This window comes from Pan paniscus, chromosome 6 (assembly GCF_029289425.2).
Source record: "Pan paniscus chromosome 6, NHGRI_mPanPan1-v2.0_pri, whole genome shotgun sequence".
Classification (NCBI taxonomy): Eukaryota; Metazoa; Chordata; class Mammalia; order Primates; family Hominidae; genus Pan; species Pan paniscus.
The window spans coordinates 99,505,139-99,649,317 of NC_073255.2; the positions used below are offsets into that span (position 1 = coordinate 99,505,139).

The window sequence follows — 144,179 nt, forward strand, 5'->3', positions numbered from 1 at the left end:
CTGGAACCATTCTACCCCCACTGCAGCCAACATTGTGTCTAAAATAAAAAGCAATGCCAAATCTCTGGATTGTGCAGGCCAGGATTTTAGAATGTACCCAATTCCCACATGAGCTATAGGGCATTGTGTGGAGGGAGTTCTAGTTTCAATTACTAGTGCCAGATTTGGCAGGGAGTGCAAGACTAGCTGCTCTAAATTCCATTCTGTGTTTTAATCTAAAAAGAAGTTCAGGAAATAAACCCCAAGATTCATGTGAATTGTCCATAGGATTTTAAAACTCACCCTCTACTCGGTGGTCTCAAGTTGGCCCTAACTTGGTTAATTACATAAATACTGATAATATTCTGCTTCACCTAAATGTCAGCTTCACCCAGAGAAACACAGTAGTTTTTATTAATGAGCAACTGAAAGGAATATAGGCCTAATGTATAGGACTTTCATTTACTCATTAATAAAAACTATGTATATTTACAAAAGAAATATACATCTTCTTGGATTAAAATAAGACTGAGAGAAATTATCCAAACCCATGTATAAGAAGGTAAATAAACAGGGCTTTGATACAAATCTGTATCTGCACCTAACAATCAGGTTTCTTCAAATAGAAAATATGGTGGCTTATAAAACTTGCTTTGATATGAAAGGAGTAGCTAATAAAAGGAAAAGAAAAATAATTAAAAGAAGACAGGCTAATTCAACTGGAAGAAAAGAGAAATGCAATTTGAAAAAAAGATTGACATCCAAAGTTTACACTAGAAATATAAACTAGAAAATGATATGCTGAAGAGAATAGTCGATGTTTCTAGAGCTAATTACTCTCTTAAAGAGATAAAGGAGAAACATGTATTAGCTGTTACCAGATTTTATTTTTCTGAAAGAATAGATTGGATTATTTCCCCCCAAAACTAAGACACAGGAAATGATGGGGAAGTGTCTCTTAAGTCTTCATAGTCAATTTGTACCTTGAAACCCTAACACCCCCCACAACCCCCCACCCCGTGAGATGGTATTAAGAGGTAAGGCTCTGTGAGGTGATTAAGTCATGACGGTAGAGTTCCCATGATGGATTCATGCCCTTATTGAAAGAGGAAGAGGATCTGGTTCAAGACGGCTGACTAGAAACAGCTAGTGCAAGCCACGTTAGATTAGCATGGAAGTGAGGAGGCTTGGCAGCTTTGTGTGCTCTCAATAGCAAAATCCAGCATCACTTGTGTGGGAGGGAAATGCCAGTGGGCCACCTTCCCCACAGCCACCAGTCTCCATTGCCCCAGCTGAGGGGTGCTGCCCTCTCCACAGAAGAGCTACCCTCCCCCTACATGAATATTCCAGCTGCAGCCCATAACACTTCTGAAACTCCAGTCCCCAGAGGCCTGTGATATTCCCTCAGGCTCTCACCACCTAAGTGTTCTGCCTGCTCCTGCCTGAGAGTTCGGATGGTGATCCAGGGACCAACCCATTTCACTCATCACAGCCAGCACCTGAACACTGGGCTAGCCCAACCCTGTTCCAGCGCCTTCATGACTCATACACACTATCCAGTGGGCCATCTAGGGGCCAAGGAACTGAGGAACTACCTACCCCATTCCAACTCAGCTATTAGCTGACCACTTCCTTAAGGGCAGAGCCTGAGGTGGGGCTGACCCAACCAGTTGACAACATCACAACCAACACCCACCCACACAGACCTAACAGTGGAGCTCCCACTTTTAAACAAAGTGGCAATGCTATAATGTTGGAGAACAGGTGAGAAGCAAAGCCAAAAGACCCTTCTGAACATACTCTACAGTCACACTCCCTAGGTGAGCAATAAATCTATCTGTATTGGGCTCAGTGACAAGGTTCTGACCTGAAAGCAGTATCACAGAGAGTCACAAAACCAGGTATTTCCCATGGCTCTCAAGCACATCATGGTCTGGAGATAGCCTACAGTGTATGCCTGAACTAGAAGTCACCATCCCTGGAACAGGGGTGAGATAGGGAAACAGATCACATTCCTGCTTCTCTAGGATGGGGAGCCAGTGCAAATCCCTCACCCTCCCACAGACACCTCGATGTCTTTCGACAGGAGCTGCCTGCAGCCACCCTCATCAGGGTTGGTGCTTGTGCTCACCATTGGGGTATTCGAGGGCAGTTCAGGGACTCTAGCTCTACCCAGCTGTGTCTTCCCACCCACACAGAATAGGAAGCTCAGGGCACTGGGTACTCCACTGTCTAACCCATCACCTGAAACAACAGAGAGCACCTCACAGTAAACAAAAATCCACAGCTGGCTCTTGCCCAAAAGTGCCTTCTACTGGCCTGTAGGTTAAACCACACAGCCCAATATAAAACCTGCCAACAGATGTGGCGACATACTCCATAGTCACACTCTCTAGGGAGGAAAAGATGGGAAAGAGAAATAAATATATAAGGAAGGAAAAAAATCCTATCTCTACTAAAATATTTACAAAAATTAGAAGTGCCAGCCACTCCAGAGAAGAAGGAATCAGCAAAAACACTCTGGCACTATGAAAAATCTGCATGTTGTGAAACTACCAAAGAATCACACCAGCATTCCAGCAGTGGACCTTAACCACAATGAAAACTCAGAAGTGACAGGTAAAGAATTCAAAGCATGGATTGCAAGGAAGCTCAATGAAAGCCAAGACAAGGTTTTAAATCAACACAAAGAAACTAATAAAGCAATTCAGGAAATGAAGGAAGAGATAGATATCTTTTAAAAAATCAGTCAGAATATCTGAAATTGAAAAACTCACTTAAGGAATTTTAAAATAAAATTGAAAGCTTTATCAAAAGACTAGACGTTTCAGAAGAAAGAATTTCAGAGCTTGAAGTCTTCCAAACTTACCCAATTAGAGAAAAACAAATCCAAATTTTAAAAAACAAACAAATTATTTGAGAAATATGGAATTATATGAAGCAACCAAAACTATGAATTATTGGCATTCCTGAGAAGGAGAAAAAGTTTAAAACCTGGAAAATATATTTCAGGGAATAATTCAAGAAAATTTTTCTAATCTTGCTAGAGAGGTAGACATCCCGAGGACATTTGTGAGACATTATATAAGATGAATATCACCAACATGTGTAGTCACCAGACTATCCAAAGTCGATGTGAAAGAAAAAAACCTTAAAGGCAGCAAGAGAAAAGGGAACCCCTTCAGGCTAACAGCAGGTTTCTTAGCAGAAACCATAAAAGCCAGAAGAGATTAGGGAGCCTATTTTCAGCATTCTTAAAGAAAAGAAATTACAACCAAGAATTTCATATCCTGCCAAACTAAGCTAAAGGAGAAATAAAATCTTTTCCAGATAAGAAATTGCTAAGGGAACTTGTTACCACTAGACCAGTTTTATAAGAGACCCTTAAGGGAGTTATTAACATGAAAACAAAAGAACAATAGTTGCTACCACAAAAACACCCTTAAATACATAGCCACAGACCCTATAAAGCAACTATACAATTGGTACTACTAAGCAACTAACAACATCACAACAGGATCAAAACCCCACATGCCAATATTAAGTTTGAATGTAAATGATCTAAATGACTCACTTAAAAGACACAAAGTGGCCAAGTTGGATTAAAAAGACCCAGCCAAAGTAAAGGATTGGAGAAAGATCTATCACACAAACAGAAAACAAAAAAAGAGCAGGAGTCGCTATTCTTATATCAAATAAAACAGAATTTAAACCAACAACAGTTAAAAAAGGACAAAGAAGGGCATTACATAATGATAAATGGTTCAATTCAACAAGAAGACTTAACTATGTATGCAACCAATATCGGAGTACTCACATTCAAAAACAAGTAATTCTAGACCTAGGAAAAGCCACAGCGTAATAGTGGGGGACTGTAATAGCCCACTGACAGTGTTAGGCAGATCATTGAAAAGGAAAACTGACAAAGAAATTTTGAACTTAAATTTGACACTTGACCAATTGGACCTAATAGAATACTCCACCCAACAACCATAGAATATACATTTTTCTCATCTGTACATGAAATTTACTGTAAATACCCCATGTTGTCACTTGTAAGTGGAAACCGAACTTTGGATACATATAGACATGAAGATGGGAACAGTGGGGGGCACTGCTGAAAAATTACCTATTGGGTACTATGCTTACTACCTGACTGACAGATTCAATCATACCCAAAATGACAACATTGCACGATATACCCTTCTAACAAACCTGTACATGTATGCCCTCAATCTAAAATAAAAGTTGAAAAGAAATCTGCATAGTTAGAGCAATTAGGAAACTATCTCTTTATAGACACATCTAGGCCACTTGATTAGATAAAATAATTCACTGACTTGAAATGGGAAGACCAAAAATATTGAAGTAAAAAATTCAAAATATTACAAGATGATTTTCAAGTTGATATGATAAATATACACGCAGCTACAGACATTGCCTGTGCCTAAAATATGTGTGAAATTAGTTTCCAAGGGAAGGTCTAGAAAAGAGAAACATGTTGAAGTACAGAGGTTAGAGAGGGAAAGACAGGGACAGTTTGACTCCAGGCCTTGGTGACGTTCTTATGCGGGATACATCCTGAATGTGATTCTTCCAGATTAGAAACTTGAAGATGGAGAAGATTACCTGAACAGAGGTTCATTTGGGAAGTCCCTGAACTAATTTTCACTCTTTACCCTATGGAACACAACACGAGACAGCATTAAGAATATTATGAAGGTGGGTGCGGGCCAGCTATTAGGAGAGAAAAGGAAAATTAAGGAAAGAAAACATTCTGTCCCAGAAATCAATTTGAGCCCAAATGTACTAAAGATGTAAAGGAAACAGGCCAGGCACAGTGGCTCATGCATGTAATCCTGGCACTTTGGGAGGCTGAGGCAAAAGAATCACTTGAGCCCAGGAGTTTGTGACTATCCTGGGCAACATAGTGAGACCCTGTATTTAAAAAAAAAAAAAAAAAAAAAAAGTGTAAAGAAAGCAATGGACACATTGATTCAGCTGGGCCTCCCTAAAAGAGTTAAAGAATATAGAGGAATGAAATACTAGAGGTATGAGAGGCATGACCCACTACTGCGAAAAATGATGGAGCAGACAGAATATTGCTCAAGGCTATAAAGCCACATAAGCCTTTCAAAAGCTGAAGAAATACACAGACACTGTGGAATGACTAAATCTAGCTAATTAACATGTATTAACTCACAAAGTTATCATTTTTGTAGTGGGAAAACTTAACATCCACTGTCTTAGAATTTTTTGTACATGATAAATACAATTGTATCTGTCAATTAAAATAAATAAAATTAAGAAATGCAAAGATAAATAAATAAATAAAATGTCAGTGTAGAAGAAAAAATCCTGAAGAAATACAGTGCCTCGGGAAGGACACATTCTGATCTGACATACTGACTTGACATCTTCAGACATTCAGAGCTTACTCCTCGTTCTGACTTGAGCCATGGGGCCCAAGTTCCAAGCATCAGTGGCAGCCTCTGTTCAGAAATCTCCTGAGGACAAATACATATCTGAAACAAATGTGGAAATGAAAGAAAAACCTTGCCTAAGAGGCAGATATATCAGCTGAAAGACTGTGGAAGACATGTCGTCCCTAGAGGCTGTACTCAGCACATTAAGGGGCATATTAAGTAGGAGAGTTCACATGTGCTGGATGGGTACACCTTGTGTAGGCTGGGCCAAAATGCCATTCTCTGAGAAAAGAGAAAGGATGAATCAATGATGTTTCCTGCAACAGAAAAATGCACAATGTCAAATTTATCATTTGAAAGGAGGGTATTCTAATTACATCTTAAGTCTCAAGTGATGAACTCTGGACAACTAACTAGTGCAGACAAAATGTTAGCTATTGAGGCAAAAAAAAAAAAAAAAGAACTTTCCCTTCTGCTCTTATTGAGATACTACTGAGTCTCTATTTTATGTTTTGGAATCACTCTGGAGTCCCAGATTTGCCAGGAGTAAATGCTTTAGGGGCTTTTTATTTAAAAGGGTGGACTTTTAAATTTTATTTATTTATTAATTTGATGGATGAGGAGCTGGTTCTACGATCATCTTATTTATCCCACTAACTTCTGAGCTCCTTTAAAAGGCAACACATGAGACTAATTAGGACTCTGAAGTACTGGAAAAATTACAGTGATTTTCATGGAGAAAAGCCCAAAATACAGATGCTTAAAGGTGCTCACATCTAACCAGCCATTGAGAATGTCTTTGGCTGAGGCTGAGCAGAATAAAAAATTAGGGAGATAAGTTTTAGATTTTAATTTATTTGAAGTTTACATGGTAAAAAGAATTTCATTTTGTTCGTTAGTCATTTCTACCCTTTGAACTAGCAACTGGAAACTTGGCCAAAATCAGCCACATAGAGCTCCAGAAAAATTGGCCAAAAATAATTATTACTCTTACATGTTTGTGATAGAGAAAGTTTGGTAAAACATTCATAACCAAAAATAGGACATTAGTTGGAAGAATAATATCCAAGAATTGGTGAATGCATACATATGTATTTGTAGGTTTACATAACTGTACACATAATGTTCTTATAAAGATGATAGATAGAGTTGGGGCATAGAGAATGATACCCCAAATTATGGTACTCCGGAATGCTAGGCACATTGAGTTTTAAAAAACTGAAATGACTTAAAAGATGCTTCAGAACCCATAACTTTCTAAACTTCTTTTGTTCCTCCCCCCTATTCTCCCCACCATTAGCACCGGGAGGAAGTCTCTTAATTTCCTTATTCAACTGAAGAAACTTCTCTCCAAAAGAAATGAAACTGTCTTTAATACAACCCCTTCCCCCAGGGATCTCATTAAATAACCAGGAAAGATTAACCACTGGAGAAAAGACTAAGAGAAAAGATTAAAAGTCGCCCTGCTCAGACAGACTTTTCATCTGTTCTCCTGAGGGCAGCACTGAGAGATTATCTAGGGGGCTGTCTGCGTCATAAGAACCTTTGTTCATGGTGAAGTTCCACCCTTCAACTTCTCTAAATTTGCCTCCACCTCCCCCAGAGCTCAGAGAAACTCTTTTCCAAGTCCACTGTCTGTTCCTTGGGCTCTTGCATTTTCCCTGAAAGTTGTTTGTTGCTACGCATAATTACCTACATCCCCCATTTCCCCACTTCCCTATAAGAGAGTATCTAACCTTCAAACATCTGGCCCTTCTTTGAGTCTCGTATTTGTAGGACTCCCACATCCACGTGCATGTAAATAAATATGTATGGATTTTTCTCCTATTACTCTATTGCAAGTTCAGTCTAGTGAATGTTCAGAGAGGACAGAGGGGAGCTTTCCCTCTGCCCCTACGATACACAGATACATGCACGCATACATACACACATACATAGAATCGATGACTCTTAGTGATTACATCATAATTTATCAATAAAGATTGCCTCAAGGTGAGAAATACTAGTGATATGTATTGTGATTGTTTTTGCTTTCTGATGATTTGAGTTATATGAAAATATGATCAAGAATTGGGGCAGAAATAGGTACTGTTTTGGGAGGACCGGATATTTTTCCTGCTCTGAAATAAAAGAGCTCCAAAATTAATTCCTTTATTTGTTTTCTTACCTGCCTCCTTTTGATATATTTGAATAAACTATATATGTATTATCTTCTAAAAGATTACCTACCATACATATTGATTTTTCAGTGTTTCCCTAACACAAATTTGGAAAAAGAAAAACAACTGATTGAAAATGAACGTAGTAAAACAATACTGACAATAATGGGTAAGATTTTAATAACATTAACTTACTAAATGCCAGATGCTGTTCTACAGGCTTTACAAATCCTAACTATTTAATCCTCATCATACCAATATGAAGTTTTACTCTATTATATGAGATTAAGTGCCTTGCCCAAGGCCATGCAGCTGTTTCTGAGAAAATGATTATTAGGGTCAGGACATCATTGTTGCTTTGCACAGAACTTGATCAAAGACATTTCAATTTTCAGAACCTGGCTGGGCATTTCTGAAATGTTTTTCTATGTTTCTTCACTTTTTAATATATTGTCACCAAAAGAAAAAAAAAAGGAAAATCATCTAGGGTGATTTCAATTTGCACTTGATCTAACAAATTACTAGTTCTGGGATCTTAGCAAGCTTATGAATTTGATATTCATTCCTTCAATAAAAACTTAAGTGCAGGAAGGTATTCCCGGCACTGAGGGTATGGTTGTGAAAAGACAGAGCAAGATATCTTTTCTGGGGATTGCATTCTAGTGAGGGAGATCTATAATAATCAAACAAACATATAAAACAAAGTAATATCATTTTAGGTGCTTAATATTCCTTAGCCTCAATTTTCTTTTCTATGAATTAAGAAATATACTACCGGCTTCAGGGCTGTTGCTGAGATCTAATAAAATAATACGTGGAAAGCATTTAATACAGTAAAAATTGCAGCTCTACTCTGGCTACTATAGAAATATTTAACTTTTGTTTGAATCTTTCTTTGTACATCTTTTTTTCTTCTAAAATAACACATGCATACTTTTTCATTTAAACAATATAAGCAACTTTCTTAGGTATTACACAATAGGACGTCAGTTTATCCTCGAACATCTAGGCCTCCCTGCATTCCCAGTGTTAGCAATAATCTATTCTCTGTTTAAATTTTTGCTTTTATTAGTAGCTTTAAGGAATTTAAGATAAATATTTGCATAAGAAAGAGTTTTTATTGAAATGATCCCAAATCAACATATGCTTTGTCATTTGTAATATTCCCATTAGGGAGTAGAATGAATAATAAATGGCCAGCCAGATGTAGGACTTATTTAAGTACTTAACAGCGAGTTTATATTTGAAGCATTTAGCCATAACCATACTTCAGCTGTGTTTTTGCCTTAAGACACATTTTTTAACTCCATGAATACAGAGAGCTTCAGACATCTCCTCTGACTCTCTCTCTCTCTGGGCTCAAACAGAATTCAGTAGTAGGAGTGTACATAATTAAAACATGGTAAAAAAAATTCAATTAAATTTTGTTTTAATCTGCTGTGAAAAATGGCATTGCTCACGGGGAACTACCTGTAGGTCAATGGTCAGTTTACTATAAATATGAAAACATAGTCAATTGTAAGATATGCCTTGAGGCACTTTATCCTGGTCAGAATTCTACAAAGTACTATAAGCTTATATATTATACATAGCAGACAATTTACTGTACATTTTTAAAAACAGACATACTAAAGTTTTTCTGTATTAATTTAACAGCTCTTTTATGAGACTTAGCATGTGTCAGCCCATTTTAAGCAATTTACAAATATTAATTCATTTAATACATTGCAAAAATCTAATGAGGATGGTTCTAATATAGACCGTATTTTACAGATAAGGAAACAGAAGCCAGAAAAAAAAGTAAATTTCTCAAGATTGTAGAGCTAGTAAGTGGCTGCAAGTTGGATTCAGCACAAGCACATGGGCTTCCGAGTCCAAGTTCTCAACCATAGCCCTCTGCTGCCTCTTATTTGAAAAGCGTGTGGGCAAAGTAACTTACGGGTAGTAAAAGAGACTTCAAAGCTGCTTTTGTTTAATATTATAAATTCCTGAACTTTTGCTTTCCCTTACTAAAAATATTACTGTTTTTAATAATAAGTAATAGTATTTTAAGATAATTCTTGTATTTTTCAATAACTATAATTTGGTCTACTTAGTTACTGAACTCTTAGTTACTGAACTTAGTTCTTAGTTACTAAGTGCAAAAGAAAATGAATTGTAATTCTCTAGGAAGTAAAGATGTAGCCACAGCCACACTAGGTAAAATGTCCATATATGTTTCATCAGGTGTTTTTACATTCTTAGCAAAAGGTAAAATATAAAAGTTTGATATGTAACACTAAAAACAAAATATATTTTGTGAGACTTGGCAAATAATATTAAATAGTATACAAATAATATTCACTTAGTTTGCAAAGAACTTTCGAAAAGAAGATTAGATATACTTGGGTATTGACCTTTAAGGTTCAGGCCTTTCTAAAAAAATTGTGTGGCTCATGCTAGTTTCCTAGTAGACTTTATCTATGATGTGTAACTATCAGCAATAACATTACGAAAACAATTGTTTATATTAGACACTAGAGAGTTTTGTAACACTGATTCACATACTAATTAAAATCTTTGAATAAAAGGAAACAAAAATGTTATGGAGAAGAAAGAAGGCATATATCAGGTAACTAATAAAGAAAAAAGTATTATTGAATAAATTACATTTCACACTAACTCTGGATAATTTTGCCATTTGAAACAGGAATGAAATTGCTATTAACTGTTAATCCCTTTGCATTCTGAGCATAGTAATCTAGATAAACCATTAATCATATGCTGCTATTTACCCCCATTGGGCCATCATGTTCTCCTGTATCATCATCACATGTGATTGTATGGCAAATGCACCTGACAGTGATAACTTAAGCATACCCTTAGAATGACCCTGTATGGCAGACACACCTGAATGTGTGTTCCCAGTTCTGAGCTAGGGAATCCAGGAATGACCAACCCAGAGATTTGCTCTATGAGGAGCATCTGAGCCTCTGTCCTGTACCATGGAGCACGGGCTGGGCCATATGGAGAATCAAGGCCACAAGTTTTGGGTTGACTGAATGGTGCCAGGTGGAAGTTGTTAGGGAGAAGGTGCTAAGTGAAAATGCTATATAAAAACTGCGTGCTTTTTGCAAGCAGTTGCAATTCTTCTGCCCCTGCCTGCCACCATCAAGCCATGCGATTCTCCTGTCCAGTCTGCCACCAATGGACTCTCTTTGAGATGTAAGCCCCTCTAAAACCCCTCATTTGCTGACTCTGGGTCTCTTTGGCTTCTTGAACCTGGTGCCATCCCCATTGGCATCGATACAGGTTGGCCACAACGGTGATTGACCCTTAACCCAGATCAGCTGCTTGTCAAAACACAAAGTCTTCAGACTTGACCAATAAAATTGGATGGCTCTAAGTGTGGTGGTTCACACCCATATCCTTAGTATGTTGGGAGGCAGAGGCAGAAGGATTGCTTGAGGCCAGGAGTTTAAGGCCAGCCTGGGCAACAAAGCAAGACCTCATCTCTAAAAATAAAAAAGTTTTAATAAAAAAAAAATAGCCAAACATCGTGGTGCACACCTGTTTCCCAGCTACTCAGGAGGCTGAGGTGGGAGGATTGTTTGAGCCCAGGAGTTCAAGGTTACAGTGAGCTACGATTGTGCCATTGCACTCCAGCCTAGGCAACAGAGCAAGACTCTATCTCTAAAATTAAAAAACAAAACAAAACAAAAAACTAAATAGCTCTATATAGGTACCTAGAAGTTTCATCTTGCGTTCCTTTTAATGTCTATCAAAATTCATCATTATTAAACAGTAGTTGATGAATCTGTATCCCATCCCCTTTTCTAAAATTTTCCCTGAGTTAATCTAGAGTCTGCATGATCAGAGAACAGCCTATTGTACATCATTAGGTGCACAAGTTTCCTGAATTGTTTCTTATGCAACGGTATTAGTTTAGGTTTTAAAATATTGTCAGAAATAGGCCCGTGAAACATCATCACTGCAAGGATTTTGTGAAGTACATTGCTTATTACTTTAAACTGCCTTCTTTATTGGAACACTTAGAACAAATTCATTTCTGGTCTTGGCATCAAAAAGAGCTTTGCCTCTTCTGAATAATTTTTGACACAAACTTCGTGGCTACCTACATTTCCCTCTTTGATTTGTTTGTTAAAAGCTGCCTCTGTTTATCAAGCTAGTATGTTTTGGGGCAGAGTTTTGTGTAGTACCTTCATCTTTGCTCAGTGGTGTGCTCCTATCATTGTTTTCTTTTGGAATCACGTTATCCACTTCCCATTTATGTTATTGTGCCAGTCCTGGGGCTCACACTTATCTATGATTGTCTTCCCAGCTCCTCTCAGTTGGTTTCCACTGTGTTCAGCCAATGAGAGGCACTTTGGGAAGGCTGGAGTCCAGAGGCTGGGAGAGGCCAGGGTACTTTTCCCTCTTTCTTTCTCTTTCCAGAGATGCAGTCAGCAACTACATATCTGCTGAGGCCCTGGTTCCTGCCAGAGAGCCCTGCAGTGGTTCTAGCTCCTATGGGAGGATTCAGTCCTTAGGTTCCATTAACACAGCCTTATCACCTTCTTCTTTCAGCTGTAGGATGGCAGCTGTCTCCTGCTGTTGCTAATTTCTGTGTACCTCATCATCCCCTATTTGCCCTCTTCCTCAGTTTATTGCCTGTGTAAACACTCTTTTCTATTAAATTTACTTTATTAAACATGTTTAGACCAGTTTCTGTTTTCCTGGTTAGACCCTGACGGTTATCTTGCGAAATGTCATATATTTCCATATAAGGTATCTTAAATCCTTTTGGAAGACAGCCAGAAGTCTGGATAGATAGGGAGAGGGGTGGAGGAAGATAGAAAGAAGGAGACAGATAAAGATGAAAGAAAGTGTGAGACACTATGTAAATATTCTAAGTTCATAATGTTTGTAAATAGATTTCTAGGGCATAATTGCATTCAAACTTGCATTTCACAGACTCTCTTTGCACTTCATTCAGATTTTTAAATTCATTTTTGCTTTCTTAATGTTACTTATAAGATTTTTTGATAGAATGTTAAGGAATCTAATTTATGAAAATAAATGATTAGCTATTTTTTTCATGACTGTGAAAGTAGTAGTAATCTTTTAAAACTTTCTATTTTTCATTTGGATTTATTTTAAGCATTCTTCAGTCTTGCCTAAAATAACATTTCTTACTTACATACTTTTACACTTTAAGTCATGTTGAAAATTATGTGCAAAATCTGATTTTTTTTGAGAAACACACACTTGTTTTCCTTTTAATGTCATTAATATTAATTACTCCTAGAAGGCCCTGATATTAACATGTGGGAAGTATAATAGCGATATTATAAATCTGGTTAAACTTACAACAACCTAACAGCTGTCTTATTCCATATGTGCTCCAGATATTTTTCTAGGATCTTTTAATGGGACATACTTGTATTATTATGTATACACACAATTTTCATATGTGTGTTACGAGGTTTTTTTTTTTTTTTTACTTTTCATTTTTTGGAACATTCCTCCCTGATATACCATATGTCAAGAAACAGACTTGTAATATGTGAGCTATAGCTCTTCAGTAGCAGTCATATGTTCATGGGAGACCTTGGGTTTCCTTTTGTTAAACATTTCTGTGACATTTACACCACAAGCTAAGCTCTCAACAAGCACCCCTGATTTTTTTCCTCCACACAAATCTTTATTTAATGAATATATTGGCAAAGGCAGCTACTCACCACTATGCCCAATATTAATTATCAACATAAAATCAGTAATTATTACTAATTAAAATTTAAATTCTTGAACAAAAACTTTCTCTTCCATCAAAAGCAGGGATAAAATTTCACACTTGGTAATTAGTATTATTGTTAATAATGATGGTCTTTATTACAACATTTATTATTTTTTCAAAATTCATTAATTTTTCTGATCCTAATTTACTTATGACATATACTCCACTCTCTTCCAGTAAGATTTTTGGTAGAATAAAATTAAGTGTGAAAAAAATGGGGAAAACATTATATTATGAATTTAAGACCACATATATATGGGTTGCCTATCTCTAGATCAACTAATTATCAATATTAAGTGATAAATATGGTTATATATTTCCAGACAAGATCAAAGAATCCAAACAAATATTGTCATTCACAGACAAAAATATGGCAATTCATGTGTAAAGATCTTTTTTCCCCCAGAATTCAATTACAGATTTACTCTCCATGGCATTTAACAATTGAGAAGGCAAATATTTTTAATTACAAAGTTATCTAAAAATTTATTTTAATTAGTTCAGTTACACCTGTTTTAGCTAAAAATTTCCAGAAGATGCAGAGTTACTGTTTACATGGTTAATTCTTAAAACATCCTTCTATGTAGAAGATATGATATTAAATCAATATATAAGACTAAGACATAAGGTCTGGACACTTTGCTACTTTTTTTAATGCTATTAATATTGGACTAGAACATGGCAAATGTACTCAAGTAGATAGTAAACATGCCCATTAGGCTTTCCTGAAACTTCTGTCTTGAAAGAGCCTTTGTCAGTAGCTGTATGGCCGTCAAGACATGATTGGATCCCCTAAGTATATTTCACTCAGTTATGTCGCTTAATTGAAAGTCATATGCTCTATTTAGCAGAAGCGAGGAAGACCAGTCCTCATCCGACTTTAAATTTTTAAGAATTCGATATTTGTCTCAAAGACAATTCAGAACTGATATAGGTAGGCATCAGGCACTAGCAGTTAGATCTAGGTTCATACACAGGAAAAAAGCTTTGAATCTTCTTAAGTACTTTCAGAAAATGTCAAAAGTGTGGACTTTAAAGCACAGAAGATAGGACAGTATGAAAACAAAAAATGAGGAAAGTACTAGTTCTGTATAACTAATAGAATGTCTAATATATATTTCTTATATAAAGAATTGTACCTGGAAATGGTGAAGTAAGCTGTAAAACTGAAAGAAAGATTTGACGCTATTATTTAAATCTACTGGTTTAAATGTTGAAGAACACATATGGAATGTAATCATTTTTGATTAATCAGAATTCATACTGAGATGCCTTTCTAGGCATCTGTCAGTCATCAAGCCCAATCTCAATATAAATCTACTACCAAAACAATAGTGATGCTTTGTTTCTGTCTTTTCATAGATAAGAAATATTTTTCCAATTCACTTGGAGGCTAACAGGTGGTTATACAATAAGTAGTTTGAAGACATGAGAAAATGGCTATTTCACAATATTTAAAAGTTGAAGTTATATGTAAATGTAACTGATATGGGAATACACAGCATGAAAGATAACTAGCAAAGATTAAAAGAAAGTATTAAAATTTGTGAAGATAGAAAAAGAATAAGAAAATTAGAAATAATGTTTGAAGAATCATCTTGATAAATTGTCTTTTACTGGCTATCCCGGGAGACTAGTTCTAGGGATTTGGGATATCATAGAAAGACAGAAGATGATAACTGGCTTGTGATGTTTCCAAAATTAATTTTGGTTTACACTCAAGGCTTTACATGATAGCCACCAAAAAGTACCTTGTTTATTAAGCCCTGCTTCTAAGTGGTTTGAAGGACTAAGAAAATGCACAACAATTCAATAAACTGTATTAAACTCCTTCTGAAACTGCATTTATTTATTTGTAGTTTTTCTCTTACAAGACTCTATTTTGTGAAGTAATACCTACTGAGAATGAAATAATTCAAAGTATGTAGGCAGACTATTAAGAAAAGCTAAGTACTTTGTGTTTGTTTGATGCCACAATTTAAATAGGAGAATTCCTTTAACAGCTTCAGGGGTTGCTATTGTTTGGATGTGGTTTGTCTCCACTAAAACTCAAGTCGAAATTTGATCCCAAATGTGGCAGTGTTGAGAAGTAGGGCCTAGCGGGTAGTGTTTGGGTCAAGGGGGCAGATCCCTCATGAATAGATGAATATCCTTCAGTGGGGGTGAATTCTCACTCTCATGGGAAAGGATTAGTTCCTGTAAGAAGAGGTTGTTAAAGAGTCTAGCTTCCTTGGTTTCTCTCTCTGGCCCCCTCTCTTGCCATACGATCTGTTTGCACACACCTGCTCCCCTTTTGCACTCACAGTAGATGAGGGCAATATGAGGCCCTCGCCAGATGCAGCTGCCCAATTATAAACTTTCCAGCCACCAGAATCATGAGCCAAATAAACCTCTTTTCTTAATAAGTTACCCAGCCTCAAGTATTTTCTTACAGCAACACTGAATGGACTGAGACAGTAGTGGTGACAGTAAATTTTAAAGACTTCTTTTTGAGACTTCTGGCTTTTTTTCCACTTAAACTTAATTGCCTTGCAGTCAACTTCCAATTACGTCCACCTGATCCTAGTGATTACAAAGTGCCCTACCACTTCACCAATATCTGTTGTCACTAATGATTTTAGTTGGAAAAATAATAACTATGAAATGCATGGTTGTAATAAGGAAAATATTTTATAGTTTTGAATTAGTAGTATTACTTTAATTCATCTGTTTTGTATTTCTAGTCTATGTAAACTAGGACCACAGCTAAAATGCAATACCAGCCACAAACTCTTATTCAAAGATTGTACTCTCCCAAAAGACAAAAGTAAGGTAAATCAGTAACTTTAATCACAACATTATCTATGAAGAGATTGACAAATAAATATAAGATAGCTGAATTTACCCACAAAAGTGCAAAATAGCTGTCAGTAGTTCACATGTATGTGTAGAATCCTCACATTTCGAATGCCTAACAAAACGTAACTATAGTCCTAAAGTAAATGTTAAAATTAGTTAAAGCTAAAATGTGTGTCTTTAAGCCAAAGTTGAAAGTGTCAGAAAGTGCTATAGGAACTTAAAGGCAAACTCGGTGACTTCCTTTCTCTGAAAGGACTGAAAAAGGATTTCTTTGTACTTAGATTCACAGGAGTATATTCTCTAGTTTAAGGCAAATTAATTTAAATTAACATTTGATCTTACTTTATGATTTGGTTTAAAATACATTTGTGTATTTTAAATTAACTTATTTGTAAAGGAAATTTTTGTCCAACCGTGGTAATGTTCTCTTCTGCTCTGAAAAGGAAGGAAGGAAGGAAGGAAATTTGAAGTTATGCTAATGAAACAACTTGAAAATACAATATATTTTATCATACAACAGCATTATATTTGTGCAGGGGAAAATTGTGGCTAAAATATCCCAAAGGTAAACATTAAAGAAAAAAAAAGTTAATTTGTTTCTGCAATTCAACTAGGACAGTCAGAGCAGCAAGCTAATTGGAGTAAGGAGGGTTGCATTGAGGTAATAGTTTTCAAATTTAAAATATATACCTTTCCCCTCTTAAGAAATACTTATTTGTTTGCTGACTTCCTCACTGCTAGTATTTATCATTTTTTTTCCCATGGATTTTTTTTTTTCTTCTTCTTCTTGAGTCCCTTCTAAAAAGGGAACAGGAACTCCATTCTGGAACTGACTTCCTTCACTAGGAGCCAAGAATCTACCCTACGAACTTTCTGGAGGAACTCCCAGTTGCTGAAACATAAGTTAAAATATAGCAAATAGAGTTATCACTTGTTACAAAAATAATATATAGGTGTTTATATGGCTATACTACAACATTAGCACCACTTCCTAGATCATAGTAATGGAATAGACTGAACATTACTTCAATAACCATCTTAGTCTTAAAGCCAAAATAACTTAATTTTAGAAGTCCTATTTTATAACAGATAAAAGTGCAGTACTGTTGCATTCACACATTATTGAAAGCTACATTTGATTTTATGTCATTCTTTAGAGAGAATTTTACTTTTAGATTTATTTTTTGGAAAAAAATAAAACAGCTGCTTTTAAATAGTTTACTCTTGCTGAATGCAATAGCAGTCTAGAAACATTTTTCTTATCAAGGTTTATCTCCACTTGTTAAAGTTTAGATAAGAGACTGCCAGATTTTCTGCTTCAAAAGCGATAAGAACAAATGTAACTATAGATTCTGCTCATTTATCATTAGTATGTATGGTTTCACAGAACAAAGTAAAAATGCAACTAGCTCTGCTTAAAGAGAAGATACATTTGATTTAGACCAAAAGGAAACATCAGATATTTAATTTCAAAAGATAGTGGTACAGGTTTTGTAGAAGAGGAGAGAATAATTCATAAATAATATAATAATGGAATTTGAAGTATCAAGTTATTGGCTTGAAGTTCACTAGACTCAGGTATTTTTAAGGGTTTGTGGGGAAGACAATGTCTTAAAACCGTCACTTATCATTATTCTAATGCTTAGGGTTGAAACACAGTGCTTTTTCTATTCAAGAAGATTTGCAAATACTTTTTATACCTACATAGTATCATTTCTAATTCAGCAATTAACATTTACATGCACTTAAATATTGCACAAAATAACTATTAGGAATTATAGGACAGATAGTATAGTCTAGGCATGCTAAACACAGCAAGGTAAAAGATAAAAAAGAATGCACAGGGGGATGATATACAAAGATACAAGTAGTCCAAATGTAGTATGATAGGTATTATGGGTGAAAAATGGGTGAGCAATTTATGGACAAGGCACAATTCATGGAGGGAAAAAGACTGGATCTAGGACTTGAGGAAGAATAATCAAGATGATTTCAAGTAGAGAATGAGAAAGGGAGAAGACATTCTGCATAAGGGGCATAAGTAAAGGCACTGAATCATAAAAGGATACCAGGAGTTTGGGAAGAGAAATATTGTTTAAATTGGTCATACATCATCAGTTGTTGAAATGGTCTTGTAGGAAACAATGGAGGAGATACAGATTTGAGCCAGGATAATGAAGGAAATTTAACTGAAGCTTTAGCAAAATTGCATGATACATATCTGTCATGGCAAATAGGTCACTATGGCTAAAATATGTGATATCTTTGACTAACGAAAGAAAGCAAGAGTCAGATGAAATGACTGGAAAGATACATATGTAAAAAATTGAGAAGGGTCTTGCAGAGTGTGCTAAAATGTTGTATTTTAGCTGCAGTCAATGGGGGTCCACTGAAGCATTTAAGCTGGGAAATGGCATGATGAGTTGTCATTTGGGATGACTGTGGTGATGCTGTGTAGCATGAGAATGTGAAGGAAGTGAATTGCATAAGACCGGGTCATGTTAATTTTGCCTTCCCATCATTCTTCCTTCCCCTTCTAGTGAAAGGACCTTCTCCTTTCTCTCTTTTTTTGGCTGGTTCTGGGAGCAAAAGGCATCCTATTATGCCTTGGCTAGGTTAATTATCTGGGCTAATTATAGTATTCTTTATCCCCGGCTACAGTGAAAGAATCAGAGATAGGTATGTATCCCTAGTGGGGTTTACGCTGGGATATTTTTTTCAGATGTTTCTTCTGAGGAAGAATGTAGTTTCATTTTAAGTGCAGAGCCACTTGCAACTTTAGAACCAGCCTCGTGGGAATAGCTGGCCTGAAAATTACAGATTAGAACTGAACAGAGGAAAGGAGAAAGGAGACTCCTGATAGACTCTATCCCCATAGTCAGTCTTCTCTGGAACTAGCTCTATCTCATTTCCAAATTGTATTTATGTGATTATAGTAGTTTGAAAGTGGCCCCAGTTCTTCCCCTCCCTTTATCTGTGCCCTTTGCAGTGTGAATTTTCAGCTCCTGCCATCAAAAAAATGGATTCTATTCTCCAATTCTCAAAGCCAGGATAACCTTGTAACTTGCTTTGGCCAATACAATGAGGAGGAAGTGATCATGTACCAGCTCTGAGCCTGAGTTTCAAGAGGCCTATGACAATCTGTCCTTTTGAAACCCTGCCATTGCTGTAAGAACAAACCTACACTGGCTCACTGGAGGTTGGAAGACCTTGCGAAGGAGAGCTGAGTCATCCTGGCCAGATGGCAGCCGACTTGCCAGCCTACCTCAAATATGCTAGCCCAACCAAAAATATTCAAACCCAGTCCAGCTTAGTAGTTGTGCTCACCTAACCTATAGGCTTATAGGGCAAAATCAATGTTTACTGTTTATATTCCACTGAGATGTAATGGCTATTTCTGACATTGTTTATTGTGACATTATATAATTGACAGTATATGACTGTGACAATATATAATTGATGCAATAAGCCAATACATTTACCCTTTTTAGAATAAATTAGCTGGATGTGAGATTATGAAACAACTAAGTGAATCCAAACATAACCAGTTAGCGAGGCATTTCAATCATCTAGATGAGAGTTCATAGCCTGAAATACCATGGAATGCACAATTATTTAACATTATAAACAAATTAGAGAACCTAAAGTTGCTCTAAAAGAGTATTTTAAAAAACAACAAATGTGATGGGTGATGCACAAAACTTGTTATACAGTGGGATGCAGTCTGGGAGTAAGGGGATATTGTTAAAAATGATGCTAAGATTTCAATTTAGAAAAATTAGGAGTTTGATAACTAAAATGGGGAATAAAGAAGCAGAGCAGGGGACTGAGAAAACATGATCTAAGTGACAAACACAGAAGTTAGGGAAAGAGTGGAATTCAAATGTGTTAGCATTTAATGATTTCCATGGTTATGGAAAGATCAAGTATGATTGAGTCTAGAATGAAGGCATTGGTTTTGATAATTAGAACAGAGTGGTTGAATTTTCCATTGCAACTTCAGTGAAAACAAAGTGGAATGTATGAGAAAATACAATCTGCACCAATTATTAACCACTATTATTTATATTGTATATATCTGTTTTTAAGTATATATGTCTATATTTACTTTGAAAGGAAGGCATACATGTGTATTTACTCATTGATGCACTCAACATTTACGTATTGCCTGCTTTTTGTCATGTTGATTGCCAGGGATATGGATAGTGTCTCTGCTCATATTCCTGTGAAGGAGATATTATGTAGACATATATATGAAATATGTAAAAATAAGATGATAGAAGAAAATATTTACTAACATAAAATATCATATCACAGAGAGAGAAATCATCAACTCTACCTTTCAGAAGGCTTCCTAAAAGACAACATATGAATTGGGTTTTGAAGCATGAATCTAAATTCTCCATTTGGATAAGCAAATATGTGACCATCTAGTCAAAGGAAACTGTTGCCTAAATGGTCATAGATTGTAAACTTGTACTGGGTATGATAATGACATTTCACCAACTTGATTCTGATGAAGCACAAAGTGTGCTGGGAAAGCTGTGATCATTGAGATTGGTGGCGAAGGCAGAGGCCAAGTCTGCCTTTGTCGCAGTCTCAATGACCACAAAGAGATTTGTGCATTCCTAAGGTTGAGATCTGTACTATAGAGAAGGCTAAGAGTTGAAGACACCTAAAGCAAGGGGGCCGCAGAGTCAGATTTTTGTTTGGAAAGGTAATTCAGAGGATAGTAGAGAATTGAAAAGAAGTAGGGAATGAGAAAAAGATGGTCAAGATAAAAGTCTTTCTAAATATCAGTGACTATTCCTACAAAATGCCATCAAGACTTTTTTGCGTATCAATGTATTAACTATATATGTCTTTACTTAATGCTTTATTTTATATCAATGTGCTTGAAAATTCAAGCTTATTCAGAACAAAACTAATTTCACTATCTTAAAACAGAGTAACTTTATTTTTATGATTTATTCTTACATGACATCTAAAATAATCTTCTGTACTACTAGTGCCAAGTAAACGACTTGGAAAACAGTGCCCTCTGTCATCCATGGTAAGAAAAAGGAGAAGATAGAGTTGAGAGACACAGAGAGAGATTCACCAAGGCCTGATAATTGATTGGGTGATGGTGGTAATGCTACCTTTACATTTAGACACTTCATATGTGCTAAACACAATTGTAAGCACTTCAATATGCTTACAATGAGAACAGAGCGAGTTGTCTCATTTTTTATGGAATTATCTACAATTTACGAATGGGAAATACAGCGTAGAGTCTAGTAGAATGGTTCTCAGGTTTCTCATCCCACTGGTTTTCTCTAAAGACTCATCTGGATAAAATAAAGATTCCATATCATTGTGAATAAGCTAGCATTTATTGGGTGCTATAACTTACTAGATATTGTAACGGGATTTTGATGGTGTTTGGTGATACTAAGTCCAGGAACAAAAAAAGAACCATAGTCTCCCCTGCTAATAAAAACTAACCTTGGCCTGGTGCGGTGGCTCACACCTATAATCCCAGCACTTTGGGAGGCTGAAGCAGGTGGATCACAAGGTCAGGAGATCGAGACCATCCTGGCTAACACGGTGAAACCCCGTCTCTACTGAAAATACAAAAAATAGCCAGGCGTGGTGGCATGCACCTGTAGTCCCAGCTACTCGGGAGGCTGAGGCAGGAGAATCACTTGAACCCAGGAGGCAGAGGTTGTAGTAAGCAGAGATCACGCCATTGCACTCCAACCTGGGTGACAGAGCGAGACTCAGTCTCAAAAACAAACAAACAAAACTAACCTTTTGTCTCCCACTACGACATTAATATCCCTGTGGAATTATTATTAAAGAATGGTAGCAAACTTAGGTAAAGTGCCAATTGATTAAGAACTGAAGTTGTATTATTCCATATCCTAAAGAACTCTGGTGAAATTGAGTTGGAATGTACAGTGTGGACATTCTACCTTCTGCTCATTGATCCATATTGCTTTGTTTTTTTTTTCCCAATTACTTGGTAAATATATATTAAAGACTGACTCTGTGACAAGTACTCTGGTTACAAGATCAAAGAAACACCTGTCGACCTTCATGGAATTTATATCCTATTGACGAAAGAGATAATTCACAAGTTAATTAGATATTCCATATGTTAGATGGCCATAAGTGGCTTGGGCAAATACATAAAGCAGTGACAAATGACAGGGAAAGCCAAAAGGCTCTGAATGCAGTTTATAATGGGATGGACAAGGAAAGGTCTCATTGAGAGCTTTGCAATTTTGACAAAGATCTGAAGGAAGTAAGACACAAGATAACCCAGGTAGAAGTATTCTATACAGAGGAAACAGCAACAGAAAAAAATCCCATATGTTTAAACAGGCATGGGGAAGATCCTCTCACCTGAGTAAGGTAGAGAGAGCTAGAACGCTCTGCAGGGTCTTAACCTCTCAGCTACAAAGAGGAAGTAGGAGAGGAAGAACCCAATAATAGCAACTACTTTTTAAGCCATAGTGACTCCATTGGCTAGTTATTGTGGTTTATAGTACATTCAAACTCTGATCAAGTGGATTAGCAACTAGTTCCTCCTTGAGGAAAAGCTAGAAATGAGTTTAACAGGAGCAGGTGTAGCATGAAAAAAGGGCAAAAATTGTTCTCTCCAGTGGCAGTCTTAGATGAAAGATAGGTGAATCGGGTATCTTCCTTCAGATAACTCCAGTTCATGCCAGATTGCATTTAAAAGATTGCTTTTCCAAACTGGCTTCCCTGTGTTATCATCATGTATGCATCCAAATCATTTCATTTATTGCTGAAATAAAGCCAATGCTGTGCTTAAATTCAACAGCTGTTTTATAGTATATTATGGAATAACTAAAGATAGGAAGTTTAAACACCATAATAATGCAACTAACAATCATGTTTCCAGAGTTCTCTCACTTAAATGTAATCTTATTTTAATAAAGTAATTGAGTTTCAGTTTATAGAAATTCATACCTTATTTGAAAAGATTTTTATAACAGCATAAATATGCATATAACCAGTAAAGTTGCTCATAAGATGAGAACAACTTCCAAATATAGGATACTGTTGAAATGAACTTACTTCTTTCACTTGAAAGATTATTTCTAACATAAGAAGAAGGTGCTTATAAAAAATAAATCAAAAGTAGCTCAAACATCAGCAAAATCCAATAAAAGAGACATTTGAATGACTTTTCAGTATTGGATTTACCAGAGCTAGAAAATTATAAACAGAGAAGACATAGATGTCATGAAGTTACACAAGACTCTGATGCCTTAAAAAGAGGCCAGGGGACATTTCCCTAGGTCTTTTTCTTGTGCCCAGTGAAACAATATGCACTGGACCTAAGTTCATAGTAAACTCTGGCAATAACTGTTGGATTATTTAAATGGTCCTAGAGTGGAAAAAAATCTGTCCTGTATTCTCACCTTTTCATGACAATCCTAGAGTAAAACTGGCTACAGTAATAGAGAAGGTTTGGGACATAATTAGTATCATCCATCCATACAAAAATACTCATCCCTCAAAGATGCAGATTTAGATTATTAAAGCTGATCTATATTCTCGTGGTAGATTTGGTAATTTCTTATTCAGTGGTCAGGGTAGGAATCTAACCTCAAGTTAAGTATTCTGTGGTATTTATTTAGCTCTAATTTCTTGAGCACTGACTATTTGCTACCCAAGGAACTAGACTGGGTAGAATAGAAGTTACAAATACAAATTTTACTTTCTAAAAGTCTGTGCTAAAACCATAATTGCACTATATTATGATATGATATATAATATGGTAAAGGCATGTCTAAATTGATATAGCAGCTCATAGAAGGAAGTGACTGTTCTCTCTGAGGAAGTTTAGGAGGGCTTCCCAGAGGTGTCGACAATTTAGTTGTATGGAAAATACGAATATAAGTTTACCATGTATAGAAGGAAGATATAGTAGCATTTGAGAAAGCGATATGCAAAGTTGTGACATGTAATGTTCGGTGAATGAAAATTAGTTCTGCATGATTATAGATAGAGGGGTTGGAGACAAAGGAGTTTAAATGGCTTTGAAACACTGTTGAGTATTTCAGATGAGATCCTCTAGAGAACTGCAAGCCATTGGAGGTTTTTAACTAAATTATTAAATTTTTAGGAAGATGAATTGTGAAACAATATAAAACAAATATTATCTATTATAAACACTTAAATGAGTAACATTAAATGGTTTAATAGAAAAATAAAGGCTATGTTTTTATACAGACATGTTCAAATACTATCACATCCATTTATCACCTTTAGTTTTTAGCCTCTTGAAGTCAGATTTCTCTTCCCTTTATGAAATGATCACAATATATCTAACTTGCATGACAGCTAGTTCACACAACATTGGGCACAAAGGAGGTGTTCAATAAATATTGTATTACCAATGGGTTTTATTCACACAATTTTTATAAAGATAAAAAACATACATTTAAAAGTCCTAGTATAAATCCTGGCACATATTAAGCATGATGTTTCATTTCCCTTTCTTTTTAAATTTTTGACTGAAATAATTGGATTTTGATACTTATTTTTATAAGAAAAGGCAAAGAAAAATTACTCAGTTTGAAAATGTCATAAGGAAATCTAGGGGATTAAGCAGTGTGATTGAAAGAAAAAAATGACAATAATATAGTTATGTGATATCCATTCACATAAAAAGCAATAGCTTTCCAGTGGAATGCTGATCTATATAAATATATACACCTAAAGTATAGAATAATTTCAGTTATAGAGGATGGAAATGGTCTGTGAATGTGATCATGGAAAAACATATATGGTAGAGTGTTGAGAGTACTAAAAAATTACAGAACAATATCTGTAGGCTGATTACATTTTTGAAAAGAAAGCATAAATTATATACATAGAATAGCATTTAAATGATATATGCCAAACTGTTAATATCATCTCTGTGATGATGTGCTGTTTTCAATTTTACCCTGTACTGTTCTGCATTTCTTACATTTTTTTATATTCATAGGCATGTATTACATTTATACTGTAAATACAAAATGGTAACACACACACGCATATACACCTCTCATCAAGCTCTTTATTTTTTGCTAAGCTAATACACAAAAGATAGCACTAAAGAACAAAACACCAGCTCCTTTTACCAAGGACCTAGCACACAAAAATGCAAAGGGAAAGTGGTAGCTTTGCCTTAATGAAGATAAAGCTGACAGTGAGAAAGTCCAGGGGAGGGTAATTGAAGAGATGTGCAGACATATGCCTCCACTCACTCATGGTTACTGACTACCAACGCTGCTGCTGTGTGTGGATGGCAGAGGCAATCTCTGAGGCTTGAAATTAAGTAAATAAAGATAAATTTCCCCTTTTATTACACATAGAATTAGAAGCAAAAAGGATGAGGGACCGTGTTGATAAATAGTGTAAAGCTAAACCTTAGCATATGGCACCTACAGCCACACAGGATATGTTTTTAAGAGACTCCAACCACAGTTAGAAACAAAAGTCTGAATCATTTTTAAATGACAAATTGATGGTATAAGATTATGAAATTGATTAATATGGAGTCACAAAGAGACTCGTTCTAAATTGCACAAGAAAATTTGGCAATGTTAAGGGGAAAAAATGCTATTTTTCATGTCCATGAAAACTCAGATTTTCTCTTTTAAACACTTTATGAGCATTTTGTATTTGTATATGTTATCTGCTTAATTTCAAGGCCGAGAGAGAACATTTGGAAAAACACAAACTAAAATTACCTGCTAATCCAATACATCATGTTTAGTTTCTTTTCTCCCTCAATTAAATCTTGTTTTTCCAAGATCAACCACAAAACCCTACCTGCCAAATCCTGCAGGCCCTATTTTGTTCTGTATTAAGTGTGTGTGCATATACCATAGGGTGATGAAATTTTGTTAAATGTGGCAAGAATAATTTAAAATCACTCTTTTCTCCACCTTATGGCTACAGATGCCACCTTTTTTGTTCCTTGCTATCCAGAAATACTAATTTTCAATTTTTACTATGTTTTATATTTACACACAGACATATACACACATCACACATATACATCATCACAAGCATTTTCACAAGTAACCCTTAACAATGTGACATATTTTAATAGAAGCAAAATATATCTAAGTTTATACTATATATTAAGCCATCCTAAAGTCAGATATTTAGGTTGTTTCAGGGATTGAGTATTATAGAAATGCAATGATAAACATATTAGCACACTTTTTTCTCCGTATGTATAATTCTATCCTTAGGCTAGATGAGTTAGCCTCCTCAGCCTTGCTCTCAAGAATCAATAATAGTACTTACGACAATAAATAAGTCTCTGATGCCACTCATCATAAACCAAACCATAGTCATCTGTGAGTGACAGGTTAACTCTACATCAACACCTCTTCATTTGGAGTTTCCTCCTGTCTGAATTTTAATTTTGACCTCATACATGAAACCACTATTTGTTTTCACATTCCATAGGATCTGAATGCGTATTGTGTGCTGTTACTGATTGACCGTCATGTAGCAGTCTTAGTGTGCCTTCATTTCAATCTTCTGAAGTGTAATTATTTCAGTCAAGGTAGTCTAGGTTATGCCACGGTGATAAACAACACGAATATCCTAGTGTTTTTCAAGACAAAGGCTTATTTCTTTCACACCATTTTCCATTGCAGGTGGAGAGGACATGAAAAAAAAAAGCCATCTTCAGAGCTAAACACATGAAAATTGTAGCTCTTCTTACAAGTCAGAGCAGGAGAAAGTACCCCTATTATCCTATATCAAAAAACCAAAATATAAGAAGTCAGAAAACAAACTGCTAATGATGCTTCAATGACACTTAAAATTCTCATATGTTAAGAGCTTAAATTCAGGAAAATTCTCACATATTGCTGATGACAGCATAAATTCATGCACCCCCATTTTGAAGGCAATCTGGTTATATGTTAAAGAGCCTCAGAAATCATTATCTCCCTTGCTTTAACCCAGTCATTCTTTTTCTGGAGCTTTCAATAAATAAAGCCAGACCTATCTGTCTGGCTGATCTGTTTCAATGACATAGCTGAATTTTTTTTTCTTGCAAAGTTGGGAAAAAGTATTTTAAATTGTATGATTTAAATGCTGTCATATGGAGTATATGAAATTCATTTGGGGGCCCAGAGGACCCTCCAATTAACAGACAGTTACTTGTGATAGGTTGTGTTATGATTCACACATGTTCCTTGCTCTTCTCTCAGGGATAATTACATTCTGGCTCACTGACTCAGGACTGGCCCTGTGACTCACTCTCATCAATGAACTCTACACAGAAGTGACGTGTGTTGCCTCTGGGGAGCAGCTGTAAGTCCCTTCTGCAATGCTGACTGGCAGTGGTCCAGAGTGAGGCTGTTCCCTCAATCTGAGCAAGCAGAGCTTCCTACTAAACTCCTAACCGTAGCCTACAAAGCTCTCCATTTATGATCTGGACCCTGTCTATCTCCAAACCTACTTCTAAGCCTCGTCTTCCACCACTCTCCAAATTCATCCAAACATGCAGACCTCCTTGTTGCCCTAGAGTTCTCCAAGCATGCACCACTTCATGTCCCTTATGCTTGCCCTTCCTCCCCATGGAGTATGGTGTTTTGTTTTTTTCCTTCTTGTGTTTTCTGTCTCTGCTCAAATATGATCTCATGAAGAGAAAGGTCTTCCTTGATCATAGATCTTATACCTCAGACTCTTCCTTGGATTGCTTTATCTCCCTACTTTTTTTTATTTTTTAAAACTGTTGTTTTTATTATTTTCAAGTTGTTTATTTATTGCCTAAGTCACCCACTACTGTGTTCTCAATGCTTAGGCAAGTACCTGACACATAACATCTGTTTAATAAATATGTCAAGTTAAATTAACAAATGTAGTTTAGAGCAGGGCCGAATTTCACATTCTTGAATAAACGGTTTGTTCTATTGCTACAAGGAATTTTCATAAATAGCAACAAGCGAAATAATTTAACTCCTTGAAATATATACTTAAAAATAAAGGAGACAGAACACAGATACAATAACATTAGCATACCTTTCAAAATAGATATGTTAGATATTTCATCCTAAGATTATGAAACAATGAAAATAAAACATATCATGGTGGAGCAAGATGGAAAAATCTGTGGTGAAGAGTATAAATTGGATGCACATCACTTAATAATGATCACCATGCCTAGTTCCTAACTTTTAATTAGCTTGTTGGTAAAATGAAGATAGAGAAATATATTAGTCTGTTCTCACACTGCTATGAAGAACTGCCCAAGACTGGATAATTTATAAAACAAAGAGGTTTAATTGACTCACAGTTCTGCATGGCTGGGAGGCCTCAGGAAACTTACAATCATGGCAGAAGAGAAAGCAAACACATCCTTCTTCACATGATTTCAGGAAAGGAAAGAATGAGAGCCAAGCAAAGGGGGAAGGAAGCCCCCTATAAAACTGTAAGATCTTATGAGAAGTTACTATCACGAGTCTAGCATGGGGGAAACTGCCCTCATGATTCAATTATCTCCACCTGGTCCCACCCTTGACATGTGGGGATTATTACAATTCAAGATGAGATTTAGGTGGGGACACAGAGCCAAACCATATCAACAGATTATTGTGAGATTAAAAATCTATATTCATGGCCAGGCACGGTGGCTCACACCAGTAATCCCAGCACTTTGGGAGGCCGAAGCAGGCAGATCACCTAAGGTCAGGAGTTCAAGAGCAGCCTGGCTAACATGGTGAAACCTCGTCTCTACTAAGCATACAAAAATCAGCAAGGCATAGTGGCGGGCACCTGTAATCCCGCTACTCGGGAGGCTGAGGCAGGAGAATTCCTCGAACTTGGGAGGCGGAGGTTGCAGTGAGCCTAGATTGTGCCACTGCACTCCAGCCTGGATGACAATGTGAGACTCCATCTCAAAAAAAAAAAAAAAAAAAAACTATATTCACTTTTTTTTTATATAGTGTCTGCACATAGAACGTATTCAATAAGTATTGGTTCATTTCTTTACCTTGGCTTATTTATATTATCATTAATTTTAATATATTTTAAATTTTGAACATATAACACATCAATACTTAAAAGTAGATTACCTAATCATAAATATTTTCCAAATAGAAAGTCTATCTAATGATGAAAAAGCATTACGTTATACACTTTAACTTAAAAATTTAACCATTGTAAACTAAAATTCTCTTTCCTCATGAATATATGAAATTCATATAAATTTCTGTAGATTATTAGGCTTTAGTGAGATTTAAAAAATGTATAGCTTACTTTATTATAGGAACATAAGTATGTTTAATTTAAGTTGAAATGGTTGCTAGAAAATGTATTAAAAAATCACTCTACTTTTTTTCCCATATAAAACCCAACTCTCATAATTATCTAGCATATCATCAAATCACATGAGTGTTGCTTGAAATAGTCATGACCAGATGTTAAGTACAGTTTTGTCTTCATAATTTTAACAAGATATGGTTTAGTTTTTTTCTTGTTTTTTTAAAGCTCACTGATTACACAATACATTCTCTCTCCACAAAGTATATAAAGTTTGTTCCAACAAAAGTATACAAAATAAAAAAGTAAAATATATTAAAAATGAAATTTTAGGACTGCTATCTGCTGAAAACAGTAGAAAATGAAGGTAAGAGGAGAAATTTGGAGATAAAAATTTTTTTCAGTAAATATTCTTATACTCACTCTGAATCACTAGAAATGATATCTCTAATTGTCCCTTTATGTAGCCTGATCCTGTAATTCAAATAAAGTTCTATTGTCATTAAGTGGGTTAAATAATTGTATCAATACTCCATCTAAGGAAGTATAATACTACTACTTTACCTTTCCACCCTCACCATTTATGTTCTGCTACACAAGGAAAAGAAAACTATATGTCACATTTTCCTCCTTAAAATTATGAAGAATTCTGAATCTTTGGAAAGAATGGAAAAGAAAGTTTAAAGTTTTTCTTTATAAAAGTAAATATCCTTTAGCACAGAGTTAGCTGGTACTCCCCCAAATCCATTCTCTACTAATGTTAGTAATAGAATTCCAAATATTTAGCTGGGCACGTGAAGCCTAAGTCACCCTTTCAGCTAGGTTTGGCCATGTAACTAAGTTCATGGCCAAGGGAACATAAGCAGGAGAGCCATGCCTGGGCTCTTGGGATATGTTCTTAAGGAAAGGCTGCACTTCCTTCTTTTCTCTCTCTGGTTGCTTGGAACACAGACTTGATAATGGGTCCTTAAGCACCCATTTTGTACATGAAATGGAGCTGAGTATTGGGAATAATTCAGCTGAGTATTGGGAATAATTCAGTAACAGACAGAATCTGAGTCCCCAGTGATTCCTGAAACTACCGTGTCAACTCGGAACTTCTACCTCTAGTTTGCTTTTATATGAAGGAAAAATAAAATTATTATCTTGTATTTTTGTCAATTTAGCAAAACCTAATTCTAACTGATAAAACCACATTCATGAGACTTTCTTTCATATTAATAGCATACTTTATATTGCAAACAACAACTCATAAAGGCATAGATAGAATCCCTTAATATCACACAAATGATGTTAAATATTTAAGTGGAGGGAAATTACAGTGATTCAAACTACTGCTGATTAACTAAAAATCTAAAATTAAGATCAAACAAACCCAAGGTCGTAACTATTTTAAGAGCTACTTCTGTGTACCTTATTCTAAATTTTATTTCATGGGAGAGAAAGCAAAAATATCAATTCATGGTTCAGTGTGTGCACACTAGCAACACTTGATGTAGAAGCTGAAGCTCCCAGCAAGAGAGAACAGCTTGAGAACAACGTCTAAGGGGTTTTATGTGCAACAATGTCAAGCTGTAAGTGGGCTAAGCTCAGTTACAGAGCTGAAATCCTATTGCTTCAGGGAAAGTAGGTTCTCTAAGGTTATCCACTTAAAAACAGATGGAACAGTTCTAGAGCAGTGTTTCATGCCCAGACAATAGGGCTGGTAGGAACTAAACTAGAAAGGCAGGACCCAGCCAGCCACTTGGTTGGGATAAAGGCCAAGAGGAAGATAAAACTGAAGTCAAACTCAAAACCTAAGTAGGATTTAGCAAAGGATAGAGACAATAGGTAGAACTATATAAGAAAGAACACCATGACAAAACATTGACAAAACACCAAAACACAACACCATGACAAACACCATTGAGGCCAATAAAACAAAGGGACAAATAAAAACAAACAGCAAAACAAAACATAAGAGTATTCTTCAAAGAAGGACCATGCAATCTCTTTGCTTAAAGCAGAACTAACAATTAGGGAAGAGGTGAGAGTGAGTTCTGAGGTCACTAAAAACCTGCGGTCTGCATCATGGCAGATGGAAAGCCACAGAAGGACTATAGTGTTGGCTGCCTTTTCCACATGTGCCTTTGAAAGAGATCACTCCGACAGAACAGGTGAGAAGGGCTTGAGGAAAAACTAGTTTGGAGTCAGCTTTTTAGAACACTGAGGCAGTGGAGGGAAATAATGACAGTTTCTACCAGAGCGAATGAGGCAAACAGGAAGAGGAATGGTAACTTTGAGGGCATAATTAGAAGCACTTAATGAGGGCAAGATCAGAAGCACTTAGAGAGCTGAGCTGTGGGGCAGTGGCAGAACAATGGGATGAGCCAGGGCTCTGGCTTTGGTGGTTTTGCAGATGGTACTGCCAGAACTGGAATAGAAACTTGAAAATTTTAGAGAAAACCCCGTTTTAGGGGGAAATGACATGATAGGTGTTTGTAAGATGTAATTTGAAGTACCTATTGGACATCCAGGTAGGTAGACTCACAAAAATTTGTCTTTTTGAGTATACCTCAGAAGAGCATCAGATACACTAAACTCCAGGCATGATGCTATAAGAGGGTTCCAAAAAATTTAGCTAAAATTTGGGCCATATTGCTATGATGTTACTCAAAACATGAAAGTCGAGATAATACAATTGTACATCATTGACGACATGCAGAAGTGATCAGGATATCTCATTTGCCAGCCCTCTCTCTTCCCCCAAACAGTACTGTTTCGTAAAGGAGACTGCAGAGTTTCCACAGGGATCATTAGACTAAAGAGGGCTTTTGTTATATTTTTAGATATGTGAACATCTTGAGAATACTCATAATATTACAAGGTACACAGAGTTTGAAGATTCAGATTAATGAATTAAGGTGGCTGAGAAATATACAAATCACAAGCATGATATTGAGAACGATAAGAACTATTTACTAAGCCTGTAATCAAAATGTACAATTTGTATTTGGGAAACATCAAGTTAGAGTCTCAAACTAGTCTATTTAAGAACTCATCTCACAGGTTGCACAGCCACAGAACATCCCTAGTTCTATAAAAGTAAGTGAAAGCAATTTTAAATCTGCAAACAAAGACAGTCGTCTAAAGCTGCTTAAAAAATAAAAATAAAATCACCTCTCTAGGGCAGGAACTCTTGCGGGTTTCTGAATTGGCAGGGTCATTTCCCCAGAGGCTGAAAAGAACGGACCTGCACTCGTTCCATTTTATGCTACTGCTTGCTTGCTTGTGCTCTTGTTTGATTTGCATTTCAACTCCATTTCTGCCAACAAATGCAGCCCCAGGTTCTCCTTAGAATAACTTCTTCCCGGCCAGGCACGGAGTCAAATTACAAACTAAATTGGGGAAGGAGGCCAAACGAAGATCCACCTTGGCTTGCTCCTTATGTAGGAGTTTACTAGGGCTGCACCTGGGATTGGCTTTCTCTGCCAGGCCTTTTCTATTATCTAATTCAGCTGTAAGGTAGGTTGAGTCTCTCCTTTTCTCTGACAGTGTTTTAAATTTTTTAACTATTCATGCTTTTAAGCTCTTTTAAAAGTATTGCAGATCCTTTAGGATTTTGATTAAATTTTAATATACATGAATATGATTAAAAATAAGTAAATAATAAAACTAAGGTTTTGAATGTAAAATAGAGTAGGTCTTGTTCCCAGGACTGGCTCTGCCTCCAGCTATGTGACCCTGGGCAAGTCATTATACTTTTCTGTTCGCGCGCGTGTGTGTGTGTGTGTGTGTGTGTGTGTGTGTAAAAAGAAGAGCTGATTTTTAACAGGCCTTGGCAGTTGTCAAAGTCTCTGTAATATAGACTTGTAATGTAATGCAAAACGACCCTATGAAAAAGATGGTAATTTTCTTTGAAGGTGTTTCTCTCTTTCATAAAACACCTTCTGGTATCAGCAATAAAGGGCAGGGACCATTACTGCTTTTCTTTGTTTCAGAATAAATTTTGAACTTTTTCCCAACAAAGTCCCTTAGAATTTTTAGCAATACACATTTCTCTGCAGTTCTATTTCTGTCTCACAAGCCTGTTGCTTTTCTTTTTCAATAGCTACACTCCCTTCCCCCATTAAAGACAAATAAATCTCCTCTGCTAAACTGGCCTTTCCCTGCTAACTTTCAACTTCAGGGTAAGAAGCAACTCGCCTGTTAGCCAGGTGTATTTAGAGATGAGGAGGCCATGTTCCTTTAGTTGACATCTCAAAGAGCTTTGAGCAAGGCCTGTCTGAAAAGCAGTTTGACCTCTGAATAACTTCTTGCTCATATCCTACCCAGATGATAGCAATGTTTTCTTGTTTAAATAAGTGTTTTCCCTCCCTCCTACTTTCCTGGAAAATAATTAAATCAAATGTCCACGACACAGTATAAAACAAAGAGCCAGGTGGAATTAATATTGAAAATCCACCCCTAAATGTATTCTAATTATGAATTATTTGAACACTTCCTTTTCTCTAAAACGGATGTAGTTTTAGAACCTGCCTATGTAAAGTTGTAATGGTGATTAAATGAGATAAAACAGAGCCTGGAAAACAGTGAGCACTGAATAAGCATTATCTATTGTTATTTGATCATCTTCAGATGTAATTAAAAGCTTACGATGAAACATTTGTCAATTTCATGCTAACTAGAGAAATCTTTGTAATTTCATGTGTAAAATTTGCTAGTGTTTTCACCATTTGAGAAACTATGTTATTCCCTTGATAATAAATACACAGACCTCTTGAATCTATTAAGTGTGATAAGATACTTGGGAAAGTAAGAAAGAAGGGGCAAGACTTAAAAGATTAGGAATCTGGAAAAATTCAACAAAGAAAGAGGAAAGATAAAAGAGAGAAACACTAAATATGATTAAATAATTATGTCATAATGGAAGTGTTCATAAAATAGAAAAAAATAATATTCCAATAGGCAGGATTTGAGATTACCACAATATTGAAAGATTAAGGAAGGATGAACTGAAAAGCACAGTAAAATCTTGCTATATACTCCAGAAGCTATTTGCACTTCTCAGTTAACACTTTCAGATTCTTGGTTTATGCCTGTTTCCCAAACTTGCTTGTATTTATAAGAAGGGTAGGGTCAAGGTTTATTTATTCACCATGGTATCCCCAGCACTCAGTACTATCATAGTAAATGCTCAATAAACATGTGCTGATTTAAAACAGAAGTGTATGACAGAAGCCAGTGGAAACCACCTCCCCAACACTACTGCCAAAGGAATTTGGAGATGCTATTACTGAAAGAGTAAACAAAAGAGATTATAATGCTATCGTATTTTTGAATTGAAAGAAAACAAGACAAAAACTGTGAACATAATTTCTGACACATTCATTTTTAAAATATTTATCATGTAGTACCTAGCCTAGCCCATGTTCTCCTGGAGCTTAGAATCTAGTAGTAGAGACAATATTCATATCTGTGTATGCAAACGACAATTTAATTAATTGAGGTAAGTGTCCCGAAATAGAAGTGTGTCATCCTGTGCAATGTGTAACTGGATCAGGAAGGTGGGTGGGGGGATGATTGGTGATATTTAAGCTGAATGATGAAGTAGGCATTAGTCAGGCAAAAGCTGGTGGGTGGGGGGATAATTCCAGGCAGAAAGAACAGCATATGAAAAGGTTTTGAGGCAGGAAAGAGCTTCCTGGCCTACTCCCAGAACTGAAAGATACCAGTGTAGCTAGAATATAGTGGACAAAAGGAAAAGAGGTGAGTGAGGAGTTGAACCATCAGGGATAGTTCATCTGTTGGTCAGCTGATAGGAAATCATTGAGAAAATTCAAACAGGAGAATAATACAGAGTTACATTTTAAAATGTGTATTCTAGCTGGATGTGGTGGTGCATGCCTAGAGTCCCATCTGCTTGGGAAGCTGAGGTGAGAGGATTGCTTGAACCCAGGAGTTCAATATGGTATTGAGCCATGATGGCACCACTGCACTCCAGCCTGGGCCACAGAAGAGACCCTGTCTAAGAAAAAAATAAATAAATAAAAATAAAAAATAAAAAAGGATAGAAGATGGAGAATAAACGTGGAGAAACACATTTTTGAGATTACTATAGTAATGAACACGGTTTTGAGATTACTATAGTAATGAAAGTGGAAGAAAATTGTGCCTTGGGGTAAAGTGGAGCCACTGGAGACAGAGACATGTGAGTGATTTAAGATGTATTTAGAAGGTAAAACTTTGGCTGAATGGAGAAAGAAGGACACAAATAGGTTAAAAATGACTTTCTGGATCCTAGCTTGAGCAAGCCCGATGGATGTTCCTTTTATTGAGAAGAAGATTGAAGGGCAAGGAGAGATTGGGGTTCAGTTTTAGAAATGTTCAGTTTAGATGCTGAGAGCACATCCAAGCAGTGACATTAAGTGCACAGATGAGCCTTTGCTTTTATCTCCACCTGCTTCAGTGCTATCCCATTGAGCTGCTTTGCTGAGATCCAGCCAACCTCCCCTGTAAAGTCATGGTGGTGGAAAGATGCTAAAGCATTTGAAGCTGAGAAGGGAGTTGTGATATTTTAGAGAGCAATTTTAATAAGTACTAGAGCCCTAATGTACAGCTTGGTAACTATAGTTAAGAAGATGTTGTAGACTTGAAATTTGTTGAGAGTAAAGTGTTCTCATCTCACACATACACGGTAACTGTGAGGTGATGAATATATTAATTAATTTGTGGTAGTCATTTTGCAATGTGTACATATATCAAACATCATGTTTTACACCTTAAATATATACAATTTTTATTTGTCAATCATACATCAATAAGGCTGATAAAAAAGACATTACTGAGGAAGTTTAGAAGTAAAAAGAACAAGAATAAAAATGGGACATTGTGAATGTGGAAGAACTGCATTCTCTGTGCTTGTTAATTTTGGGATGACTCATTGTATTTGGTTTGTAAGTGGATTTTGGAAATACAAGTGATTGTAATTAAGAGGAAAGAGGCTAATAAAGAAGAATAATGCTTTAGATCTTTTTGTTGACCTCACTTCTAAGGACATGTAAATGCCTTCAGAAAACTTCTCCCAGCTCCCCTCAACTTCTTTTTTAATCTTTTTTTTTCCTTTTTCTTCTTTCATTTTTATTTTCTTTCATAATCTTTACGTGTCTTTCTTTTCCTTGGTGCCCTGTTTCTAGAGCTGGAAATTTAGGCAGAGGAGGGGATGTTGTAAACACTAGAAAGATTTTAAAAAACAGGCAATTTTTTTAGCTTTAGTACTGTTTAAAAGGACTACCTTCACAGTTTTGTGTAATCAATTTTGGTTCTGTATTATTGATAGGAAAGTTCCTATAGATGGTACGTATATGTCAAGAAAAATGTGCATCAACTCCTCCTGTCTGAATTTTACTCAAATTAAGTAGAAAAGAGTAAATCATGTAAAAAAGAAGTTTGATCTGGGAAAATTTTCTGTGAGATGCTTTTGTGGAGAAAACATATCGTACATTATAAAGACATAGAAATCTCAAACCATGTAGTAATAACTGCCTCTCATTTAGAAAGTAAATTTGGAAATCAAGTTTTTCCGGACTGCATTTATCAGAACTCTAGTGTCTTAAGACAAAATGAAATATTGGCTCTGTAATTGTAAGGGGGTTCTGTAATACAGTAAATCTGAAGAATGTCCTCTACCATACTCCCTCATGGAGCTTCAAGACACATATGAGCATCTAAAGGCTCTTAACTATCCCACAGCAAAGTGGCCTGTATAAAGCATCCCAGCATCTCCAAAGCTTACTTAAGCCTTGAACATTTTGTTCTTCTCAGTATAGCTTTTAAGGATCCTGCAAAAGACCAGTTTGGTTAAAGCTTATGAAAGTCATTAAAGAAATATTTCCTTCTTTAGAAAACGTTTGTAGTTAGAGATTCTATTCTTCTTGTTCATTCACATATTCTGCAACCTTCACTATTGGGAAGTACTGCCTGGTACCTAAACTATCTGATTGAAATGTCAATCTTATTTTTCACAAATTCTTACTTTTTTAACCAAAAGGACCTGAGCATTTCCTCTCAGAAAGACTTTTTGGACAACTGAAGAAACATATTTAATCATATTTGCACCTTCTCTTCTCTAATCTAGATATCTTTAATCACTTATTTCATAAAGTCAATTTTCCACATGTTACATTACTCATTATTTTTAATAGGATATAAATTCTTTGTTTTACGGCACAACAATATATTTTGAGCTATTACTACATTTAGGTTTTAATTCATCTAAAAAGTCAGAAACTTGAAAACCGCACACTTTTGTAAAGCTTTAAAACTACATGAAAAATAATTAATATGAAAATCCATCTGCCTTTGGTTCACTTCATTTCCTTGCAACATGCTACCCATGTTCATTTCTCTCAGTTAAGAAAACTCATCAAATGAAAACCTCTTGTTCCTTAAGTAATGATACTGTGAAACTTCTCAATGCACAACAGATTGGATATTTGCACGTATATAATGAGTGGACTATTGTGGACTCAGGATATTTTTGCAATAATTTATCCTTTAACTTTATCCTCCAATGTTATGACATCAACCTTTCATAGAAGAATCTTTTTTCCAGATGGGAAAAAGTATTCACTAGCATAATCTAAACTCTATTAGTTTGATAAAACAATATATTTATCCATAAGCAAATTGAAATTTAATTTTTTATTTCTATTTTTAATAACCGCATTGCAAATATAAATGTATAAACTCTCTAAAGTTAATAATTTCTCTTTTCCAGCTGCATTGTCTATTGTATAAATACAATAAAATATTTTAAAATAGCCCCACTTACTAATTCAAATCTAAATAATGCAACTAAATATAAAATCTTAAAATTCTTAATCCTCATTGAGAGTTGCATAATTTTTACAAAAATCCCAAATGTCTTGTTAACATTGATAAGGCTTCAAGAAGAGGGTGAATTATAGAATATTAATAATTATAAAATGTATATTGGATACCATAATATGTGAAGCACTGTACAAAATAGTGTGCAAATATTACTAATATGACAATGCTAAATGTCTTCAAGGAGCTCAAACTCACTGGAGGTGATTGCACATTGAAACAAAGCAGAATAGCTGGGCGTGGTGGCTCATGCCTGTAATCTCAGCACTTTGGGAGGACAAGGTGGGTAGATCACAAGGTCAGGAGTTCAAGACCAGCCTGGCCAAGATGGTGAAACACCATCTCTACTAAAAATGCAAAAATTAGCCGGGCATGGCAGCATGCATCTGTAATCCCAGCTACTCAGGTAGTTGATGAAGGAATTGCCTAAACCCAGGAAGTGGAGGTTGCAGTGAGCCGAGATCATGCCACTGCACTCCAGCCTGGGCAACAGAGCGAGACTCCATCTCAAAAAAAAAAAAAATTAAAAAAACAAAGCAGAATAAAACGAAACTGATCTAATTCAGTCATACACACACTATCGTAACAAATGAAAAGAAAGCATCAACAATTCACAATTGTCAAATCTTGGAAACAACCCAAATGCCCATCAATGAGTAGATAAAGAAACTGTGATGTGTGTATGTATATAGATGGAATACTATATCTATACATATGGTATACATATATATCATGTATACATATATATGGTGAGAGAGATATATATGTGTGTATATGTATATATTTATATATACATATATAGATATATATATATGAATGATGGAATACTACACAGCCAAAAAAAGGAATGAATGAACAGCATTTGCAGTGACCTGGATGAAATTGGAGACTATTATTCTAAATGAAGTAGCTCAGGAATGGAAAATCAAACATCGTATGTTCTCACCAATATGTGGATGCTAAGCTATGAGGATGCAAAGGCATAAGAATGATGCAATGGACTTTGGGGACTTGGGGGGAAGAGTGGGAGGGTGGTGAGGGATAAAAGACTATAAATATGGTGCAGTGTATACTGCTCAGGTGATGAGTGCACCAAAATTTTGCAAATCACCACTAAAGAACTTACTCATTTAACCAAATACCACCTGTACCCCAATAACTTGTGGGAAAAAATAATAATAAAATAATAAAACATTTAAATATATATATATATATAGAAAGCATAAGCAGCCACTGCAGCAAGCTGAGGAAATGATGATTTTTTGGATAGGGATGTTGAGGATGGAATCACATAGGAAACTCAGTGACATATGAAGGTTTTTAAATGTTGAAGAAAAGCATGATGTTCATGGGGACTGTTTGAACACAGACATGAAGTTTAAATATGAAGACATGTTCAAAAATGATGAAAATAAAATAATGTTAAGTAGTATTTGAGTGGGATGAGGGTCTGAAGTTGGCTTGGAGTTAGATTGTATGTCAGATTGATAAGTTTTTTGTTTTCATTGGTGCTTTTTTGATGTTGTTATTATTTACTTTTAAAATCCATAAATAAACATATAACCTATTATCCCATACTTCTTTTGAATTATATAAAATAAAATTAAGTTTCTTTCCTTTGCCAGGTATTTTCTGTCTTGCTTAGCTGTTCTTTAGGCAATAATATATTCTTCATAATACTGTAAACTCTTCGCCAATTACTAGAAGTATTCCTTTCATTGTACTTTTAATTCTCGGCTTTTAAAAATAACACATGCAATTGAGATATTTGTAAATATAAGGGACAAAAGAAAACTATAGAGTGCCAAGAATAAACCTTTTAATGTGAATTATACATGAGAGGCTTGTAATTTGGTGAAAGTGATGTAGAAAACTTTTTTTTTCTTTTTTTTTTTTTATTAGACTTTAAGTTTTAGGGTACATGTGCACATTGTGCAGGTTAGTTACATATGTATACATGTGCCATGCTGGTGTGCTGCACCCACTAACTCGTCATCTAGCATTAGGTATATCTCCCAATGCTATCCCTCCCTCCTCCCCCCACCCCACCACAGTCCCCAGAGTGTGATATTCCCCTTCCTGTGTCCATGTGATCTCATTGTTCAATTCCCACCTATGAGTGAGAATATGCGGTGTTTGTTTTTTTGTTCTTGCGATAGTTTACTGAGAATGATGATTTCCAATTTCATCCATGTCCCTACAAAGGACACGAACTCATCATTTTTTACAGCTGCATAGTATTCCATGGTGTATATGTGCCACATTTTCTTAATCCAGTCTATCATTGTTGGACATTTGGGTTGGTTCCAAGTCTTTGCTATTGTGAATAATGCCGCAATAAACATACGTGTGCATGTGTCTTTATAGCAGCATGATTTATAGTCCTTTGGGTATATACCCAGTAATGGGATGGCTGGGTCAAATGGTATTTCTAGTTCTAGATCCCTGAGGAATCGCCACACTGACTTCCACAATGGTTGAACTAGTTTACAGTCCCACCAACAGTGTAAAAGTGTTCCTATTTCTCCACATCCTCTCCAGCACCTGTTGTTTCCTGACTTTTTAATGATCGCCATTCTGACTGGTGTGAGATGGTATCTCATTGTGGTTTTGATTTGCATTTCTCTGATGGCCAGTGATGATGAGCATTTTTTCATGTGTTTTTTGGCTGCATAAATGTCGTCTTTTGAGAAGTGTCTGTTCATGTCCTTCGCCCACTTTTTGATGGGGTTGTTTGTTTTTTTCTTGTAAATTTGTTTGAGTTCATTGTAGATTCTGGATATTAGCCCTTTGTCAGATGAGTAGGTTGCGAAAATTTTCTCCCATTTTGTAGGTTGCCTGTTCACTCTGATGGTAGTTTCTTTTGCTGTGCAGAAGCTCTTTAGTTTAATTAGATCCCATTTGTCAATTTTGTCTTTTGTTGCCATTGCTTTTGGTGTTTTAGACATGAAGTCCTTGCCCATGCCTATGTCCTGAATGGTAATGCCTAGGTTTTCTTCTAGGGTTTTTATGGTTTGAGGTCTAACGTTTAAATCTTTAATCCATCTTGAATTGATTTTTGTATAAGGGGCAAGGAAGGGATCCAGTTTCAGCTTTCTACATATGGCTAGCCAGTTTTCCCAGCACCATTTATTAAATAGGGAATCCTTTCCCCATTGCTTGTTTTTGTCAGGTTTGTCAAAGATCAGATAGTTGTAGATATGCGGCGTTATTTCTGAGGGCGCAAATAAACTAGAAAATCTAGAAGAAATGGATACATTCCTCGACACATACACTCTCCCAAGACTAAACCAGGAAGAAGTTGAATCTCTGAATATACCAATAACAGGAGCTGAAATTGTGGCAATAATCAATAGTTTACCAACCAAAAAGAGTCCAGGACCAGATGGATTCACAGCCGAATTCTACCAGAGGTACAAGGAGGAACTGGTACCATTCCTTCTGAAACTATTCCAATCAATAGAAAAAGAGGGAATCCTCCCTAACTCATTTTATGAGGCCAGCATCATTCTGATACCAAAGCCTGGCAGAGACACAACCAAAAAAGAGAATTTTAGACCAATATCCTTGATGAACATTGATGCAAAAATCCTCAATAAAATACTGGCAAACCGAATCCAGCAGCACATCAAAAAGCTTATCCACCATGATCAAGTGGGCTTCATCCCTGGGATGCAAGGCTGGTTCAACATACGCAAATCAATAAATGTAATCCAGCATATAAACAGAGCCAAAGACAAAAACCACATGATTATCTCAATAGATGCAGAAAAGGCCTTTGACAAAATTCAACAACGCTTCATGCTAAAAACTCTCAATAAATTAGGTATTGATGGGACGTATTTCAAAATAATAAGAGCTATCTATGACAAACCCACAGCCAATATCATACTGAATGGGCAAAAACTGGAAGCATTCCCTTTGAAATCTGGCACAAGACAGGGATGCCCTCTCTCACCACTGCTATTCAACATAGTGTTGGAAGTTCTGGCCAGGGCAATTAGGCAGGAGAAGGAAATAAAGGGTATTCAATTAGGAAAAGAGGAAGTCAAATTGTCCCTGTTTGCAGATGACATGATTGTATATCTAGAAAACTCCATTGTCTCAGCCCAGAAAACTTTTTAAGGATTGTATAGGTTAAGGATGGCCCCTGTGTAGGAGAATAATAAAATAGAATGGCAATTGAACTCCGGGACTAAAACACAGAGGAAATGCAGACCAAGATGGTTCTATTCAGGACACTGACAAATGGTAACTATTTAGAGCATCACAATTTATAAGAGTAAATAAATAAGAAACCAACAAAAATATTTTCTAAGTATTATTTATCAGACCCCAGGTATTTAAACAATTCACTCCCTAACTTTTACTGAGGACCCTGTTCAAATATCTCTTAAAGAAGATTTGCTGGACTATTCTATTTAAATAGCAGAATATAAGTTTAGAATGGAATGGGATTCTAGAAAAGAGAGAAAAAAAGGTCAAAATTTAGAGAAATCAAAAGTTAATATATTTGAAATATTCTTACTGCCACCATAAATGGATAAGCATATATTCTGCTTTAATCACAATCACTTAAAAGATTAGATATTTTAATATGGGCTATAGAATTAGATACATTAGTCATCACTTGAGATCACTAGCTATGCCAGAATAAATTAGTACAGCAACCTTTTGGGGGGAAAAGGCAGTAAAATACAATTTGAAATAATCAGTGGTGTTATAGAGCTCTCTTTGCTTAGATCATTGAAGACTAGTTCTTCCAATTTGAATTAAATGAATCCATTGGATTCTTATTTATTCTTAACTGAATGCACACTTTAAAGAGATACCCAAAGTGATTCATTAAATAATTTAAAATCACCTTTGTATTATATAGTGGCATGAGAAAGGAAATTAGGTGACAATTCATGGGAATATTTTGTATATATTGGCAAATAAAAACATAGCACCATTCTAGCAAATATGAAGAATAAACAAATAGTTACATTTTACGGTGGGAGAAACTAAAGTGCATAGAGATTAATGGTTTACTGAAGACCATCTATATTGCTGTGGATATTAGTTGGAATAAAAAAATGATTTTTGTCTTAGTTCTATAAACAAGTTGTATTATAGTTTTTGCAAGAACGTGTATGTAATTTTTGTCAGTGAAGTCAACATTGCTATTTTCTGCATTTAGGCCCTAAGACAGATATAAATATGTACATGTAAATAATCATAACAGAGAAAATAAGCATTTTGATAAAATATTTTATTAATAATAATAATATAATCATGGTTATAAAAATAACAACTTTATTAACTACAGAAAGTTTATAATACAAGTCATAACCACAGTGTTCCCTTTTTTGGGTAAGCATACAGCTATACCACTCAATAGGCAGCTTATTAATTTCCTATTTACATACAAGACAAACAGTCATAGCATCCACAGTATTTCATTTTCAGTTTCCTAAAGACAGAAACTTTCTGTGCAAATGGAAATGAACCTACTTAAAAGTTACACTGTCAAGATATATATGGTCCAAAAAATTTTAACTTTTTTTGTATTAGTAAATTCTTAGTTCCAACCTTAGTTGAATGTTGAATGACAACTTCTTTTTGGACTTTATCATGACAAGTGATTTATTTTAAAATTATGTATTTTAAAAACAAAGGCCATGTACTTTTACCAAAATTAGTTTTATTTTTTAAATGAGTTTGCCTATATGTATGGGATGTAATTAATTATAATAGTATTTTTTGAATCTCAATAAATCGATTTAAGTCTTTTTAGTATAAGATCTTATTAAAATTCTTTACCTCATGATCTCTATATTGCAAAACCAGTATTTCTTTTAAAAAAATTTAAAAACAACAATGAAATGCCTGACAGCAATTTCCCACTTCTTGACAGTGTTCTTTTCAAGAGAATGTTGTGGCTATAACATTCACTTTGTACAGTACCATTGGTACCAACAAGAAATATTCACAGGAATAAGTGAAATACAATTTTGCTATCACATGCCATTATTGTTAATTTTCTTGCCTTCCAGTGTCTCACACTTCCCATAATTTGAAACACTTAGATAGCAAGCAAAAGCCTGTTAATACTAGAAATTGACTCAATAGATTTTACTGAGGACCTGCCCACAGCATATAGGTAAAAGTCATTACACATTTTACAATAAAATTAAAGAAGTATACAAAAGGATTATCATTCCTTCTGCACGGCAGAGGCATTATGAAAAATATTTTAGTTTTACACTTCAATTCCTGGTAGACATGAGAAAATGTCTACAATTATAACAGTACATAACCATTATTCAAACAGCCAAACCAAAAATCACATTGAAACCTTCTGATTTAAAAGATCCTTTTGTCAATGACACAAAATAAAGTGGATTGTTGGATGTTTAAAAATGTTTAATAATTTATTCAGCAAAGAACACCTGGTAAATAGTGTCTTCCACCAGCAAATAATGACATGACTCTACCCTGTTCTACCACCTAAAATAACATGGACCTTGTTCATCTAAGTTTCACTGTCAATTCCACCCATGTCCCTCTATCACGAAAGGAGCCTCCCAAAGAGAGAATTACTTTGTACGGTTTGTTTGATGATTTATTGGTGGTATTGTTTTTAGCCTTTAATAAAATGAAAAATACTAGCCTCAAAATGTCTAAATACTTAGCTGTATCTTGTATCTAGCTAATCTTTATCTGTATTTCCAGGAAATTTAGAGGAAGAGTCATTAAAGAAGTATTTTTAAAATGTGAGTATTTAAAATTATGACAAGTTTTATAAAAGTTTTACAAATATCATTAATATGCAATAATAAAATTTCACTGGTTCAGCCAGAAGAAACTATGAAATATACTTTATATTTTGGCAATATGCTCTTGAAATTTCTAGGAGTTCTTACTAAAATGGTGTATTATATAAGGAAAAGAGAAATACAATCAGATAAGATGATAGAGACCAGCAACTAGTTGGATGTCTTTTTGCTTCCACTTTAAGTTTCTTGATGCCAGCACATATCTTATTATGAAAAAAAAAATTGTATAAGCATTTCTGGACTTGCCGCCCTATATTCTGTGGACTAAGCTCTCCATAAACTTAAAACCATTTTAGTCCAGATTGAACAGTACTCTAAAGAGCTGGTAGGGAATTGTTTGGGGACTTGGCCTTGATAAAAATCACTCAAGAAAACTAAGTCAGAGAAATGGGACTACTGGATTCACACCATTCAAAAAATTATTTTTAAAGGTGTTTTGTACAGGAAGATTTCTGCAAAAATTCAAAGCCTATCCTATTACTTTTTGTTATTCTATTTCTCAACAAATACATGATCTTTAGCTAAGCATGACAAATACAATGATAAATATGATAATTTGGCTGTTATACAGAACACAAAATTTAAATGTCTGTTACATATGGCATTAGGAGTGAACTTTGTAAAATGAAATAAGAAAAAATAAACATATCTTGATAAAATATCTGATTCAACAGATTCCACTCTACTTAAAAAAAAAATAAACGAATACAGAGTTGAGACAAACTAGTTTCTTTCCTTTCACAAGTTGTCTTTTACTTCAAAAAAGCTTTATTAGGCTAAAATCTTCCAGGTTGAGAAAAGTATTTTTATTTTTTTCTCCAATATATACTTTAATGCATGACTTGATGAAGGGTATTTATAAAACTTTGGAGACTTGGAAATTTTCCTCTTAAATTTTTTAAAATTTAAAGGCAGTGAGCTAGAAGCCAATCACAGCAGCAAGTCTTAGATTTAACCTATTTAAGTACATTTTTAATGACCAAAACACTTTTAAACTTCTTCAATTAGATACTGATCTGAGCACTTAAGAAATGCTTTAGGAAAATAGATCTACAAATATCTTGTGTAAATAAGTGGCCTTAAGTTTGGAGGAAACAAATTACACAAATAGAACTATTACCCTCTTTCCTTTAAGAATTAGAAACTACATGAAATAACTAGGATAATGAATACATGTAAACACCTAGATTAGGTGTTATTTAACTCTGGGTGATGGCCACACCTGAAATGCCAACCAAAGAAGATCATCTGCAGATTATGTATGGAGAATTAGCTAATCATTTTGATCTTGCATCATTTTTTAATATTTCTACTGGTCTTTAGAGATTTCTGGTTTTTTTGAGGTAAAACTATAGGTACATACTTCTAAAATATTTAGGGGTTACATTAGGTACACCATAATTTAAACTGTAGTGCATGCACATGTGTACCTAGGCATGTGTACATGGGTATGTGGTTTTGTAAAAAGTGTGTTCGTGTACCAGTATTGCAGGATACATGGTGAAGAGAAATGAATGAACTATAACATATAGCATATGAAATGTAATATAATTTAATATAGGGCTACAATTTAGGGACACAAGGTATAAATTGTTTTGGTGAGGTTAAAATAACATTTAATTTGTGGTTTACTCATTATTAAGAAACCAACATCAGAAAGCAGCTTAGACAGATTAATTGATTTTTTTTCCCATGAAATCTTTATCATCCAGCAAATATACCTGTGTGTTTTTTTAATCCATTCAAGTATCTTCAGGAGATATGTTATTACACTTGCATGTACCTTAATTCACTTCAACATTGACAAAATAACACTGACAAACAAAACAACAGAAAACACCCATAAACATTAATGAGAATTTCAACAAACATGACTCTCCAGTAGTTGTCTTAGGATTGTTGTAAGTGACATTTTAAATTCCACATTCTCTGAAATCTTCATGTAAAAGACAGTTGTATTGGTGGGTGCTTCAGACACACTTACTTCAGCTATGACTGTGGTACCTTATATGTTAAAATAATTTTGTGTATCCATTTTGCATAATATGCTACTCGGACAAAAATACCAGGACGATTTGGAATGGCACATCCACGACCAGGAACAATGACACCAAGAACCATTCTCATTTTATGTTGCTCACAAACAAGTGGGCCACCATAATCCCCCTAGGAGTAAGACATACAAAAACAAAGTATTATTAGGAATTAAAAAGAAGCTCATTAACATAATCATATATAGATTTGCATCTCAGAGATATATACAGAAAAAGAGAATAACTGCAACTGAAATATGAAGATATAAAAATTAGTGTACTAGACATTTGTTGACTTTCTACTGAATTAGCCAAGACTGAGATAAGTACAAAGTTTAAAGTGTTCTATTATGTGTGGTATTCTCCTAAAAATGACTTGCCTTTTCCAAAAGAGTCAACCATCCTTTTAAGTGTGCTTTGCCTTTGTTGGATGCAGACTAATATATAACCATCGGTGCCTATTTAATAAGGTAGATTTGATATTTATTTTGATCTTCTTACGTTCAATATAGAAAATTTGGAACATGTAGAAAAATACAAGTAAAAAAGAAAATAACTTGTAATCATATAGTTTTAACAATTAAACTGCATTATATTTTTTCTTATTTCTAAAGCTTTTTTTTTTTTGCCTCTCCCAATCCTGCCCTACATGATCTTAACAAGTTAAATAAAAAACTTGTTGTCAACAAAATAATTCTGTTAATTGAAATTGCTTTTCCAGGCAAGGAATATTCCTCCAGTTACTGCTGGTATTAGTAGTTAATATAGTTATAGTTATATTTTATACCCTCCTTTCTGTAGCGTGTCCTGTGATTTCATGGCATTTCTTATATGGTAAGCCTGTTGCATCATCAGATAGAGATAGATGAAAGATGAACAGATAGCTTTATTTGTGTTGTGTATATATACATACATATATTCATTTATGGTTTTATTTATTCATATAAATATAATGATATAAAAATATATAATAAGTAAATATAAATAAACAATGCACATAGTGATATATGTAACAACTACAACTGTGCTGCACCACTTTCATGAACCATGTAGCCTCCTAAGAATGCAGTGGCTGGCTTTTGGTATCTTTATATGCAGAAGAGTGTTTGGAACTACCTTAATTTTCCCTAAACAGCGATGGGGGAAACCACTGCAAAATTAACTTATGTGATTCAAATGGAAAGAAGAGAGCCATTGGCATTCTGTGATGGGGAAAACCAAGTTAGGGGTAAAGTAGAATTTCAAACAGTAAAGAAAAATAGTTTATTCCAAGAGACTATATAAACTATGCCAGTTGAGGAAAGAAAACTGATTTTTAAACAAATGTACTAGTGATTACTGAGACAAACTCCTCAAAGTAATTCACTCTGGAGACTTTCACTAAATATGATGTTACTGCTATTATACAAACATTTGGGAGATATCTCCTTCAAATTTATTTCAGTGGCTAAATTACCTTGATTTAAATGTCAGTGACATATATATTTTTAAAAACATTCTGGAGGATAAATACATGTTTGAGAAGTGGCGGAATCTACTTGAGGTCAAGTCTTATCGATAAAGTTAAAAACAACATATATAGTATACAGATATGAATAATTCAAACTGAAGAGGGAAGTGAAAAATATATAGGTGATAATCCAAATTAAAGGCTATTCTTCAAAAGCAGTTGTCAAATTGGTTTTAGTAATGGCAATAATTAGATGATCTGTAAGGTTGGGTCTAGTTAGAAACTTCTGTGTTTCCCGGATGCTTATTGCTTTTTCTTTTTAAAGTATAGTCATTTATTTCTCCTAGTAAATGTTCCCTTGTTATAATGAACAATGGTTTCATTGTTCATGATTTACTAGAAAGGCAACAAATTTGAAACTGGTTATAAACATATAATCTGTTTCTAACCATATCATTTTTAAGCAGTTCTAAAAACTCAGTAAACAGTAAACATTTTCTCTTCTTTTCAGAAATAAAATCTCAGAGCAAGGTGTATAACACTTGCATTTCAATACATATTTATGTTCCATACTTACAGCATGCATTTTCCTACATATCAAAGGACATTTCACTATCATTGAACTCATTTCATCCTTTGCCACACACAGCATTCCACAATCCCACAGCCCTGAAGCTTGGAGAACATGTCTCTCACATTCAAAATCTAACTAAACTAACAGTTTAACAGCTTGTCTATGTAAAATAGGGATAGGAACATTGCCAAGCCGAAATAACAGTTGCCTAACAAATGAAATGTCCAAGCTCGTAAAGTCACAAACTTTGACCTTTAGGCTTTTTAAAATAGAATCTGTTTAAACACATACACAGAGCGAGAGAGCAAAAGAGGGAACAGCTTACCCAAAAAGAGATTTAAAAGTTTAAAGCCCAGCATCTCTGAATGATATAATTAGTGGAGTTCACTTCAAGATAATTTGGGAAGATGAAATAAATTTAGAAAAACATTAGAAAAATGCAAACCATTGATTTAACTGATTTGGATACTTCTCATTTGAATAGCTCTCCCTTGGAGTTCCGGCTCTACACACTTACTATTTTTTGAGTGACAAATGTCATCATAGTTTGCTGCTAATAAAACATTGATTATCTCACTGCTTAGTTGAAAGAAATGCAGAATATTACAGACTTAATTTTCCCAATTCCTCTTTCCTAGAATAGGTTGGTATACAATATTTTTGATTTGAGAAAAATAAACAGAAAAAAATAAACATGAAACACTAAGCTATGAATCACAAACTCCTTATTAAAGAACTTCCTTTTTACCTCACATGGTCCTGATCCAATCTTTTCAGCCCCAGCACATATTTCAGACTCATTCAGAGTCACCTTCCCTCGATGATGCTGGCTGCATTTCTCATTTCCCATTATATAGAGATGTGCCACTCGTAATAGGCCATCATAGTTGATCACTAGATTGATGAAAACATACAATAAGGTGAGAAAAGTAAGAAACAAAGACAAATGTGTTCTTTTTAAAATAAAATAAATATGGCCTCATCTTTTGAAAACTAGCTTACATCCAGTGTAGCCCCAGCCATAAACACTGCAACTGGTCTTTTCAGGAATTGTGCATCCATAATTAGGTAAATCAATCGTACTAACAAAATCATCCAGGACAGCAGGCCTGAAAACACAAAATACAATGGTGAGTACTCTCAACTGGATTCAACACAAAATTAACATATTAAATGTAGTGTTCATGTTTAATATGGCATTTACAGAGAATGAAGTCCTGTTTCTTAAAAAAAAAAAAAAAAAAAAGGTGGGAATGTCCAAATGTAATGATGACATTTGGAATAGGTAGTAAAGAAATGAGTCACGTATTTGCCAATATTTAAGAATAAATGGTCAATGCTATTTTTTAAAATAATTATTTTACATTTGAAAGTTATCAAATAACTGCTAAGTTTCCATTTTAAAACAGACTGATCAGACTGTTGGCCCAATGTTAGTTATTCATTTTTTTACAGTTTTGCAAATACCTTTCTCTCTATACTCACAGAGAGACCCAAACGCATGCATATATACATATATATACAGCATGTAACATATGTTTATAATGTATCTGTATGAGAGAGAACGAACTGCCACACAGCTGAAGAAAATGCTCCAACAATTCTTGTCCAGGTGAAAAATACAAAATCTTCTAAAGTAACTAACCTGGCAAGCTTCATTAAAACCAGATCTGATCCTTCAGGGCCATATACCAGCTGGGAAACATTGAGAACCTGTTTGCATTTCTCATCTCCTCTTCCGTGGACATCATGAATTCCAAGCCAAGCTTCATAATCTTTCAAGTCTCTGTTTTGAAGGAAAAAAATTTAAATGTAAAACATAGTAATTCCAAATTCTGTAGTATTATTCCTATCTATTGTTATTTTAGACTATTAAGGCACATAACCTAAATTTAAAATTTGATTCATAGTATAATAAAGAACAACACATTTGTTATGGGAGATTCTGAATACTACAAACATACATAAGCAGAAAGAGGCTTTAAATTGCTGAGATTCTAAATGACTATTTTAGAAACTTGCTTATGCTTGCTAGAGTAAGTCACTTGTGAAAAATGCTCAGGTAAAGCACTTTACATGAATTATAATTTTTTCTGCAAATTTTGCTTTGTTTATGTCAGCTGTGTATATATTTGGTTTAGTAACAGGGGTTGAAGTTTTCTACAAACAAAATCAAAGTGACCTTGCTGAGAAGCAGGAAGGAAGTTTACAAATGCTGCCTCTTTATCTTTTCCTTAGGCTAATTTTCATTGAAAATTATGCCCAGGATGATCCTGAGGCTGACTCTACAGGAGAAAGAAGTAGTGAGGATTGAAAAAAGCCTATTGATAATTTAGAAAAAAAAAGAATTATATCTAGAAATACAGGGTACAAGTAGAAAGTTGGGATATAAAACATTCACATAATTCTAGCAAAATTTTCCCCAACTGAGGGTAACACTAATTGTGAAAAGAGGAGAACTGAAGTAGTGTCTTGTAAATATCCATGAAGTCAAAGTAAGTTTTGTAAGCCAAATTCTAAAAATAAAATAATTTGTTCACCCCATTTGTGAATCTCTGCAAAATGAATACATATTATAACCTTAAGAGCAAAGTGGAAGACATACACATTTTAAAGGCTCAAAATAATACTAGTTTTAAAAACACTTTACCGAGAAGGGAAACACTGTCGTGCAGTAAGAACCCAACTCTCCTTTATCAATGATCCTCCGCAGATATGTTTATTTCTGTGAAAAAGAGGAAAGAGAAACAAGTAACATCTGTGCAGAAAGAGTGACTGCCAATTAATGCAAAGCCTGTGGCTCCATTTGTTAAAAATAAATGCACTGCAGAGGAAAATATAGAAATTAACCCAACTGGAATAAAATGAGAAGTTCTTTTATCTGAAGGGTGATATTTGGTGATTGTAGCGTTAGCTTTTTTTTCATAATGTGACTACAAATTTATGAAATCAATTTGACTTTTGTGTAGTCTAAAGTTATTACACATCAATAGCCATCCCGAACACACATATTCGTGTGTATGTGCATCTATCCTTGTGAGGAACGTATGTGCTACAAATATAGGATAATTATAATTTTTTAAAAATGTGAATCTATTTTAAATTCAGTGTTTGCTTATTAAAAATGCAAAGTTGAGTTCTTGTTTGAACCCTGAAAACCATCTAGTGGTAGCAATTTTATTCGTGCACTATTTCCTTCTTCTACTACCATTATGTAGTTTTGATATATTAACTTAAAATGTAACTGAATCTGAATAAATTACTTTTTCCAGTATAAGATCAGGAATATAATATTTCATCTCTAAAGTAAAACAATTTTGCAAGGCAAATCATTTAGGAAATTGTAAAATATTTGTAGAGTATGATGAGTACTAGTACATTTTTTGATGATATCCAAAATCTGTAAATCCATTTTTTTGGCAGAGACATGGAAAAAGCACAACTTTTCATAATTTACATTTCCAAAGAGTACAGATGTGCAGTGCTTCAGAGGGTAATACTAGAAGATTCCCAGACTGAGACCATAGTTATTTATGGCGTTTACCACACAGGAGGATAAGAATATATATTGACTTTTAATTTCTATCCTTTTCAGTATGAGTTTTGGAAGAATAACTAAGCAGCTGTTGTTGCTAACAACTTGGATTTAAAAAGGAAAAAAACTAAAAATTTACAGTACTCTAATCTGATGGAAAAATAGCTTCACCTGTTTTTCCAACAATGGAGATGACCAAAGCAGTATCCTTGTGAATTCTCTTACTGGAAAAAATAACTTAGAAGTATTAATATATGTCTTCTTTTATCATCTGGGGTTATAAGATAAGCAAAGAATCACCAATTAACTCAAATGTGGATTATTGAAAGATTTCTCCTTCCTTCCTTCTTCTTTTTTTTTTTTTTTTTTTTGAGACAGAGTCTCGCTCAGTATCTGGGATTGCAGGCGTGTGCCACCATGACCGGCTAATTTTTGTATTTTTAGTAGAGATGGGGTTTTACCACGTTGGCCAGGCTGCTCTTGAACTCCTGACCTCAAGTGATACACCTGCCTCAGCCTCCCAAACTGCTGGGATTACAGGTGTGAGCCACCACACCCAGCCTCTTGAAAGATTTTCTATAATTAAGAAAATTAAACACTCCAACAGAATTCTAAAGTCTTTACTAAATCCTCATACTGCACACTCAGCTTTAATATTCTGGTTAGTTTCACAATTCTATTTTAGTACTACACACCTAGGACAGCTATACTACAATTATTGGCATAAATATTTATAAAATCTGATAAGCCATTCCTTGAGAAAAGGGTATACTAAAAAAAGAACTTTAGGCCATCTCCTACAACATTGTGGTCATCTAAAGTCATATGTATCAAATTATATAAACTCTTGCTTTCCAATAATTGGTTTGTTCATAAAAGGACTTCTGTTTCAAGTTGTCTCTATTCTAATGTCACTGTGATTTAATAATAGTAACAGACATTCTTTTTCTCTACTCTAGGAGGCTAGCAGTGAGGGAACAGGAGGGTATTCTAAAAGAGGGGATATTTAGGTTGAAATTTGAAGGAGAAAGAATTTTCAGGCATAAAACATGGAGGAAGAAAGCCACAGTGTGTTGTGGGAACAACAGCATAAAGGCTTAGAGGAAGAAACGTGAGGTATCTAGAAAACAAGAGACAATGTGGTTCAAACTCAATGTATCTTGGGGTGTGTTGCATGGTGAGGTTCTGATAGAGATAGCCAAAGACATAAATATTTTAGCATTCCAATTAACATACAGAATAATATATGTAGTATATGAAAGTTGTAAGATCAGATTTTAAGTTAACTTATATTTTCAGTATTTAATTCTTATGACATAATTATTAAGCATAATTTTCTCTAACAATGTGATTTGCAAAGTGATTTTATGTAGAACATGTCATTGATTCTTAAGAGCATTGAGAAATAGACATGTCAAGAATTTTGTATCCCCACTGATTATTATAATATCAAGACTATTTAACTATTGGCCTTTTTGTAAAGATAAAATGCTCTAGAATTTAAAATTGCCATTTTTCATTTGATTGACAAGGAAAAAGTCAGAAATTAAAAACAAATATAAATGTTTTGACATGATCATGCATAAACATATTAGAAAATAAACCCATAATATCCTAGATTGGAAATTTAATAACAAGTATCATAACTACTATGGTAATATTAAGGTTTCAATAGGTCCTCCGTATTTTGCTTAATCGGAACCAAAGTGTCTCTTAGAATCAGGGACATTGCCAACACATATGGGACCTTTGTGAAGATTTAAAGAGGCACTACCTCTGGAGGCACAAATTATAGTCCAGAGCTTACAGTCTGGCAAGCAGATGTGATCAGCCTCCTCTTTTACTGCCTCACCCAGGTGCCCTGTGGAGAGTACAACCTTCAGGACCACATGCGTCCATATTTCTGGGAATAGGACTCTCTTGTACATATTCTGGATATGCATGACTTGCATCTATTAATAATTACCTGTATCTCAAACTAACCATCCATCCTATGTTTGTTCGTGTTGGAATCCCATTTACAACTCGCAATTGTTTCGTTTTGGCACAAGATATTACGGGATCTGAAACAGGACCAAACATAACATTTTTTAAAATAAGAATTTGAAATAATCAGTGCCTCTTAGTTTTCTTAAATGCAATGATAATTACACAAATATAACTATTCTTATTGTGTCCAAAGAACAGTTTGGTGAAAGAGAAGTTTAATATGACCGCAGCATTATATTAAGTCCTTAACACTTGCCATCTTCATCTAAGAAGTTGAGTAACTCAGAAAAACAAATAAACTCAAAGCAGACAGGATTGCCATGAGAGTGACAATGGCTTTGCTCACAATACACTAAGACCAAGCTCCTCAGGTCTAATCCCTCACCACCCTCAACATAAAATAAACCAAAGTTATTTACAATGGTTATTTCTAATGGTCAGTAGAAATCAATAGATTCAGTGAAAAAAACAAAACCAAGCTTTACTTGGATATTACTTCTGAATTTGTACAGTTAGATTGTAGATTTATTCAATATGTCTTACCAACATTTGATTTATTGAAATCATATCCAAATGATATAATTATTATTTTCAAATCATTATGTCCAAAGACATAATACAAAATTTATTGGAGTAAATGTTTTCCTGACCCTCCTCTGTGCTCCTCGCCTTATCCCCTCTACTTCTGCCCATGGTCTAGAATAGATATCCATTTGCTTCCTGAGCCTGGGGCACAGCAGGTAGTATTTTAAATCAAAAACACTTGAGTAACTTCCTTCAGCTCAAGAGATATGTGAAAATAAAATACAAGTGGCCCCCAACAGATTCTTAAACTGAGGATTAACTGAATATCTCAGACTGTGTCATCTTGTGCCCACTTGACTGTAGGGCATGCAGAGAAGTTTACAAATAGAGTAGAATAGAGGCACTGAATAACTTTCCAACTTTCGGGTTTCATTCTCCTGAATTCAGCATCCTAATTTTATTAAATCATGGTATATATAAAGGTGGTCCATTATACGCATTGTGCCCCAAATTAAAAGTAAATATAAACACTCTTTTCGAAATCACATATACCATCTTATAGATTTTTTGCAAGAGAATTGAATTTTTATATGTATGCAGTTGCCTTTGAAACTCCTTTACACCTATGCATAGAAAAATATATTTTAAAAAGTAAAAATAAATAGGTTAACTTCTTTTTATAATGGAAGCTAATATAGATAATTTTCTTTGAAAGAAATAATGACACTTCTGACACACAGAGAGAGACTCAGAATATACTTTATATTGTGAAATATTACTTACGGTCTAAATTGACTATTGTAGGTGTGGTATCACCTTCACCTGTAAAAATAAATGTATAGATAAATACACAATTCATATATGCATATATCTGTTATATAAAACCAAATATATATTAAAATCCAAGTATCAATGAATTCAGTAATTTACTAAAATTTTTGTTGTTGTTGTTTTGTTTTGTTTTGAGACAGAGTCTCATTCTGTCACCCAGGCTGGAGTCCAGTGGTGCTATCTCAGCTCACTGAAACCTCCCCCTCTCAGGTTCAAGTGATTCTCCTGACTCAGCCTCCCAAGTAGCTGGGACCACAGGCACACACCACCACACCCAGCTGCTTTTTGTATTTTTAGTAGAGACGGGATTTCGCCATGTGGGCCAGGCTGGTCTCAAACTCCTGACCTCAAATGATCCACCTGCCTCAGCCTCCCAAAGTGCTAGGATTATAGGCATGAGCCACCACACCTGGCCAATTTACTGAAATTCTTGACATTTTATTCAGAGATAAAATGTAAACTCTTTTGAGTAATTATACATCACGTTTACTGGATAATATTGTAAGTATATGCCCTCTGGTACTAGGTGATATGAGCAGAGCCCTATTTTATGACTATGGAGGCTCTCAGGTGTGTGTTTTGATGATCATTGGCCATTTGAATTACATTGCCTTCATCAAGGAGCTGCCTCGATCCACCAAGATGTCCAACATCCTACACCATGAACATTCCATTGAATAGCACTCGTGTTCATTATTGTCTACTTGGACTCTTCATATTGATAGGCCATTTGCTTCTGTAATTTGAATCATTTAATTTTTTTTCTGAAAACTTTTAGTTTTATATGGTTAAAGATAATTGCAACTACACAAACTTCATAAATCTCTGCAAGGATTCTAGAAGATAGATATCAATGTCACTAATGGAAAAAGAGGAATAATTCAATATAATTATGCTTTGTTGCTTGAATATTTCAAGGGTTGATTTTTCCAGATGCTAGTAAAAAAATATGGAAAAAAGAGAACACTGAAAACTACAAATTAATTCTAATTAAAACCTGTAGCTTACTACTTTTTCATCTCTACTGGGGCTTAATTGCCACAAATAAGAGAAAGTCTTGGAAGATGCAAGGATTTTGAAATACTTATGCTGTAATGAATGAGACACAAGACATTTCCTGGAGCTTAATGTGTGACTATTCAGAATTGATGGCATAGAGTTCAGTCAGGCACTGTTTAGACCCAGATGGTTGTTAATCCCTGGAAATGCCCTGAGCTCAAATAAGCCAGCAACAAACCAATAATGTATATGGATTCCTTTGTAATAGATGCCAATGTGATTGTTATTTATGAGGATAGTTGTGAGAATTAATATATACTTATTTAAGTTCATTTTTCAGATCTAGATATTTTAAATGAATAGGTTAATGGTAAACATACAAAATTCATCATTTCTCTTTCGCTGTAGCTTATCCTAGAGGAGGGTTTGTCAGTCAGCTGAGGTCAGAGTTTTAGTTCATTAAGTATGAGTTAAGATTGAGGCGGACTATGGTAACAAAACATCAAGGATATTGGTTTTCCACGTAAGTCAAATACTTGAAAATGTTAAATAAGTAGATATTTATTTCTTATTTTGTGAGGAGAAAGACTGGTTATTTGTTCTATCTTTACTTGTATATTAAGTCTCTTATTTCTAAGCATTAAGCTAATAGGTCAACAAAATGCTGAGTTAACTCTTGTATCTTACAATATATTTAGTTTTAAAAATTTGTAGATATGGCCTTGCGTAGTGGCTCGTGCCTGCCTGTAATCCCAGCATTCTGGGAGGCCGAGGCGGATGGATCACAAGGTCAGGAGTTCAAGACCAGTCTGGCCAACACAGTGAAACCCTGGATCTACTAAAAATACAAAAAATCAGCCAGGTGTGGTGGCAGACACCTGTAATCCCAGCTCCTTGGGAGGCTGAGGCAGGAGAATCGCTTAAACCTGGGAGGCAGAGGTTGCAGTGAGCCAAAATTGCTCCACTGCACTCCAGCCTGGGCAACAGTGTGGGCAACAGTGTGATACTCTGTCTCAAAAAAAAAAAAAAATTTGTAGACACTATACATTTTGGGTTTTAATAATTAATAGTAATGTATATGTTTTGCTTTCTCTAATCCAGTATTTCTCACACTTTAGCATAAACTGAAATATGTTTTAAAATTAAATTTCTGGGGATTCTGGGTTGGTGGCTGGTTGCATCCATTTAACAAGCATCCTAGGTTCTTCTGTTGCATGCCTGGAGTAAAACTTGAAAAACTACTTTCTATGCCTTTTCCATTTCACTGCCAAATATTATTCTCACTTTTCTTCCTTTACTTTCACCACTGTCTATACTACAGTATCTATACCACACTACTTTCAGACTCATGTCTACAAAAATATATGTGATACAATACTTATTTTTTATTGGTTCAACTTAAATTTGAAGAAAGAAAACATGTCAATGATAAAAGTTTTACCTACGGAAGGGTAGGGGTGTGTGTGCGTGTGTGTGTGTGTGTGTGTGTGTGTGTGTATGGCCTCAGAACCAAACATGGACTTTTTCTGAAAACATAAAGAAAACTTTCTCCCACTCTTCTTAAAGCTTTAACTCAATTTCAAAAGTTTACGAACATCATGTATTTCTCCATGAAGAAATCTATGTTCACATTCTCATTTTATATATTGTTAATATATACATATTACATGATTATATTGCTTTGTAATTGTTTCCATAAATGTCTCCCTTCTATACTATGAACTATTTAAAATTAAGAAGAAGTGTTTGTATTTTTATAAACATAGTATGTTATATATGGCTTTGTACACAATAGCAGCTCAATTAACAATAATGAATGAACAAATAAAAACAGAGATGGAAGTTAAGGTTTTGACTCTTTACTATGCAACAGACACTGTTCACAATAGTCCCATATAATAGGTACTTTTATTATAAAATATTGCAAATACAAATATGAGTCCTAAGTGGGTTTGGTAACTTGCCCAAGGTACTTAAAAGTGATGGGTCTGGCATTCTTAGGAAGTCTGGATTGAAGTTCTTAACCACTACGCTCTTGGTAGTTAAGATTTTTCTAAAATAGTATACTAACTGTGTCTGTGTATACTCAATCATATAGGCACCTCTACGTTTTTATGTTTGCATATTTGATAAACTTAAAAATATGTAAAATATTATTTTGTAAGCATGTTAAAAAAAGAATAAAAACCTTTACATGTTTTGTAAGAGAATTTTACAGTGTGAAAATGATTTATACAGTCTCTGCAGTTATATAAATAATAAGAACTCAAATCTTCTAAAGATAAATATTATCACCCTTTCACCAGGGAGAAAATGTAAATAAATCCTGGCTATAAATATTAGTTAGAAAAATGACACTGTAAAAAATCTTTATTAAAATTAATGTGTGGTATACACTGAAATAAAATGATTTATCTGCAATAGTATTTAATCAAATACTAGTAACCCCCTCAAGTCTTTCAACAGCACATTACTTTTAGTTTAAAAATATTAGTTGAAAAAATTTTTTGAAAACTTGTAAATTATTACAGTCCTGGCTCCCTTGGTTTGTGATTATAAATGAAATCACAGTGCCTTGAGATACTATAGGGCATTTCACTCTTAACCATGCATATGTGCTAGATGGAGCTGCTGTGATTTTTAAAAATCTGGAAATCTGTAGAGGAAGCAAAATAACTTGTTTTAGAAGGCAGATAATTGCCTTTTTCCTTCTTCCTACACCATTATATATTCTATGAGCCTCCATTAGTCTTAACCATAGAGACTTAACAAAAACATAGTGCTATAAAACTGTACTTAGAAAAATAATAATCTTTTAATAATTTTTAAATATTTTTGTATGGCATTCTCTGAAAAGGTAGGTGTGTTTCTTTTAGTATTAACATTGAGCCTATGCCAACCTTAATATGGGAAAAGTGAAGAACATTAGGAAAACAAATTAATTTGAAAGGCTATGATCATGGCTGATAAAATGAAAATAAACTTATTAGAAATGCCATTTATTTGCAAACATATAATATATTTAGTTATTTATTCTTATACAGAGTTTCCCAACCTATTAAAAATAGATGGAGCAGCTCCAAGTCTTAATTATAGGTAGACTTGATTAACATCATATTTTAAAAGTTTGCCTTTAATGCTAGAATTTCATAAAACATGACTGCTGTTTCCATTTAAGGTGAAATTTACCTCTTTAATTTGACATAAATTCTAGAAAAACACAGACTTCTGTTGTATTTCATTTTTTAAAAGCAACATTATTATTTCTTCAATTTAATCTCTTTTTAGAGTAGATATTTTTGCTGCTGTTCTCAAGGTACTTGATACTACTGGCTTGTCTCACAAGAAAAACATTCTTAAAACAAAGTTCTTATCGAACTTATAAAAGTATTTCCTTTCTAAAGAGAAGGTGGTTTAACATTGTGGTAAAGGATGTTCGTTGTAAACATAGAGTTACAGATACCTAGTATAGTAAAATGGTCTCTTTCTACTGACACAGCTTTATAAAAAGGCTTTTTCACTCAATAACATATTTAAGACGTACTTCCATCTCAATACGTATTACTAGACATCAGTGGTTACCAGTGGAAATGATTTTGCCCTCCAGGGGACATTGGCAATGTCTAGAGATAGTTTTGATTGTCACGACTTGGGGCAGGTGTCATGCTACTGGCATCTAGTGGATAGAGTCCAGGAATACTACTAAACATGCTACAATGCACAGAACAGCATCTACCCCAAAATGTGGGTGTGCGGAGGCTCAAAAATCCTGATCTATGTCAACATTATTACTGCTTTTGATACATTTTATCAAACTAACTTCCAAGCAGGATTTTGAATTCACACTGTAAGTAGCATAGAATTGAGACAGACTGATTACCCAGGTCCTCACTAATACTGGATATTTACAATCATTTTATTTGCCAACCTGACAGGTAGAAGTGACTTCTCATGTCTTAAACATTTTTTTCCTATGAATATGTTTTAATGTCTTTTCATTTATTTATTAGCTATATTTTTGAAGATTTATTTTCTACTTTTTTCTCCTGAGTTCTCACATCTTTTTCTTACTGATATCTAGGGACTTTTTAATATGAATTATACCAGACATGTATTTTATATGAACTATGTCAAACATGTATTACATGTTTTTTATATAACTTTTACTTTATACACTAATATCTTTTTAACAAAGCCATCTGGGAATCAGATAACTGGGTGGAAAACTCCAGGCTCTTCTTTAGTCTTAAGTTAAAGAACTGAGAAGGAAATAGAAGTACCACTAGTTCAGATCTGCTCATGGCTTTTTAGTGGGCTGGGAACTTTGCTGAGAGCTCTGCTATGTTCAGAAGCTGAACAGGTAGTATTGGTATTGGGGGGTGGGGAGATCTTTCTAGCCCAGTCATATTAGAACTGTGGCCAATTAATGCTTTCGGAATCCCAATGGAAATCTTCTGAGGGAAGAGAATCTCCATTAAAATGTTAAAATTTCTTCTTATCTATACGAGAGATGGAGAGAGAGAAAGAGAGACCATGTGGTGTGTCTGTGTGTGTGTTGTGTACATTTGTGTGTGTTGCTCTCTGGAGAGCTTCCTCATTTGGGAATAAATGCCAGACCATCTATATTATTTACAACTTTTAGATGAAATGTAGTACATTTAAAATATTTCACAAGACCAATCCCTAACTGTACTTACAACGAGAAATAGGGCAATAATCCCAAGGAATGAGTGGATTTCCCGTGTAGCACCAGGGTCCATGAGCATCATCATCTGGATTTCGGCAGTAATTCTCATTCAGCTTACTTGCATCTGGTTCCCAGAAGATATGACTGCGGAAACAACAGGCCTTGCACATCACAAGATGCTCATTCCATCCAAGAGACACAAAATATTACAAAAAGATATAATCTCAGCACATTACTTTCACTGTAGATACAGCATAACCTTTTACTTGGGATGAATTTTAGCTATTTTGTTTGAGGTCTGTTTGGTTGCTACTGTTGTTCCTACACTTTAGAAGCAGATTCTCTAACTTGGAAATATGGAAGAGGGCTCCATAATTGGCATATTAGATTTTGTGATTTTGCCTCTATTTGGTAATCCCAGTGGCATGGTAATGATACTTCTGTGCATAGAAATAAGAAAAACATTGTCTAAAGCAAGCAGATGGCAAAGATTAAAACTATAAAATACATAAAAAATACAAGCTATTATACAAGTTTTTTTTACATTTTAGATACAAATGAAGCATCACTAGCCATATCACTATGACAGAGTACAAGAAGATATACTGAAATGAATAATGTGTTAATTAAATAATTAAAATTCTAAATTTTACTGATCAGTTACAAAATATTATTTTCTGACAGATAACCGAGCAATACTTTATTTCTAATTCACATCTTAACTAAATTTATTACAAAAGAAAAGCAAAGATTGTAAATTTACTGTAAATTATTTTATAAGGCCATTTTCATTCATGTAACATCAATATTTACATTTACCTCAATAACATGAATGAAGTCAATTCTACATGGCCACTTTGATCATAAAAGTCATTAAAACTATTCATCTTACTGAACTTGTTTCCAGTTATTAATTGCTACCATGCTTGAATATAATTAATGTGTCATTTTAAATAAAATTTTAAAAAGCTTGAACATGGAAACTTGGACTATATTTCCAGACCAAGGTTCATTTTTCTGGACCAAGAATAACAGTAAACACATATAGTACTTATTACATGCCACATTGTGTTGTAGGTTCTTTGTAGATATAACCTTAGACCAATCTTATGAGATAGTCTTTAAGGTTATGCCATATTACATTTGTGGAAATTGAAATCCAGAGAGGAAAACTAATTGGTGTAATGTCACATGACTTGCAAACACTAGAGCTGGGGTTTGAACCCATGGCTATTTCAAGAGTCAGTGCTCAAAACCGCCATGCTCTGTCTCCTACTTACAAAGTTTGTCCTTAAGCCAAAATGGTACCATGTGACTTAATCCTTGATCAATTTCCTACAAATTGTTTCCAAAAGTCAAACCTAAACTTGATGAATTAAGTATTATTAGAGACCCATTGATAGTTTCTAAATAAATATATCACATATTTTCAGTGGTATGCTGGTAAAAGTTTACCAACTGGTACTTTGAGGTATGTGTATGGTGAGGATGAAGATGAGGAATGCTTGTCTGAAGTTGTTGCTGATTTCTGTAGTGTAAATACTTCTACCATGAAAATTTCAACCTTCTAGTGTAAAATCACTGAAGGCAACACTTTTGAAAGACGATGAGAACAATTCTCTCTCACAAGTCCATAAGAGCAATCCACCCCACCCACCACTGCATGTTTCTAAAAATGCTTTAAAAAATAGCAGTGCTGAAATTAGCATTTATTTTAATCATGCCAATTCTTACTTAAAATTATTTAATAAATCCTGTTAATCCTCAGGATAAAATTTAGATTTCTTAACTGAGCTTACAAGACTTTCTATATGGTGTTACCACTTTGTGAATTCCTTCTCTGTGGACATTGACCAAGGTACATTCTTTCAGTCTTACCAAAATTATTTCCTATATTCAAATAATCTAATGCTTTGGCCTTTGCACATGCAATTTCTTGTGTCTAATATCCTCTTCCTCCTCTACTTCCCTTGCCCAGTTCCTACTCATCATGTACATCCCAGCTAATTTCCCTTCCTTTAAGAAGCCTTCCTGACCACTTACGTCTGAGTAGGCACTTCTTTGCATTCCCATAGCATAAAATATGCTATCTTTCATAGTTTTCATATGGCATTCCCTGTTTGCTTGCATCCCACACTAGAGTGGGAGATCTATAAGGACAGAAGTCTGCTGCTCTTTGAAGTCCTAGAACTCCAGTGTCAATATAGTAGCCACTGGCCACATATGGCTACTGAGAAATTGATCCAGTCCAAATTGACAGGTGCTGTAAGTGTAAACAGACACCAGATTTTGAATATGGAGCATGAGAATATAATGTAAAAGATATTTTTAATTATTTTGTATTAAATACATATTGAAATGAAAAACTGTAGATGTAGTGGATTAAATAAAATATATTAAAATTAATTTTGCCTGTTTATTTTTACCTCTTTAAAAGTGGCTACTAGGAATTTAACAGAACATATGTCGCTTACATTTGTGAGCTGCATTGTCTTTATATTGGAGAGCATTATTTTAGAACTATCCTTTTGTGTGAAGTAAATTAACTGAAACAATATAATCCACTATTGAGTACATTTTGGAAGAGAATAAGGAACTTAAAGTTAAAAGACTGAAGCAAAGTCACTCCATCTCTCTGAGCCCTTAAATTCCTATCCACATATGAATCTTTCCTATAGGATTATGATGGTCAAATGGCATAACTCATGTAAAGCAGCCATGTGATAGACACTTGATCAAATGACTGTAACTTGTTTTTTCTTTTATTCTAGTGCATATACTCTGGGATGTTTATGAAAAAATCTGCTTTAGGTCACGATTATGTGTCATACTTCTTTTGCAATTTTGTAAACACTAGCACTATTGCTAGGGCTGAGTGGGTGCTACCTTCTCTATATCTATGGTAAAAATCTGTAATTCTCTAAAATTTGTAGATTTTTTCAACTACATATACATTCCTGTAATTACTGGAAAATTTTATGTATCAAAGCTACATAAGGAAACCTGTCATTACACATTTTTAATAGTTAAGGTTTAGTATTTTAGAAATTTAAATTATATGAGTGATTATTCATTGATTTTCATAAACTATCAATTATTAAATATGAAAACAATAATCCCATAAAATGCACTATGTCAAACACCAGATTTGCCACTTACTTATACACTGTCTTATTAAGTTATGTAACTATTGTGTCAATGTGACTGTATCCTCCTTGGAGGTTGGAACCAAAACATTATCCACTTTTTGTTGATGTTCCCCATGGTACCAATTACAGTACAGAACACATAGTAAATGCTCAATAAATATCCACTAACTTGAATTGCATATTTAAAAGTTTGCTACATAAAGAAACAATGTTATGATGAGTTGTAAAGAAAAACCAATCTAATGCTTTTATTAGCTTACCATGATATATAAAAGAATAGAAAGAAATAGCAATGTACATATCTAAATACCCAGTCTGTTGGTATCACTACATTCTATATATTGAAAGGAAGAAATTTACACACCGATGTAAGTCTTCCATGTTCTTGTCCCACATTGAACATGTTAGTCCAGATCTTGTTTGGGATAAGTTGCCCATATAATTTTTGCCATTCCCACGATAACAATCTAGACATAAAATATACAGAAATAAGTCCAATGAATATTAAGGCGGATAAAACAAAAAGATTTTTTACAAGTATATGGAATCATGAAATCAACATAAAAATTAAAGTACTTGAAAGGGCTGGGTGCGGTGGCTCACGCCTGTAATCCCAGCACTTTGGGAGGCCAAGGCGGGCCCATCACGAGGTCAGGAGATCGAGACCATCCTGGCTAACGCGGTGAAACCCTGTCTCTACTTTAAAAATACAAAAAATTAGCCAGGGCGTGGATGGTGGGCGCCTGTAGTCCCAGCTACTCGAGAGGCTGAAGCAGGAGAATGGCGTGAACCCGGGAGGCGGAGTTTGCCGTGAGCCGAGATGGCGCCACTGCACTACAGCCTGGGCGACAGAGTGAGACTCCGTCTCAAAACAAAAAGAAAAAAAAAATTAAAGTACTTGAAATCTGTACAAATCAAAAATACTCAAATATCTCAGATTAAAAAATCTTTATTTTAAGCCCAGTATCTTCATCAAAATAAGGGCTTATGCAAATTCAAATATAACAAATAATAATTTAAAAACAAAATAATTTAAATGAGTGGCCCTTTGGAACAACAAAGAAATAAGAATTTTTAGACTAACACATGTATTTCCCAACATTTTCTTCTGAAAAATTTCATTCCATAGAAAAGCAATATAACGAACATTCATCTCCTAGTCACATTCCTTATGTTTTGATTTTTGTCTTTTATGACATTGACATTCTGAGTCACCCAAGTCAGCTGTTTTACAAATGCTCTTTAAGTTCATTTTGTTTGATTTATTTTCTCATGAATAAAACCAAGTTAAAGATATTTGACAGGAATATTGCATCAGTGATGCTTTGTCCTTTTTAGAGCATAACATCTTGTGACACATGATGTCACTTTGTTCCATCACTGGTGATGTGTTTGATCACTTGGTTAAGTGGTGCAAAGGAAAAACTCCTCTTTGTATTTAACAAAAAAATCGGTTGGGGCCTTGAGTCTGAATAAATATCCTAATGCCAAACAAATTTTCACAAAATAGCTTAGGCATACGTTAATGAATTTTGCATGAACCACTTATTGTCATGCTGATGATAAAATGGTTATTTTGCTATTTCTAACATTTCTTTGTATTTGTTTGTTAGCATTCTTCTGTAAATAAAAATTTTTCCTTTTCCCTTACCCCATTCATTTAGGTATTAGTAGTAGAAGTGCTAGCACTAGCTGTAGAAATAGTAAATTAAATGTTGACCAGTGGATTTTCTTTTTATTTGATATGCTATATAATCTATTCCTGTTATTCATTTTGATGCTCAAATTGTTCCAAATTTGGCCAGTGGAAGCCACTTTAAACTGACTCCTGTGTCTCTTACTATGCTCCATGAGGTTTTCTATTTCTCTTTTTTTAATTGAGCAATTTGTGTTCTCCTGCCTTAGCCTCCTGTGTAGCTGGGATTACAGGCATGCGTCACCACACCTCGCTAATTTTTTATATTTTTAGTAGAGATGGGGTTTCACCATGTTGGCCAGACTCGTCTCAAACTCCTGACCTCAAGTGATCCACCCGCCTCGGACTTCCAAAGTGCTGGGATTACAGGCATGAGCCACTGCGCCCGGCCATATTGTTCATATTTTTAATCAAAAGAAATGTAGTCAGAAATCAAGTTCTTCAAAAAATATAAGTTGGTCAGTCGCGGTGGCTCACACCTGTAATCTCAGCACTTTGGGAGGATGAGGCAGGTGGATCACTTGAGGTCAGGAGTTCAAGACCAGCCTGGTCAACATGGTGAAACCCCATTTCTACCAAAAATATAAAAAATTAGCTGGGTGTGGTGGCGTGTGCCTGTAATCCCAGCTACTCAGGAGGCTGAGGCAGGAGAATTGCTTGAACCCCAGAGGCAGAGGTTGCAATGAGCCAAGATCATGCCACTGCAATCCAGCCTGGGCGACAGAGCGAGATTCTGTCTCAAAAAAAAAAAAAAAAAAAGAAATTTAAAAAGGTATATATATATATATATGTTGCATTGCAAATTTAAAAAGAATTATTCTACTTTTAAAAATATTCTATACTTTTAAATAATACCGAACGTTTTTAAAGTGACTTTTTATATTTAACATTCTTAATTTTTATATGAATGAAAACTGTACATTTGACTATGAAAGGTCATCTGCAAATTTACATCAACATTAAGATTTTATGCTGGGAAAAATAACTAATGGGTACTAGCCTTAGTACCCGGGCGATGAAATTGTCTGTACAACAAACCCCCATAACACAAGTTTACCTATGTAACAAACCTACACATACATTCCAAAAAAGTAAAGAATGGAAAATACTCAAGAGCCATAAACAAGAAACTAATGAAATTGTCTACTTGCAATGGTGAGTAGAAAGTAGAAATGGAATGGCATGGAAGCAAGAGAAAAGGACACTTCTCTGAATTTACCCTTTCATATAGTATTGACTATTATCCAATGTTAAGGTTTTAAATATTCAAAAACTAATATCCAGAAAGATGAAAATAAAGACAGAAATATGCCTATGGATATATCAAATGTATACCATTAATACAGAGCAAGAAAATCCAGATGATTTTTGGTTACAATTTTCTGACTGTATATACTCTCATTAGAATATATTTTAAGACTGAAATAACTGTAAATACATTTTATGATATTGATATAAATATTTAAATTATATTGTTTACTGCCTTAAATATACAATATATAGTATATGTAATATGTAGTGTTTTATCAACATTTTAAAGAAATTCTGTAATTTCAGTTTTCATTTTTCTTTAATAGTGTTAATATCCAGTTGGAAGAATATTTATATATATATTAATTCAGATGTTGCAAGATTTGAAAAATGTTTCCACTCATCTAACTATATGTAGAACTTATATTTTCTGTTTTATGGAGAAGGATAAGAGTAACATCTTTCATATATATAGAGAGAGAGATAGATATACACACATATAGATATATATACACACATATATATATCTGTGTGTGTAGATTTATATCTATAGAAAAATACCTAGATCTAAGTAGATAGATCTATCTGTAGATATATCTGTATTTGAGAATTTAGGCAAGTTACTTAAATTCCATAAAACTAATATTTTCACCTATGAATGAATGATCTGATAAGCAATAACATGTTTACCCTCCAGAATCCAAAATTTTCATATTCTATTACCTGATCCTTTTTAAGTGATGTATATGTATATAAAATATCTTAATACACACCAAAGGTTTATCAAATAATTGTTTTCCTTTATCACTCACAAATTATTAACAAATGTTCAAGTAAATGAGACAGGAACACAGAAGACTCAGCTGGTACCAAACTTCCCTTAATCATTGGCTTCAACTTTATTTCTAACTGATCCTTAAAAGAACAGTGAAATTGACTGAAAAGGGACTCATCCCCTCTTCCCTCTACAACTCTATTTTCAGAGTTGCTCGTGAAGAATGACACTGTGGAAAAAGTTAAAGGATAGAAGTATGCCTAGGGCAGTAGGTCTATGAGATGGAGCTTTAAATTTGGCTGGGGATTTCAAGGATGATTTAGGGCTAACCACGATCATGACCATCACAATTAAGTCTATGTGAAATAGAACATGATCATTTAAAAAGGATAACTCTCAATTTACTATACATCAGTAATTCCCAGGATTCAACTTTATTATTAATATTTAACAAATTATTTCTTTGAAAAATCTACCTTTTAAAAAAATTATTTTACATTCATGGGTACATAGGTAGGTTTGTTATATGTAAATTGTGTGTCACCGGGGTTGGGTGCATAGATTATTTTGCATGCATATGCATGCATGTTTCTTTATGGTAGAATGATGTATATTCCTTTGGGTATACACCCAGTAATGGGATTGCTGTGTTGAATGGTAGTTGTGTTTTAAGTTTTTTGAGAAATCTCCATGTGGCTGAATCAATTTACATTCCCAACAGGGGGATATAAGCATTTCCTTTTCTCAGCAACCTCACCATCATCTATTATTTTTTGACTTAAAAATCTATTTCAATCTGATTTTACTACCGCTCCCTGAGGCAGTTATCTTCAATGGCATCTATGTTTCCAAATGCAATGGTGATTTCCCTCAAACCCCACCATTATCCAGCAGCTACACTGCTAACAACCAGGGTCAAGTCACTCCCATCTGTAGTCTGAATTACTGAAACAACCACTTCATTGGTTCTCCTGTTTTAACCCTTGTCAAGAATTCTAGCTATTTTCCGAAATGCAGCCAGAGTGATCCAGTTAAAACTTAAGTCAGATTGTGTAACTTCTCCCTTCAGAGAAGAGTCCTAAGAGTCCTTTCTCTTTCAGAGCAAAAGGGCAAACAATTCCTGAAAGGCTGATGCAATTTTAGCCCAATTGCCTCTCTAATCTCATCTCCTTCTACTCTTCATCTTACTTATTTTGTACTAGCTATAGTGATGTGCTTATTTATTTAACTTTCCCAGAACTCCCTCATCTCACACCATTTGCATTTGCAGTTTTCTTTATCTAGAATACTCTTACACATATATGTGCATGGCACATGCTGCTCCCTCACTGCCCTTGGGTCCTTCTTATATGTTAACATAGCAAGTAAGATCTTCCCTGAACATTAAAATATAAAAGAGCAGCACCCCTCTTTTCTAACTCTGCGACATTTTTCTCTCTACTGCTTATGACAAACTACTGTAATATTCCCATTCTCATTTTTATTTTGCTTATTTTCTACCAGTTGAATATTAGTTCCAGGGGGTCAGATAGCTTAGTTTTGTTTACTGGTATATCTCCAAGGCTTAGAACTGTGGCTGTCAGTAGCATACACTCAGCTAAATAAATAAAGCTTGAGTGAATAAACATAAGAAAAATCCAACTGCAAACTTGGTGATTTTGTTTGCAAGCCAGCAAAACCAGTGCAGCAAGAAGTAGATCTTATGCTGTACAATGTGTCCTCCCTTTAGGCATTTCCCCTGAATTTAATCATGCCCACCCTGCAGAATGTCAGCTATTACCTTGTCCATGTGACATATCACAGTTTGGAATTTGGGAGCAGTAGCCAACTCGGATGTTTGGATCAGTGGTAAAACACCAGGGTGATTCAGACCCATCTGGATTTCGGCAGTAATTTTCTCGTAGGTCCCTATTGAGAATAAGCATGTTAATGTAAATTGCCGGAGTTCTTACGTTGGTGAAGTCAGCGCTATTACATTTCTAGAATTCTAGAATGTATGCATGTTTATAAATAGAGTTCTAACTTTTTGGACTCAGAATAGCTATAACAATTTAATATTCAGTATACATAACTGACACTGCCCAAATTACTGAAATAAATGCTGTCATATGTTAATATTTTTTTCCTTCCACAGGCCTAGAGTTTCACTCAAACATTACTGCTTCATAAAAGAGAGAAACGGTACCACTGCATTCTTCTCACTCAGTCTTAAGATTGAGACTCTCAATTGGTACCATTTCAAAACATTGGCCTGTTATTTATTACATGTTCATGGCCCACATATTGTGTAGAAACAACACATATCTCTCTTTGTGGAAGAAAGGTTATTATCAATAGTCATTAACTACTCTCATTTAAAATGGAAGTTCAATCTATTCAAATATGTGCCACAAAAATATGATAGCTATTTTTCCTTGAGTTCTGCATTTCTTTGATTTATTTAATTTGATGCATTGATTTATTTTAATTACGAAGCAATTATTTATTGATTTAGAGAGGTTACCTAAAATCTTTATATATATTTCTGTAAAATTAAGGCCCAGTTATACTATAGAAAAACGAACTATAGAACACATTTTCAATGTAGTACATGTATATTCTTCATTTTACCAGTATTTTAATTAGAAATTTAGAGTTCCTGATAAGAAAAAAATCTATGCTAATATTCTCTGTATGTAGAAGACTTTTAATGGTTTTCTATCAATATAAATAAGGTTCACATTAAATAAAATATGGATTTCATGATAAATAAAATGTATTAAATATGCTAATTTTAAATAAGTAGGTGCTTTCATTTCATAGATTCCTTTTTAATAACTATGTTAATATTCAATCTTTTGGAAACCACAGTATTTGTATCACTTAGGTCCAATTAGAAGTACTATTATACAATTATCTTAATGTCCAAATGGACCATTCGAAACTGAGGTTTTTTTTGTTTTGTTTTGTTTTGTTTTTTAAACAGAGTCTCGTTCCGTCGCCCAAGCTGGAGTGCAGTGGCGCGATATCGGCTCACTGCAAGCTCCGCCTCCCGGGTTCACGCCATTCTCCTGCCTCAGCCTCCCTAGTAGCTGGGATTACAGGTGCCCGCCACCACGCCCGGCTAATTGTTTTTTTTTTTAGTAGAGACAGGGTTTCACCGTGTTAGCCAGGATGGTCTCAATCTCCTGACCTGGTGATCTGCCCACCTTGGCCTCCCAAAGTGTGGGAATTACAGGCATGAGCCACCGCACCCGGCCGAAACTGAGAAATTTTTAAGGAAGAAGCTTGTGTTGGGTTAGAAAGTCAATAAGTATTAGTCTTACCTAGTCAAAGTAAGTCCTGACACAAACTATTATTTAAGGATATGAGAACATCGGCCACCAATGATTAAAGCCACTGTATAGTTAAGTGTTCATAACCCATATTCAAACCTTTAGCCTTCTTATAAAATTATTAACTGGAATAGATGAGACAAGCAATTTATACTTACATTTTTTAAAAAAAATCTATGTCAGTATAAAATATGTGTGTTAAATTTTACATGAACTTTGCATACACTTTGGTTTTATTTTCTATTATTTGGTAGAGATGGAGTCACCCTTTGTTGCCCAGGCTGGTCTTGAACTCCTGACCTTAAGCCATCCTCCCGTCTCATCCTCCCAAAGTTCTGGATTGTTCATTTAGACAAGCTAATTAAGTGAAGATCGAGGGCTATCAAAGTCTTAGTTTGGACTGACTTTAACATCTGTATTAGAAGCACCTCAATCAATAATCTAGATTAAGCAAGAATGAAAGTCAAGATTTGCCCAGATATTTTTACTAGGTCCTTACTTTTCACTTGAAGAAAGGATGGTTTACAATTACTAAAGTAAATTGATGATTTTATGATTCATGTCGATTCATCACAGGCAGTGTTGTTCAGTTACAGTGTTCCAAAGATTGCCATTTGTAAGGTCTCAGTACTGGGGCAAGTGGGCAAGTAATATTTCATGTTTAATGTTTAATAGAGACACGTGACCAGTACGCCCCTCACTACTAGATCACAAATAGTAAATGATAAATCAATGTCCTGAGAAAAATGTTGAATCAGATTTTATCAGTTTTATAACACCGCACAAGCTTTGTTTCTTAATACTTATGTTTGGTTATTTAAAACAAATAACAAAATTAAGAAAAGATGGCTTAAATTCTACCAAGATATAACAGGTAACTTCTGATACTTAAGCTTCACTTGTGAAGTCTGTGAATTAAATGTTTATATCCATTCTGTTTTTCTTACAGATGAATTTCACTAGGTATCTTCACGTACACAATTTCTTATTGGGTATTACTAGTCATTAGAAGTTAACAAAAATGTGAATGGCAGTGACACTATCTCCTTTGTCCCTTATAACTAATATTTTCTCTGTTTCTTTGTTTTTTCTACTTTGATATGTATTTCTCAGGTGTGAAACCCATGGGTCATGAATAGAGAGTGAATTGCTGTGATGGAAATGAGGGAAATAAACCCAGCATGACAACTGTCAATTTTGTTATTGTAAACTAATGGGAAAAAATCTTAGATTAATATTTACTATTTAAACAAATAAATTACAGAACTAGCTAAAGCTCGTGCATGCACACACACACATACAACACAAATCTCCCCTCTCCTATGGTGGATGGGCCAACTAGTGCTCATAGCTCTTCATTCAGAAATGTTAGGCTGTCTTATTAAAAGCCAATTACATAAAGCCAATATATGTTATTTATAGGTGCTATTTCAGAAAAGCCACTATGAATGATGTGTGTTATTAATTTCAAAAGCAATCACTTTATGTTCCTCATAACAAGGTGGACAATTTAAAAACACATGGCATTGTGTCTGTGCCTGTCTGCAAAAGTCAAGTGGTGTGAAAACTACCCATAGAGAATGCACAAAACAACTATGTAATTGATACTCAAGGGCAGTTTCTTTGGCTTGAGTCATCTACACAATTGATTTGCTTCCCCACTTTTCAAAGCAAATCCAGAAACAACCGAACACATTCATTTAAGCTTTGAAAAATTATTTTATTCACAGATCTTTAAGGCTAATAACTCTTCAGTGGTAGGCCTTTTCTTTCCATTCTTTCGAAAGGAAAAATGTGTAATCCTCCCAAAGCTAATACGAAAATTTAAGAGGCAGTATTTTGAAACATGCCTGGCTGCCATGACTATTAACTGATTTACTAAACAGACCCAGAAGAGCAAAACTGTGATCAGAAATCCACCTAGGGATGTGTTTCCCAAAGCATAGTGAATCTACCCTCTGGATCTGAACCACCTAGAGTGCTTAATGAAATGCATATTTGAGGACCAAATCCCAGATTAAGAGAATCAAAATCTCTGAGTGGAGGTGTAATCTGCCTTTTAACTCCTGATTATCACTGGGCACGCTGAAGTTTGATCACTAACACAAAATTAGTAAAAAGTAACCACTCTACCTCATTTTCCCCAGGGCCTACTGAAATGTATAACATTTGCCTACTTTACTCACTTGCACTTGAAATTTTCAGGAGTCATGTCATGCTCGTGAGGATACTGAGAATCCCAACGCTGACATGGAATTCCATTCCAAATGGTATTGACAGTGCCCCTGTAGCCTTCTCCTTGACCTTGGATGCATTCAGTTGTTTCCAAAGGAACATCAGTGTCATTCATAGTATTGTCAGCTATTGGCAAAAAACAACAACAAAAAAACTTATATAAAATCTTTGAAGATGTCATTTGCCTCTTAGAGTTCATTGGCATTTGTATTAGCAGATTTTTTTTCTGTTACTTATAAGCTTTTATAATAATTGAGTGGAATAAGAAATTTAACAACATTATTACTAACTTCATTCCAATTTTCCTTTCATTCAAATCCTAAATTAGTTTTTTCTTGAAAAGTTACTTAAATGCATTTTACCTCCACATGTATAACTTATATATGCTGAATATGTAGTGTTTCTGAAATGACTATACAATTATTTCTAAAATCACCTTGCTTATAAGTACATACAAAGTGGTAATGAAATTAACCATAATTTTCCTCCAATATAATACATATATTCTGGCCAGGTATGGTGGCTTATGCCTGTAATCCCAGCACTTTGGGAAGCTGAGGTGGGTGGATCACCTGAGGTCAGGAGTTTAAGACCAGCCTGGCCAACATGGTGAAACCCCATCTCTACTAAAAATACAAAAAAATTAGCCAGGAGTGGTGGTGGCAGGTGCCTGTAATCCCAGCTACTTGGGAGGCTGAGCCAGGAAAACGGCTTGAACTCAGGAAGTGGAGGTTGCAGTGAGCCAAGATCGTGCCATTGCACTCCAGCCTGGGCAAGAAGAGTGAAAGTCTGTCTCAAAAAATAAATTAAATAAATAAATAAATTCTAAGCTAACATGTTAAATATATTTTTAGTCATCTTGTTGACAATAAAGAAAAAATCAGTTATTCCTAGGAAGATCTATCTCCTGCTTTTTTTCCTAGTCCAACTTCAATGCTTACTATACGTCATGAAGATTTGAAACCCTCAGTCACTAAGTAAAAAAACTATAAAATTAAATTTTTACCACAATTTGGTCTCTCTCTCTCTGTGTAATGTTTAGTCAATCAAAATGTAACTCAAAACATTCCAGAGCAACTAAAATTCATATATCTTCTTAAAACATACATGAAAATGTTTATGGTTTGATAAAAGTGTAAACTTCCCAGATACCTTTACAATCTAAATGGCCATTCAAGATGCCTCTGGATGAAACTCAAGTTGACAGCCTCTAGGACAGTTTAAGATTTGAGTACATTTCATTGATTTATCCATTTTGGAATTGGATGTACCACTGTACGAAGGACAGGCCAGAATTAGACATGCTTTCAGTGACTAGGGATGCCTATGAAAGTTTTCTATAGTTAATAGTGTAAATATTTTTAATAGCTTTTAAATTTCATCTAAACACCTCTCTCATACAAACCATTTCTACCTTATGTAGTTAGTTGAATGCTTTATTTCATTGCATTCTATGAGCTAACCTAGGCAAACTAAACAATAGCTTATGTTTAGAGTTATTCTATGAAGCTTTGTGAAAAAAGGGAAAACGTTACCTTAATGACTACCCTAATTACTGAAATAAGTTGTACTGTGCAAATTTTCAGTAAATTCCTTTTAAATAACTTTATTGCACCCCATTTAAAAAGTGTTTCAATGTTTTGTATATCTGCTTCAGAGAATAGAAATATGACTCAGAAATATCCAAACTTAAAAAGAAACTCAAATGAAGATGAAAAATGTTCAGTAATTGACCCATAAAGTGGTAACTGAGAGCTGATAGCCTAGAGAATTCATCTATATTGATATTGATGATATATATTGACTTTAGGAAGAATAAAAATTATTGGACTTGGGGAAATGGCTTGTATAGAAAAAGTTGATGCTGATTATGCAAGTCTTTTATAATTTCAATACTATCCAAAGGTCTTTGGTGAAATACAAAATAAGATGGATTTCATAGGTCCTAAGGAACTATATTTCATCAATATAAATGCCATTAAGTTACTCTATTTCTGACTATTTGAATTAACTGTTAAATGATATGAGGAGACTGAATGTATGGGGGAAGTCTTAAAAGGTGATAACTCTAAAACAGGTACAAGGTCAAGTTTGTACTGCTATATTTCATATCTAGTTATAAAACTGATGGGAAAGGAGACAAAAGTAAATGTCCTTGGGCATCTATCAGTTCATTAGCTTAACATGCTAAAAGAAAATTTGGGGGCACAAGCTCTTGGGCAGCAAACTTGTGACCTCAGTCAGGACTAAGTCCTGACAATGGAAGGGAGTTCAGAGTTAGAACAGCCAGTGTAAACACACTTCCACTAATCTCATAGACTTCATTGTCTGCCTCAGGTACCTCAACTCTTTTACTTTCCTACTTAATTGTATGTGATTTGTTTTGATTATTTACTACTGAGCCATTCTTCTCAAGCGCTACTCTTATGCTGTGCACATAACTCACAGATCCAGTCTTGATGAGTCCAGGTGTCAATCAGTGCCATCTATGGCTAGATATGGGTCCATCCATTGCATCTCACTGAGAAACTAGTTCAAGGCTCAGTCCATGAAAAATTAACCCACCACTCCTCGGACACAAGTATGATTTGCCAGATACCAATCAAGACAATAAATAAAATGAATATAATATTCAGATATGATTAAGGATTCGAACATTGTTGAAATTTCTAAATACGGAAGCAGCTTCAAAAGGCTGTTTGTTTCCTCTACTATGTGAAGGTAACTTCCTACTGTAAGGATATGCCTGGGTAGGGGTGAGAGAGTAAAATTTTCTGTCTACATTGTCAACGTAAGATTAAATATCAACTATCATTTCTAGAGCATGTTATTAGTCAAGGGTGATTCGAATTTCTAAGTAATTTTTCCAAAAATAACATTTTAAAGTTACACTCTTACAGAAATGACCCATGATAGTTACAATCTGAAGCAATACTTAGACCCTTAAACTCAGACACAAGTGGAAATATACCTTATAAAAATGGAGACAGTAAGGTAGACATAGGTTGTCACAATTCATTAAAAAATCAATATTTGGCAGGTGCAATGAGCAACTATAAGCAATCACGTGATAATCAGGAAATATTAAGAGGAATGATAAAAGGTAAATACTGATAAAGGCTAAACATATTCCTAATTTGAGAGCAAATTTTGAAATTTTAAGAACCTCTGTGAAATGAAAGATCTATATTACCAAAACCCCAAGTCAAAGAAAAGCCTACTTGCTTTAAAATATTCAGGAAAATAGTTCACTGCTGATTTATCCACTAAAACTTCAATGTCAATTCAGACATGCATTGTTAGTGCTAATTCTCTACTTCAACTGGAGGTTTCCAACAAGATTTAATTGAAGAATCTTTCACTTTTAAAAATAGCAATGATATAAATCTCATCACTTGAGCTATTATGTTGAATAGGTTTTTTTCTAAACTTTCATTAGCATATTTTAAAGCATTTACTATAAACTTGAAAAGTCATTGAACATTCATTTTTTAAAAACTATGTTAAATCATTAAATAAAAACCCAAATGCTGGCTTTGGATTCAATAATTTAAACAATTTAATATATTTTAATTTGGAGACTGAAAATAAAACCTTTTAGAATTTTTTAAATTATAGAATACAAAGAATTACTGTAATTAATACAAATATAATATTTTACCAAATAAATATAACTTTTTCATTAGGCTTTATTAAGATGTAAAGAATCTAAATAATAACATTATTATTTTTCATCTTTTTAAAAATAAATATCCATAACTTTAAAATGTTTATAACTCTAATAACTTAATAGTTTTATTTTTCTTGTGTTTTAATTCATTGGAAATATTTGTCATTATTTTAAACACAAACTAGAGTATTTAGCTAGTATTTTTCTTTAACTCCAAAGTACCCTCTGAAATCAGTGCATTGTATTTATTCCCTTTGACATTCAACTGCTAGAAGTCACCACATAAATAAAAACTACATAATTCTGGTGGCAATGTATAGAATAAATAATACAGGCGAATAAAGATATATTAGTACGACAAGGTAACTAAATAGTTTTCATCAATAAATAAGAGTTATTATGAGTCTCCATGAAGCTGTTTAATAAATATCTGATGAGGACCATGATGAATGATTTGTCCATAGACCATTTAACTGTGATATAAATGTTTGATCTTTGCTGCTCACATACTTACTATTCAAACAAAATTAATTATTCCTCGATGGCAGTAAAACAAACTCCTCCTGCAGCCCTGCTGTATAAATATCAAAACTGGGTGTAAAAATAAAACAAATGTTTCATGACAATTGATTTGAAGAGGGCTATTAAATGTTGGGAAAGGCATTCCTTTGTACTTAATACTTAACATGGGACCTGAGTAAGGGAGGGTTTTGAAAAGTCTCCACTGGCCAAACTAAAATGTCAGAAAACACAGAAACATTCCCAAATATCAGCTGAAGTTGATTGTTTAGACAAAGCAACGAGTATTTTAAAATACAGCATCTCCCCATACACAAATATTTTTGCAATCATGTCTACCCAGTTAACATTGAAAATATCTGGAACTCTTCTGAGAGTTCCAACAAAGAAAACATTTTGCCAGGGGTATCAGCAGTGGCTATCCATTGGAAGCAGAAGCAAAGGTATTTATGTAATCATCAGTGGTCTATGAGTAAAGGAATGCTTTCCTTTGATGATTGACACAAAATTTTCTGTTTGGAAATGCTTTAAGTAAAACAACATTTGCTATCGAAATTTTTCACTGTCCTGTTTGAATATGAACAAATACAATGCATGCCTCTTGGAACATTAATTTCACTTTGCTGGTGTGGTTGTGCTGTGATCTGATTGCTACAAAATTTGGAAGTGAATTTTAAGATTTGAACAGATTTTTTTTGAGACAAAGAGTATTCACTGTTGTCTAATTCTTGGGACAACCATCTTGCCTCCCAACAGAGACCAAGAGAACAAGATCACTAATTAGAAAAAAAAAATCTGATCACTTTTTTCTATAAAGTGCTAGCCAAAGCCTTGCAGAGAGGCCACAGGGCCCTGACAGAGGTCTGAATGGTAACTGGAGAGGAGGAGTGCATAGTATGTTACAAACAGGGACACCCAGGGCTCTGTAAGCTTCATATGAATGATAAGTAAATGCTTACATCTACAGTTTCCACCAAACCCACCCTGCCCTCAACATCCCCACCAAAAGAAAACCCAGATTTCCCAGTGGAGACAAGCTATTGCTTCTCTTTTCCGTATAGCTAAGAATAAGTCAATTCATAGGCTGGTAGACAAATACCCGATAACCCCCTGGAGCAGTTCAACCTAACCCACTGCTTCTTCCCAGCTACTGAAGAGCAACTGAAATAGAATTTACTTTATGAAGGTCCCTCGGGATTGAGAACAGTGTGTAATAAAGCCACTCTCCCATCAACAATACTTGTGCTCTGTGGGCCATGAAGACCAGGATCGAGCTCATTATAAATTTAAAGAGCTTCTTGTTTTAAAATTGACATGGGAAAGTAGTAAAGACCTCCAAAATACGAACCTCAAATTGCTTGCACGTTTGCTTTCCATGTGAAGCCAGGATTCATACCTCAAACTTTTCCCTGGACTTTATCTAAGCTTTTTCTGGTACAAAATGCTCAGGAGACAAGACTTTCATGAAAGGTCTTCAATTCTATAGCCTTATTCTTTAGAAGATGATTTGGAAGAGACCTCCAAGTAAAAGATTTTTCCCTTGAAAAAGGGTATTGACAGCATTGTTTTTTTCTGACACAGGACACAAGATTTTATTTCGGTGAATCTCTATTCTGGCCTTGGATAAATTAGGAAAACTCAAAGAAACAATCAGCTTTGTCTAAGAAAGAAAATAATTTGTAAAACTTATTTTGTAATTGTATACAATTTGTAAAAAATATTTTCTCATCATATAAACACACTGAATTTTAAAAGACGACTATGTTCTTTTAAAGTTATGTCCATGTTCATTGGTTACTAAGGGAAAGGATTTTTTTGATATTTGTTTCCAATGGCAACATACCTATATTAGTCTGCTCTTGCTGCCATAACACGACTGCAGATTTGCTGATTTAAACAAAAATAATTTATCTTCTCACATTGCTGGAGGCTAGGAAGTTCAAGACCAAGGTGCTAGACAATTGGGTCCTTGGTGAGGGCTCTCTTCCTCACTTGCAAATGGCCACTTTCTTGCTATGTCCTTACATGGTAGAAAAACAGAATTCTCTCTTTCTTCCTCTTGTTATAAGGCCACCGATCCTACCAGATTAAGGCCCACTCTCATGACCTCATTTAACATTAATTATCACTTACAATCCCTATATCTAAATATAGTCACAATGGGAGTTGGGGCTTCAACATATGGATTCGGTGGGAGACACAATTCACTCCAGAGCAATACCTCGAATAGACACCTTAGTTATCAAAGATCTACCCAGGTCTCACTTCTAAAGTGTTTCTGGGCACTTAAGTATAGTAGTTCCTCCTTAATTGCAGTTTTGCTTTCTGCCATTTCAGTTACCTGTGGTCAACTGTCATCCAAAAATATTAAATAAAAAATTCCAGAAGTAAACAATTCATACGTTTCAAACGTACACTCCGTTCTATTTTGCCTCAAATGTGACTCATTCCTTTGTCCAGCATTGTATATGCAACCCGCCCATTTAGTCACTTAGTAGCCTTCTAGGTGATCAGGTCAATGGTCATAGTTTTGTAGTGCTGATACCCAAGTATCCTTTATTTTACTTAACAATGGCCCCAAGGCACAAAAATAGTGATGCTGGCATATTGTTATCATTATTCTATTTTATTGTTGTTGTTAATCTCTTATTGTGCCTAATTTATAAATTAAACTTTATCATAAGAATATATGGAGATGATACAGTAAGGGAGCTCAAATGAAGGAGCTGATGTGAGGAAATCATAACTTAGTTGAAATGTGAATGAGTAGCTTCCAACTAGGTAAGGAAGAAAGTAAAATTTTTTGAAAGCAGAAGGCATGGCTGGGGTAAAGAGACTATAATGAGAACATGGAAAATATGAGGCAAAGGAAGAAAATCATTGTGGCTGGAACAGACAGCATGAGAGCCTGGAGAGAAATGTGGAGGTATATGAAGTCGCATATAAGGTTAGAAATATAGATAGGCGGTAACAGATGGTTATGTTTTGTCATTGCCCTAAGATCAAAGGAAATCACTGAAGGGTTTTTAATTTATGTGTAGAGGGGTGTGTGTGTGTGTGTGTGTGTGTGTGTGTGTGTGGTGTTCTACAGATGAGGAATGATATACTTATAAAAACGTTCTCTTTTGCAGGGAAAAATAGTGGATATAGATATTTCACTCTGAAGGCCATTCATGTTAAAAAATGACACTCTCTTGGACAAAGGAGGCAATGATGGAGTGAAATGCTCTTATGTGAAAGGTATGTAGAAGATAAAAATTGACAGGACTTAGTGATAAATCAAATGTGAAGAGTGAAGGAGAAGGCTATATCTAGGATTATACCAGGCTTTTGGATTTTAAACTGGGCAAATAATAGAGCTTAAATCATGCAAAAGAGAGCTTAAAAAGTGAAACAGACCCTCCCATCTCCCCTTTACAGGATTCATGAAGAAAATCAGGGTAAAAGATAATCAATAAGAGAAGAGGCGAGTTTCTGGTGCCGAGGGGCTGAGGGAAATTGGAGTAGCTCATAGGTAAATACTAATTAGTGTACTCTTAAGGGGACCATATCAGTGTTGCATGTTCTGATATATAGCAAGAAGTTGCTCTTAGAGCATCCTGGGACACCTGAGGTTCCTGAGATCCTTTCAGGGGTCCAGGAGATCAAAACTATTTTCACAGTAATGTTAAGACATCATTTGTTCTTTACACCATGAAACTTTCAGATGGCACATGATATGTGATATCCTGAAAGACTGATGGCAAAAGCAAATACAAGACACCCAGCTGTCTTCATTTAAGGTGCCATTAAAGACAATTTTTTTAAATGCCAAATTTGTAAAAAGTTGACAATGCCACTGGTTTTACTATTTTTCATTAAAATATATTTATTAATAGCCAATGGCCTTATTGCTATTTTAAATGAATTAACAAATGTTTTGAATTTTCTGTTTTAATTTCTAATATAGAAAATCATGGATTCATATAATCCACACAGATAATTTGGGCTTCCCAATAATGTTGAAGAGTATAAAGGTATCTTCAGTCCAAGAAGTTTGTGAACTGATCTAAATACTCAGTGTGATTTCTAAGGGGTATCAATCACAAGAGAGCTTTTAAATTGCCAGGCACCTGTTGGAGTTTACTTCATAAAAATACTAATACTGCATGTTCTTACTTAAAGTGGCAGCTAAATGATGAGAACACATGGACACATAGAGGGGAACAATAGACTGGGGCCCACGAGCGGGTGGTGGATAGGAGAAGGGAGAAGATCAGGAAAAATAACTAATGGGTACTAAGTTTAATGCCTGGGTGACAAAATAATCTTTGCAACAAAACCCCATGACACAGGTTTACCTACATGACAAACCTGCACATTTATGCCTGAATTTAAAACTTAAAGAAAATACAATAAATTTAACAAACATTATTATTTGTCTCTGAAAAGCAGGAAACTAATATATAGAACCAACTGTTATTCAGAATATGAAGTTATAATCAGGGAAAAACATAAAAAAATCAGTACTTCATTCAAGCACTATGCAGGACTTCCAATTTTATTACATATTCGTGATGTCTTAAAATTCCATATGCCCAAAACGCTGTTAAAATTATATACACAGAATATTTGTGGGCTGATGACATTTAGGTATATATCCCCTCCTGAGAAATACAGTGTGAAGGAAGTCTGAAAAGGCCCATCCCAGAGTACCCTGGCACACATTTGTCAGACAATGAGCAACATTAATTCTTTACTTTGAGTGATACATTGATTGTAACATAGAAGCTTGGAAGCAAAGTGACTATAACAAATTTGTAGTTCAGCTTTTGAACAAATAAAAGGAACAAATAAAAGGAGAGCAGTATTCAAACGTTGGCTGGCAGATGTGAATATCCTAATATTAAGGCAGTGTCATCTTTTGCTTTACTGGTTTGTGTTAAAGTTCTGAATTTTCTATCTTGTTATAGGCCTTGGTCTGTTTTATTCACTTCTGTATCCCCAGCTACTAGAAAAGTGTTTATTTGACATATAATAGCTGCTCAGAAAATATTTATTCAATGAATGCTATGGAGAAAGGGGCAAACAACCCTCTTTGTGTTCTCAACATGCTGGGTGGAATTGCTGATGCCCAAGGCTTTTGCTATCCCTGTTCACTTGTGACTTTCCTTGACTTTCCGGAGAAGAATGAACTTAGATGTGCTATGAACAAGGATGCCAAGCACCTGCATCTCAATATAAGCAGAACTAAATCTGTGATCTTTCTCCTCAAATTAATGCCTCTCTTATATATATGTCGTCTACCCAATAATTTTAAAATATTTTAGACTTTTCTCTCTCCCTATCCCATTTCCTAGTATAACCAATTTGTCATTATATACTGTACATTCCCCCTTTTGATATTGTTCACATCCTTCCCCACCTTGTTTTTCTCACTGCTTACTGCCTTAATCACACTCTTTATTTCTTACTGGCCTGTGTTGTATTTTGTGTTGAATAGTCTTTTATTCCTCACCTCATCATACTTCTCTGAAAGCTTTTTATTCATTGAAATTACATTTTAAGATGTCTTGTGACCTAAGGTTTTAAGAGAAAAATACACACATACAGTGGACACATGCACATATGTATACACATATATAGTGTATAGAGATACAATTATCAGTACTCCATAAATTATAAACAGCATGAATATATGTTTAACGTATTTTCAAAGATCTTTTTGTTTAGTGTCCCCAGGGTTTTTAAACCCAGGGCAATAAGCTACAGTAAAATTCAGGTAAAGTAGGAAAGAGCGGCAGTGTGGGAGGGTAGGGGTGCTGACATGCCTGGCTTCCGAGAAACACATGTATCTCAAGAAGGGAACTTTGGGAAGGAATTCACCTGAGAGAAGAAGAGGTGGAACTTGAGCCCCTTAAGCAATCTATGCCCAAAGGCCCCTAAGAGAGTCTTTGTGTTTTCCTGGGTCTCATGGACACCAGTTTAGAGATCACTATTCTAGATCACAAATGAGGTAAGATCCCTCCCTTTGCTTAATTTTTCAGTGTTTCTCATGGCAACTGAATGGGCTACTCTTGGATCTTACTTGATCTGCCTCATATCAACTTAATTTTTCTCAACTTCTTTCAGTTTTCTGTTTTTACCCCATACCCTACCCATATCAATCATGTACCTTGTCTTGAATTACCATACTGCTCCAGCCATCCATCTCTTTACCCCCTTCCTCACTGGCCTAATAGCAACCATTTGCTAAGAATGAAATAAGGATTGTTAACTCTACAATGGAAAGCACCTCTTTGTAGGTGTTAAATAAATGATAGTAATTATGATTTTCTAATACAGTTAGTATATGATAAAACACGAGTTTAGAAATTCCCCTCCAACTTTCTAGAGAGTAAGTGACATAATCATTATCTTTATTCTTTGTTTTGGAAACATTGAAAACCCAGAATGAGTTCAGCTGGACTGGACTAAGAGAAAACCAGAAAACTGGCCCAGTTAATGATACGAATAAAAAAAAATAATTAATTATCTCTTACAACCAGTACAAGTAAATACATGTGTGGTCCCCCAGATCCCCACCGACTTGTGTACACACTGCATAATCTTCTCCCCTTGGGTATGGATGAAACTTTTGAATACAATGAGAACTACTCTTGTGATTAGGTTATATTATACAACAAAGATGAAGAGATTTTGCATATGTAACTAAAGTCCCTAATCAGTTGACTATAAGTGAACTAAAAGGGAAATTAACCTAGGCAGGACTGACCTAATTAGGTTAGCTCTTTAAAAGAGAGTCTGGAGGTCAAAAGCTCAAAGCAGGAGAGATGCTATCCTGTTGGCAGGAGTAAACTGCCATATTGTAGAGAGGGTTATGTGTCAGAGAAAGTTAGGCAGTCTCTAGAAGAATTATACTGCAGCCTTAAAACCACAGGAAACTGAATTCTGTCAAAACTAGTGAACTTTAAATGCAACATGGAGTTTTAGATGAGACCTGAGGTGTGGTAGGCACCTTGATCAGGACCTTTTGAGACCCTAGCAAGGAGCCTGCCTGAGTTATGGCTGGACTCCTGATCTACAGAAAATATAAGATAATAAACGTGTGTTGTTGTTAGCCTCTAAGGTTTTGGTAATTTGTTATGCCACAATAGAAAATCAATGCACAATTGAATCCACCACCAAATTTTTGGTTTTGCATTATAGGCTTTACTATATATGTGAACCAAAACATTTGAAAGAATATTCATAAAACATTATCTCTTATGGTTTCCAGAATGTCAATTTTATTTCATCCACTTTAATAGAAGTATCATCTCTTTATAGTCATATCTATATCTCTTTCATGTATGTATTTTTTAAACTAAAAGCTATCCTTTAATAAAATATTTCCAAAATATTCCCAAAGCTCAGAAGACTTTTTAAATTTGAGTGATATAGGTTTGGCTTACAAATTCAGGTATCATTTTTTTAGAATTAACACCCTATAAACTCTATCCTCTGCTTAACAAAGACATTGGAATTATATAGCATGTTACTTGCATAACTAGCCAGCTCTTTTTGGACAGAAGAGAAAAAAGAAACCTACTTAATAGCTAGCCAGTGTCATAGTCATTCTATTTCTTGCCTCTCTCAATCTCTTTTTAAAAATACCCTAAAGATTGGTTTGGAACTGAAGAGGAGGGCAACATTTGGATTTCTTGGTGTGTGCATGCCAGTTGGGTGAATATGCAGGTGAGTGTGTATGTGTGTGTGTGTGTGTGTGTGTGTGTGTGTATAGGTTTTATTCCAGAGAAAATTTATAAGAGTACCTAAACCGGCCAGGCATGGTGGCTCATGCCTGTAATCCCAGCACTTTGGGAGGCCGAGGCGGGTGGATCACCCGAGGTCGGGAGTTTGAGACCAGCCTGACCAACATGGAGAAACCCTGTCTCTACTAAAAATACAAAATTAGCTGAGCTTGGTGGTGCATGCCTGTAATCCCAGCTTCTCAGGAGGCTGAGGCAGGAGAATCACTTGAGGAGAATCACTTCCAGGAGGCGGAAGTTGTGGCGAACTGAGATTGTGCCATTGCACTCCAGCTTGGACAACAAGAGTGAAACTCCATCTCAAAAAAAAAAAAAGAGTACCTAAACCACACATACATACACACAAAAAATCAGAAGGGAAACAGTTGGTTTATTATACCTAACTGGTGTAGAACAATGGAAAGACTAATACAACTTAAAAAGCAATGAGTGGAACCAACCCAATCTATGCAGAGAAACACTGTCACAGGAGTCATCTTTTATGTTAAAGGACAAAATACATGATTCAATTTCCTTGGAACACAGTGTTTTACTCTGAAAGGCTTCCAGATTCTTCAGTTATTTATTGTTGTCCAAAGTATTAAGAGTTGTCCAAAACATTTCCTTTTATTAGCAGGTCTAGATTGAGAGAGATTTACCTCGGCAGTACCATAGTGTGGATAATATTCAGTTAGGTTTGCTCAGAGGAACTTCCCCATCATTCTGCTATAGTGAAATATATGAAAATCAATCCATGCCCTCTTAATTATATATTTTACTCTAGGTGCTGGTGCCTGATCTTATGTAGGTTATTTAGCTTTACATGTCTGTCCATATATACATAACTTTATATTATCAGGCCAATTTATAACATTATTATACCTTACTAAATTTATGCAATTCTATTGATTTTAAAGAATTTTAATATCCAGTTGAAAAAAATTAGCCCTGTATTCAAAGAAATGAAAACATTATGTAATATTGTTTAAGAGAACAGTGAAAATGTGTGACTTAACCATAGAGGAGAGGACCAAGTTCACAGATTGAAAGGAACAATATAAAACACGTTAAAAAATAGTTTTTATTGTAAATTCAGAAAAGCTGGGTAAGGGCCAGCATGTAGAAAAATGATTGTATGGACTGCTAAAAGACGGATCGAAACAGAATGCAGGCTGGGTACAAAGACAGCCAGAGAGGTAGGGATCAGCTATAGAGATTAGAGACATCTTTGATAAACTTCTATTAGACTCATTATTCTTCACTGCAGCCTCTGTCACTCACCAGAAGTTCACCATCAGTTGAGAGCCCATGTTATGTCTCTGGGGAGGAAAGGTAGGTAAAGGATACAGGATTGGAAGGTAAGGATCTAAGGTCCTAGCTTTTACTCCCCTAATGACTTTGTGATGCTGCACACATTTCCGATCTTTTTCTCTCTCTGTGGTTTTTTAAATTTTCTTGATAGCATTAGAATGTTTAGGCTCTTGCCATAAGTAAAAATGTTTTCTGTGGATGTGTGTATTTGCATATTTATCACAGTCAAAATAATCAGTCTCCAAAAATGCAAAAGATTGGGTAGGATTATGTAACACATTCTTAAAATATTAAAACCTGCACACATTAAAGCATCAAGTTAAATAGTTGTTAACCTGTCTCACTAATAATCGCCTGCTTAGATCCAGTCTGTGAGAGGAAAAGGAAGCAATAAATTTGACCTTCACTTACCGCATGTTTTAATTGCACAGTACTCCCAGCGGGTGTGAGGGTCAAGAGTATAGCACCATGGCCTCGGCTGGCCATCGGGATTGCGGCAATAATTATCATCAAAGCCCTTGTCGGGATATCTGCAAACCACACCAAGAAAAGTGTCACGTAAATCTGCCTGGAAACACCACCCACCCCTCAGCTCACAAAATAACTTTCCACTTAGGTTGTCTACACCTAGCTGGGGAAAGAGGACGTTTTCTATGTTTTGCCTTACTAGGACTGCTGATCACTGACTATTGAATCTACTAATTTATATATCCCACTAAGGACAGAGTATCATCCCCTGGCTAATAAGTTAGGTCTATGTGGTACCTTTCCACTAGCTGAGGTTCCAAATCGAGTCTCTTTCTCTTAGAACCCAGTTAAGGGCAGATTACAAAAACATGACTTCATGTAGAATGCTCATTAAGAAAACAGGTCCTCTTCTAGGGAAGGCTTAAAGTTCAAACTGAAAGTTCAGTTTCAATAGCGCTGTTACTAATGACAACTCAGTTTTGGAAATAGAGCCCTTCGAGGTCATGCCCTCACCTTCACCAGATCACGAGACAAACTTCATCACACTACTTTCTCCACACCCCACCTCCCTTCAAATGAACAGAGTCCTGAATTGGTGACTTGATTTTAATTGCTACCATATCCCTTCTGCTCTCACTTAAATGACAAGACAAGTATTTATTTGGAAAATAAGCTGGAGTTTTAATTTCATTAAAAATAACACCAAACAAAAAAGAATAGAGAAAAAGAACAAAGAAAAAACACCTAACAGCAATTTCCAAAGAAAGGTGGGGGACGGAATTTCCTGTGTAATTATTTGTATTTTTATTCTTTATAATCAAAATAAATGAACTTCTTCCTTTTTTTTTCCACCTTAAAAGTTTCATGTAAAATACATGGGCAAAAGTAGACATGATTTTTTTTTTTTTTTTTTTTTTTTTGGCGGAGATGGGTAATAATTTAAGCTCAAAACCTATTCCTGGGGATAAAAGATAGATTAGTTGCCTGACTTCTCCAAATTGGCTTTTTATATGGGCAATTTCAAAACACACCAGGACAAAGCAACCTGAATGGTTTGCTCTACTTTTTACTCCCTATGACCACTACTTATGTCATGCTGTTATGCGTGTGGCCTGCAGTACCTGAGTCTCTGAAGATGCTGCTCCAGAAGGAGATTTGCCTGCAATTAGTAACAATACCTCTAATCATAGCTAAGACTTGTCAAAGTGGTCATTACTGAATTGGTCCTGTGGTTTGCTTTCGTTTTGTTTTGTTTCTGCTCTGAGAGAGAAAGAAGCTTCTTTTTGTGCTTCCACTCTATACCCTGCTGATGATTTTGTGTTCAGTACCATGCTGATTTTAGAAACTCTGACCAGTTGACTATGTAGTCAGTGTTCTCATGTACCTCATCATAAATCTTTTTGCCCTTAGACTATTTCCTCCAAATATAATGGCCAGAAATTCTGTCAGAAGAACTCCTGAACATTCTGGGAGTTCTAAATGTTATGTTCATGTCCTATCGGGAAAACATAATATAAAGAGAATTTCCACAGCAGTGTGTCATAGAGTGAATAATAGTTTGTAAAAGAATCACTGAAAGCATGATTCATTAATATTTTACCTTTCAGGCAAGAATTTGTGCCGGTGTGGTGTCTGATGATCCCAGCGCTGACAAATCTTGCCTGATTCTGTATGATCCATGAGACCTCGATAACTCTCCCCATTGCAGGTCATGCATTCAACTAATAAAATTAAAGTATGGCATGTTAATTGTTTCTGACAGCAAAATCAAAAACACCACTGTTCCATTTAAAGAACAGCACCTGTTTAGTAAACAGATTTTTAAAAAATCCTACACATCATTCTAACTTTTTATTAGGGCCTAATGTCTATAAATAGTGACATAAACTACTCCCTATAGAACACATCATACAGTTTAAGTGGGATTTTTGTACTTAGTGTCACACAGATTTACTATAGGGCCACGACGCTGTCTATCTATTTTTTCAATAACTGTCTCAAAGGTATCTAGAAAATGGAAATAAAAGACAGATCCTTGGAAATTTTTCCTGTGTTGGTCTAAAATGCAAAGATCTCAGTATCTATTTGTCAGCACAATAGTGTTTCTCTCTCAATTTGCCCTCCAAATACATACACAGGAAATACAAAGTTTAATTGAGTTTGTGTCATACTTTTATGGTTAATGACATAATCAAGACCACATAGATTTAAGAGACTGGCTTCATATAGAAATCTGGTGCAATTCAAAGAATACGGATATTTTAAAAAAATAAATCACAGCTCCTTTCTGTTAGTGAACATCCATGTTGAATAAGCTGGGCAGGTTTACATTCCTATCTGGCTTAGGATAGAAGATGACCTGCTATTGAACTCCATGTTCCCACTCTTTTTAAAATGTATAAGCTAATGTAATTAGGTAGGCTCTTACTGATGATTTTGTGAGGTTAATTCATTGTTCTCTTCTGGCTGGCCTCTTATGTCACACAGAAAACTGAATCACATCAATTGCTGAAAGTGAGACTTCTCAAACAGACAGGTTGATTTGTAGCACAGAAAGCATCCTGTGGAATAAATCATTGCTTGGCTTTCCTATGAATCAGGCAAACTTCCTTAAACACATCATTTGTATCTTGCAATTACTGATCATCTAACTTTAGCTGAAGTGGGAAGAGGCATCAATGTTTAGTTTTATCCAACGGAATCTAGCCTAATGAGTATTTGTAGTAATTTGGGATTATAGTATTAGAATCATCACTTTTGAATCCTTGATTCTTATAATCTAATAGGGACATTAACTATTAACTTTCTGAAACATGCAACAACTTAGCTTGATCCATCTGCTTTCCTTCATTTATATTAATACATTAGCTAAGAGGCCAACTCAGCTTCCCTTCATTTGATACTGAGATTTTCCAGACTACACCCAATAAGCACCTGAACTGTAAATGAGTGGAGTCCATGAGCATATCAATAAAGGTGCTCAGGTTGGCCAGGGTCATAGCAGTGCTCAACATAGGTGATGCAATGTTACATTTCAGCTTTCCATTTGAATGCTTAACAGGTTCATTTAGTTATCTCTCTCTTTTTTTAAAGAACACAAATTTTGATACCGTCAAAGAAAATGATGCAGCATGTATCATTATTTGTTCCTTCGTGTTGGATGAAATGTACAATAGAGTACTAGGGTCACACATAAAAGATAAGTATTCATATATACAATTTCTACTCTTGTATAGTACTCAGGAAAGAGATTACATCTATTATGCCTCCTTCAGCAAATGCAGCTTGTGATCGTATATTCCTTTCTAATGAGGGTGAATAGAATTATTTTCTGGTAATCACTACACTGAGCAGTATTATAAAAATTTTTCCTTGACTTACACATTTTAATGGTTTTAAGAAAAAATAGCTACATGAATGAAACAGATGGTTCCATAAGATGACCACTTTCCATTATGAGTGTGGCAGATCAATGCTTGTTCAAATATGAATGTGTGCAAAAACCACCTTGAGATCCTGTTAAGAGGCAAGTTCTGAGTCAGTGGGTCTGGGCTGGGGCACTAATAACAAGCTCCCAGGCATTGCTGCTGTTGCTGGTACTTGGACCTCACTTTGCTCTGCAACTTTCTAGATAACAGGATCTATTATAAAAGTTCTGGCCAGGCACGGTGGCTCACGCCTGTAATCCCAGCACTTTGGGAGGCCAAGATGGGCGGATCACGAGGTCAGGAGATCGAGACCATCCTGGCTAACACGGTGAAACCCCGTCTCTACTAAAAATATAAAAAAATTAATCAGGTGTGGTGGCGGGCACCTGTAGTCCCAGCTACTCAGGAGGCTGATGCAGGAGAATGGCGTGAACCCGGGAGATGGAGCTTGCAGTGAGCCGAGATGGCGCCACTGCACTCCAGCCTGGGCGACAGAGCGAGACTCCGTCTCAAAAAATAAAAAAAGAAGTTCTAAGTATTTGGCAGTAATAGTTTTATAGGAGAGACTAGATTTTACTAGGACCTTGAATAGATGAGAGTTGGATAAATTATAAAGGGACAAAATAACATAAAATCAGAAGCATAAGTATACTATGTTGATAGTAAAGGGAAGAGAGGGTTATGATTGCAGTTGTGGGCCTAAAAATAAATAAATAAAAGTTAGCAAGAATAATGTTACATTTTAGAAAGCAATGAAAGTTATTGTTGGGGTGGGAATTAAACATGCCATGATTGAATTGAAATACTTAAATATATTACAGTTACATATTATTTGATTGTTTATACCATACTTTTAACATAAAAGGTATAGGCCAGGTGCAGTGGCTCAAGCCTGTAATCCTAGCACTTTGGGAGGCCAAGGCAGGCAGATTGCCTGAGGTCAGGAGTTTGAGACCACCTTGGGTCTGGTGGTGCGTGCCTGTAGTCCCAGCTACTTGGAAGGCTGAGGCAGGAGAATTGCTTGAACCCAGGAGGTGGAGGCTGCACTGAGCCGAGATGGTGCCACTGCACCACTCCGGCCTGGGCAACAGAGCAAGACTCTGTCTAAAAAACAAAAAACAAAAATAAACAAATAAATATGAAAACATGAAAGGTATCATCTGATTCTTACAGTGAGGAAAACAAGTCTCACAAAAGTTTTAAGAGACTTACCTAAAACACAAAATGTTAAACCTGAGCCAGGAACACAAATCTTCTGACCCATAGTCTTAGTATTTTGTTTGCATTATCCCAAACTGCCTTTTTGTTTTACATATTTTAACTTATTTCCTACATATTCTAACTGGTTATACTTTATGATATACTGATAGCAATAACTTTAGAAAGTTGGTATCCCTACCCTTTTCAACATTGTCCTCATTGCCCTCTGCTTTTTTGTTTACAACAGTTAACTTGCTCTCCTGTTGCAGTCTCATCTATTGGAGGAATTGCAGGGAAAGTGCATGGGAATGTAACTAGATTGGACACCTTATCCAAAGTCAATGGCTGAAAAGTTGGCTGTTTTACCACGGAATCAAGCCATCAAGTTAGTCATAAGAATTATCTCAAGAAAGCCAAATTTTTAACTCATATTCACTTTTCAAGCTTTGGGAATTCTCAGATTCTTCTAAATTTTCTTAAAGTCAAGCAGTTCAGGTGAAACCAAGTCCATGTACTCAAGGAAACAGGTGAACATATAAACGATGTAACAGTTTATATGTAGGAATGCCCTTTGGCTCTGTCTATTGCTGTCAGTACATTATTTACCTGCTCCAGCAAGTTCTCCTCTAAAACAAAACAAAACAAAACAAAACAACAAAACAAGCTAACTACTGCCCTAGATAGATCACAAAAACTCACAGAGTAATGGTTTCTGTTCATCGGTTCAATATTTGTTCTAAGTACAGTTCTGGACTGAATAATAGTAGAATACTACAAAAACTGTATATGAATTAGAAAACACAGAGGATTAATTTAACAGCTTTCTCATCATACTAACCAACCAAACTTTAAAAATGTGTTTCATTTTTCTCAGTCATAAAACAGGAGTGATATGAGTATACAGACTAAAACAGTTATTTTGAAAGTATCTGAATCTATTTTTAATTAGTGTTTGTTTTATTCCATTAAAGACAGTCTCAGAAAAATCCATACAGGTGATTACTTCAACAAAACTGAGTGTTTAAAATATAAATAGTCTCACAAATTTACATGTATAAATAAAAGTTTGAAAAATAAATTATGAGTTGCCATTTAACCTTTGTAACTTGCCATTTAATCTTTGTTTTTAAAAGTCTTTCTTCACATAGAGTATCGAATTATACACATAAACTTATGTCAGTATTATGTGGGATTTTAAATGTATTGTATTTTTTAAAATAATGATTATGGCTTAATTAAAATATATTTACTTGATCATTTGACAATCATTAGAAATGACATCTGTTCCAATGACTAATGATTGTTTTATTTTAAATTTCAAGCAAACGCTAAAGCAAGAAATTGGATTTTGCATACCTCAACTTTCTAAAACTTTTGAATCAAGCACTAATTATTTTCTCTGTATAACTCTATAAGGTTCTTTTTTAAAACTGTCCAATAAAAGTCTACATATTTATCATGTACGACATGATGTTTTGAAGCATATATACATTGTCAGTGGACTAAATCAAACTAGTTAACATATGCATTACTTCACATAGAAATTTTGTGGTAAGAACATTTAACATCTAGTCTCAGCATTTTTTAAATATACAATATAATATTATTATCTATAGTCACCATTCACACAATAGATCTATTGAACTTATTCCTCTTATCTAACTGGAAGGTGATAAATGTGATAGAAGAATATTTGTTTTCTTTTGGAATATTTACTATATTTTAAAATTTTAAATTATAAGAAAATAATATTAATCATTGACTATCAGATACAATTCTTTTAATTTTAAACAAATTTCAGGTGATTATATAGCCAAGTGTTAAGCATAATTACAAAAATTTCAAAAAATATATACTGTTCTATATGTCTTTTTCATTTGAACAGTCTGAAGTTTGATTATGGGTGTTTTTCTTCTTTAATTTTAAATATGCAAAATGATTTTATAGTTGCTACCTTAGCCATAATAAAATAACCTTTATAACTTACCATTTAATTTGTATCCATGGATAGAAATGGCCCATCTATTATACAACTTAAGCATTCTGGATTTTGAGGTTTCCCCCTTATATGTATTTTAGAAGAAATTTATATCATGTCACATTATTTTGTATATTTTATATTATTGATTTTATAAGTCACTCTTTTTCTCTGCCAATGTTTTGACAATGCTTCTTATTCTGGATATTTTTCATTAAAATCCTGCTAACACATTGCTTGTGTTAGCTTGAATTTAAAATATCACAGTTTAACTCATAGTCTCCGAAATATGTTTAACCTACAGGGCAGATGTTGGTTCTCTTCTCCCACAGGAGAGTTATTCCACTATTGCCAGGCCACTAATTATTTCCAGAAAGAACATGTCTGCAACCTTTGGTGCCACGGTGACCAATAGCATCATGTGCCATTAATACCAACGAGCAATGCCCTTTTCTAAGGGAGGTGTGATGACCTCAAATTATTAAAGATACTAGACAGTTACATTCTAATGAGATAAGAATAACTGAAAATAGGATTTATTCAAGGACTTCTTTTCTAGCACTTTTAATCTATGTCGCCTAGCAGTCCAGTCCTATGTTAAGTAAGTATATTTTGATGAATGTTTTTCTTATAAACCCGTAGTTGAAAAATCATATTCTCACAAGAACCAGGCAGGTAACGAAAATAGTAAGCTGTTTAAAGTTTGGCCAAGGTACCAGCCTTTGAAAACACGTTCTCAGGTCAAACAAAACCCCTTGTCAATGATTTTCAACCTCAGAAAACTGTAATAGGAGAGATTCCCCTAAAAGTAGGGTTTTTTTTTTCTTCCATGTGCAAGTTTAAGACAAATATTAATTCATTCAGACTTATTCATACAAAACAGACTTGTTCATAACGTGATCATAGAAAAGTTTATTATTTTTAAAAGAAAAGAAAACAATGAAGAGGTTATAGGGAACAGAATATGATATGGAATGGAAAGTAAGAATTTACAAACAGAGATGGAACTGGCTGTAGCACATAAAGTCAAGGATTTCAAATTCACTAACAACAGAAAACAAATCCTTCTCTGTGACAATTAGCTAACAGTAGCCTTTACTTTTTATGTGATAAATATCAACCTAATATTAAATGAATATTTATGGAGGAAATATTTTAAAAAATATTTGGTTAATAACAAACAGGTAAGATATCTTAGTATAAAACTTGGACAGCATTACAGTAGTCCCCCTCCCCAAATACTCCAAAATCCTAATAATTTTCTAACAGAGTTTCATCCATGTTTCACTTAGATTTTTGGAAATTTAGAGTTTCTGACAGAACTGAAAAATCCAGCTATTCAGTAGCCAGATAACTAAGAAAAATGAAACCACATACAATGCTGAAAGGGTTACTCTTCCATCTTGTCAGCCATTCAGTTTTCCACTGCAAAAGTAAGGACAATGCCCTTTTATGCTGTGAGAAGAGCTGAAAACATAGACATGGATTTAAGGTGCCTGCCTTCAAGACAGTTTGGGCTCCATTGCTTTGATCTCTTCAGATCCTATCCTGAATGGTACTCAGTTCCAGTCTATGTGTCACATTTGATTCTAGGCACATTTTCACCAAAATGTGCATGGGGTCAAGCTTCCAGTGATCCCTTCTTATATTGCATTATCTTCTGGGTCCATATACCCTTGTCACACCACTTCATGATAGTTTGGACAAAATTTCTGTGGAAGCAGGTGCTGGTTGAATAGAATTAACATTGCTAATGAAAGGCTAAGCTTCATTCAACTCCTTTCAGGTGCCACACAGTAGTAGATTTTGAGGTATGTGAGCTCAAGACAGTAGGTAAGTAAACCCTCTCTTTCACTTTCCCCAGAGGGATGTCTCAGGCAGTGTTGAAATTCAAACTGATAACTCACTCTGTTATTTTGCATTAATCTGGTGATAATCCAACAGTTTTAAAAACATTGTATAAAAATGTTTAAATAATTATTTGTAGTTGCATTTGCATGAACAACATATTTGTTATGATTGATTCGTTGCTGTTAACCTTTAATGTGAGTTACAGTTCTACACATAGGGGGAATAGAATGGCCCACATGGCATTCAGGTTTATTTACCTTCTGAACACTGAGGAATGTCACAGACTTCGTAGCGTACCTCTGGATTGCTTGTGAAACACCAGGGTCCCCCTTCTTCCCCTCGAGGATTTCGACAGTAGTTTTCCTGTAGGTCTTTACCCCGATAGCTCGAAGGCAAAAAGCTAGTTTTAAAATGATAATCATTACAGTATAAGAGCATGCAACTTTTTTTTGCCTATTAATTTTACTAATTAGTGGGTATGTTTTTGCTGAAGGTAGAAAAATCCTTTATCTTATATTCCTTCATATATTTTACCTTAAAATTCTGTCATTTCCATCTGTCCTTAAAACGTTTGAATTTTATTAACATCCATTTAGCTGAATTTCCATATTCACCATCAAGTTAGAGAGATGAGCCTGTTAATTTGCTGAGTCAAACATTCTAGAACTGAATCGATGTTGTTTGAAACATAATTTCAAAGCTCCACTAAAAGATAGCAGGTGATTGAGCAAGCCCACTTAGGACAGAACTGAGAAATCGCTGCCACTGATTTTGAAATCTCACTATTTCTTGCATTACTTATTTGAGATCATTACTTGTTTGTTTATTGCTTTTCTTATAAATAGCCCCCTTTTTTCTGCACAATTGAGAAACATATTCATGAAGTAACATGAATAAAGAGCCCAGAATCCAATTAAATCTGGGCTGAAACTTCAGCTCACTTTCTTACTGTGAGACCCCAGCAAGTAATTTAGCTTCTCTCAGCCTATTAGCTTACCTGTGCACTGAGTGTAACCATAACCTTTAACATCTTACACCTTATATGGTTATTTTGAGAAGCTCCAAGGGATAATAGAGTAATTGACACTTAACAAATGCTACCTCTTATTAAGCACACTCCACTTTGTAGTCTGTATCTACTGTGTCTTAATAAAGAACAGAATTGCTTATTCTCTTCAATAATTTTGATCATTTTGACTGACTGGAGCTTAGTGATCCCAGTTTTGGTTTATAATAGTAAGCCATTGAGTGCAGTAACTGCAACACATTATCTTCACTTAAAATTTCTAGTGCCCTACTCTTAGTGTTATTACCAGCATAAAGTATTTTAACACATTAGAAAAGGCCAAGTCTTTTTTATACCTTTGTACTGCTTGTGATATTGGACTCAACAATTAGATATTGCATTTGTCTGCCAGACTTTACACAAAAGATCATAATAAAGAATATACATCTATAGGTAATACCAGTAAACATTTCTTTGAAAATCCAATTACATTTTTAATATTCAGTTTGCGTTTTGTTAACAGGCTTTATTTCTACTTTTACTGAGACCTTGAGTTCTAAATGGCACTAAAATTAGAGTGAAGTCCAAGGATTTTAGTCTCTTAGTAAATACCATTCAAATGTGTTTCCTACCCAATGAAACTTCTAATAAACCATCATTTTTCATGTTGTGACACAAAACAAATACAGGTATGCATCATGTACCAAGCAATATTTTGCAATGAAATTCTTTCATTTTGACATGAGTGTATTCTAGAGTTAAGTCTTCAGAAAATATAAATTATTGGACAAAACAAATAGTGTAAGAGACTTATTACTAACTAAACATTTTCAGGGAACTGGTGAAGTATTATCCATATTATGCAACTTCAATGCATCTAAGTAGTAATAGTTAATATCCATACTTCACTAGCATTCCTCATATGGGGAAATAGAAATAAGACAGGTTGTCAGGCCGTATGACTGACAAAAATTATAATGCAACTAAAATTCAGCATAATTTCACAATTCCTAACAGTAAACTTTTTTAAAAAGTCATTTTTCTTACTTTTAGCTCCATCATTCCAGAATATTTTAATGCATCTTTTGTTTGGGCCATGGCTTACTCACTTTTCTGATAGAATCAAATGTGACTTTTGCTTTCTATGTTTTCAAGAAGTCATTCACTAATCAAATTTATTTAAGCAAAGAATACTATAGCTCTCTTTTATGGAAAAGTTGATATGGTAGAGTGGTGAGAAGTTTATTTGTTAATCATAAAACCCATACGGTTGCCCCATATCTATCACCTAAATAGTATACAACCTTAGTCCTTAGACAATTTATTTACTCCCTGGGTTTTAATCTCTTCACTTAGATGAATCATACGAACTATAATTTCCCTTTTTCTATATCATTTTATATATTAAGATTATTTAAGAAACCTAGTAGTTATAGCAAATGCTCAATACACAAATACTCAATATTTATAGTTTGAGAGAGGATTTTTGTCCCCTCTACACATGCACACCGAAATACACAAAGTGATACACCCATATACCTTTCCAGTGGATTTGTAAAGCCAAAAAAAAACTGCGAGGAAGTAGTGAATTAATAAGTCAACAATTTATTAGGAAAAATACAGGTAGAAAGGAAGAGAGAATAATGTAGAAATCAAAAGTAGATATGGCCAAAACAGGAATAAAATTCCCCCATTGGAGTTAATGAAATCTAAATGAAGAGAAAAGATGGGCTCCTTTCCACAATTCTGAATGCAATCCATATCAAAAACCTCTGTAGGACATGAAGGTTAAAGAGCAGTCTGGGTCATCTCTTTTCTTCATTCTGTGGTGTATTTTACCTTTTACCTAAATTAACTGTTTTTTTTTTTTTTTGTTAGTGTCCCAATGTATTTCCCCTGCTTTTCTTTAGCACCCCATATTTGACCAAGGGATGAAGCCTAGCCATGCTCTTTCACTTATGTGTGTTCATTCAACAAGTGTTTATGAGAACCCATTACACACAAAGCATGTGCCAGTCAGCAGATTCTGTAATAAGCATTTATTCATATATACACTATTTTTGGTTCTCTGTCCTTGCTGTTGGCAAGGCTTTAAGAGAGACGAGTGAGGAAATGTTTAAAATTGGGTTACATCCAAATATACTTTGAAATATAAACTAGGTCTTCTAGGTGCTAGACTCTCTTTGTTTTCTTTTAATATTCACTGTGTTCCTAGGAAACTTGATCTATTCCATCATCTGATTCATTAATGAATGCTGGGTGGCCAATGAAGGATACAGATGTAGATATCAGGTCACCTGATTTTCTAGTTAAGCTTCTACATTAATTTCATCATCTATCATCATCTTTCCATTAAGCCACTAGTAAAATATTTCAATTTAGGGGTCAACAATAAATCATTCCTCTGGACAGAAACATATTTCTTTTTCTATTTTCTGTAAAATTAATCTTTAGTCAACACTTAAAAGTGTTAAACCATAATACAGATATTCCAATAAGCTGCTAATTGATGAAAATTATGTGTTTCCCTCATTGAATACAAAAAGGGATTTTATTAATATACTGGATCCTCTCGGCCATAAACATCTATATCACAAGGAAGTGTTCATTGGTAAAAGAGCTGATTGGACTGGGAAGCCAGTTCCCAGAGAGATCTATTTCACATTTACTCCTCCAGCAGAGAATCACAATCATAGAAAACTCAGGGTGAAATAAGACCCCTACTAGGTTAGTCTAATGCATTCTCCTGGACTAGGGTAGGATTGATTTCAAATGTCATTCCTTTGTTCATGAAAAACTTAGATCCATCTACTTAAATAAAATGTTTTCTTCACTATGCAGGGAGTAACACCATGCAAACTCTCAAGAGAGGACAAAACCAATCGCAATTTTTGTTTTCGTAATATAAGGAAAATACTGTGTTTTAGAGGCATTTCTACATAATTGTAAGTAACTAATTTTGAAAATTGTTGTTTTCTGTTATTGAAATGTTGTAGAGATGATCAGCTTGGACACTTACTAGCTAGTGTTAATTAGGCCAAGATCATAGGTTTAATCCCAGTGTGGAGCAACAAACTCTTTTTCTTTCTGTGTTGGTCAATAACTCATCTCTGTTTCCTAATGAAGAATCATCTTGCAGAATTGTGTCCCCAAAATGGAATAGAATAAAAAGTAGATTCAACAAGGCAGTCATCACCACCAGTGCAAAAACAAATCACAGCATGGGTTCTACTGACCGGCCAAATGTTTCATGCCCTGAAGTTGTTAAAAGCACAGGTTATAGAGTGATGGTGACTGGGCTTATATTCTGGCCATGTCACTTCCTAGTTGTGCATGACACTGAAAACTTACTAAGTGTTTTTATGCTTCAGTTTTGTTATGTAGGTAAAATAGAACCAATAAAACTACCCGCTGTGTGGTTCTCATGACAAGTAAATGAGATTAACAAGGTACATTGCTCAGCAAGGTACCTGGTAAAGTAAACCCTCCCAATGCATTACTAACAAGGGGAGAGCTGTTTTAAACTACTTTGGTTTCTGATAAAATTGTGTGTGAAATAAGCCTTGACTAATACTCCAGTCAGTATTAGATGTCTATGTTTTTCCTCAGTGATGATTAAAACTCTCAGTCTGACGAGCCTAAGTATATTGTGTTTACTCATCTTTAAATAGTACCCATCTGTCGTAATGAACACATTTATCCAATTTGGTCTTTAGGCGATAGGTGAGATGGAAAAGCTGGTCAATCCGAAGCTTGAGCTTTTAGCAGTGGTTCTCAAATTTGGCTGCACTTTGGAATCATGGTGGGAGCTCAAAAAATACTGGTGCCTTATTCTCCCCGGAGATTCTGATTTAATTGTTCTGTGTTGTCATCTTCTAAGTAAGATTCGTCAAGGGCTTGCAGCAGGTGATTTTAATGTGCAACCAATATTGGGATCCACCAAGGTTAAAGAACCCTCAGCCCTCAGTAAGAATCTCATCTACCTTTGATTTTTCACAATCAACCTCTCCCCCTGCACGATGCCGTACTTTCACAAAGACAGAAAGAGGAAGAAGAATCCTTTTAAATGAAGTTTACGTTATCATTTCACAAATACCGAGATCTACAAATTGAGGCATTAAGGTAAGATATTGTTTTGGCTACATTTTATTAACATATTAATTAATCATTTGCTAAATATCAGTCATGAATTCATATAAACCTTGCCGTAATACAATTCAGCAAGTTGGCTAAGTTATTTTAGGATTGTAGAATTATTCTGAAGGACTAATATGAGACTGTTAACATGTATAAAAGAGAGGCTTCATCTCTTTTCTTCATACTGTTCTTACCTGTGTTCGTGTGGTATCATGGAACTCCAGGGCTGACATTTGATGCCACTCTTAGTGATAGATACTGTTCCCTTGTAGCTGCGTCCTTTACCAATGATGCAGTTTCTAATGTAGTCTATTGAAGAAAGTAGATAAAATTATTGCAACTATGCAAAACATATGCAGTATTTAAGAAAAAAATTGCGTTCAAACCTGTAAGTAATTAACTCTTGTAAACTATTTCAAATAACATTGAAATTTCTTGCCTAAAGCTTCCACTAGTATTTTCAAAATAACATATTTCTGAATAATCCAAAACAAACAGATGATTGAGAAGTTTTAATTTGGTGTATATATGCATAGATAACTCCAGAGAGCAGTCTCTGTACTTAACATAGTCTGTATACTCAACTAGCCAAGCAATTATGATTTGCTCAAATATATAGACCATTTTAAGAAAATATTAAAAACAAAAATTAAATGATTTTTAAAACCTATATTGAATTCAAAAAGTTACCTAAGATAATTAATTTGTCCTTCTTAGTAAAATTGTGTGGATTTTTGTTTATATATGCATATGCATGAGGTAGCTTGCTTATTAGTTTCCATATTTTTGCAAACATTTCCACTGCTAACTGATAGGACAACCAAATTGTAATAACCTATATATTCCTACCAAATAATAGTACATGCAGTTGTTAGCAACCTAGAAGACAGTTTGAAGTAAGAATGGTGTTATACTAGATCATGAATTATGTTCAGAATTTGTAGTATTATTGAGGTGTATAAAGATTAACTTACTTCTACCATGAATTTATTTTTAATTTTATTTAAACATTTACCCTATTAACTTGAAAACATCTATATATTGTACCAGGTTATGTATCTGAATTTAATAGGACACGGTTGTTTAACATTCTTCAATTATTTCATTTACTTGATTCTGCTTTTGAACAAAGTAAATACCTAGTGAACATAATATCAGACCACCAGAATAGGCAATCAGCAAATAATATGGTCTCAATTCCTCCTTTAAAGGAATATTTTTTTCAAGTATATGATGAAACATAGTCCCAACTCATTTCTCCAAAATCTCCATATTTTGTTATCATCAGTAATCGTCACTATAATTTAGTTATCCAACATTGTTAAATGCAAAATACTATAGCAAACTCAAAATTTGCTGTAATATAAAGTGTTTTAAACTTTATAATGAATTAAAGTAGCACTTTCTAAAATGAACATGGAGAATGCCAGTTCTAGGAGATGCTCCAAAAAAAATAAAAATAAAAATAAACAGAGGGAGGAAGGGAATCAAGATTATGAAAAGTTTTGAAAATGTTCTCCTTAAAGTACCATACTAAAAATAGTCAAGATACTAGTTTCAACTGTCTTAATGGATGAATTGACTACATAAAATATCTCATATATAGTAGAAAAATCAGTGAGAAAGACCACTCTGGCAAGAAATTACAAACATACATTTCATTATACTTTATTTCATTATGCAATATTTAGGGAGAAGTCAGTTACCTTTGTTTTCATAGAGGTCAAATTCATGGCCAAACTCTTTTTTCACTCCACTTGACATGCTATTGAAGGGGAACCAGAGGCATTGTTTTCTTGCTTTATCAAAAACAAAAGCCCTGAAAAAAATATCAGAATGAAAATAAGAAATACTACTATTTATACAGTATTTAAAGAATGGGCATATGGTTCATCAAGGAGGACAATATAGAAACAAATGCATAATTACATATACATAAAAAAATGAGTAAAATTTGAATCTACCATTTTGATAGCCAAACAAGAAAGAACAAAATTAAGTTTTTGTAGGTGTAGATTTAAATATCAGATTGAATACTCTTTGGAATATTCTCATGTTATTCCAAAAGGCTTGTAGAAAAATAACAGTTTTAACATGCAAAATCAATATGTAACACAACTATTTAAATTATTTCTGAAGGCTTTATTTTTCTGTAACTTCACAGAAAGTTGGAATATTTTTATCCACACTTGTACAAAATGGTATTATATTTGAGATATTTAAGCTATCTCAATTATATCTGAGATATCAGGAGTAATTTACAAAGTGTATAACTGTAAAAAATATATTCTAAAATGACATTTTCTAAGGTGCATTAGATATATCAATGTGCTAGGGATTCTCCTAAAAAGTGGGATCTGAAACCAAGTGTTTGGAAATTTTTGCATATAATGTAATTTTTTGGTGAATTATAAAACATTGCAGTTTATTAAAAGCTATGAAAATCTTGTTGAGGATAACTATTTAAGCTAATATTTCCTAAACAGGTTTGCTTATATAAGCATTTTTTGTTTTTTTGTTTTTGAGACAGAGTCTCACATTGTCACCCAGGCTGGAGTGCAGTGGTGTGATCTCAGCTCACTGCAAGCTCTGCCTCCCAGGTTCACGCCATTCTCCTGCCTCAGCCTCCCGAGTAGCTGGGACTACAGGTGCCTACCACCACGCCTGGCTAATTTTTTGTATTTTTAGTAGAGACGGGGTTTCACCATGTTAGCCAGTATGGTCTTGATCTCCTGACCTCGTGATCTACCCGCCTCGGCCTCCCAAAGTGCTAAGCATTTTTAATTTAAAGAAAACTAGTAATATTAGAGAATATATTTTTGACATAACATCTTAAAGAAAGTTATGAAGACATGCCACCCCTACTATTCCTATAGCTAAGTATTATATTGGTTTTTTGTTATTGTTCACTAAAAGAACCTATTTATATAACAAAATGATAAATATGCAAAAAAGCGATAAATTTGTTTTTAAGTGATTCCATCTGTAAAGTGGGTAACAGGATTTCCGGTTTGCTGATCTCATTCACTCTCTTCTCTCGTTTCAATACAATGACAAATTCTTTAAGAAAAGTGTTTTTTATATTATTTTACACCTCCATATAAAGTGGGTGGAAGCCATCAAATTCCGTAAGTTGCATCTTCTTTTAGGTTTGACTTTTAGAGTCTTTATCTTAACATCGTTCTAGTTGTAATCTTTTCCACAGCTTATTTTGTCTATTTCCTATTTGTTTATGGCAGGAAGGCAATTCTAGTACCAGTTGCCAGCCATGGCTAAAAGAGGAAAGCTTCCTATCTTATTAAGTGAATTTATGAATGAGCTATTTCCTGAAGAGCTTAGAATCAGGCATTCTTGGTCATCTTTCCTACCCAGCAAAGAATAATTTGAATCTCTAGAAAATCAATATTGTTGATATCTTCTCAAGAAAAAACAATATTTAAGAATGTTCCACCTCACACTCATTCACATCACAGATGGTTTCCCACACTTCTTTGGTATTTTATAAGTGGTTTACAGTATTTTTCATTGTTTTTACATAATTCTGTTTTATATAACATGTCTAGAAACAACATCCTTTGATTCATTAAGACCCTAAGTTCTTAGTATCATAGTATGTTCATTCAATTCTATATAGCTAAGACATTTAATAATCCCAAATACGTATGTGTGTCTATGTGCATGTGTGTGTGTGTGTATGTGTGTATGAATGAGGAGGATTTTACCATTTCTGGGCCAATAAATCTTGGCTCTAATACATAATATTACCTGTGGTTTTCTGCACAGGTTGCCATAAATTTGGAGTATAAATATAACTCAACCAAAATATGGTAGGAAAGTATGAAATCTCATATATATGGAATATGTGAGCACTTACTAATTTATTAATGTCTTCTCCAGTAAAATCATTTTAGTTCCTAGTAAATAAAACAAAAGGAAAGTTTTTCTTTCCTAAGTATACGGTTGACTAATGTGAAAATTGAATAGTAGCAATACTTTCCTTACTTGTGAGTCCAAGAGAGCTTATTTTCAAAGTTAAAAATCAGCAATGAGGTGTCCTCTCCTTCCCTTTTCCTTGCCCTTCCAGCCCTGAGAGGGGAAAATACAACTCTATCCTCCTCAACTGCTGGAACATCTCCATGAATCTACACAGCTGAGATGTTGATTGAGAGTAGTTGTCTCTATTTTTAACAATAGCAAGGCTTTTATAGGAAAGTCAGGGAATAAAACAGAATTATCATAGGAATATACTTGCAAAGTCAATTCCCACTCCTCTTGCCAGGAACTATCTCCCGGAAATTGGCAGTTTCACTCTAGAAATGGAAAGCAGACAGTCTTTCCTCAACCTAAACCTGATAAAGATCTTTTCTGACCATGCTCTTTCCTCTCAGGCCCATAACATTTATTTCTCTGAAAAAGGCAAGATGAAATTAGGACCACTTGCCATGACATTACTAAACCCTGTGGTCACATTATGGGTCACTACCTAAATGTAATTGAGTAGAATTTAATATGTACAGGATTTTATGCATGACCCTGTTAAAAAAAAAAAAGATAAAATAGGGAGTGAAAGAGTGGGAAATAAGTGAGGTAAGATAATGAAGAACTAAAAAAATGTGTCTTCTTCTGACAGTTTAGGAGACGATTCGAATGAAATTGTCACCCTCTTAGCCCAAAACAAAGAGTTTTATCCTCTGGGATCACTGGCAAAGTAGTAAGGCATCAGTTCCCAACCTTTTTGGCACCAAGGACTAGTTTATTTTTCCAAGGGTGTGGAGTGGGGGTGGGGGTGGGCCGGGGAGCCGGGAATGGTTTTGGGATGAAACTGTTCCACTTCAGATCATCAGGCACTAGATTCTCATAAGGAGCGCACACCCTAGATCCCACTCATGTGCAGTTAACAATGGGGTTCAGCTCCTATGAGAATCTAATGTGGCAGATCCAACAGGAGGTGGAGCTCAGGCAGTAATGCTCACTGGCCTGCAGCTCACTCCCGCTGTGAGTCCTGTTTCTTAACAGGCCACAGACTAGTGGCAGGGGTAGGGGGTTAAGGACCCCTGTAGTAAGGAATTCTTCCCTATGAGGTCACACAGGGACTGTCAAAAGACATGAAACTCTCCATTTAAGTCCCCCATGCCTCTTTAAATTGCCCCATCAATTTTCACCTGAAACTTTACCATTGCTATCCTCTTCTTTTAAACAGTCTCTGCTGACACCAGTCTCTCTAATTTTTAAACTAATTCTCTCAACACCTTTTATTTAAATCCCTAAATGCAATGATATAATAAAGATGAAGTAAATTTTGGCTGCTGCCCAAATTCTGTTCTAAAAATTCCTCCATTCCTCTTGCAAGGAAAAAAAAAGTTACTCTGAATAGATATTTTAAAACCCAAAGCCAGTTGAATTTCATTTTAGTTACTCAAATTCAATTGCTCATCAGATGAGAAAACAAATTCCATAACCAAAGCCACTGTGGATTTTAGAAGGTAGCAGTTTTTGCGCTCTCCCTTACTCAAGCTATGTTTCCATAAACTGAGAGCTAAGTCTTCGTTTGTAGTGAGTTAAATCTAGAGTCAAACTTACAATTTTATGATCAAATCACATTGACTACAACACAAAAGACACATGATTATAATACATGCATGCTATATTTGGAAAATTATTCTAAGAAGAAAATGAAGTAACTTACTTGCAAGTGAATGGAAGTCCTTTATTCCTAGTACATCTATTAGCACATTGGTCTGCAGTATTCACTTTTTTGGTTTTTATCTTCAGTGCTGGATCTATTTTGATTAGGGTAGTCTTTGCTGATTTTTTGAATTCATGAATTGTATTTCTTCTTTTCCTTTGTCCCTCTATTAAATATAAAATGTTTTATAAAAATAAACATTGGAGAAATGTTTTTAAGGCTCATATATAAAAAAAATCCTAAGGATCATCTACAAGAAAGTGATTTTACTTGACAATATACTAGATTTCCAGGGGTTAGGAGCAGAGTGAGGTAGGGAATAGTTAAGAGAAAGAGAGGAATATTGTAATCAAGGAAAAACAAATAACTTGTCATGTAGAGTCACTCATTTACATTCTTTCAAATTAAGGAGCTTTTAAAAATCAGGACAGAGTTCACACTAAAGAAATAAATAACATGATATTTTCCAAACATCATGAAAGCAAATATCAGTGCTAGAAGCATATCATATCATGCTTTATAATTAAACTTTTCATTTCCTTCTACAATTGGTCCTCATATACGTTATAGTATTTAATGAGATAAGCCAACACAAAGACAGGCGAGAAACGTCTCACTAAAAACTGTACAGTGGACAAATTCTTCTGACCTACTCTTTAAAGTCTTTCATGTTATTCATATTTTAGCCCCTCCCTCCTCCTTTAGTGCATAAATGTTTTCTGTGCTTTTGGACACTATTTCTTGGTATCACCGAACTATTTGTCTTGAGATCAAGCCAAATGCTGTAAATCAAATGTATGTAAAACTTCATCCTTTAATGCAGCAATATCATTTTTCTTCATGAAAATACAAGGCGCCTAGATAGCATGAAGCCTTCTACTGAAAATCTGAAAAACAGAACTAAAACATTCTAAAAGACCTAATCTTATGGATAACTTTAGTGTTTCAAAAACTTGTTCTCTGTATTCTCAATTTGCCCAAAATGGCCCCAATCTGTTAGTGATCAGCATCTTCACAATGCAGATCAAAATGTTTAATAGAGTGCAGCTATTGTGTAATAAGGATAGATGTGCTTGTGCTCCTCTGCCTGTCAATTCTTTTCAAACATGCTTATACCAAAGGCAGTAAGGATACATTCATTTTTCAGCCAAAGAAACCAAGACATAGAAAAAAATTAATTGACCACTTAGAAGATCTCAGATTGGAAACCCAGCAGGCTGACTTAAAAACCACCACTCTGAACCACTGACCATGCCATCTGTAGCTAAGAATGGCTAAGATTGTAGTGGAAATATGGCATGTAACACTTTCCTGAAAATTTGGTTTAGAGCTAGCAGTAGAGAAGAAATGTGGATAGTAGAGCAGGAAATACATTCCTGATCTGAATCTGTGTTGAAATGTGTCAAAAAAGGAGAGTAAAAATTTGTGTGCACAAAATTTGGAAATACAACTAGCAGAGTGAGGTACCAAAAATGCCATCATACTCTAAGTTTGTCAGCAACCACTGGCTCCAGTTGGTTTATGAGATGAGCAGATGCTACTAATTAGTGTCCATCCTAATTTGAAGGCTGCAATAAATTAGAGAAAACACGAGGTCCTCTAAATTTCTGAATCTCTGTAAAACTCCAAAGCACAATCTCCAAAAGACAATACTAATTCCTGCAATGATGCTTTCATTTTTAATTTTGCTTTGCCTTACAGGATAGAATGGCTATGATACAACAGATACAGTTTAAAAGACATTTTAACATGAAAATGAAATCAAGCAAAAATTTGTCAACATGTTATTTATTGAGCATGGACCAAATGACTTGTACAACACTGGCAACCTTATTGACTTGTCAAATGACTTTTTAATTACCTGAAATGTTAACATCCCAATTTCTCAATCTAAAATATAAAAGTTGTGTTAACATTAAACTGTAACCATTAAGTAAATATTTGAAAATCAATTTGGATTTTTAAAAATGTTATAAATACGCAAAGTTTTAGTTTTGTTTTTGAAATTTTATCCTTTAATCTCTGGCATGAAGAAGAAACTGTGATTCTTCCAAGCAAAGAAGGCATAATTCATTTCAAATTTTGATTTCTGTCACAGAACCATGTTAATAGGAGATAAGTTTTTCCATTAAGAGTTTCTCTTTCCTTTGACCTTATTACACTATTTCTAAGGTGCTTTGAAATGCTTCATAGCATAATAGTTTTATAATTTCCTGTATAAATTTGAATGTTTCTTAGAAATAAATGATAGTGAATTGATGAAAAAAATCTATGAAACAACTATTCACCAAAATAGAAGAGTTTTATACACATATTTCTTAAATATGTGTATAATTATATTAACTAAAAATATAAAATTGAAGTTGGCCTGATATATAATGTATTTAGTATACATGTCTAAGTGTGAGGGAAAAGCCTAAAAATCAAAAAGTCTAAGACAAATATTAAATGTGTAATGTATTTTAACGTATCAAATGAAACAAAATCTCTGGTCAATGCTCTGGTTTCTTTTCTCAATGCCACGCAAAATGAAGGCAAGCCATGAAGAAGATTCTGGAGAGCAGAGGTCTCCGTGGAATTTTTGATTGTATTTAATTCTAAATCTCCTCAATTGTCCTACTGAAATGTGTTAATGTTTTGTTGTACCTCACAAAAACAGTCTACCCTTGCTTGCTGACAAATTTTCCAATCACTACCTTTCATCTAAAGATCAAAAAGCATTTTGAAAAACAAATAAATCTATTATTTCCCTTTACTAGATAACAAATAGAAGTGAAAAGCTTGTCTGGGGCTACAAAGCTATCAGGGGCAATCAGAACCAGACACCAGAATTCTCTTCTCACTATTTTGTTCTCATGACATAGAAACTTTCCCTTTGAATTAAGTCATTTATACTAAGCCAGTAACTAATTACTCAAAAATATGAAGTTGGAGCTAATTGTACATCATGTAATCCACACATCTATAAAATTAATTCCTTATTCAATAAAAGAAAAATTCGAAACAGAAGTCATTCAAAAACAGCATCTGAAAATAAAATTCCTTTGCTGAAAATAGTTTCAACTTTCTCTTCCATATGTATTAACAACTGATGCTTGTTTTACTGAAAACAGTTAAAAGCCAAGCTTAATTTGGGAAGAAACTCAAAAATATCTTTGGATCAGATTTTTCCCTACTATTTTTTGTGCGTGACTGTTAGCTGAAGTTTATAAACAAAATATTGAAATGAAATCAAAGGGTGAGAGATCACTACAAATTTGTCATGCTTTCCTGTGCTTTAAATTACAACTCCTTTTTCCTCTTCTCCCAGTATGGGAAAACATTCTGGAAGCTATATTTCCTGAAGAACCTGAAGTCCCTGTTTTAGAGCTGAAATCATTAGGATCCTAGTGAAAACCTACACACAGAAAGTAGGGTCAAATGTATCAAGGTGCTTGAAGAAAGACACATTTCTCCCTCTGGTCCCGGCACCTCACACTCATTTCTCTCAGTACCTCATATATTTTCTTCTCTGTGTGGACTAACCATTGACTTCAAAGGAAAATCATGCAAGGAAAGGATTTGCAGGGTGTGGAAAGAAGCAGGAATCTGGCTCCACATATTCTGAGAAACCTATCCACATGATTAGTGATGAAGAGATTCAAGTGGCAAGATGTTAAGATGAAAGTACACAAATAATTAATGGAAGGGAATGGTTGAGACTGGAGATTGTAAACTCTCCAAAGCCAAGAATTTCAAATAGAAGTCTAAATTTTCGTTGTTATTATCTAAGACATGGATTTTTGCAAATTGGCAGTCATCTCCCTTTCTTTAGAGAAGGCAACAATATCACAAATAAAGATACCAAGAAGACAGAGACTGTGTCAGATGTAAATCAAATGCTGATATTTGAGAAGCTGCAGCATCATCTCTTCCAAGGGGATTTACAAAATGAAGTGATGTTCAGTGTGATTTGAGGGGCCTCCCTAGGTATTTTCTTCCTTCTCCTTTCCAGTTCTTATTTAAGGTTTCATTCTTCTAGAAGCCTCATCCTGGCCTCCACCTTCACTGTCTGTTTCTGCCTACAACTTTCCTTCCACACAGGAACTGAAGCAACCACACTGAAGAACAACTTCAATCAAGTACATTTTCAACAAAAAAACTTTCAGCTGCTCGCATGACATTCATTTTAAAGACCACATGGTTAAGCATGACCTTCAATCCTATCCATTCTACCTCATCTTACTTTTCCACTCACAGACAATCTTCCCCATCACATGCCCAATACTTCTGCCTCAAATGCTTGCCTTCAGTTGCTGTGTGGGGTCCTTCCTGGGACATTCCTTATACTTACGAACCTCTGTACCTTGGGCCACTTGTGATCCTGTGCTAAGATACTGACTATTCTACCATCCATCTTTTCATATGGGCTTCAGTACCATATGACCCCTTCACCTGGTTTGATTCTCTATGCTGAAAATGAACTCTCAACCATAGTACAAAGTATTTCTAACAGGGTTTTTTGAAAATATATCACTTGGCCAAATGATTTTTTTAAAGTAAGTTTCAGTTGATTTCACTGCTGCTCGCTTCAATATAAATGAAAAAAGAAAAAAAAAACACCACATAGTTCATTCACATACATTTGGGTAGGAATCTCAGCTCTGTCCCTTAACTCACAAAGAAATAAGATAACTGAGGTCTTTGAACCGGCAAAATGAGTCCAATAGTGCCAATCTTATTAGAATTAAGTGAGATGTACTTTACTACTTGGTTCATATCAGTTGCTCAACAAATTTAAGTTCCTTTCTTATTTGTTCATCTTTACATCCCCCACATACTCTTGAATATTAGGTGCTCATTTAATGCTTCTTTTATTACAGAGGATTGGATATTTGTTTCCCATGTAGGTGGGAGTGTATAGAGGGTAATTCTATATAGGCTAACTCCTACAAAGATGGCGTGGGCCCATTATATTGAATATTTCTTAAGCTTTTAAAAAAGTACCTCCATAGTGTATTCTGTTGATAACTGGTTGTCAACTTACAGTATATACTTCTTTCCTAACAATGTGTTATTTTACAATACATACAAATATAAATTCATAGAATAAATAATTATAATCAAAGCTAGTAACAACAAAAGAAACCTCTAAATAGTCAATATTAAATGTCATTTAAAAAAGAACAAACTTTGTGTGTTCTAAGAGGCTACCCATGTTTTTTATTTTAAAGGTTATTAAAAAAAACTATCAAACTGGCCATCTAAACAAAGGCGCACCCTCCTTTGATGACAATTTTAGAATTATCCACTTCAGGAATTATTCACAGCATATTTGTAATTCCCAACTGGACTCTCCTTGCCTGCCAGCACTCTTGGGCTGCATTCTGCCTGTACTCAGGAAACACAGTCATTTCTACATTAGGCAAAGTGAAATATAATTACAAATGTATGTCTCCTGCCAAAAGTTCATAATGCATGCCAAAAACAAATAGACACTGCCTATGGTTGATCTACTGTTTGGGTTTTCCACACTGCGTTCCCCTTGCGTTAGCACAGATGAATTCAGGTAACCAGATTCTACTTAAGAACAGTGACATTTTAATCTTTAAAAATGAAAACCCTCAAAATATTAGCCATTATTTCAATTTAAGCTCAAAATCCCCTAAACCAGCAGTCATCTGTGAAGCATTTTTTTTTCTTCTTCTTCTTGAGATGGAGTCTTGCTCCGTTCCCCAGGCTGAAGTGCGGTGACACAATCTCGGCTCACTGCAACCCCCACCTCCCAGGTTCAAGAGATTCTCCTGCCTCAGCCTCCCAAGTAGGTGGGACTGCAGGTGCCTGCCACCACGCCTGGCTAATTTTTTGTATTTTTAGTAGAGACAGGGTTTCACCGTGTTAGCTAGGATGGTCTCAATCTCCTGATCTTGTGATCTGCCCGCCTCGGCCTCCCAAAGTGCTGGGATTACAGGCGTGAGCCACCGCACCCGACCCTGTGAAGCGATTTTAACATGACACATGTCAAGCATGATAATCTGCTTGATTTGAACTCACTGCTTTTTGACTTCTTCAGAAATCTTACCTAAATGCTTTCAAAGTGACCCTTTCCAAACAGTGTCATTTTCCAAACGGGCCACTTCACAAAATAAAAGAAAACCAGGTGGGTTGAATGATTTTCCTTTGCATTTAGCAAATTCTTGAGTTTTTTAACCCTTGTACCATATCAAAAACTAGATCAGAGGTCTGATAAATGTCATATTTACCATCTCAAAAGATACAGCCAGTTCTCTTTTTTATATTGTAAAAAGGCCATGTCTCCATCTGGGCATTTGATCCCACTCTTTTATTCCCCTGTGCCTACCCTTGATATTCACTGCCTTCTCCCGTTGGCACCTCAGCCTCTACAATGATACAACAAAATACAGATGTTTCCTCTTGCCCTGATAACAAGAGAAACTTCCCAGAGCAGCAAACGAGATCTCTAAATCTCCAAGCAATATGAACTTTCAAGCAACTCCTCCCCAAACGGCAAATCCAAGGGAGAAAGTGGGAGACAGAGATGGGCAGTTCTGCAGCTTTAATCAAAGTCTCCGTGCACTGCAGTTTCAAAGGGCAGGCATCCGTACCCAGAAAGAATAAGATCTTTAAAAAGAGGCTTTCTCTTTCGTTTTTATGATATGCAAATACTCAGAGTTTATTCTGCCTCCTCAAAATGAAAACCTGTACAAAGTCGTAATTTGGCTCCACATGTTGACTAGGTGATGTGGAGTAGTGCATTATCATGAAAAATTGTTCTCTGGAAAAGGATGACTTCCTGCCGGACTGACCATCACTCTTGCCTCTTCAGACCAGACCCTCTCTTTAGCTTTAAACTTGTCCAAAGCAGCCAAGTTCAGCCAGTATTAGCACTTCCTCCCTATCTCATAATCCACAACTATTAGGCTAAGTGGGACGGGGCTTGGGTTGGAGGTGGAGGGGAGTTGAGGGAAAGTTAATTATCATTGTAAATGTTATTCAAACAACAACAAAAAAGAATGTCAAAAGAAAGCATAATGAGAGCTTTTAGAAACCTATACTACATACTGAGTTCAGAAAGGATGCTGGGAATAGGGTAAAAAGAGGGTGTTAAAAGGAATAGGGAAGGTTAGCAGGAGAGTTAAATACTAATACTAATAATGAAGAAGAAGAAGGGAACTAACCTGCATAGGGGATGGCGATGGGGAGCAGGAGGAGATGCAGGAGGACATGCTGCAGCAGCAGGGCTGGCAGGAGTTTGGTCACCCACATGGTGCTGCTGGACGGGCTGGCGGATCCCTCTGGAGGAGATGCCTGGGTGAAAGAATCCTGTTCGGAGTCAGTGCCTAAAAGAGCCAGTCGGCTCTGAGCTGCTTTTTATTGCGATGAGCTAAGTTTGTTGTGTGATTAACTGGAAAGATCTAGGTCTGAACTCCCTCTTACGGTAAGAAACTGTTTAACAACAGCCCTTTACTCTCTTCCAGCCCCCTCCTTTCCTCACTCGCCCCCCCTCAACAGCACCAAACAGATCCCTGCAACCCCCCCCCCCATTCCCCGCCTCCCCCCAGCCCCACGCTTAGGAAAGAAACTTACAAAGAAAAGGTCACCTGGCCTGAGGCCAGCTTCAATTTGGAAGCTGGAGCTCCAGATCCCAGTGGCTCCTATCCGAGTAAGGAAGGGAGGAGCAAGGCTGAGCCCAATGGCTAAATCAAGGCACAGGCAGGGGACCAATTCGCTCAATTTAAACAGGAAAATACATGTGTTTATATATCTATTTGGGAAAAGAGGAAGGGGAAGCAGCATAAGAAGAAAGCGAAGAGCTGTCTTTCAGCCAAATGTGCCCCAGCTCCTAATCTGTCTAGTTTTCCTGCTAGAGCAATTGAGGGATTCAAAACACTGACACAGGTTCTCTAGGGGTTTAGAGACCTGGGAGAGGTGGGAGGGGGGCCAGGGAGGAGAGCCCAGGCACGTCCAGCCCAGGTAGAAAGAGGTTAGTTAAGAAAAGGGTGTGGTATTGTGGGGCCAAAATAAGCAAGCAAAACAAAAGCACGCAGATTGTCAGATGAAAAAATTGCCCCTGCCCCATGGGCTCAGAGCAGGCAGCTTTTTTTTTCTCACAAACTGCCAAACTCACGAAATACCACACATTTACCCAAAGTATACAAAATAAACTTGTCTGATCTGACTTTTTAAGAGAAAGTCCAAGAAACAGTCATTGTCCATAGCCTGTCCCTGACAGGTAAATATGCCATGTGTACTTGTACAGGCACACACGTGCACACAACACATTCACACATGTTGGTGTGTACGTACGTATACACTGGTTAGGACTGACTTTCACCGGAAATCCCTCAAGCTGTTTGAATTCGTGAGTACTGAATATGCCTCTCTTTTCCAGCTTCATCTGCCTGTACACGACAGCCAGCTTCCCAAAGTGTAAGTGGAAAGATGAGGAGCTTGTATGGGCATGGGGGGACTCCTAGGTATCAAATCCTTGTGAGATCATTGCCCAGACCCCTCACTTGATTCAGAGAATTTGTCTTTGCACCCAGAGGTGGATGCTCTGGTAACTTTAAGCAAGAGCCTGCTTTATTTCTAATGGATGCTGAGGGATACTTGCCCCTGTGTCTCTCTGAGATGGATATTAGTAGAGAACAGTGCCCCTGTCCACAGAGGAAAAGAAAGCAGGCCAAATGTGGGAATGACTAGAGCGGTGTGTAGCTGTACAGAAGTGTTTGTGGGGCTGAATTAAACTCATCCACAGAACAGCCTTCCCTCCACATACCACCTTCATTTGTCCTCCAGCTCCCTTACCCCCACTTTCAGGGAAAAACAACCTGCCTGATAAGTCCCTGAGGTTGTGGGATATCTAGAGAAGCTAGGGATTAAGAGAATTCCTTTTGAGGGATCTATTTTATATGACCCGTTTCTATTGCTAATCCTTCTCTTTTATCATTTTCTTCTTACTTAAAAATCATTTGTCAGCCTCTCTCTGGTGTCCCCAGGATCCATTTTACTTTCTTTTTACTGTTCAGTAGACTTTTTGGGAAATCTCAGTTCAATGCATAGCCTGACCGTGACCCTGAATTGCTCCACTGCATCTCTTGTGCTTTATTAGGGTGTAGGGGCTCAGAAAAATGATACCCCAAATGAAGACCTCAGAATCAGCTCTCTCTGACCTTCTCCTGCTCTCCAGTCTCCGGCCCTTCATTCTCCCCCAAGGCGAGGCATAGAAACTAGAATCCCTCTTTCCCAAGGTGGCTCCTAGAAACCAGAACCCTTTTTCCCAAACCAGCCATAAAACCTAAGCATATCACTCTAACACCTCAACTTTCTGTGTGAAATCTGGCCATAAAGACATTATCTGACCTACCTTGTTTGATCGTAGCTCATAAGACCCCATTCCAAAGAAGGTCCTGCCCCATACCAGGAAGGAATGAGTACCGCACAGAGATACCAGGAAGAATCTCACCTTGCCAGGCGTCCCCACTCAGTCTGTTAGCATGAGATCATATTCCTTTTGTCCAGTTGTATTTCTCCACACCTGCCCACACTTTGTTGAACCTAAGCATAAAAATGGACAATTTCTTTTGTAACTTTGGGTCTTTGTTCTAAAGGCTCTCGGGTTGTGTAAAATTATGATCAAATAAATGTGTATGCCTTTTCTCCTATTGGTCTGCCTCTTGACAGTAATTTTTTTTTAGCAAACTTTCAGAGAACAATGGAAAAGTTTTCCCTTGGCCCAACAAGGGATTAAGGCTGTTTTTAAAAGAAGTTAGATTTTTCTGTAAGTAAATTCCTGTAGGTAAGGAAAGAAAAAGAACAGCGTTTCTATTTATTTTTTTCTCTCAGAAAAAAAAAAAACTAGAGTCAGGGTTGTAAATTATTGTTATAAGTTTGGAGCAAAATCCATCTGAGATAAGGGGTTCAGGACATTAGAAAACTGAATAAGCTTATTTATCAGGTCACACATTTTCATGACTTTTTTTACTGTCACATTAAATATGGTAAATACAACTTAAAACCTATATAATTTATATATTCATATTTCTTGACAAAAATTATTTGGTCTTTCTTTACTGAAATTGTTGCTAATATACACTGAGATCTTAATGTATGCTAAGCATCATATTACATACTATTGAAAATTATTTCATCCTTACAGTAAGTTTAAGATTATTAAAATTCTCATTTTATAGTTGAGGAAACATAGTAAGTTATTTTTATTCTTAAATAACTTGCCTAAGATCCCAAAGTAATATTCAAGTGTGAGATTCAGATTAGTCATACCCCATAGGATGGTATAAATTTTTTTAACCCCACGAGGAGAAGAATCACATGTTCCAGAGTATAATCACCAAAATAAGTCTGAGACTGGGTATATAGGAGATCCTCCATAATAATTTATAAAATAATACATAATTTTAAATCTCTCAAAACTATAAAGAAATACTCAAATGAAATTCTAATTATGCTATTAGTTTAGTCATTTTGATAACATATTCTTTGTTTTTTCTAAATCATGCAATGTTTTTTTCCCATCATCTACTGATTGCCTTACATAGGCATATATCATTTTATTGCCCTTCACTTTATTGTACTTCACAGATAATGTGTTTTTACAAATTAAGTTTTGTGGTGTCCTTGAATTGAGCAAGTCTGTTGGTGCCGTTTTTCCCACAGCATGTGCTCACTTTGTGTCTCCGTGTCACATTTTGGTAATTCTTGCAATATTTCAAATATTTCCTTATTATTTTACATGATGATCTGTGATCAGTGATCTTTGATGTTACTGCTATAATTGTTTTGGGCACCGCAAACCACAACCCAAACTTAATCCATTCATGTGTGTATTCTGACTACTCCACTGACGAGCTGTTCACCCGTCTCTCTCCCTCCCCTCAGGCTTCTCTATTTCCTAAAACACAACATTATTGAAATTAGGCCAATTGATAGCCCTGCAATGACCTCTAAGTGCTCAAGTGAAAGGAAGAGTTGCGCGTCTCTTCCTTGAAATCAAAAGCTAGAAATAAATTAAGCTTTTGGGGAAAGGCATGCCCAAAGATGAGTTAGGTCAAAAGCCAGTCCTCTTGCACCAGTTATCCGAGTTGCAAATGCAAAAGAAAAGTTCTTGAAGCAAGTTAGAAGTGCTACTCCAGTGAACACACAAATGATAAGAGAGCAGAGCAGCCTTATTGCTGATATGCAGAAAATTTGAGCAGTCTAGATAGAAGATCAAACCAGCTGCAATATTCCCTTAAGCCTTAAGCCAAAGCCACAGCAAGGCTCTGAACATCAAGCAAGACCCTCCATCAGCAAAAAGATTATCACTCACTGAAGGCTTATATGATCGTTAGCATTTTTTAACAGTAAAGTATTTTTAAGTTAAGGTATGGACATTTTTAAACATAATGCTGTTGCACACTTAATAGTCTGCTGTGTAACTTTTATATGCACTGGGAAACAAAAAAAAAATTCATGTAACTTGCTTTATTGCGATTTTTGCTTGATCACAGTGGTCTGAAACCAAACGAGCCATATCTCCAAGGTAAGCCAGTACTTCTTAAGTGTTAAACAGTTTGAATAAATCCCCAAAAAATTGTGTCTGAAAAGTTTTTGATAAAATAACTTGTAAAGAGATTACTTTAAGTACTGCAATTTATATAAATACTTAAATACTAGATGGATACTCATTACCCTATAATACCATTTTAAATCTGTCCTATGATTGAGGGTTCTAGTATCTCATGGATACTAGATGGATTTAATGGAAAAGCCTCTATTACTGTGCTCTTTAAAATGCTGCTGCTTTAACACAGTATCTTTCTTTGTCTTAAGCCCAGGTTTCTCCACAAGTGATGCTTGTAAGAACGTACGTGGGGAATAAGCTGACATGACCTTATGATCTGTAGATTACTAATGAGTTTTGTGTTATTGAACTGGTCATTTTGTTTACTAAACGCCTGTGATTACTAATGCGTTTTGTGTTCTTGAACTGTCATTTTGTTTATTAAATGCCTGTCACATGCCAGGTGCCATTCTGTTTCTGCTACCACTTGGATAGGCTCAGCTTAGTCATAGGCCTGCTTTCAAATCCCAGCTGAGTCACTTACTAAAACAATTACAAATTGAGGAAGCTAATTTATCGCCCTAATACCTCAGTTTCCCTATCACCAAAATGGGGCTGTATGTGTCAGGTGCTGTACTAAACACTTCATATGTGTTATCTCACTTGCCCTTACACCTTGCCTCAGGAAAAAAAAGGTACGTGTATCTAAGAGGTATATCTTATTATTGTCATTGACTTACAGGTAATGAAATCAGCATTTAGAGATGGTAACTTGGTTTAGGTTAAACTGTTAATGAAATGTGATTTCAAGACACCAGCTATCCAGGTATCAAATCACTGCCATCAAACACTATGCCACATTGAAAGAGATCCAGATTAAGAAATTTCCAGCATTCCTTCTCCCTTTAAAATTAGATTATTCTACTTATCTGAATTCTTTAGTAGCCACTATACTTCTATATAATTCTTACCTTCCAAACCTATGAAGGAAGCACTTGTGTAATCTTTGGTATTGCTTACTTTTCCTTCAAAACCAGATATTCTCATTGTTTTCCTGTTTGTTGATTCTACCCTCTAACTGGTCATTTTTTATCTTTAGACCTTGCCACTGAATATGTTGACTACCTTTAATGTAGGAAATATTACAAAATACGTTACAATTTGAATCAGACAAAAACCACTTCAAACACATGAAGCAGAAACTAAAATCTATATGACACAAGCAAGCATGATGACATATTTATTTGCAAAATTATTGAAGAGTGGGTACAACATCCATGCAGACACCTAGACCTGTGATGTCTAATATAGTAGCTATAAGCCACATGTTCCTATATATATTTGAAATTAAATTAATTAAAACTAAACTTTCTCTGTTGTGTTTAGTAATCACATATGAGTGGTTGGTGGCTCCCACAGTAGATAATGCAGATACAGAATATGTCCATCATTGCAGAAAGCTATATTAGATAATGTTGATCTAGTCTAAGATGATTGGTGTAAATGTACTCTAAATGTGATTATGGGCAAAGCAAGATAATGACTATTAAAGGCATAATTTTAAAAGATACTAAAAAGTTATCTGTATGTTGGTGGCACTTTAGTTTGAAACCCCCCTTTCTTTCTACTAGTATTTTGCAGTAGTATATTATGAACAAGGATAACACGACCTTGATTACTTTGTCTTTTGAACATAAGGTAACAATGACTGAAGATAGCTCCTTGTTCAGAGAGTATGCCAAGCACATACCACAGACACAAGCCCAGAGAAAATGGTTAAAGAAAAGTGTTTTAAAATAGTTCTAACAAAACACCTGTCTACTAAGGAATGTGATGCAATCTATAGAGTCAAGTATAGAGTCTGTGGGAATTTGGTGAGTCTTTGTCCATTACATAATAAAAATAACCTAATTGAAAGCAACTGACAGGACTTTAGTGCACATTATAGACTTAATGTAAAGGTTTTATTTTTATTAATTCATCATTGATTAACCACTAAAAGGAGTCTAATGGTTACTCAGTCAAATCATAGTCTCAACCACTCACCCGGGACTTTGCCACACTCCCAGGAAATCTGTTGCAGAATTTGTGGTGAGACCACAAAGCAACATCCAGGAAAATGACAGTAACAGTTAAAGTACATCATCACAGGGTAGGAATTGTCATGTGTGTAAAAATAGCAGGGTTATTTTTTTCCTGTAGAAATATGCCATATATACTTAAACAGCATTTTTATATTGTTCACTATGACTATAAATAATAGCAGAGTACATATTAAAAGAAATTCTTCTCAAACAGAAAAGACTGTCATGACTTGAGCTGTGTTTTGCCTTCTGGGAGTAAAGAGAGGATAGGTGTTGAGAACACCAGGAAATCTGAGCTAAAACTAAACTCTGATGCTGCATTTTCAGTTTTCTTTTCTGAGCCACGAGGGGCCATTTTCTGAATCCAGGGGGCCTAGTTAACTAACACTCATCACCTTGTGCTTAGAGGCCAGCTTTTATGTATTTCCAGGTGTTGGCTGCTTTGTTAAATCTGAAGTGCCCCCAAACTTATAAAGCCCAAGCACTCCACACCTGGTATGTTGGACACTGGCATATTAGTAAAATGCATGAATTGGAGGAATCTATTTCTTTTTTCCCAGTTTAGAATCCAACCATGATAAAATCATTAGTGTAAGAACATGGGAATATTCACAATAAGGTACATTTCAAAATAACTGTTTAATCCATTTATTTTGCATCTTAAAAGCCATGTAATAAAATTGAGGTTTCCCTTTTACTATATGTACATGTTGCATGTTTATTGTGGTCCTGGGGATATCTGAGGGCGATTCCACTTACCAGGTGGCACTCAATACCAGGAATTACATTTCAACCCTGGGAGGAAAAGACTCCACCTGGTGGAGCATTGCTTTTTTTTTCTGTACGGGGCCGAGGGTTGGGGGGCGGTGTTTGTTTCTTTATAATATACTATTCTGTACACCAGTCATCTGGTGCATTGGCCCTTCTTAGAAATTACTTAAAGAGTTATTTAGCTAACGCTGTGATAGCATGGCCCCATATGATACATTAATCTTGCAACATTTTTTAAATGACTGAATTTATATCTAGTTTATCCTTAATAAGATAGTATGCTTTAAGTTTTTTAAGAAGCTTCTACTTAAATTCCTAAACTATGAGCCTGGGAATCCTCATTCTAAATGGGAGGGTTCTTGGCAGACTTCTTACCATTTTCAAGTTTGTGAGGATTTGCAGTTACTGGACTTCTGGAGACTTGATAGAGCTAAGGGACTATCAAATCCACCAGAAACATTGCTTTTTCTAGCCAAGGAACAAAGGATGTGAGGAGGCAAATTCATAGTTCCTGAAATTTTCTATATTCTTTATTTAATCTTGTTTTATTTATATGTTTTTACAACTCACAATAGTGAATATAGCAAAATTATGGAAAATGGCAAGTGTAAAGGACAGATGAAGTATGTTGCCCAATGCTTTAATCTAGTCCTGAATGAAGGGACTAGAAGGGAGAAACATCTCTAGAATGAACCTAGTCTCCTCATGCTGCAACTCCAAAACAGAATTATGCCTTGCATACTGAGTAAGTGATGACATTCAGCAGAACACCCACTATGGAGAGCACCAGATTATAGCTGTCCTTAAACTGCTTGTTTGCTTTGCCCTGATAAAAGAAAAAATGTTCATAGAGTTTTCTAAGTCTCTTTTGTGTGGTTAGTTTATTTGCTTGTTGTATGTGAATAAGAAAGATTACATATGGCCTTCTCTTTTAAGAGTTAAGTAAGAGAATTCTCTTTTTCAGCTATCTCCGTCCAGCCCCAAAATGATGTATTTATCCTAGCATTTCTCACATTTAAAGGTGCACTAATGTTTTTCTATAGTTTTTTTTTTTTCTGTCACTTTCCTAAGAGACAATCTTTTATCTCTCCAAAGTGCTATTACATCTTATGGTTATTTAGCCATTGTCCCAAATATTACTTACCAGAAAAAAACTTCGTGTCTTGTTTAATTTTTAATTCAGGATTTCTGTACAATATATAGCTTGAATACCCTACCAATTAACATTTCTTGTTAGGGATTTATTTATTTTCTTCCTAATGTACACAATGAGATAACACAGTGTAGACCAGCTGGTTGAAGTCTTTATTATACCACTTACTAACTGAGAAAACCTGGACAAATTATTTTACTGTATTCATTTGCAAAATGATTATAATAAGAGTTGTAGCAGTTATTTACACTTAAATGTATTACATGTGAATTATAGTGATGATTAGAGAATAAACATGCAAAACACAGATGACATATTTAGGAACACAATACAATTTTATTACTAGTCTTATTAATACTGAAACATTTAAGATAGTCTTTGAGTCATTTAATATCTCAAACAGAAAATACCTAAATTAAAATGCAGAGTGAAAGCATGATCTTGGCATAATGATATTAGGGAATGCCTTAGTGTTTAACAATTATTTAATCCAAAGTATCTGTTAATATTTTACAATCAGTTTTAAGTGAAACTAAACATGAATTTAAGTTTGCTGCAGGCATCCATGTGTTAACTAATGCAGGAAAGCAGAAGAAGCCACATAATTCCATGTTATAAAATATTGCTAGTAAAAAATTATATTTAAGTAAAATAATTTGGTATTTTAAAATATAAGAAGTTTTGAGCATACTTAACTTTGCATTGGCATCATTTCTTGATAAATGTCATTAAAATAATTTTCTTGAAGTTCCGTAAGGGGTATACAGCACCCAGGAACTCACAGCATTTGTGTTTTGTACCATTAAATCAGTAAAAAGAGAATAAATACCATCATCCTCTGTCCAAAAAATTCTTATTGACTCAGCTTCTCAATTTTATTAATAAAATGTTAACTGAATTTTCCTATTTCCAAAGAACTCAAGCTAGCCACTGATTCTATTATTAGAGTACATGATTGACTATATATTGTCCACCTTCTGAGTTAGAGCCTATAGCAGTGTCTGGCATATCTTAGTGACTACCAAAAGGTATTTAGCAGTCACTAAGTAGGCTTTAATTGTTTTCACCTAATATATGCAAAGTATTTGATATTTTCATTCAAACAATATTGCAAGGCCGACACAGTGGCTCATACCTGTAATCCCGGCACTTTGGGAGGCCAAGGTGGGTGGATTATTTGAGTCCAGGAGTTTGAGACCAGCCTGGACAACTTCGTAAAACCTCATTTCTACAGAAAAATACAAAAATTAGACAGGCGTGGTGGTACGCATCTGTGATCCCAACTACTCAGAAGGCTGAGGTAGGAGTGTCTGAGCCCAGGAGGTTGAGGCTGCAGTGAGCCATGAATCACACCACTGCACTCCAACCTGGGCGACAGAGTGAGACCCTGTCTCAAAAAAAAAAAAAAGATAATAGTAAATTCACTGTTTAATTCCTTTCACACAGACACATATACACAGACACACATCTGTATATACATGCATACGTACACACACACTCACAAGAATGCATAAGTAAAATCTGTTCATCAAAACCACCGTGAATTACTCCAAGTCAGTTTACCACTTAGACTGCTAGATTTATAAGTGACTCAAGGTCTGTCGATTTGCAATAATAGAAATTGAAACTGAGAGCAGAGTTCTACTTTTCCAGCTGTCAAAGATTCCCATTCTCTGATACATATCTTTATATATAATTTAAAGACAAAACCTAAGATCTACGCCTATTGGCATTGTATTGAGATTGTGTTAAGCTCTAATAAATGGCATTCTAAATAGTATATGATTTGTAATAGCAAAAATTATGAGCAATATATTCACATGTATTGACACTAGAATGTATTTTTCATAATTGTAACACCATTCATTAATACATTTATAAGTACATACTTTTAAGTTCTTTTTGAAACATTTATTTTTAGAGACGGAGTCTTGCTATGTTACCCAGGCTGGAGTACAGTAGCTATTCACAGCCACCATCTTGGCACACTACAGCCTCAAACTCCTGGGCTCAAGCAATCCTCCTGCCTTTGCCTCCAGAGAGCTGGGACTACATGCGCCTGCCACCTCACCCAGCAGTTTATAAGTTCTAAACGGAATCTTCCAATTTTTGACTTGAAATAATTATATCTTAATTAGATATTACTGTTTCAAAAACAAGTCATGTGCATTTATGTACAAGAGATGTCTATTTCCGTAAACCTAAAAGCCCTTTTCTTATGTCATCTTTATTGCTTTATACATCTTTCTATTTATTCATTGATTAAAAACATTTATGAAGTATTTTCTAAGTGCTAAAGATACCATAGTGATTTTATATGTTGTGGTAGGCAGAATAATGTTTCCCAAAGATGTCCATGTCCTAATCCCTAGAAGTAGTGATAACCTTACATAGCAAAAGGGACTTTGTATATGTGGTTGAGGTTAAGAACTTTGAGATGGGAGATTATCTTGGTTTATCCAGGTAGGTCCATCATATATGAATACTTTAAGTCAGAGAACCTTTCCCAGCTGTGCTCAGAGAGAGCTGTGCTGTCTGAATAATGGTGCTGATTTTGAAGATGGAGAAAGGGGGCCAGAAGATAAGAAATATGGGCAGCCTCTAGAAGCTGAAAAAGTTAAGGAAACACATTCTCCCCTAGAGCCACCAGAAATGAACACTGCCCTGCTGTCACCTTGATTTTATCCCAGTGAGATGCATATCAGTCTTTGGAGGTACACTAACAAGGAATACAGTTGTGCTGCTGTAAAACCAACATTTTTTGTTTGTTTTTGTTTTTGTTTTTTTGTAAATTGTTATATCAGCAATTAATACCTACTGTCTTCTAGGTATGTTTTACTTCTCTGAATGTTTTGTAAACTCTTTAAAGATAGTAATTAAGTCTTATAGTTCATTATATCTTTCCATATTACCTATTTCTATGCTTTGCACTTAGTATTAAAGGAAATCTCTGAATGATTGATATAATAAGGAAAGTTTGTTTTTTAAGAAACTATTTGTATTGATTAGGTTACAATGATAATCTTAACCTCACAGTGGTTTTTGCCTTACCCTGTGCAATGATGCATTAACTGATCTTTAAGAGAAACATTTTGCAATGTGGTGTTTATTCAAGTAATCAGGAGAAAGCACAAATATTACACTTGACTTTGCAGGAAGATTGGCAAACAATAGTGCTGTTTTGAAAGACAGAGATCTGTATCTTTGAAAAGGGAAGTGGCAAAACTGTCTTTTCCTTTATCTATTCAGATTCCTTAGGAAGGAGGATTTTACAACTAGTATTATCCTTGTTGGAGACTCCTTTATATGGCTGGCACTCCTCCAGTCCAAGTTTATCTGATACCCTAACGCTTCCTGGAGCCTCCTCTGGGATGTAGATCCAAAGTTTTTGTGCCAAATGTAACTGAAAACATTTGATGTAGCAGTGCAGAAACCTGCCAAATAATTTATTAGGAAGAAGCAGAAAAATAGTTACAGAAATTGCACAAAGTTTGTCAAACAGATGATTCTTGCTAAAAATCCTGGCCACACCCTCTAGAACTTATGGGTGTAAAGTAGGTAATTGAAAATATTTTTATTCCCGCCCCTCTTACCTTTTTAGCTCATTTACTACACCTTGGATGACTCTTGTATTTACATATCTTATTACATACATAAATCATGTGTTAAAACCCACTCTAATTCTTGCACCTGCTGGGAAATGACATTAATAACCATTGAGTGCCCCATGTACTAATAGATATGAAATCATTCAGAGAAATAGGAGACGGCTTCCCCACCTGAAGGGGAAATTGTCTTCTACCAATAGGCCTAACAATAATAACCTGAGTAGAGCCACTAGAGATTTTATATAATATATATTTAAAGTTATTTCATGTATTTTTATACTTAATTTTGTATTTCCATTCTTTGTACTGTATTTCTTGTAAATTTTTTGACTCAGTAACTAGAACTCAGTTTATTCTTTTGTTCCTTTTTGCTCAGTTATTATAATCTTTGGTGACCAAAACACTAGTATATGGCAAAACTGAGACTGGAACCCAAACATTCTGCTTCTGGAACCTATTCTGTTATCCTTTAGAAAAAAGGACAAAAATAAGGCACAGCAGTCTAGGGAAAGAAGATAGGGATTTTCCTCTCAGTTGAACTTGAATGTAATGTAGAAACTGGGGAGAAATCTATCCATTAGTAATAAAACTGATTTCTCTCCATCGGTAGGTGACACCATGCGTAAGTCAATTGTTGCAATCATTACTCAGGACTGCCCTATTCCCCACATGCATTGATCTATAATCCCTTTCCATTTTTTTCGAACACTATTAGTTGTTACAAGTTTTTCTGATATCGAAATGAATTATTGATGCTAACATTCTAGCTTTACCCATTGCTGCTAACAACACTTCAACTACTAGTCATTTACCCTCTCTTACTTCTTCAAAGACAGTCATTCTTGGCAGTTCTATAACTAAGCCGTTGTATGTTTAGAAAATGCTCCTTCACGTTGATCTGAAATCTACCACCTTATAATGTTCATGTATTTGGTTGTGATACTGCTTTCCAGAGCCAAAGAAAATAAGACTGCTCTCTTTAGAATACGTAAAGATGTGTAGTGCTTCATAGGAGGCACCCTACTCCAGTCCTTTCAATATTCTTTCTCAGCTGTTATGTTCAAATGTCCTTTTAAATCACTAGGTCCAGAAGAGAATAGAACATGATAAACATGATCCACTCCATGCAGAATGCAGCTCTGATTACCTCTATTCATGAGCTAAAAACCAAAGAAATATCAATTAGATTCAATTATTATAACACAGAACCTGCCATCTATTGACAGGCTATTATATGTCCAAAACTGGGAAAGAACTTCATATAACACCGTATCATTTAATCCTCATAACAACTCCCTAAGGTGGGTACTTTGGGGAGCAAGGCATACTATTTCTATCCAGATGCAATTTTTCTTTCTCCACATTTTGTTCACCGTGGTCTCTCAGTGCCCACTCAGTATCACTTCTTCAGGCAGGCTTGTGAAACTTCTCTTGCATGCTTTGTGGATATTTAGGAACAATAAAATATAAAATGTACATAAATATATTTTATAGCAGTATTAAAATGATGTAGTAAAACCATTCTCACATAATAAATCCTCATAAATGCAGTTATTTAAAAGTGTTATTTTCTCATGTAATCCGTTCTTTAACTCATGCTTATAAGGTTATGTCAGCTCAAATAGTTACATATGATTTGATTATGTAATATTAACAGGTAAACATTTGGTCATAGAATTTTTAGCTGTTTGTCAAAACTGAAATCCACAATAATTAGGAAAAAATCATTAAGAGAAAGCTGTTTGGAACATAAAAATTCAAGCAACCATAACAAAAGTATCCATAAATCACAAAAATAAGCCTATGAGAAATTTATCCAGATTTAAAGACAAAGATCATTGTTTTTCAACTGGAATAAAATTTAATTATAATACCATAGGATCAAGAGTCACTGTCCAATAATGTGTTTTAAATTAACTAAATGACACCTTACCCTCTTTTTATATCTACTCCAGGAAACCCTGATCTTTATAGTTCACAAAAATATAAACATACTTGTCAGACCTCACTAAATTTATTAAGATCTGGCAGAATGCCTATGCAAAAAAATATGTTTCAGAAGGAAGTTTAAAATGAGTAAGAAAAATAACCTCTTGAAGTCAACCAGCAGAGCAAAGCAGGTTGCAGCTAACTAGTGAAATAATGAGTTCCTTTAGTACTTATCTATCATATACTAACCATTTCATTTTTTAAACAAACTTCTAAAACAGATTTGCTGCACCCTGAGTTCTGTTCACTTTGGCAGTAATAAAAATTTCACTGAGATAAATCTGTGTCATGAAAATGAGAGAAAAAGATGAAAAACATTAAATATGTGATGCTATCACCTACACTGATACTTTAAATTTGTTTTCACCTGTGTCTTGAATTTATATAGTCCTTGGTTAATCACCTCTGTATTATGCTGGCTTGGCCAACATTAGGCATAAGACAGGGAACCATGGTTACTTCAAAATAAGTAATAAAAGAATAGATAAGAAGTCTTTCAAAATATTCGTAGAAATAAAATGCATTTGAATCACCATTTATTTCCTTATTTTGTATGCTGACTGATTAGCATTTTATTTTCCCTTAAGAAATTAAGAATATTTAATGAAAAATACACACATATAAATATATGTTTGTATATTCAAGCTATGTGCAGAGAAAAATAGTAAATTCACAAATATTCTTTAAAATAATTGAGCATTTTAGTGTCATTATTCTTAAAGGGTCACCTCCCCAAAATTGTATTTCCTTTTATTTCTAAATATTTTAATGTTTAAATATTAAATAATTTGTTAAGAATTTCTGGTGGGGTAACACTTTTCAAAGACAAATTTCTTTTTTTTTTTTAAGTTTTCTTTTATTATTATACTTTAAGTTTTAGGGTACATGTGCACATTGTGCAGGTTAGTTACATATGTATACATGTGCCATGCTGGTGCGCTGCACCCACTGACTGGTCATCTAGCATTAGGTATACTCTCAATGCTGTCCCTTCCCCCTCCCCCCACCCCACAACAGTCCCCAGAGTGTGATATTCCCCTTCCTGTGTCCATGTGATCTCATTGTTCAATTCTCACCTATGAGTGAGAATATGCGGTGTTTGGTTTTTTGTTCTTGCGATGGTTTACTGAGAATGATGATTTCCAATTTCATCCATGTCCCTACAAAGGACATGAACTCATCATTTTTTATGGCTGCATAGTATTCCATGGTGTGTATATGTGCCCCATTTTCTTAATCCAGTCTATCATTGTTGGACATTTGGGTTGGTTCCAAGTCTTTGCTATTGTGAATAATGCTGCAATAAACATACGTGTGCATGTGTCTTTATAGCAGCATGATTTATAGTCCTTTGGGTATATACCCAGTAATGGGATGGCTGGGTCAAATGGTATTTCTAGTTCTAGATCCCTGAGGAATCGCCACACTGACTTCCACAAGGGTTGAACTAGTTTACAGTCCCACCAACAGTGTAAAAGTGTTCCTATTTGTCCACATCCTCTCCAGCACCTGTTGTTTCCTGACTTTTTAATGATTGCCATTCTAACTGGTGTGAGATGGTATCTCATTGTGGTTTTGATTTGCATTTCTCTGATGGCCAGTGATGATGAGCATTTTTTCATGTGTTTTTTGGCTGCATAAAAGTCTTCTTTTGAGAAGTGTCTGTTCATGTCCTTCACCCACTTTTTGATGGGGTTGTTTGTTTTTTTCTTGTAAATTTGTTTGAGTTCATTGTAGATTCTGGATATTAGCCCTTTGTCAGATGAGTAGGTTGCGAAAATTTTCTCCCATTTTGTAGGTTGCCTGTTCACTCTGATGGTAGTTTCTTTTGCTGTGCAGAAGCTCTTTAGTTTAATTAGATCCCATCTGTCAATTTTGTCTTTTGTTGCCATTGCTTTTGGTGTTTTAGACATGAAGTCCTTGCCCATGCCTATGTCCTGAATCGTAATGCCTAGGTTTTCTTCTAGGTTTTTTATGGTTTTAGGTCTGATGTTTAAGTCTTTAATCCATCTTGAATTGATTTTTGTATAAGGTGTAAGGAAGGGATCCAGTTTCAGCTTTCTACATATGGCTAGCCAGTTTTCCCAGCACCATTTATTAAATAGGGAATCCTTTCCCCATTGCTTGTTTTTCTCAGGTTTGTCAAAGACAAATTTCTTAAAATTTAATGATTCAGTATTTTTAAGAATAAAATAATTTTTTCAATATCATATAAATTATGCCAAAGGTTCACTAATGTGGTCCATTAAATGTGTTCATAATTAACCTAATTTTCTGCTACTGTGGTTAAAAATGTTTATAGGATCTAGTCCTGAAAACACGACATGTAAATTTGCATAAGTTACTGCAATTTAAACTGATTGTTGCTAATTACAAAGGAAAATGACTTCAGAAAACAATAGAGTTTCTTTATAAATTCCTTATTTTGCTTTAATTCTGGCAATAAAAACAAAAGAAACTCAACATTTTTTGCCTCACATTGAATACATTATAACAGCCAAGACATTCAAGATACAACAGGTGAGACCCAAATGATTTTGGAGACTAAACTATTAAGGACATAATTACCCCAAAAGTTATAGATTAAGTTTCACTAAAATAAAATTTAAATGAAATTAATTAAAATGTAATTATAATTTTCTTCCAAGAGAAATATTGTTTTCCTTCTTGCTAATCTTTTCCAGGTATTGAACTACCATTAATATTACATTTGTTTCTAAATAGGGCCACTGATTTCAGAGGAAAAAGATCATATATAATAGTCCAAATATTGTGCTGTAATGTATAGAAAGATAATTCCACTTAACTGCTCATATGTAGTTCATGTTGCTATACTTTTTCCTATTATTATTATTATTATTATATATTTATTATACTATGTATACTTGATATGAAAACACATGCAAATTTATATTTAAAACATCACTTAAAAAAATTTCAAGGATATTTGGGGCCAAAAGCAAGAATGCTTTACTGTAATTTTTTTAACTTGTTACTTATTTTGAATAAAACTGAAAGGCTAAAAGTAGAATTAATAAGTTAGCATTTAAGTAGGACCCATTTTTTTTTATTATCTCTGGCATTCATTGGTAAATGGCAATTTAATTTTTTATCCTATCCCACTAATATTCACCATAAAGCATCTTTATCACTTGGTTTCCATAATATTATACTGTCATACTTTTTTACTATGTGCTTTTATTTTTCTCACTTATTGGATCAGTTTGTCTCCATACACCCTATCTTTGGCTACTTGCCAGAGGCAGAGTACTTCATTGTGTTCCTTTGCCTAAACATTCTTCCTCAGAGGGCTGCTTTATTGTCATGGCATAACTCCTTAATGACAAATAACATGTTTCATTAAATTATGATTCCTCAGTATTTAACTCAGAGACCCACATATGTTTCAGTCAAATTATCTGTATTCATTCATTCTTTCTTTTAGTTTTTTTTTCTGTGAAAGTATAATGAGTGCCTATTTTCTGTCAATAATAATTGTAGGCTGTGAAGCACTGGTGAATGAAATAGGCAAAGGTCCCTGGTCACCTGTAGATGATATTTTAGTGAAAAGAGACAGCAAGCAAGTAAATACACACTGACTGAGATTATTTTAGATAAATAGTGCTCTGAAGAATATAAAACATGGTGATGTGTTAGGAGTGCTGAAACAAATAGGGATGGAAAATTTAGATTGGACTAAGAAAGACTGAGTAGGAGAGGTGACAAGAGAATTAAGACAAAATGTCAAAAGCAAACGGTTTTGGGAAATCTGGGATAAGAGCTTCCAGAGCAAGTATGATTTGAAAGGTATATGTCCAGAATGAGCCTGTCCTCTGACTGCACCTTCTCAGTCCCTTCTGGTCGTTTCGATAAATACTTGAATGTCAACCCAGAGTTAGTTTAACAGACCACCATACTAACTTCCTCAAGACTTGCTAACTCCTTTAACATTAAAATGTTTTTTGGTGACATTACCATTTTTCAAATCACCAAGTTCGGAATCTTGAATTAGCTGAGACCCTCATCTTTCTTTTTCATGAAGAATCAGCCAAGATTCTTTTCAGATATGTTTTCTCTCTCCCCCCCGTCTCTGTTTTTTGTTTGTTTGTTTTTTGAGACAGGATCTCACTCCCATTGCCCATGCCAGAGTGCAGTGGTGCAATATTGGTTCACTGCAGCCTCGACTTCCAAGCCTCAGGTGATTCTCCCATCTCAGACTCCTGACTAGCTGGGACTACAGGCATGTGCCACCACACCTGTCTAATTATTATTATTATTATTATTATTATTATTATTATTATTATTTGTAGCGAACAGGCCTCTCTATGTTGCTCAGGCTGGTCTCTAACTCCCGGGCTCAAGCAATCTGCCTGCCTCAGCCTCCCAAAGTGCTGGGATTACAGGGCTGCGCCACTGCATCTGGCCTCTTCTATCTTTTTCTTTCTACTTCCCTAGATGTGTCACCTGGTCCAATTACATGATTTCCTGAAAACATAGTACTTCATCTGTGAAACAGAGGTGATACTCCTAGTGGTAACGTAACTGCCGGAAGTGTTCTTCCTGCCCGTTACAAAGAAAGACCAGGGGAAATAACATGAGTTTTGCAAAGAGGCACACAGATTAAAATCTGGCCCACTGCTTATTAACTATCTCATCAGGACAGTGCCAAACTATTTTAATTTTTGCTTTCTTGCTTTGTAAAAAAAAGAATTCATTAAATAAAATGATGTGCTTGCTTCACAATACTTTTGTAAAGAATAAGGAAGATATCACACAAAAATAACCTAGCATACATATTTAGTGAGTGTTAAATAACCTCCCTTGTCCTTTTTTATTATGGCACCAAAGGAATTAATATATAGGAAGCACTTTATTGATGATATAAAATATTTTGTAAAACATTTTTCTGTTTTTCTTATATTCCCAGTGTCCCTACCTGATCTAAACCCTCAGCTCTTCCCACTTGAATTTTTCTTTAATTTTTGAAGGCAGCTGTGGTTTGAATGTTTATGTCTGCTGAAAATTTGTATGTTGAAATCCTAACCCCCAAAGTGATGGAATTATGAGGTGGGGTCTTTGGGAGGTGATTAGGTCATGAGGGCAGAGCTCTTATAAATAGGATTAGTGCCCTTCCAAAAGAGGTTCCAGAGAGATCCCTTTACCCATCCACCATGTCAGCACACAGCTAGAAGGCACCCTCTGAACCAGATGTCTGGCCCTCACTAGACACCAAATGGGCCAGCACTTTGTTCTTGGACTTCTCAGCCTCCAGAGCTGTGAGAAAAAGATTTCTGTTGTATGTAAGCAATCTAACTCTTGTTATTTTATTAAACCAGACTGAATGGACAAAGACGGATGCTAAATAAGGAACTAATCATTCTTTTCCTTAAGATCTCTCATATTGAACTCAGTGAAACAGGGGCATCAGAGCTTGGACACCAGAGATTTTGCCTAGGATAGATTATGTGGGGGATATCACTGAATATGAAACCATCAAAACTTCATTACACTTCCCATGAATGAGTTTCTAAGAGCGCAGAGGTTCACATGGAGAAATCTGTGACCCCTGGCACCATGCTGTTTGAGTGACTGGTTATTCTGAAAAGACTGCAATCACTGAGCCAATTGGGAGAGCAGTCCTCAGCTTAGTCCTATACACACCACACCACCCATGATCAGGAGCCTGGCAGCTTCTCCAGAAGATTTTGCCAACAGAATGGCTATACTATCATAAAGCAGGTCATAGCCCTCAAAGATCAAGAGAAAATCTCTTTTTGAAGCTACCATTCCCTTCACTAGAAGTTCCAGCAAAGAGGAGGTTTTGCTGTGGTTGTTTTATTTGTTTTGGGTTGTTTTTGCTCTTGCTTTTCTTGTTTTGTTTTGTTTTGTTTTTAACCAAGTTCAAGGCCAGAAAAGTGTATCACCCATAAAGTAACCCCAGCACTCCATGCCAGAGGAATTTCTGACAAAATGAATGGTTTCAAATACAACAGCCTGCTGACTAAGTTCCCAGCTTGCAACCTCCCTGGAATCTGCAGTCTTGGATTAACCCTCAGCAAAAAAGACCTTCATTCTGGTGTCTTGGCCATATCTATTGTCTGCTCCAATCCTATGAACCCTCTAGGAAGTGTAAGCCAATTTGGACAACTACATGTGCAGTCATACTATAAAACTATTTTGTTCTACTTCTTCTAAATGTATTTTAAAAAGAACGTAAGGAAAAAGTAGCAAAGCCTCTTTAAAAATCCAAATTCAGAACCAGCAGAAGGAACACAGGAAGCTTTACTGAGTAATTGAAGTGATTACATGCAAAGCACTTTCCCATAATCAGCGAGTTTCAAAGAAGGGCAGAGGGTGATTGACAGTGTTGGCCACCCTTGAAACTACATCCTGATTGGAGAAAATAATTACAAGCAGGGAGAAAGAGACTCAGTGCTCTACATCTCTTTTATTTTTAGATTTAATCTGAGAGAAGAAAGATTATAGAAGAAAATAAAGTTTAGAAAGTTTAGAAATCTTGTTCTTGGAGAATAAGAAAGCAAAAAGTCCCTGCTATACCAACTGCAATAGCTTATTTTATGTTTTATTTTCCTTTTATTCATTTACTGAGCACCTACTATGCTCCAGGTTGTAGAAAAGATCAAAGGATGTTTTGGCATAAAAACATGTGAACTGTAAACCTATAAACAGATATTAAGCTGTCATTGTGGATATAAACTTTTCAAGAAAAAGAGGGTAAAATGACAAGCTAAGATTCCAGATCAAGCTTGCTGTCTGTTTGCTGGAATGTATAACTATGTACACATATGTGCAATAGATAGGGTAGAGCAATTTCAGTTGAACCAGACATGGAGTCACTAGACTCGAAGGATTCCAGAGCTCTAGGAAAGCCTTTGAAAGCCACTGGCCTATGAGAAAGTATTAATGCATCCTTGTCTGCTGTTGGTGTTCTGGCCCTTCAAAAGGAGTCAGGCTGTTTTGCTATCTTTGAAATGCTTCCTCCTTTCTTCCTCTGTCTTGTTGAATGCTTCTACCTTGAATTCTTGATCTCTCTCTCTCATTTTTTTAACAAAAGGCTGCCTGCCCTCTTCCCTGACGATTCCCAGATTCACATTTATCTTTTGATTTCTCCCAAATGCCTATAGCAAGTGCTAAAAACACAGTATTTGCTTGCATACCATTTTTCTATCACTCAGTGTGTGAATTTCTCATAAGTCCTAAGAAGCTCATGATATACTTATTTACCTCTTTTGGATTGCTTTCTACAAGTGCCCAGCCTTTGCAGTCAGCTTTTGAGGGTTTAAATTCTGGTTCGACCACTTAATTGTCAAGACCTATTAGCAAGCTATTTACCGTCTCCTCATGTCATTTTCTGCATCTATAAAATGATGATTGATAATACTCATATATACCTTATATGGTTGTTTTAAAAGTTAAATAAAATAATGCATACTCGATACAGTGCCTGGCACTCAACACATTTGAACTATTATTATTATTATCAGTATTATAATTATTTTCTCAGGAAAGATTTACTGAGTGGAATTCTGTTAAATAAAAATTAGAATAAGTCTGTTCCACATTCTTTCCCAAGGAGAAAAATGGAAAGTTTTCAGAATGTCACCCATTCACAAGAATGTGTTGCCAAAGCCAAATGGGAGGGAACTAGAAAATCCTGAATGGAACTGGCTAAGCAGAAAGTATTAATATATTAGACTAAACAACAAGCCGGGTGATGTAGGGGAATAAGGCATTAAATATGAAAGCATTGGCTTGGAAATTCCTGGTTACCCATGGTCAAGTTGGATGAGCAGAAAGTGATGCAGCCCAGCTGCCTCCCTCACCACTGCTCCTCCCATGTTGCAAGCACTCTCTTAGGAGAGGCTTCATATCAGCAGCATTTAGTCTTACCTTTAGGTATTCTGTTCCATTTTATGACTAAATCTAAATCATTTCCTAAAATCTTCAGTGGGCTTCGTAAGTGAATTATCGGTGGCAGAATTTAACTGGTCTAGAAACGAGTGCAGAATCTAGGTGTTTTTAGAGACACAGATGCAGGGCTACTCTCAGTACAGAGACTAGACCATTAGTTCCGTTGTGTGCTTTATTTTGGCAACAAAGCAGTGAACTGTGAAACACTGAGCAAAACTTCAGATTGCTACCAAACAGAGAACGTCGTGATTTACAAAATGAAACATTTCATAGATAGTATGCGCAGTGAAGCCTCTTAAAAGGATTCCTCCTTTTAATCATGTTTAATATTTTATTCTTGTCGATTTTTCTAATTTACTTGACATTCTCTCAGCACTCTCGTTAACTACAAATTGTTGGCCATTGGTCTGACATCATCTTCTCTGATTTCCCAACACTCCTGTATGGTAATTGGGGTTTTTACAATGAGCCATCACATGGTTTTATCTAGTAAGTGTCTGTCTCTCTCACTGTAGGCTCCTAGCACATTGAGGGCAAGGACTTTATTAATCAGCCATGTAATTTTAGTTCAAGGCACATACTAGATGAACAAAATATTAATGTTGAATATACAAATGCTAAATATTTTGTTAATAAAGTTTTGGGATTTTTTTTTTTTTTTTTTTTTTTTTTAGTATTTCTACTAATTCTCAGGCCTAGGCTTTAGAACTCTTCCAAGTTACTTTCTTAAATTCAGAGGTTTATCCAACATCTATCCCATTTCCAGAAAGCCCATTAACAATGTCCTTAATATGGTTCACCAATAATCTGCTTGCATACAATATTCTGAGTTGTATTCCCTTGTCTGCAAATAAGAATAATTATATCTATTTCTCAGATAATATATTAAAACAAACAAACATGAAACAAAAAAGGAAAGACCAAAAATTCAGGGCATTAATTAGCTTTTACAAATGCAGAAGTTATTTTTGGCACTAAGGACTAACAGCAAGACAAGCAATCATCTTTGAGAGAGTGCTCACTGAAAGACCACTCCCAGGAGGGAAGATTTGTTGACCATATTTGAACAAACTCATTCTTTTTTTTGTGGAAAGCTCTAAACCTACCTTTCAGTAAACAATCCACTGAATATGTTAATGAAGATGCCATATAGTAATCATGCAAAGGACGAAAATAGGTATTTATATATCCAAAATTTTTCAATAGCTAATAATTACCTCAGGCTTACATCATTCAAGATACTACATTAGGTGACCAACAGTTTACTCTAGATTTGGCTGTTTCTCCATTTAGTGTAATTAATTCTGGATTAAACATCTCCTCTTCTAAAACAATATCCTCTCATTAAGAAGTAGACTGAATATTGTGGATTCTGTGTTTTGAAATGCATTTATTTCCAAGAGAATAATATCATTTGTTTCTAAATATTCTTTGGCTTAATATAATTATTTGATCCTATATAAAATAGAGATAGATATATAAATTTCTCTGTATTGATTGCAGATATACTTATATATACATATATATGCTTTCTACATCAAAATGCACAAAATCATTTAAAATTTTCAGATTTATATGCCAACATATTTAGCCATGCCTGTAAGATCCTTTCTGTAATCTGTACTAATTTAAAAGAACTTTAAAATATACATGTTGACAGATTTTATTTTGAGACATGGTCTCCCTTTGTCACCTAGGCCAGAGTACAGTGGCACAATCTTGGCTCATTGCAGCCTCGACCTCCCAGGTTGAAGTGATTTTCCTGCCTCAGCTCCTCAAGTAGCCGGGATTACAGGAAAAGGCCACCACAACTGGCTACTTTTTGTTTGTTTGTTTGTTTGTTTTGTAGAGATGATGTTTCACCATGTTGCCCAGGCTGGTCTCGAATTCCTAAACTCAAGCAATCCACCCATATCGGTTTCCCTAGTGCTGGGATTACAGGCATGAGTCACTGTACCGGGCCAACAGATAGTTTTTTTAAAAAACCGAATTCCCTGATAAATCTTAATCTCCCTAAGTAGCGCCTTAATAAATTTCACGTCTTTGTTGTGTAAAAATGCAAAGACTTTCAGGTGAATTTTCAAGTATAATGCAGATTGTCCAGTGAAGTTCATGAGATGCTACAAATGATAAAAGATTTTTATTTAAATTGCTCTCAGTGAAAATGTAGATGTAGCTTAGAAAATAGTCAAGATGCAATACAAAATAGAAAACTGAATAGAAAAGTTGTGTCCATATTTCTTTATGGCTGGGAAAAATAAGTGGTAGTTATTTACTTCAATATGATAGCCCTAGATTGAAAAGGTTAACGACAGATTTTCACTAATTAGACAGTGTTTTAAAAGAATATTTGCACAGAATTTTAAATCCTTGTTTAACCGGTGTTGGTTAAGAAATCTCCTCCAGCACCAAAACATGAAATCAAAATGTAAATAAAAGATCAAAGGCTTTGCACAGCTGGCCATGGTGGTCCCTCAATTCACACCAGGCCTCACTGAGCAGTTAGCAAAATCATGTTTAATAGCTATGCTGAGTGTCAGTGTCACCCTGAAAGCAGTGTAGGTTTGGAGATCAGGGAAGGAAAATGAAAAAGGGGTTATAAAAAGGAGAAGCTGAAACTATCAGCAAAATCTTCAGGAAAAACTTGCCCAAACGAAAAGAAAAATGATTTTGTCTGTAAAACTTATTTCACCTTTAAGTAGCAGATTTGTTTTGCAGACAATGGTCTTAAATTGTTTCTTAAATTAGCACGTTTTGATTTTTCAAATAAAATCACAGAACATTACAAAGTAACCTTAAATAAGATGTGACACACTGTGCATCATCAATTTTTCTCTTTAAATCAGGCATGCAAATTCCAAGTCATTTGCTAGGGTGCAAAAGTGAATTATGTCTTGCTTAGATGAAATTGCTTAATGCAGGAGTCTTCATTCTTGGAATAGTTTCAAAGAACATGATGATAAATATTAATTGAATTCTTCCAGAATAAGATTATAACACAGAGCAACAATGGGTGGATCCCACAATTTTAGAAGTAGCCCGTTCCCCCTCTTCTGTTTATAATGCCCTCTAAAGTCTGTCTATAATACATCTGGTGTTTGTTCTCCTAGACTGAAACTAACTAGTAGACCACCAGTAATTTAAATTGTACCCTGTTGCAAGGATATTTGACATGTGGTCCCTTTGGAAGAACTAATGCAAAAAACTGGCTCTAACCCTGGAAATAAGGTTACTATAGACTAACAGAAGGTTGCAATTAAGTAATATCAAGAAGGTTAACCTGTAAATTTCTCTCTCAAATACGTACTAATCTCATTTGTAAACCATTTTATGCAGTTACAGAGAATGAAAATAATAAGGGTTATATTGTTTAATTTTAAATGTGATTTTTTTTCCTCTGGAAGGAAAAAGAAAAAGAAAATGTCACATTTAGTTAATAGTTACCAGTCTACCAAACACAAATACACACACACACACACACACACACTGAATTTAATGTCTAAACTTTATTATAGATAGGTAGATGAGAGAGAGAAAGAGAAAGATTCTTTCTAAAAACCATGATATGTCTTTTATTTTTATTTAAATGTTTACAAAAATAAAACAGTATATTTTAAGGTCTTCCTCCATCATTCTCCATCATTGTGATTTCTTAGTAGACAGGAAAATCAGACTCATTAAAGTATCAGAGGATGAAGGGTTCAAAATTATGTAATTTAACCACTGCACTTCACAGATTAGAAAACAAAAATGCATATCATTGAAGCGACTTGCTGCAGTGTGCACAGCCAGTCACTGGGTAATGCAAACTAGAAATCTGTTTTTCTGATTCAACGGCCAGAACAGTTTTTTACAATACCATAGTGTCTCTCATAAAATATTCTGCATGTATCTCCATAATTGATAAAATGTGGGCATACTTAACTAGAAGATTAAAATAGTAGCATATAAAACTTGATGACAAACTTTTAAAAATTCTTGTATAATAGTTTCTCTTACAATATTTTACAAATGGATGGGAGAGGCAAAGAGAGTTAATTTTCTAATGGGAAAAAGTAACATTTATTTGCATTAAAAAAAAAAAAACAGAATCTGATCACCAAGCATTTAACACTTACATATGGTTTAAAGAATTACTTTAGTTTCATGTTGACTATTTAGAACGAAGTGCATAAATTAAGGAGGAACATGCTACTACAGTATGCTATGAATTATGGTGTTGCCTATCCATGGAAGATAGGATTAATAGAAATCATTGTGATATTTTCTTTTTTACCTCTGTTACTCAAAAGAACTTTACAGAAGCACATGCCAAGCTTAAAAAGCAAAATAAAATAGAAATTGAACCTCACCTAAAATACCAATTTATATGACAAAAAAGAATTGTTTATATAGATATATAAATATACTGAAAATAAGAAATGTATTGCTGGTTCTAGTCATTTAAATTTACCCTGCACGGATCACTTGAGGTCAGGATTTCAAGACCAGCTTGGCCTATGTGGCAAAACCTCACCTCTACTGAAAATTTAAAAAATTAACCAGGCCTGGTGGCACATGCCTGTAATCTCAGCTATTTAGGAGGCTGAGACAGAAGAATCACTTGAATCTGGGAGGCGGAGGTTGCAGTGAATCAAGATCATACCATTGTACACCAGCCTGGGTGACAAGAGCGAAATTCTGTCTCAAACAAACAAACAAACAAATAAATTTGCCCTGCAGCGCACTACCCTGCTCCCCAATGATGGGCCTTCCTCAAATGCATTCCAGTTCTTGTTTATCTTGGCTCTTGAAGGTAGTAAAATCATTTATCTATGAAAAAGTGGGTCACTCATTTACTTCCTCCATGTAAATATTAAATGTTGAAATAACTCATTAAATCTTAAAACAGTAAATACTGTTGCATTAAGATCATTCCTAATTTTTAAGTAATATATATTCAAAATTTAAAAAACCTAAGCAACAAATTTGACACTAAAAATGTGACAGCTTGACTGAAGTGCAGATCTTCGATGGGGAAAAAATAAGTATTTGAAGAACTTAAAACGTCCCTCATAGTAAAGTTAATAACCCTCATAAATATACTCAGCTAATTGCATATCTATAATTGATATTTATACAAAGTAAAAATATTACAAAGTGTTACTTTATAATCAAAACTCAAACATACTTTTGACATAATAATACTACTGAAGAATTGATCTTGATAAGCACCAAAATTCAGGAAAGATAATAAATATGAATAAAAACAATATTTTGCAAATCCTGTAAGCATGATAAAATTAATTTCCAAAATACGTCTAGGCTACCTTTATTTTTTGACACAAAGTCATCCTAAAGAGTGTATATCCAAGTTTATGCCAAATTTTCTCTTCAAGGTCTGGAGAGAAGGTCTCCAAGAGGGTGAAGTGATAAAGTAGCAATGAAACCATGGAGATTATTGGTGTGATTCATTGCTTTCATTTCTTAAAGCACACTTTTCTCATCTCAAAACTGTGGAAACTAATAAATATCTTGCAAAGTTGTGTTGAGTTTCACAAATAATATAAGTAAACTGCCTGGTGCAGAAGAGGAATTTAATACATGCTAGCTAGTGTTATTAATGTGACTGGAGAACATAGGCCCAACATAGCATGGGAGACATCTCTGAAATGAAGGAGGAATAGAAGACACCACTGTGTTGCTGAGTTTGGCTCTATTAAACATCAACTTGGCAAGAACAAATATTTTGTATAATGCAGCATTTTTTCCAGGCAGGTGCAAATGCATGATCTATGTATTTATAAATAAATCTGACTTTACACATGGTTAACTATGTAAAATGAGGCTTTTTTTCCAGGGGATATATGATCATGGTATACATACAGAGAAGAAAGCGGGACTGTTGAGAGCCAGTAACAATAGAAATTGTGGAAATGATGATGTCAGGAAAAGCTTGAAATATTTGAAAATAAATTTTAAAAAAACATGCCTAAGCCCATGGTCATAGTTTACTTTTTAAGAAGTATGTTTAAGAAGTATTTATGTTGCTACAATCAACATAAATATGCAGAAAATAATGTTCTTCAAGCAATTATATAAATGAAAAGGAGTTTAAAACTCAAACTATAGGCAGTGTGCTATCATTTAAATATCTATACTAGGGTCGGGTGCAGTGGCTCATGCCTGTAATCCCAGTACTTTGGGAGGCTGAGGCGGGCAGATCACCTGAGGTCGGACCAGCCTGATGAACTTGGAGAAACCCCGTCTCTACTAAAAAGATAAAATTAGCTGGGTATGGTGGCACATGCCTGTAATCCTCGCTAATCGGGAAGATGAGGCAGGAGAATCACTTGAGCCTGGAAGGCGGAGGTTGCGGTGAGCTGAGATCGCATCTTTGCACTCCAGCCTGGGCAAGAAGAGTGAAACTCAGTCTCAAAAAAAAAAAAAAAAATCTATACTGAAGAGATCAGTCAGTAATCATTGGGTAGTGGTTCAGTTATTCACTTGCTATGTGTGGGACCAGAGATAAAACACTAGACCTTAGTTTTATTAACAGTTATCTAGGTCAGTGTGTCTCTAATTCCCCTTTATTTTATTTTACTTTTTATTTTTATTTATTTATTTATGTAGGTAGGTGGTAAAGCCAAGAAATCCTTCCTTCAAAAGATAGCTTATTCACATGCCTACCACTTAAGACAGGCAAAACTCTATCTTCTCTGATTGAAGCAGAAATAATGGCCTGGAAATCCAGTCTTCCAGCTTCCACTTTGCTCTATACTCTATCTTTCTAATGATGTTAAGTGCATCATGGAACCTAATTTCTAAAATCTTTCAAGAGTCTTTTGATAGTAAGAAATATTCTGGTCAAATGGTTTATTTAGAGTGTTCCACTTTCCTCAAGAAGTTATCTCCCCTTTTGGTTATTAAAAACAGGATAATTACTCCCTCCAATTTATTTATAAAATAACAATTTGATATGAGTCATTTACAGTTGTTCTTCTGAAAAGACAGCATAGTTAAAAGTAAATAACAATGAGTTTTAAGCTACAAAATCTGGTTTGGTTCTGTTTGCCTCCATTTACAATATAGGTGACCTTGATCAAACCATTTAACTTCTCTGAGCCTCAGCTTTTTCAAGTATCTAATGAATACAATGATCTCTACTTACTTCAAAAACTTGTTGTGAACTTTCAATAAGATAAACATATCAAAGTGTTTGTAATATTTACCTCATTCACATTCTTTACCACAGCCCTCATTCTTGCAGGTTCAGGTTATAAATTTTTGTTTAATATCCAACTTAATTACAGATTTACTTCTCAATTTAACTTTTTAAGAAGTAACTATATTTTTCATAGAACACCAACCTATAGAGTCATCATTAACTATTGCAGAATTTTACATTTGCAATAATAATTATATACTTGGACTACTGATAAAATTTCAACAATGACAGACATACATTCTTTCAGTCCAAGGGAAGAAAATACTCAGAAATGAATAATACATCTAAATGACACAGCTTGTTCCTTTTAGTGGCATCAGTATGGCAATTAGACTTCTTAGGAACCCAATAACTTTTCATACACATGCTCAGGAACACTAAAAATGATATGGAAATAGACATTCACCTTTCTGGCTTTCCAAAGGCCAGGGCTGAGGCCAAAGCCAATAAGCAGATTTTGGACAAATCCAAGGACTGAAGGTGAACTTTGGTGCATCCTTAAATATATTTAATCCCCATGAGTTCTTTCTTGTTTTCTATTTGCTCTTCTCTTTATTTTGTCTTATTCATGTTTTTTGGACATGATTGTCTTTTCAAATATCTTCAAGAGTATTCAGTAAAAACTTATTAAAGTCTGATTCTG

At 35.0% G+C, this 144,179-nt stretch overlaps 1 protein-coding gene across 4 annotated transcripts; it reads right to left on the reverse strand.

Annotated features, from left to right (window-relative positions):
* Nucleotides 1-43,579: 43,579 nt before the first annotated feature.
* Nucleotides 43,580-114,951, reverse strand: HGF (hepatocyte growth factor). 4 transcript variants are annotated; one of them, XM_003822742.6, is made up of 19 exons: nt 114,817-114,951; nt 114,408-114,537; nt 107,230-107,395; nt 103,250-103,362; nt 101,738-101,852; nt 96,658-96,800; nt 89,544-89,664; nt 87,887-88,005; nt 74,158-74,332; nt 70,438-70,565; nt 65,300-65,402; nt 61,797-61,930; nt 56,053-56,091; nt 54,722-54,818; nt 51,871-51,945; nt 50,866-51,006; nt 50,223-50,329; nt 49,969-50,114; nt 43,580-47,329 (listed from the first exon to the last, which is right to left on the reverse strand). In XM_003822742.6, the coding sequence occupies exons 2-19, from the start codon at nt 114,493-114,495 to the stop codon at nt 47,153-47,155; spliced, it is 2,187 nt and encodes a 728-aa protein (XP_003822790.2). In that variant the 5' UTR covers nt 114,496-114,537; nt 114,817-114,951; the 3' UTR covers nt 43,580-47,152. The 4 variants fall into 4 exon arrangements, with proteins under 4 accessions (XP_003822790.2, XP_008974574.2, XP_057158879.1 ...); XM_008976326.4 differs by lacking the exon at nt 114,817-114,951 and having other exon boundaries at nt 96,658-96,785; nt 114,408-114,687; XM_057302896.2 differs by lacking the exons at nt 43,580-47,329; nt 49,969-50,114; nt 50,223-50,329; ... (7 more) ...; nt 74,158-74,332; nt 114,817-114,951 and adding an exon at nt 87,228-87,483 and having other exon boundaries at nt 96,658-96,785; nt 114,408-114,642.
* Nucleotides 114,952-144,179: the final 29,228 nt, after the last annotated feature.

Bases quoted from the DNA above. Each gene is read 5' to 3' on its own strand.
- HGF (XM_003822742.6), bottom strand. From the start codon at position 114,495: ATGTGGGTGACCAAACTCCTGCCAGCCCTGCTGCTGCAGCATGTCCTC. The intron at 103,363-107,229 runs GTAAGTTACTTC...TATTTTTTTCAG, and splicing joins GGACTTCCATTCACTTGCAA to GGCTTTTGTTTTTGATAAAG. The intron at 89,665-96,657 runs GTAAATAAACCT...TAATTTTATTAG, and splicing joins CATTCCTCAGTGTTCAGAAG to TTGAATGCATGACCTGCAAT.